General features: G+C 38.4%; 2 protein-coding genes across 3 annotated transcripts; one reads left to right on the top strand and one right to left on the bottom strand.

The window, feature by feature from the left end:
* Nucleotides 1-77,015: 77,015 nt before the first annotated feature.
* On the bottom strand, nt 77,016-77,915 carry CAPZA3 (capping actin protein of muscle Z-line subunit alpha 3). The gene has a single exon (XM_062195515.1). The coding sequence runs from the start codon at nt 77,913-77,915 to the stop codon at nt 77,016-77,018; it is 900 nt and encodes a 299-aa protein (XP_062051499.1).
* Nucleotides 77,916-80,194: 2,279 nt separating this feature from the next.
* PLCZ1 (phospholipase C zeta 1) lies at nt 80,195-143,315 on the top strand. 2 transcript variants are annotated; one of them, XM_062195513.1, is made up of 13 exons: nt 80,195-80,329; nt 95,859-96,090; nt 100,172-100,373; nt 113,743-113,887; nt 123,446-123,595; nt 125,849-125,938; nt 126,008-126,096; nt 127,326-127,477; nt 131,685-131,801; nt 132,852-133,021; nt 138,854-138,983; nt 141,161-141,313; nt 143,230-143,315. In XM_062195513.1, the coding sequence occupies exons 1-13, from the start codon at nt 80,195-80,197 to the stop codon at nt 143,313-143,315; spliced, it is 1,851 nt and encodes a 616-aa protein (XP_062051497.1). The 2 variants fall into 2 exon arrangements, with proteins under 2 accessions (XP_062051497.1, XP_062051498.1); XM_062195514.1 differs by lacking the exons at nt 95,859-96,090; nt 100,172-100,373; nt 113,743-113,887.
* Nucleotides 143,316-144,179: the final 864 nt, after the last annotated feature.

Below are 144,179 nucleotides of genomic sequence, written 5' to 3'. Positions count from 1 at the left end.
ATCTTAATAAAACCAGGTGCTTCTAGCCTAGGCCTACATGAATTGCAATCTAAAAAAATATTTTCTATAGCTAGGAATTTATCGCTAAATGGAATTTTTTTAAAAAATTTACTTATATATTTGAAAGTCAGAATTACTCAAAGAGAAGAAAAGAGAGAGAGAGAGAGAGAGAGACACTGAGAGAGACACTATCCAGTAGTCAGCAGCTTTCTCTGGATCTTCCACGTGGGTACAGGAGGCTAAGCAATTGAGCCATCCTCTGCTGTTTTCCCAGGTACATTAGAAAGGACCTACATTAGAAGTGGAGCAGCCAGGACTTGAACCGGTGCCCATACGGGATGCCAGTTATACAATCAGTAGCTTTACCCTCTATGCTACAACATCAACACTTCTAAATGGATTGTTTAGAAGTATTTCAAATCTTGATTACTACTAGTATTGAAAAATACAGTGGAGGGATAGAAAACTATGTTACATAGCAAAACCAATCCAAACTTTAAGAAAGTTTTGCTATTAGTAATTGTGACAATGCCATGGTAAAATGTCATATTACTCCAAAAGTTTCTTACATTTCTCTTTCAACATCTGTGTTATGGTCAATGCTATTGTTTGTTATAGTAAGAGTCTTCAATAACAACTTCTCTCCTATGGAACCTACTTTTGCACTTATCCTGGACTTGGTTCTAGATTTTCTTTGACCACATAGCCGTCTTTGGCTGATGGGACATTAGCAATCGTGAAACAGTGGAATTGTGTCAGGGCTTGCCCTCTCCTGTTTTTTTTATTTTTTAAAGATTTTTTTTTTGAAACTCAGAGTTACAGAGAGGCAGAGGCAGAGGCAGAGAGAGAGAGAGAGAGAGAGAGAGGTCTTCTGTCTGATGGTTCACTCCCCAGATGGCAGCAACGGCCAGAGCTGCGCTGATCCAAAGCCAGAAGCCAGGAGATTCCTCCAGGTCTCCCACATGGGTGCAGGGGCACAAGGACTTGGGCCATCTTCTACTGCTTTCCCAGGCCATAGCAGAGAGCTGGATCAGAAGTGGAGCAGTCAAACCTGCGCTCATATGAGATGCCGGTGCTTCAGGCCAGGGCATTAACCCGCTGTGCCACAGCGCTGGCCCCATCTTATTGTTTTTTAAAATGAGCCTACAATGAGAAATCCTGATGATACCTGGCCCAGCTGAGAGCTAACACCAACAGGCAAACATATGTGTAAGGATATTAAGATTATGCAGCCTTTGCTAAACTGTTGATTCAACCAAGGACAGACTTGCAGAAGACTCACCCTGAATAGTAAGCACATTAAATGGTCCATTGTTTTCCTTGTTTTGTGTCATTACATTTTGGCTTGGCTTTTAATGAAGCTGTGGATAATATCCTTGGCATTTGGTTTTGCACTTTCACTTAATCAGGAAGCATAGTCCGTGTACCTTCTATTGATTCTGAATTTGGCTCTGGGACTGACTTCAAAACATAGTTCAAGAATGGATACACCAAGTGGCAGTCAGATTTGTTTCAGACAATGGGAAGTTAGTGGGTACTACGCAAATAGAAGTTTGAAAAAGCTCTTGCAGTTTTGCTTTCTCTCTTGCTTCTGATTTTAGTATGAGAAAGGCCAGCTTACTCGAGTGGAGATCCAGTTCTGAACTGCAGTCCAAAATCAACTGACTTGCAGCTGATTGCCAGACATGTGAGTGAGTCCAGCAGGACAGTAACGCCAAGGCAGCCTCTATCTAACTGATTACCTGTAGACTTGTAAGCTACATGAATGCCTATTGTTTTTAAGTCGTGAGCTTTGGCATAAATAGTTATGTAGCATTGCTGTGGCAATAGGTAAGTAACACATCTCTCTTGCCTCAAGGTTATGCGCTCAGGGCGCATACTGAAACACCGTCTCATTAATGCAAATCTTTGTTTCAGGGTCAGTTTTGCTCTCTTTTGTTCAGTGCACTTTGGTAACTGAGATTTGAAGTCTACCATTTGGTCCTGCTCCCTAAAAGGCCCCTCGCATCAATTCAGGCCTAAAATCTTCATCACTTTCATAGTGAAACTCAGAATTAAAAAAAAAACAAAAAACATTTATTTATTTATTTGAAAGGCTGTGTAACAGAGAAGGAGAAGGTTGGGAGGAGAGGAGTGGAGAGGGAGAGGGAGAGAGTGAGAGATCCATCTTTCATTCTTGGGTTCACTCTCCTAAATGGCTGCAACAGCCAGGGCTGGGCCAGGTCGAAACTAGGAGCCTAGTCTCCTGCAAGGGTATCCAGGACCCAAATACTTGAACTGTAATCTGCTTCTATTCCCAGTCTCTTTAGGAAGAAGCTGTATCAGAAGCAGAGCAGCCAGGATTCGACCAGTTGCTCTGATATGGGATTCCAGCATTGTAAGGGGTGGCTTAACCTATTGCAGCACAATACAGGCCCCAAACTTAAGCTTTTGAATAGCTGCTAGATGAAAGCCACATTTTGGAGGATTGAACTAATCAGTTCTGATGCCCCTTGGTAGCTGGTTCACTGTACCAGTCCCTTGATGGGAAACACAAAACGGAACGTTTCTTCCAATTTTGATGTTTAGTCATGAATTCCACCATCAAATTCTTGCTCCTTTGTAGCCGGCTATGCAAGCTTCCCAGGGCAGGGAACAGTCTGGTCTTTTTTTAAAACTTAAAAGCTGAGTCTTGTATATTCTCCCTCAATCCTCCTGTATCATCAGTTGATAGTATCTGCCACCCTTTCAGCTTTTTCAATGGTGTTTGCCCATCATGACTCAAATGACTCCCGCTGAGATGGTGCCATCTAGACATTTCTCTACTTCTCTTCATATAATCGCCTCAGTGTAGAGGCAACATGGACCAATTGAAGGACCAGCCACCAAGTCCCCAGGGGACCCTGTTGGTAAATCAGAGAGATGAATTGGAGCTAGTCCAATCATGTCTGATCTTTCTCCTGTGAAAAATAATTCTAACTCCTCAGAAGTAGTAAGTATAAATTGAGACTGGATTAGAAACTAATATTCAATGTGTAACCTTGTAGTGAACTTTTTATGTATTTTTATTTTAGTAAATTTATATAATGCTGTCGGATTCTGGTTTTCACCCAGGTCATCCATTCTTAAATCATGTTTTCTCCCATTGCATTTCCCAACACAGCACAATCTCTCAATGTCCCTCTGATTTATCATGTTGTTCTAAGAACTTGCTACAAAGTATCTCACCCAGATAAATTATTATTAACATGAGAGGGCAAATCATGTATTTTAGGGAGACCTCTTTTCCTCAAATTCAAGTATAATATATTCATGTGCTACATGTACTACCTAGCATATCTTTTTCTGATAAATATTGTTATCCTGGAATAAAACAGATTCACTATTTAGAATAAGTCCTTAATTCTGTATGAGCTAAATAATGCACTATAGAAGGCAGCTATAGTTATTACTCAGTTTATGGAGTAGTATTTTATTATAGTTGCCTCAATAAAACTTAATATAGGTTGAATCATTAACCATATTGAAAGGAACTATAATTTTAATATATAAAATATACTATAATGTCCTATAGATTTTTTAAAGGATCTTTTACTGATCCTTGGTAATAATTTAATTACATTTAATGGATGATGCTTAATTAACCAGAAATAGCACATTTTTTTTTAATACCTGTGGGTAGTGTAGTTTTCATTCTTTCATGTGAACTGGACTATGATATCTTTAGAAAATGATTTTTGCTTTGTCTAAATGATGAGATGAATAGTAACTGCTATGGAGTAGTACTTTCATACTGGTTACGCTGAATTGTCCTGGCTGCCATGTCTCTTAGCATTGACCTTCATTTGACAGTGATACTTAAACCACTCCCCTTATAAGAGGTTCAAAGGTTGAGTAAATAAACACTTCAGTGCACCAAGGAAGTTGCTTTTAAAGTCCTTTGTAATCCCAAGAAATCACCCCCTAAGGTTTTAAAGGAGGGAAGCTGGCTGTTATATTGTACACTGTGCAGTGGGCTAAGAGTACTTTTCCTAAAAGATAATGTGAGTCCATGTTTTAAACTATCTTACATGGTTAGAGGTAGACTATATGTAGGAGGGAAAATAACAAAGTTCAAAGAAGCAAATACACGAACTTCAGTAATATTGAAATATTTCTACTGAGAATCGATACCTACAAGAATTGTAGCTTGTCAGTTTCACAGAAGGAAGCACAGGTCTAGGGAAAGAAGAAAGAATCTAAATGACATCATCAAGAAAAATGGGAATGAGCTTCCCCAAACAGGGTGAGTCTAATATTTAAAATAAAAATAAAAAGTAAAAGCAAAAGGGTTGAATTTCATGAAGTATTCTGAGTCCATTTACTTAGTAATTTCCCCCCTCCCAAGGGGCTTGCATCTCACACTGTCACACTAAATGTCAAGTGTTGCAACGAATAGCAATGCCTTTTCACTACTGTCATCACCTATTTATGTGGAGCATATAGAAAGCTTCTCTGATTAGGGGTCATTGACAGAGAAACTAAGCAGGCTTGCTTTGGAACAGTCATAAGGAGTTGAGGACTTGCATATGCATAAAATTAAAATGTCTAATAGTTTCCAAAAGAGAAAACACCATGTTTTATAATTTTAAAGTATGCTTGGCCATGTGTTTAAATATACCACATTTAAATTCTGAGCAAATAGATCAAGCTCTTTTTTTTTTTAAATATCTGATTAAATATTTAACACTATTGGATCAGATTATCACAGGATCCAGTGTTCTCTTTGATTCTTTTCTTGGGAGATTGCATTTCATTCATGTTACTTAGTAAGAACAAGATCCTTGTCACACCTCACAATTGGCAGGGCCTCAGGTTCTGGGTTGCTTGGTCCAACTTGGTGGCAAAGCCACCTATAAAATTAATTCTCCAACTGTCACCTCCCCTCCTCTTTCTGCAACAGCACTATTCCATGTCCACTTGCTTTTATTTGTTTTCATATTATGCTAGAGTTCTTTGAATTATTTATTTACTTATTGTCTTGAAAAGCCGGGAGAGGGAGAAGGAGATCAAATTACTGACTCACTCCTCCAAGGCTCACAATAGTTGGGCTGGGCTTGGCTCAATCTGGGTCTCCCATGTGGGTGGTAGGGATCCAAGTACTTGAGTCATTACCTGCTGCTTCCCAGGCTGTGCAGTTTCAGGCAGTTGCATTCAGAAGCAGAGCTGGTACTTGAACCTAGGCACTCTGATATGGTGTGCAGGTATCTCAAGTAGCATCTTAACCACTACACCAGACTCCTTTCCTGATACCTTTAATACAAATACCTCCAAAGGAGACACAGTCAGTCATTTATTTAGTATTTTCTTTTTTTTTTTTTACATAACATGAAAGGAGTTTGCATTTATTTGTCCTCTAGTTAACAATGACACTAGTTAACCAATGTTGGACAGGTAAGAATTTGTCCCCAATTGAAAATATATCGTAACTTGTAATAAACTGTTATAATAATAATCTAAAACTATTGAGGAATTGCAATTTTTCTGACAATTTCATAAAATAATACTTAGGACAGAAAATCATCAGTGTAATAAATGTTAAGACATATTGTTTCTATACTTCCAGAAAAAAAGAATAGAATTAATAGTATAAGCATCCCAATAGAGAGAAAAATTTTCCACTATATGTCTAAGAACGTAGTCAAATCAGACCATAAGGTGCCATATTAATAATGCTTACAAATAAATAGTAAACAATTATTCCAAGTTTCTTGCATTCTATTAGACTGAGTAATATTTGATACACCCCCCTTCCTGCTACTATCCTTCCACAATAAACACACTACAAGGACACACATGAAGGAGAAAATAGTGTACATAATGGCCAGGCTAATAAAGTAAATTAAAACTACAGATTGCGGAAATAAAATCAGAAATTACAAGTAAAATTGCAAACTGATGTATGGTGCCCACATGGATAATAGGTGGATGTTAATAACTAAACCAGTGACATAACATATGGCCTTGATATTGAGCCTCCTATTGAGAAAGCTGGAATTCAAAGAATTACATCTTTTGAAAAGGTGATGAATATTTCAATGACCAACCACTGTTTGATGGTAACATGCCTTGGGTATGGAAAGGTATTACCAACAGAAATTGAAATCTTAGGACCTCCTCACCTAGTAGTAGAAGGTCCTAAGAGGTACAGACCCTAAGCTGACAAATTAGCATAAACATTCATCTCAAAATATTAAAATTGTGTGGTGCCAGAAGAATCAAAAATAAAACTAGTCACTGAAGACCTACTAGACATACAGACCTTACAGGAAGAACAGCAGGGGAACAAAGAAAAATTTACAAGCTCATCTTATATAAAATTCTTAAATGAAGAAACAATGATACCCCAAGCCATGCTATTCTTTATTCTCTCAAGGTATTTTGGGGAGGATATCTAGCTCACTCCAGAGCTCATTATTTAAGTAATAAATTCTTTCACACCCTCTTAGTGCATGAGTGGCATCATTCATTTCAACATCTGAATCAAATATTAGGTGGTGTGTTCATCTTATCACCATGAAACAACAGGAATGCATCAATAAATACCTGAAAATTTATATTTATAATCACATTATTATTTTTTTATTTAGTGAATATAAATTTCCAAAGTACAGCTCATGGATTACAAAGGCTCCCCCCCCCCACAACTTCCCCTCCACCCGCAACCCTCCCCCCTCCCACTCGCTCTCTCCTTCCATTCCCATCAAGATTCATTTTCAATTCTCTTTATATATAGAAAATCAGTTTAGTATATATATAGATTTCAACAGTTTGTCCTCCCATAGCAACACAAAGTGAAAAAGTACTGTTGGAGTACTAGTTATAGCATTAAATAACAGTGTACATCACATTAATGACCGAGATTCTGCAAGATATTTTTTTTTAAAAAGATTGATTATTTTTCTATGTAATTTCCAATTTAAAACCAAGGGTTTTTTTTTTCCAATTATCTTTATATACAGAAGATCGCTTCAGTATATACTAAGCAAAGCTTTCATCAGTTTGCACCCACACATAACCACAAAGTGTAAAAATACTGTTTCAGTACTAGCTATATCATTACTTCATCTATGTTATGTCATGATTTTAAAGAATCTTATTTCAACCAGATATTTTGTATTTTGAGCCTTCTTGGCATTCTTGACAGACATTCAAAAAATAAAAGTTCCAAACAATCTGGACTCTAAAATTTCCAGTAAATCTTGGACTTTGGTTTTTCCAGTTTGGGCCCAACTGAAAAAATCGAAGGACCTATGTCTCTCATCTTATAAGAGACACCAACTAATCAGGCTATTTGGATTATATTAGAAGTACTGTCAAGATGTGACATGGTACCCAATTTTAAGTTTCTATAATGGAAAATGCTATTAATACAAATGATTGAGAATTAAAAAGTCTAATGATCTTGTGTTACTAGACATGATAGTTATCTTAATGAGAAAGCCCCAGAGGCCTAAAGGGTGAAATACTTGTAAAATCCTACAGGTGCTTTCAAAAATGCTGTGAAGTAAGCAAGTGCCTCTTGTTGGCTGATGAGTTTATAATTTTAAACATGGCGACTTAAAGTCTTTTGTCATCCACAGTTATATATGATTTGCTGCTCATAAAACTAAAGTGTTGTTGGTTCTGTGTTTAGCTGCCCTCCTATAGGTTCCTATGGACTTTTTCCAGCCACTTCTATTGTATTCAGTACTTTGGAATAGATCTGTAAACAGATGAAGCCAATAATGTATTAACAGTACCAACTGAGAGAAAGTATGGTTAACTGAGGTTACTAAAAACAAAAAGCAATTCAAATCAATTGGCAATTACAAAAAGAGTTAAAGATTTTAAAAGCTATTATTAAAATTGCTATATTGGACTATTATGCTATGTTATATGTGTGTATATATTGTATGTCCACATGGGGAAATTTTATTAAGAGTTTTATTTTAATTGGCTTATGATTAGATTGTCCATAAATTTAAGCTGCTAAATTTAATCAAAGATACATTTTAATTTGTGTGACCTGAATCTGTGTATCATGTTTTAAACTTGTTGGTAGAAAGAAACTAAAAAACATTTTATATGGTTGTGCTTAAGTTTACTGGTTAAACAAACTACACCATGTTAGATATTTAAGAGGTGTTTCCAAATACATGATTCTTAAAATTTATAGAAGGCATTGGACCTTCTGGTAAATGTTTTCTTAAGTTGTTTTCTAATGGTTGAAACTGTTTGCTAAGTATTCATGTGATATTGCTATTGTCAGCAAGCGATCTAGGACTTGCTCCCTCATTTCTCTATTCTAAGCCCAACTTGTTCTTTCATTTCTCTATTCTCCTCAAGGTAGAAAACTAATTCTATTATGAAGGAATCTGTAGGACGCACAATTTAATCTTTAGACCTTATAAAAGAGATGGCTAACATTTTTCTGTAATAGCATAGCCAAAATAAGAGCTTAAATAATAATCTCATAGCTAGATTTAATTCGCCATCAGTGAAGTATACAGTAAGTAGAAAAAAAAAACCTCCCTTTCAGACCAAAGGGAAAGAAAGTTTTAAAGTGAGAATATAATTTTCCTCATGGGCATTGTCTACCTTAGAAAAACTACTACAGAACATGCCTGTGACTATAGACTTGTAGTTCAGGCCACCGAAGATTAGAGATGGGACTTGGGCACTCCCTTGACTTGCATCCTCTGGTCTGCTTTAACACAAACCAGGAGGAAAAGAAAGTTAGGCATCAGAAGCAATGGGTGGCAGGCCTATTAATGGCTGATCTGTACAGTGATCTGCCCTCAAGGAGACCCAACAGGCCAGTGCACTGCAGTGGCTTTCAATGTGGTAAGCCTGGGCTTCAGCAGAAGTCAGCTTGTGAAGAGCCCTGGCAGCTCTGCCAAGAGTTGGATCACCTTTGACAACCTATTAAGGACAGGTCCCACATGGGACGCAAGTACACAGTGACTCCTGATGTTGATTTAACAATTTAACACTCTTGTTTGTGGCATCAGTAATCTCCCTAGGCTCCAGCCATGAGCTGCCGAGGCTATGGAAGCCTCTAGGGTTCGCCGACTTCAATCCTATTCTGACAAGGCCATAGTCAAAGTGGAAGCTCTCTCCTCCCTTCAGAGAAAGTTACCTCCTACCTTGATGGCCCCATTCTTTCCACTGGGATCACACTCGCTGAGATCCTTCATTTAGGTCTTCTTTTTCTTCATCTTTTTTTTTTTTTTTCCCCAGCGTGTCTTGGCTTTCCATGCCTAAGATACTCTCATAGGCTCTTGAGCCAGATCCGATTGCCTTAAGGGCTGATTCTGAGGCCAGAGTGCTATTTAGGACATCTGTCATTCTATGAGTGTGCTGTGTATCCTGCCTCCCATGTTGGATCCTTCTCTCCCCTTTTTTTTTTTTAATCAGTTAGTATTAGCAGACATTAATCTTGTTTGTGTGATTCCTTTGACTCTTAGGCCTATCAGTGTGATCAGTTGTGAACTGAAGTTGATCACCTGGGCCGGTGAGATGGCATTGGTACATGCCACCTTGATGGGATTGTATTGGAATCCCCTGGCACATTTCTAACTTCATTATTTGGGGCAAATCCAATTGAGCATGTCCCCTATTATACATTTCCTCCCTCTCCTTTTCTCATTCTTATATTTAACCAGGATCACTTTTCAGTTAAGATTTAGACACCTCAGAATAATTGTGTGTTAATTACAAAGTTTACAAAAAAATACTAAAATAGATAAAGTGTTACATTGTACATCAACAGTCAGCACCATAGCTGATCAAGTCACTATTTCTCATAGTGTCCATTACACTTCCACAGGTTACCCTTTGGTGTTCAGTTAGTTGTCGCCGATCAGGGAAAACAAATGATATTTGTTTCTTTGGGACTGGCTTAATTCACTTAGCATGATGCTTTCCAGATTGCTCCATTTTGCTGCAAATGACTGGGTTTCATTGTTTTTGACTGCTGTATAGTATTCCATAGAGTACATGTCCCATAGTTTCTTTATCCAGTCTACTGTTGATGGGCATTTGGGTTGGTTCCAGGTCTTAGCTATTGTGAATTGAGCTGCAATAAACATTAACGTGCAGATGGCTTTTTTATTTGCCAATTTAATTTCTTTTGGGTAAATTCCAAGGAGTGGGATGGCTGGGTTGAATGGTAGGGTTATATTCAGGTTTCTGAGGAATCTCCAGACTGACTTCCATAGTGGCTTAACCAGTTTGCATTCCCACCAACAGTGGGTTAGTGTCCCTTTTTCCCCACATCCTCTCCAGCATCTATTGTTGGTTGATTTCTGAATGTGGGCCATTCTAACCAGGGTGAGGTGAAACCTCATTGTGGTTTTGATTTGCATTTCCCTGATGGCTAGTGATCCTGAACATTTTTTCATGTGTCTGTTGGCTATTTGGATTTCCTCTTTTGAAAAATGTCTGTTGAGGTCTTTGGCCCATCTCTTAAGTGGGTTGTTTGTTTTGATGTTGTGGAGTTTCTTGATTTCTTTGTAGATTCTGGTTATCAACCCTTTATCTGTAGTATAGTTTGCAAATATTTTTTCCCATTCTGTTGGTTTCCTATTCACTTTCCTGACTGTTTCTTTTGCAGTACAGAAACTTCTCATTTTGATGCAATCCCAATAGTTAATTTTGGCTTTGACTGCCTGTGCTCCTGGGGTCTTTTCCAAGAAGTCTTTACCTGTGCCTATATCTTTCAAGGTTTATTTAGTATTTTCTTAATGGATACAGGATGTTAGTCCTGGACCTGCCTTTTATCAGCTGTGTAAATTTAATCAAGTCACCAAAGTGCTTTGATCTTGTTTTTCATTTGTAAAATGATCAGAATATTAGATTACTCTCTCTGGTCTCTACGAACACTGAGATTCTGATTTTATGCTGTGATTTTCACTAGTGAATGTGTTCTATGCAATATCTGAGAAGAATTATTTTTTTTTCATTCCAACAAGGACATATTTCTTTTCTTTTTTTTTCTCCAGAACCTTTTACTTAAGGTATATGAATTTCATGCATTAGAATTTCCAGGACATCTTCCTGTTAGTGTGTAGTGAAGAAATCAGCCTTGTTCTTCAAACTGTATATATAACACATGTGAAATCTATTCCTTTTATATAAACAAACAACACGCAAAAATGATAAAAAGAAATAAAATGATCTGAAGCAAACATAAAGTAAATCCATAATGCTTGACTACCCTGGACAAAACCCTGAACTTCTGTGGATGCTGAACATTTCTGTGGTCAACTATGAAAACCTCTTCTTGGGGCCAGCTCTGTGGCACAAGTTATTCCACAGTGCCAGCATCACATATGGGCACTGGTTCAAGTTCCAGGTGCTCCACTTCTGATCCTGCTCCCTGCTAATACACCCAGGAAAGCAGAGGAAGATGGCCCACATACTTGGGCTTCTGCACCCATGTGGGAGACCTAGAAGAAACTGCTGGATTCTGACTTCTGGCTTCCGCCTGGCATATCCCTGTCCATGTGGCATTTGGGAAGTGAACCATTGTCTGGAAGATTGATCTCTCTCTCTCTCACACACACTTTCTCTCTCTCAGATAAATAAATAAATCTTTATAACAAAGAAAACCTCCTCTTCAGCCTTTTCTCTTCTGCACATCTATAGAAGGTTCTTCCCCCTACCTGAGTTCCACAGAACCCTCTTTCCTCTGCTGACATCAAGAAAATGGGATGGAGTGAATTTAGGCTGAAGTCACAGTAGAGGAAAATTTATAATCCTAGTGAGTAAAAGAATTGGTAGGTCTGAACTTCCCTGCTTCTCTGTCATTTAATCTTCATTTATGACAGTCTCATTCTTATTTCAGATTATGCTTCTGTGCTTCCTTATTCTCCTACAACAGAAGCAGATATTTCCAGGAAAGAGAAAGTCATGTTTCTTGTTCTTGACGACTACATACCCAGATTGTCACACCACCAAGTGAATATTCTGTTGTGGCTTAGTGATACCAGACATGGCCAAGACAAAGTAACGTTTGGGATCCAGCAAATGCAGAGATATCTAAGAAAGTCATCAAGTTTTGATCTTTAAAGAAGGCACTTGCAGGACAAACAAAGTGACTTCTTTACAGAAAGATTGTGTTAAGCCAAGTGGTTCCTGAGTTAGGCAATGATATCAAAGCATATCTGGCACTATTCCACTTTTATAGATGAAGTACAAGTCGCATAGTTAGAACTTGCAGTGGATCCTGGATTTAATACATGCTCATATAATTTCAGAAGACATTATTTTCCTAGCCTTTATCCAAATCCCTTGGTGCCCGAGGTATTCCAGTTATCAGAATGTAGAAGGCAACAGAGTGCAAATATCATGTATTATATAAACAGTCCCAGCAAGGTCTGGGGCTCCCTGTAATCAAACAGATTCACATTTTGGCAAAGAAACATGAATATTCACCTAAAGTGGGATAAATGATGTCTGTAAATAGCCACACACCAGGTTAGGTCAGCTTTTTTTCAGCCAAATGGTTCAGGCCAGTTCTGTTTCACTGCCAAAAAACTTTTCGGCTTCAGAAAGAACATTTGGGATCTGGGAGTTGGGCAGTTGATCATCAGCCTGCCTGGTCCCTGCAGGAAATGCTGATTGGGACCTGGATGAGAAGATGAGTTTTCTGGCCGTGCTGTCCCCGTCCAAGGCCTCTGTGCAGTCCTATCTGAAACTGTCCTAACCAGGACTTAGCGTTAGGAGCTGCGGCTGTCATTCAACGAGGTGTAAGGCTAAGAGCTCTGTCAGAGCAACACAGAGCTCCACGCCAAGGGAGCCTCTCCTGGCTGTGTTTTGAGGGTTTACAAAGGGAACTTGCCAATGATATCACATTTGCTGTTGAATTTGGGAGGTCAGTGAAAAATATAGGGCTTAACTCTGTCTAAAATCCACACTGCAGCCAGAGTCAATGAAGCATATTTAATTTGAAAAGTGATGGATATCTGTAGTTAATGAGATAAAGCTGTGTTGTTCTAAGGTTGTTTGAAAACAGAAGATTAGAAGTGGAAGTGACAGTGATTTTTGTTCCACAGACTGGGCTCCTGAGGCAGTGAAAAGCTACTATGCATTTGAAATATTTTTCAAAAAACAAATGTCTAATCCTTTTCCCCACACAGTATATGAAATATAACTAGCTGATCGTCCCGCCCCCATTTTTTTTTTGTTCTGCAGCATCTTACAATTCTATATGTTAACATACCCTAAGCAATAATTCATTCTAAATAGTAGTAGAATATGAAGTTAGGGTTATGAATACATTAAGAATTCATGTCGTGGCAGCAGCCTGAAATACAGAGGTACGTTATGTTGTCCCCAAAATAAATTTGACCTTGGTGCTTCGCATGCATTAATCACTTTCTTCTGGGCACACTAGCAGAACACTAACTGGATATGAATAATGGATGCACAACTTTTAGATTAATTTTTAGCTCTTTAGTTATTGTATGAACACAAAATGAGGTCAAATTAGGATTCTGATTCTGTTTCAAGTGTCCTGATATTTATAATTTATTAGACTTGGAGGTTACTCCCTAGCACTAACTAAATAACTAGCACAACAAACTCATGGTCTTTGGGTTAAAACAGTGTTCCGTAGGTGTGTTTCTTTCCCTTTATTTCTATAAATTCACACTGATAAATTTGGGAAAAAGCACAGATATGCTGGACCACAGCAAAGCACAAAAGATAAAGTAGGAAATTTATACAATGACAGCTGAGAGAAAATTCATGTAAATAATAATCACTAAAGACATATCTGATGATGGAACTCATTCTGTTTATGAAGTTTTAAAATCAAATCAAGAAAAGTGTACTTGATTAGAGTTTATGCTATTTTCTGACTGGATAAAGATAGATTTCTAACTTTAGACTAGAATCTAAGACATTGGTCCTTACTCATTATGTTCTGAGGCTTAGAACACATTTTGAACTTAATCTGACTTTGATGTACTCAAGATTACTAGATTAATTTTTAAAGTAAACATGAACATTCTCAGCTATAGAACCTCAGATGCCGTAAGCGTCTGTTACTACATCATGTGCAGCAGCTTCCTCCTCTGCCTCAACTTCTTTGCAGAATGGAGTCAAAGAGGGTGAGAATGAACACAGGAATAAAGATAAAAATGCAAAATCAATTTTTATTACATAGAAATAATATATTCGTATTTATTTTTTATTTAGAGAAACATAGTTCAATAGTCAGTTATTATTGGGGCATTAATTTTCCTGCTGAAGAAAAGTATGATTGTATAGTGTGTGTGTGTGTATGAGTGTGTGTGTGTCTGTATATAAAATATGTAGACAAGTCCAAATTTACACATAAATTGTATCCTTCCCATCAAATTGTCTATTTTGAAATTCTCCTGAAAAATTTTTCGGCTGTATCTTTATAAGTTCTATTTCTGTTGAAAGAAAATTGGCATGAGATAAATCTTCAGTCATAAGTAAGTGACTAAACTTTGTCTTTTATGATAAAATTAGAGCCTAGAACTATCTAAAAAGTGTTTTATAATTAGGCAATGTTTCATTTTTCTCAGACACGTTTTCTTCTGAAGAAATGTGGAGAAGTAATACTTTATGGTTGGTTAGTATCACATCTGTATCTACTGCTTATATATGGTTAAATAGAAAATGCTTTCTAAATACTTTTTCTTAATCATTGTGGGAGCACCTGCTCAGTATTGCTTTAAATTCAGGGTTACACATCATGATTATTGTTTCATATATTAAATTCCACATGGTCAATTGAGCATGATATTTCTTAATTTGATAACTTGAAAAAATAACAAAGAAGATAGTAAAGGATGTTTTTTGGGCAATCATACTATACTTGAAGAGAATAACTGTGATGATTTACTATGATATCCAGGGCTGAAACAAAATTACAGTCTTCCCTGTTAGGTGAGATTCCTGGAAGACTGACAAAATTAATCCAGCTGCATGGACTGGCAATTAAGAGTAATTGTTAATAGTTATTTAAAATAAAGTTTTCAGTGGAAAATATTTCAAATACTTTGACATGTATATTTATATTTTAAAGATAAATGGATTTATTTTGAAAATCAGAGTTAGAGGGATGCGGGGTGAGAGAAAGAGAAAGATAAAGATCTTCAATTTGCTGGTTCATTCTTTATATGGTCACAATAGCCAATACTGGGCCAGGCTGAAGCCAGGAGCCAGGACTTTCATTTGTGTCTCCCATATGAATGAAACGCTTGGGACCTTGTCCACTGCTTTCCCAGGTATATTAGCAGAGAGCTGGATCCGATATGGAGCAGCTGGAACCTGAACCGGTGCTGCTATGGGATGCTGGCATTATAGGTGATGGCTTTACCAGCTATGCCACAACACCAGCCCATTAACGTGCACATTGATGGTTGTTAGGTCTTGCTTGAAGAAGGGTCTATTTTCTGTGGAACTTCAAACATTCAGTAGCCAGTAGCAGTGCTGTGATGATGGACCTGAATATATCTCTAATTTCTGGGGGAAGACCTTATAAATTCAGTTTATTCATAAGACACTATACGTAAAATGACATTGTATCTTTATAAGACCCTAAATTCTTTTTTTAAAAGATTTATTTGTTTATTTGAAACTCAGAGTTACACAGACAGAGGAGAGGCAGAGAGAGAGAGAGAGAGAGAGAGAGAGAGAGAGAGGTCTTCCAACCATTGGTTCACTCCCCAATTGGCCGCAACGGCCGGAGCTGTGCCGATCCGAAGCCAGGAGCCAGGAGCTTCTTCCAGGTCTCCCACATGGTGCAGGGGCCCAAGGACTTAGGCCATCTTCTACTGATTTCCCAGGCCATAGCAGAGAGCTGGATCGGAAGTGGAGCAGCCAGGACTTGAACTGATGCCCAATGGGATGCCGGCACTGCAGGCCAGGGCATTGACCCGCTGAGCCACAGCACCGGCCCCAAACCCCTAACTTCTATAAAGCTGGCTGTGTTTCAGTGGAATAAGATATTTTCATTATCATATAAAAGCCTTGTTCAGAATGCTCATTTGAGATGTAGATGTTACTTATCTATAACTTGACTCCCATGCTGTTGCTATGATTGCGAATGCCTCTAAGTTTATGTGAGAAAAAAAAAAAAATGAAAGAGGGAAACAGTACCAAGGAAAACCACTTACATTCTCCAGATAGTTTATTCTGTCTTGCGCAATATTATCATAAAAAGTTTCATTGCCTCAAATTTAATATTTAGTTATATCAGTCTCAGATGGCCTCATGCTTTTGTTTCCACTGTGAATGGGGTGCTCGTAATTCTGGGACAAGGCAGATCTGATTGCTAAGCTGGAAGTTTCTTCTGTATGGGGTATGATGTTAACCCTTATAACCTTCCTTTTCTCTGCTCTGATAGCTGACAAGTCCCTCCCCTCCTCTTCTTCCTCCTTTTAACTTTTATTTATTTACTTAATTTACTTGAAAATGAGAGAGAAGGAGAGGGAGAGCTGGAGCTAGAGAGATCCCATCTATGGATTTACTCCCCAAATGCCTGCAACATCTGGGCCTGAGCAAAAGGCTTGGGCTAGGAACTCAGTCCAGGTCTCCTTCTTGGGTGGCAGGGACCCAAGTACTTGAGCCATCATCACCTGCTGCTTCCCAGGGTGTATATTAGTAGAAATGTACATGTGGAAGTGGAGCCCAGACTCAAATCCAGCCATTCTAACATAGATATGGCTGTCCCCAAAGATTTCTTAACTGTTCCCAGTCTCCTTGCTATATGCTCATATTCATCTAGGGGTAATGTTATTTCTTCCAAGACCTTGAAAATTCTCATAACATCTCCTACAAACCAGTAACATAACGTAGAACTCATCTCCAATGAACTAATAATAACATTATAATACTAGATCATCTTTAAAAATATTAAGTGTATTGTAAATCCATATAGATGAGAACAGAGTTCTGGAATTCATAAGGCTTAATAAATTGTTATGTATTGGCCAGAATGGGCTATGCATAAAAAATTTCTTTAAAGTAAGTTTTTCAATCAAATGAGCTTAAATAAAACTGTAGTCAGTGATCAACTAGAGAGATATCTGGAATTCTTAAAGTTTGGGGTGGTATTTGTTGTATTATTAAAGGGAGGTAAGTCTGTCTCTCAGATGCCAATTGAGATGTTTTCCATGACCTCAGTTATGACAATCATGTCATGGTTAATTATGTCTCAGAATCTGATTTCAATCCCTAATTTAATTGCCAAACCAAGATCCTTATATTAGAATACTAAGATGATGTCCGATTTAAATTACAGAAGATTTTCTGTACTTTCTGAATTCTTTTGAAAACAATTTTTAAAGATTTATTTATTTATTTATTTGAAAGGCAGAGTTACAGAGAGGAAGAAGAGGAGGAGGAGGAGGAGAAGGAGGAGGAGGAGGAGGAGGAGGAGGAGGAGGAGGAGGAGAGAGAATCTTTCATCTGCTGGTTCACTCCCCAAATGGCTATATCATCCAGGGCTGGGCCAGGAGCCAGGAACTTCTTCTGGGTTTCCCAAATGGGTGCAGGGACCCAAGGACTTGGGCCATCTTCCACTGCTTTCCCAGGAGTGTTAGCAGGGAGCTGGATAGGAAGTGGTGCTTAGCATCTGGGAATCAAACTGGTGCCTATATGGGATGCCGGTGCTGCAAGAGGCCACTTAACACACTGAGCCCCAGAGCTGGTTCCAAAAACAATTATAATGTATTTAAAAGGCAGAGAGACAGGGTGGGGGAAAAGAGAGAAAGAGAGGGGGGCAGGGTGGGGAGAGAGGTATCTCTTATCTGTGGATTGATTTCTCAAATGCTTCTAACAGCTGTAGCCATGTCAAGCCAGAGTCAGGAGCACAGAACTCAGAACAAGTCTCTAACATGGATGGCAGGTATCCAATTACTTGACCCATCCCCTGCAGCCTCCTGCAGTGTACACTAGTAGGAAGCTGGAATTGGAAGCGAGGTCAGGTGCCCTGTTATGGGATTCCCAGATAGCATCTTAACTGCTGCACCAAAGGCCTGCACCCTCCACCCCACCCCCACCCCCACCTGGTAAATCTTTGGATGATGATGCAGGTTTTACTTCACATTGTCCCTATCAGATAGTCACTAGTAGGAGGAGCCTCATTCACACTCAGAATATTTATGTTTCCATTCAATGCTTCTCAAACACAAACCACGTGTCCAGTTCGGTCACAGTAAAAGTCCCCATTCTCAAGGATCTTCCATGATAGTGAGAAAGTCTATGACTCCATGAAGAAAGAAATGTGCGATACGTCAGCAGTAAGTTCTATGAAGACAAATGAAGCAGGATAAGAAGGATGGAGAGTTCTTAGGTAAGGTGGGGGAGGTTTCTATTTTATACAAGGTGATCAAGAAATTTGAGCGGAGACTAGAAGGAAGGGAGTTCTGTGGCTCTCTGGGGAAGAGCACATGGGGCTGCAGGAACAACAAACGCAGAAGTGCTGAGATGGGGCATGTTGGGAGTACTGGAAACAGAAGGGTCACTGTGGTGACCGACAGTGGGGAAGGGTGCTGGGCGTGAGCTCAGAGAACAGGAAGTCAGGCCATTTGCAAGGTTCAAGAAGTTATTTTGTGTGGTTTGGGAAACAACCAGATGATCTGGGGCAAAGAAGTGACCTGATCTAATTTTTATTTTGAAAAAAAAAAAAAAAAAGATCAATTGGTTATTGATGGAAACCTACAGCTAACAACATGTTTGATTATGCAAGACTGAAGTTGACCCCTCAGATCAGGAACAAGGCAAGGAAGGATATCTATTCTAATTATTTCTATTCTACATTGTGTTGGGCCAATTAACAGGGCAATAAGGTCAGAAAAAGGTCAAGATGGGAAAGAATCAAAATTATTTATTCTACTTATTTCATGTAGAAAGTTCTAAGGATTCCACAGAACAACCACATAACTAGTAAGTGAATTTAGCCAGGCTGTAGTTTACTAGATCGATATATTTAAAGTAATTATATTTCTGTATACTAGAAAAAAAAACAGAAAATGAAATAAAGATAAAATTTACAATAACATAAACAACCTTAAAATGGCTAGCAGTGAATTTAACAGGAAATTTATAAAACCTATACACAGAAAACTGCAAAATACTCCTTTATCTTTTTAAAGATTTATTTATTGATTTGAAAGGCAGAGTGACAGAGAAAGATAGAGAGACAGAGCGAATCTTCTATCCATTAGTTCACTCCCAAATAACTTGAACAGGCTGGGGTGAGCAAGGCTGAAGCCAGGATCCTGGAACTCCATCTGAATCTCCCATGTGGTTTGCTGGGGCCGAATGTCTTGGGTCATCTGCTGCTTTCCCAGGCATGTTAGCAGGGAGCTGGATTAGAAGCAGAGCAGCCGGGACTCGACTAGTGCTCACCTGGGGTGCTGGTATGCCACATAGCAGCCCCTGGAAAACAAGGTTGAGTGAAATTAAAGATGTGAATAAATTAGAGAAATCATGTACATAGATTAGAGGACATGGTATGCAAGTGGCAACTCTCCAGGAGTAACAGGCAATTTAGTGAAATGAAGACCAGCAACAAGGAATAAATCCTAGTCTGGGCAGTCGGCTCACTTGGGGAAAATTTCCTGAGATTTATTGATTTTTGCATGACTCGTCCTTAGTCAAAAACAAGCTCTTTCTGGAAAGAAAAACAAAAGGCTTACAATTGTTTATATGGAGTGATGGTTTTTATAAAACCCTGGTGTTCAACAAACGTATTATATGAAACTCCAAAGCCCGGATGACTTACCTTGAAACCCAATTGGTATATTTGAAGTTAAAAAATAAACTCTTCTTCTACGAAGCCAGAGTTTAGAGAATTCCATATTTAAAAAGATAATTTATTAGCCTTTCTAAATGATAGTTCTGTTAGTGCACTGTGTATTCCATCCAAATCAGCTACTTGCTTGAAAGTCTGAGATTCTCAGGCTGGTATTGTATGTGAGTCAGGTTTTGTAGACAGCTACTCCACACCTAGTAAATCAGGAGCAATATTGGGTCATTTGTGGCTTAGATAGATACTCAGAAGTGTGATACTTCTCTGGGATTCACAGTGATGAATGGCTGCTCCCAGACAAGGGAGTTAGAAAATTGCCGGCATATGGCTACATTTTGTCTATTGTTCACTCCTTCCCTGCCTCCTCCTTGTTGTGAATTTGTGTGTTCATCTTCTAGTGCTGGTTTTGCCTAGGCTAGAGGTGTATGCCTGCTATGAAAGAAAAAAGGATATTTTAAAAAATGTGCTGAGTGCATGACCTGGCTAGTTAATTATGTCAGAAAAGGACATCTCATTCTTTTTTTCTAAAACTAAAGTGTCTTTTTTCATACTTGATACTTAATTTTTAACTGGGCAATGAATACCAATTCCATTTAAAATGACTGTTATTCTGTTACACATTTGGCTATAGTTATCCTGGAAGAAACACAAGGAAAGAGCATGACTGAAAACTGGACAAATGAGGTTCGTTTGTTAAGAGTTTATTTTTCTTTGGCAGGACTCTGGCTTTATTTGTCTTTAATGATTTTCAGGCTAAAATTACTGTGACATGCTCCTTAGAAGCAAACTTGTATTTTTATTTATTTATTTGAAAGGCAGAGCGTCAGAGAGGAGGCAGAGATCTAGCATCTGTTGGTTCATTCCCCAGATAAATACAAGAGCCATGCTAGGTCACGCTGAAGCCATGACCTTGGAACCCAATCCCAGACTCCCACATGAGAGGCAGGGAGCCAAGTACTTGAAACATCAACTGCTGCCTTCTAAGGAGTGGAAATGGAGGTGGAATTTGAACCCAGGCACTCTAACATGGGGCACGAACACATGAACATTTCTAGCAGCATCTCAACCCTGGTACCAAATGCCTGCCCCAGAAGAGAACTTTTCTTTTTTTTTTCTAAATTTATTTTTAAATTTTTTTCTTTTAATTTTTAATTAGTTCTTAACAGATTCATTGTGCTATGTAGATACAATTCTAAGAACATGATGGTATTCCCTTCTTCCCTCCCTCCCTTCCTTCCCCTCTCTCCCTCTACATTATAGTAAAAAGGCTTAATACTTTGCTGAATAAGAAGTTTAACAAGTAAAAGGCAAAAAGAACCTAGTTTAGTGAGAACACACATAACAGGTATAAACAATAATTGAATGGAAAAATGACCATTTCACCCATGTACAGTAAATTTTAAAGTAATCACAGATCATTAAAACTACAGTAATAAAACATTGCTAACCACTGGTTTCACACAGGTGTAAAACAAAATATTACAAAACTATATTTGCAGCAGTTCCAATACATACTGACAGTTCTTTGTTTTTTCTTTATTTGTTGTTTGTTTTTTAAATTTTAGCTCCCACATATAAGGGAGAACATGTGGTATTTGTCTTTCCAGGTCTGGTTTATTTCAGTCAACATGATATCCTCCAGTTGTGTCCATTTAGCTGCAATTGGTAGAATTTCATTCTCTTTTATAACTGAATAATATTCCATTATGTATATAAGTGACATTTTATTTATCCATTCACCTGATGATGGACACCTTGGTTGATTCCAAATTTTGCCTATGGTGAACAGTGCTGCTGGTATAAACATGGTGGTGCAGGGAGCTCTTGGATACTTTGTGTTCAAGTTTTTGGGTATATACCCAGTAGTGGGATTGCTGGATCATATGGTAAGTCTATTTCTAGTTTTTTTTTAAGAGTTATTTATTTGAAAAACAGAGTTACAGAGAGAGGTAGAGACAGAGAGAGAGGTCCCCCATCCACTGGTTCACTCCCCAGCTGGCTGCAATGGTTGGAGCTGTGCCCATCTGAAGCCAGGAGCCTCTTCCAGGTCCCCATGTGGGTTCAGGAGCCCAAGGACTTGGGCCATCTTGTACTGCTTTCCCATGCCATAGCAGAGAGCTGGATTGGAAGTGGGGCAGCTGGAACTAGAACCGGCGCCCATATGGGATGCTGGTGCTTCAGGCCAGGGCTTTAACCCTCTGCGCCACAGTGCCAGCCCCTCTAGTTTTTAAAACAATGTCCACACTGTTTTCCACTGTGGCTGCACTAATTTACATTCCCACTAACAGTGTTTGAGTGTTCCCCATTGTCCACATCCTCGCCAGCATGTGTTACTCTCTGTTTTCTGGGGTTTAGCCATTCTGACAGGGGTGGGGTGATACCTGAGTGTGGTTTTGATTCACGTTTTCCTGATGGTTAGTGATGTTGAGCATTTTTTCATGTATTTGTTGGTCATTTGTATTTAGAAGAGAATTTTAAACTTTGCCCATTCATTTATCCTAGGTCGAGAGGAGATTAAAGACAATTTTCTGGGGAAGAGCCTTCCTCTGTGCCTCAGCTCAGGGCAGGTGTCTTGCTTCACATAATTTAGTTTTTTGAAGAGCGGGCGCTCACTGAGATGAGCTCACATAGAAGTGGGATTGTAGGGTGTGCATCAGGTTCCTGGGCACCACAGACTGAGAGGATTGAACCACAGAGCTCTGTCTTCTCACATCCCTGGAGGCGTCCAGTCTGCGGTGAGGGTGTCAGCAGGACTCTGCGTTCTGTGTCTCTGAGGGACACACTTGAGTCCAGGCCTGTCCCTTAGCGCTGGTGGCCTCCGGTAATCTTCAGCTTTCCTTGGTTTGTAGAAGCTTTGTCCCCGTATCTGACTTCATGTTCACGTGGATTTCTCACTGGGCACAGGTTTGCCCCAAACCTCTTCTTTGTGTGGAGACACCAGTATGTTGGATTAATGGCCCACACTGCACTATGACCACCTCATTTTAATTAGATGCATCAGCAAAAGACTCAATTTCCAAAGGTGATTGTGTTCTGAGATACAGGGGATAAGATTTCTACACGTGGACTTTGGGGCAGAGGAAGTATTCAACCCAGAGCAGGGTTTGTCATGGGATCCCTTGTATAAGGCATAGCTGGCCCCACGGAAGCTGCAAGTCTATTGGGCAGCTCTTGGAATGTCTCACTCGGCCTTAAGGGTTACATGATGCCTCTCTTCTCCGCTTTTATTATTTTTTTTCATGTGAGTTATATTTTTTCTCTGTCTAAATCTGCTCCTTCTGAGGATTTTAGTGTCTCCTCTGTATCCTCTAATGTTGGCCTCTTTTGGGGCCGAATGTGGATTCTGATGCTGACTGCTGATTCTGGTGGTATGCTCCTTCTACCTAATTGCCTGGGGTCTCACTGCCGTGTACATTCTTAAGAAAGACATCATGACTGCTTCAGCTCTGCCTGAGTTGAGGATTCGGTGGGCTGTGAGGGTGGGTAGGGATGGGACACCACTGCAGGTCAGGGATTGTACAATCCAGGTGAAGGCATACTCTGAGATGTTTTCAAGGGCAGGGCATGGAAAAAGGAACTGCATGGTTATTAAAGATGTCCACAAGTTCCACTGCAAGGGGAAATTTTAAATTCAATGAGTCCTCTGAGAACCAGATCCTAAGATAGCTTTGCCACAGCGTTGGCCTCTTCTTTTGTCTCTTTGCTATTACACATTGAACTCGAGTTGAGATGGTATCTCATTGTGCTCCATAAAAATGTACAGGTAGTTCATATTAATCTAAAATTCAAAAGTAAGCAAATGAATACAAAATTGAAAGAAAATAAGCAGAGATTTTATCAGACTTAATGCCTATGTGAAAGGAAAAGGAGCCAGAGAGGGCTGGGAGAGCCATCAGACAGCAATGCCTCCACTCTCAGTGAAGGAGGGAGGCGAGAAGGACCCCAGGCTGCTGTGAACCTGAGGACAATTGAGCACAGCTGTTGGGTAGGCCTGGCTCAAAGGAGGCTGACGAAGGAGTCCTGTCTTCAGGAATGGGTCTGATTTGTCCCCACTGTGTTCTCTCACTAGTGAGGAGGTATGGACCCAAGTGCAGTGACTGCACCTCATGGTTAAATATGATCCTTATGGCCCTGTTTCCCCTGACTTGCATCTGAGAGCGGTGTGGGACTGATTTCACCAGTAGAATCGAGCAGAAGTGAAACGGGCCAGTTTCCTGGACAAGGCCTTACGAAGACGGCAGCTTCCGTTTCCTTTCTCTGAGACACTTTCTGAAATCCTGGGCCACTGATTTCAACGACTCTGAGACTTCCATGCCTGAGAGGCTCTGTATAGGTGCTCTGGTCAACAGTCCCTGCCTAGATTGAGCTCCCAACCATCTCTGCCAAAGTTCCTAGCTTGTGAGAGAAGCTGTCTTGAATCTGTCACCACAACTGAATAGCAACAGGTGACCTCAGTCAATGCCATGTGGAATTGAAGAAGTATCTGTATAACCCAGTCCAAAGCAGTGACTTAGAGAATCAAAAAATTTGGTGAATCAGCTATCATTTTTAGCTTCTAAGAAGTGGGGTGATTTGTTCCACAGGAACAATAATCAGAACATCACATCTCTTCTAGAGATTATACAGTATTAGGTAAATATTGTCACAGGTGAGAGCTTCCACTTAGTCACAAACAGAAAGATAAAAACAGAATGGCATTGAGAGAATCAACTTTAAGACTTCATTTCTGAAGATCGATTTGATTTTTTTTTTTAACTCTTTGGAATTCTAATCAATGCAGAATGGCATCCTGTTCAGCTTGAAAAAATTAGAGTCACATGGCCATTGCCTGTGTGTAAAAGGACTTTAAAAGGTCCTGGAAAATGGAATGAAAAGATGTTAATTTTGGTACAAAAATTTTTGAAATCCATGCATAGACCCCCTGAAAAAGACCCAGATCAAAGAGTTAAATAAGTGTCTACCCAGGATTCTGATAATGAAGGTTGATTGGCTCCTGGGAAGGTTTTATTTATTTTTTTAAACAATAGGAACCATCAGAAGTATTGCTATTCTAGTTGGTGAACCTCCAGCTCTAGCTAGCATCAACTTGTCTGCCATGGTGAGAAAAAGATGGGAGTCTTCACAGAGCTAAGCTGAAAAAGGTGGAAAAACTAAAACTGGGAATTTGACAGGTAGAAAGGGCCAGGGGCATTTCCTCTAAAATTGCCAACTAATGTTAGCTGGTTCCTCTACCAAAGTCAAACTTGTAAATAATTTTAAATTAAAAAAATTTAAAATAAAAATAGATTAATACTCTTAAAATTTAATTACTCTTAAAATGCCAACACCACTGTAACAAAGTTACAAGCAGTTTAGAAGAAGAATTAGGTTAAGGAAGGAAAATTAAAAGATAAAATATTTAATTTAAAATTTATACAGAAAATATTTTAAAAAGTCAAGAGGTTTAAATGAATTAGAAATGACTATATAAGCACAGAAAATTGGATTATAAAATTAGAACAAATTGGCATAAAACAGGATAATACAGTGCTTGGGAATAGTGCTGCTTTTTAGGTTCCCCCCAAAATGAAATAGAGCCCAAAGTAAAGAAAAAAGTGCATGGAAATTATTAATGAGTGTAGTGACGCACACTGGTTCAGGAAAGTGGTGAACATTCCACCACTGCAGGTGGAAGTGAATTCTTGTGGTTCCTGTCCTCGCCATCCCACAACAGAGCTGTGCACGTCTTTTAGCCAGGTCCTGCCATCTTGCTTTGCCAGGGCTCTGTGTGGTGGGCACACCTGGGGGCCCAGGGGCTCAGCCAGTTACAGGTCTTGGCCATCTGGGTCTGAACCAGGCTCAGTGCCCAGAGCAGTTTAGAGTTTTGGCAGAAATGTATGTTTTGATTGTATGTTAACGTATTACTTCTAAATTTTAATTTCTGACCAAATATACCATTTTTCAGCAAGGCCCAAAAACCACAAATAGGTAACTATCATTTCAAGGCATTTTAAAATCTGTTACCATGGTAATTATCATTATTGTCTCTTCAGGGAAAAATGCCTTATTACTTCTTGCCTCTTGTTTTCAATAAGCTTCACTGACATTTTTTCAATTTTTTGAAGCAGCTTGTGTGCAACTGTTTGAGCATACAACCGGGGTCACTTGGTACTTCTTGAAGGCAGATGAACTCCTTGACCTTTCTTATCCTCAGTCTCCTTGTCTGTGAAGTGGGGATTAGAATAGAGTTTATCACGTAAGACAAGTGATTAAGCAGAAAATGCAGCTAAGGCCTTTTCCATAGTAACTGCCACATCTGAAGCGATAGATGCTACTGATTGTTACTGCCAAATTGTTGCATAAAACAGCTGCACACATGGACATCTTCTGTTTAAAACAGTCCCAACTAGAAATATATTGCTGTGACTGTACTTGTCTTTTTCTGTTATACTATTTAAAAAAACAAAACTTAAATGACCTAAATTAAATGAATATTCTATCGTTTAAGCATATTGACCTCTATGATCAATGAAATCAATTCTGCTTTTCCATTATTGTAGTCAGATATCAATTTATAAAGATATAAAATTAACTTTGGTGGATTTTATTGTCTGGAAACTTTGTGAATTATTGCCTCTAGTAATAATTTCTTTCTTTTTTGATTCTTAGCTTTTTTTTTTTTTTTTTTTGACAGGCAGAGTGGACAGTGAGAGAGAGAGAGAGAGACAGAAAGGTCTTCCTTTGCCGTTGGTTCACCCTCCAATGGCCGCCGTGGCCGGCGCACCGCGCTGATCCGAAGCCAGGAACCAGGTGCTTCTCCTGGTCTCCCATGGGGTGCAGTGCCCAAGCACTTGGGCCATCCTCCACTGCACTCCCGGGCCACAGCAGAGAGCTGGCCTGGAAGAGGGGCAACCGGGACAGAATCCGGCACCCCGACCGGGACTAGAACCCGGTGTGCCGGCGCCGCAAGGCGGAGGATTAGCCAAGTGAGCCGTGGCGCCGGCCTGATTCTTAGCTTTCCAGGTACATATTCATGCCATTTGCAAAAGTGAATCATTTATATCTTCATTTTTATCTTTACAGTCATATTTCTTTTAAAAAATTTATTTTCACTTTATTTGAAAGCCAGAGAGAGACAGACAGACAGACAGATACATAGAGATCTTCAATCTGCTGGTTCACTCCCCAACAACACTCCTACAACAACCAGGGCTGGCCCAGTCCTAGCCAGAAGCCTAGAGGTCCATCTGGGTCTCGCACGTGTATGGGAGGAATTCAGAGGTTGGAGTGATGGGGATCCATGAGCCGACAGATGAAAATGGCTTCCACAAACAGGAAAGAAGCAAGGAAATAGATTCTCAAGAGCTTCTAGAAGGAATACCTTCCTGCCAAGCCATTTTAGGCTTCTGACCTCCTGATCTGTAAGATGGTAAATGCATACTTTGTTATAACAACAATAGAAAACTAACACCTTATGGGAAATTGGCACTCCAAGCTAAGACAGGGCTACTTTTGTTCTACTTGAGTAGCCATTTCTGTGTTGTCTGGTTTCAATGTTTTTGTCACTATAGGGACTTGATAGAAGGTTAACTGTGCCTTCTGATGCCTTTTTTTCTTGTCAATTACTGTTCCATTGTAACACCCACATTGCTAAAATGATAAACTGTACTCCCTAGTTACAAAGGAATGACAAAGAGATTATGCTCTTTTAGGTTGCTGATCTCTTTTGATAGTGATTGCAACTCTAACAAGCAACAGCTTTTTAAAATCATTTCAAAATTTAATTAAGAGCAATTTCTTTTTACAGAAACATTTATCCTCCTTACTTAGAGTTAATTTTTTGCTTGATCATATTGCATTTTTCATTATCTGTTCATGAGTTCAAATTTAATTGTGCTATTCTTGGTCCTCTCTTTTTATTTACAGGATCTTTCAGTAAATGTTTAGGGTTTCAAACACTACGTTTTGTTTTACATGGTGATGTGAGATTTCAGTGTAAGATGTTGGTATTAGAATCATCACCCCTCTTTCCAAATCCCCATTGAAATAATTAATTGAAAGAAAATCTTAGATAACATACAAGAAAATGAAAATTAAATTGTCCTTGGAATGCTTTTTTTTTTTTTTTATAACATAGTAGAGGAAGGCTGGGAAAATCGTTTGAAATAAATAATACAGGAACCTGACAGATTTTCTGTGAGGACATAGAAAATCCTTCTGAGATATGACGGGAAAAAGGAAAAATGAGTCAAAACAAAAACGCTGCTGATGAAAGAGAAATTGGAAAGAACTACTGGTGACCACTTAGCTCAATTCACTTCATGTATTCACTCAGTCAATGGATATTCATTGAATGACTGTTGCTCCTATGTTTGTTCACTGTTTTAGGTGTTGGGAATATTGCTGTAGGCAGCCTCTTCCTATAATGTTTGCTTTCTAGTGAAGGAGAAGACAGATAAACTAAGTCCATGCAGGAGATTCTATGCTGGATGAGGATAATTAAATCTGGGGAGGAAATATCGTGGGAGTGCACAGAGCACTGTAGTTTCCAGTAATGAGAAGATTACATTTGAGTGAAAACTTGAAGGAGGCACTAAATTCAGATATAATTTTTTTTTAGTGGAAAGTAAAATAGCAAGGTTTATTAGGTAAGGGACATCCGTAAGTACGGATGGGCACCTCTCCAGGCAGAGCCTGGGCTATCATTTCTTTAAAAAAAAATTGTTTTCCTTTTTATTTGAAAGAGATATCAATTGATTGGTTGACTGATTTTCCAACCAATGATTCACTTCACAAATGTTTGCAATACCCAGGACTCGACCAGGCTGAATCCAGGAGACCCCAATCCATATATCCAATATGGGTGAGTAGGACCCAAGTATTTGAGCCATCACCCATCACCTCCATGAAAGCCTATTAGCAGAAAGTTGTATCAGAGGGCGAGTAAGCAGGGTTCTAGCTAGGCCCTCTGATATAGGATGCAGGGGTACCAAGTGATGTCTTAATTCTTGTACCAAATTTCTGCACCTAGATCAAGGTATGTTTTAATAATTATTTAAGTACATTAAGTATAATTTTTACTTTTAATATTAAATCTTATACAATAAAATAAGCTATTAATTTCAGAGAAGCATTTTGTTATTGTAAAGTGCATGTGCTCTGACTCCAGGGTTTATAGATTCAAAGTCTAGCTCTACCATATACCAAGTTTTATGACTATAGGGAAGTTAAATTCTATTTTAATATATGTATTTAGGAACAAGAATAGCACTTCATAATCTATAGTGAAAGTGAAATGAGATAACATATGAATAAAAAGTATTTATATCATGACTGGCACACACTAAACTCTCAATAAACACTAGCTAATATTGTTATCATTATTATCATATTAACTGTATAAGGGTCAGAAATACAGATTAATTACTTTTCAAAAAGGGAAATAAAATATTGAATATTTGGTAGTTAATATTAGTAATTGCAAAACTTTATCAGATATACTAGTAGGAACAAACTTGAATCTCTTTATAATTTCTGCAGAGAGTAATAGAATAATAAAGGTCAAGAATAGAATGCATAGAATAAAGTTGTGTGAAGCCAAAGCAAACTTAACAATTATGACCCTTTAATGTAAATGGGCTCAATCTCCATATTATGAGATGAGTCACCATGTGATGGAAATTTTTTATTTTTTGAACCAAGAGACATGGTTTTGTATAAGAGTGAACCACTACAAATAAAGCAGGAACAATGACATATGTTAGGCAAAAGCTTAAAACATAAAACAAGGAGAATATTAGTCATGTCAAACAGATAGAAATAAAAAAAAACAGAAATAAAGAACAAATACTTTCAGAAGGACAGTTGTACAATGTTAGCAACTGCTATACACACTTGAAAAACAAGATATATATATATATATAGAGAGAGAGAGAGAGATCGTCCATCTGCCCCAAGTGCCTGCAATAGCTGGAGCTAGACCAGAACGAAGCCCATCTGGTCCTCCCATATGGGTGGCAGGGGCCCAAGTACTTGAACTATCAGCTGCCATATTCCTAGGTATATTAGGGGGCTAGATTGGGGGCAGAGTAACCAGGAATTGAGCCACACTCTGGTATGGATACTAGTATTGAAAGTGGTGCTTGGCTGGCGCCGCGACTCAATAGGCTAATCCTCTGCCTGCGGCACCGGCACACAGGGTTCTAGTCCCGGTCGGGGTACCAGATTCTGTCCCGGTTGCCCCTCTTCCAGGCCAGCTCTCTGCTGTGGCCCGGGAGTGCAGTGGAGGATGGCCCAAGTGCTTGGGCCCTGCACCCATGGGAGACCAGGAGAAGCACCTGGCTCCTGGCTTCGGATCAGCTTTGGATCCGTGGCAGCCATTGGAGGGTGAACCAACAGCAAAAAGGAAGACCTTTCTCTCTCTCTCTCTCTCTCTCACTCTCACTGTCCACTCTGCCTGTCAAAAAAAAAAAAAAAAAAAAAGTGGTGCTTAACCAACTGCACCACAACCCCATCCCCAGAAAATCTTTTCTTTTTAAAAAATTAAAACTGTAACATTTTATTATTTTTTATTTAAAGATTTATTTTATGTATTTGAAAGGCAGTTACAGAAAGGGAGAGAAGGAGAGGCAGAGAGACCTTCCATCTGCTAGTTCACTTCCCAGATAGCCAAAAGGGTTGGGGCTGGGCCAGGTGGAAGTCAGGAAGCTGGAATTCCATCTGGGTCTCCCACGTCGGTGACAGGGGCCCAGGTGCTTTAGCAGGGAGCTGGATCAGAAGTAAAGCAGCCGGCACTCAAATTGGTGCTCACAAGGAATGCCAGCATCACGGGGGGCAGCTTAGCCTGCTTCACTACAACACCAGCCCTATCAAATGGTAAAGGAATATTTATCCAGATAAAATCTTGACCCGGTAAAGCAAACAAAAACGTCAACATACTTCTATAGTAAAAATATGTAGAGATTGTGTGACTCAGTTTGGAATGCAGTTTGGTAATGTCTTGCCAAATTGAAGATGTGCATCATTTATTATTTGTGAATACAGTTCTAGGGACCTCACAGAGCTGCTTTCTCAGGAGCATAAGGAGGTTCATAAATGAATGTTGATTGTTGCACCAATCATACTTGCAAAAAACTGGAGAGAACTTTATTATCTATCTCCAAAATCCTGCATGTGTGAACTGTGGATTATACATGTAATATAGAGCTCTAGAGTACTTCAGATGAATGACCTTTGGGTAACTATGGATAGATCTAAAAAATACAAAATTTAGCTAAAAAGTAATTTTTAAGAAGATATAGTAACATACTAATTATATTAATCTAAAATATATAAGAATGTTTTATCAATGGATACATACAAAAGTGATACAGTTTTTAAAATGAAGGGAATCAATGCTAAACACAGGATAGCAGTTACTTTCTGGAAGTTAGGAACTATATATAGTATCGATGGCCATCCTACTTAGTCCCAGAACTTCTTTTTCCTACCTAGCTATAAAAATGTACCAATCTATCAACCTTTCCCCATCATTCCCTCCCCATTTCCCTCTCCAAACTCTGATAACTATGATGGTATTTTTTAACTTATATGGGATCACCTACTTTTTAGACTCCATGTACAAGATCATATATTACTTAATGTAATAACATCCATTTCTATCCATGTTATAAATGACAAAATTTCATTCTTTTTATGGCAAAGTAATGTTCCATTATGTATATATACTGCATTTTCTTCATCTATTCTCTCTTCAACAGATGCATTCTTTCCCTTGGGTATTTACATAGGAGTGGGATTTCTGTTTGATATGGTAGTTCCTATTTTTAATTTTCTGAGGAACCTCATACTATTTTCTACACTGATTGTACTAATTTACATTCTCCCCCACATTGTTCAAGGGTTCCCTTTTACCTACACCTTCACCAGCACTTGTTACTTTTGTCTTTTTGATCATTGCAATTTTATTGGTGTGAGGTGATAGCTCAGTGTGGTTTTGATTTGCATCTCCCCGATGATCATTGATGCTGAGCGTGTTTCCTGTACCTCTTAGCCATTTTTACATCTGCTTTTGAGAAGCGTCTATTTAGATCTACTTTGCATTTCTTTTGGGATTTATTTATTTATTTTAGAGGAAGTTTTACCGTCAGAGAGAGGGAGAGACAGAGACAGAGAGGTCTTCCATCTTCTGGTTCACTCCCCAAATGGCTGCAAGCGCTGGAACTGGGCCCATTGGAAGCCAGGAGCCAGAAATTTCTTCTGGGTCTCCCACATAGGGGCAGGGGCCCAAGCACTTGGGCCATCTTCTACTACTTTTCCAAGCCATTAGCAGGGAGCTTGATTGGAAGTGGAGCATCTGGGACTTGAACTGGCTCCAACATGGGATGCCACACCACAGGCAGAGGCTTAACCTACTGTGCCACAGCATTTGCCACTACTTCCCATCTTTTAATTGGGAATTATTTCCCAATTATTTTAAGTTTTTTTATACTGAGTTGTTTGAGTTCCTTGAATATTGTCAAATGTATAGCCAGCAAATATTTTCTCCCAGTCTGTTTGTTGTCTGTTTGTTGATTGCTTTCCTTTGCTGTGCAAAGGCTATTTAGTTTTATAAAATCCCATTTGTCTATATTTGATTTTATTTCCTGGGTTTTTGAGTCTGATTTAGAAAATCTTTTCTCATTACAATGTCCTGAAGTGTTTTTCCTATGTTTGCTTGTAATAGTTTCAAAGTTTCAGGACTCACATTTAGGTCCTAAATTTGTTTTGAGTCGATTTCTGTACACAGTGAAAGATAGAAGTCAAGTTTCATTCTTCTGCATGAGGATATCCAATTTTTGCAGCACCATTTATTAAAAAGAATATATTTTCCAGTGCATGTTCTCAGCAGCTTTGTCAAAGATTAACTGGCTATAGATACGAGGGTTTCCTTCTAGGATCTTTCTATTGATCTATGGATCTGTTCTATTGGTCTATGGATTTGTTGTTTTGCCAGAGACACGATGCTATAATTAGGTAATATAATGCAACCTGCTTTGTTCTTTTTGTTCGTAGTTACTCTGGCTATTCAGGGTATTTTGTGGTTTCATACAAACTTTAGTAACATTTGATTAGTTGTGTGAAGGATGTCACTAGGATTCTGAGGAATATTGCATTGAATTGAATATTGTATTGAATCTGTAAATCCCTTTGGATGGTGTGCACATTAGAATGATATTGATTCTTCAAATCTGTGAACATGAAATGTTTTCCCATTTCTTTGTGTTCTTTTCAATTTTTTTTTCATCAATGGTTTATAATTTTAATTGTACAGAAATTTCACCTCTTTGATTATTTATTTCCAGGCATTTTTTGGTAATTTTCGGAAATGAGATTGCTTTCTTAATATCTTTTTTAGATTATTCACTATGGGTATATAAACATGCTACTGACATTTGTACATTGACTTTGCATGCTGCAATTTTGCTGAATGTGTTTATTAGTTCTAAGAGCTTTATGGTGGAATTTTTAAGGTTTTTTATATGTAACATCATGTCATCTGCAAACAATGACAGTTTGACTTAATCCTTTCAAATCTTTCTCTTGCATAATTGTTGCAGCTAGGGCATCCAGTACAATATTGAAAAGGCATCTTTTCCCTCATTGTTACCTGTTTTCCCCATTGATGTTACCTGTTGTCTTATTATATGTGACCTTTATTATGTTGAGATGTGTTTCTTCTATACCTAATTTTATCAAGTTTTTGTCATAAAGGAATGTTGAATTTTATCAAATACCTTTTCTGAATCTATTCGGAGGACAATGTTTTTGTAGTTAATTTTGTTAATGTGGTATATCACATTCATTCATTTGCATAAATAGAAACTTTCTTTCATCCATAGGATAAATCCCACTTGATTATAATGAATCATCTTTTAATGTGCTGTTACATTTGATTTGCTAGTAGTTTACTGAGAACTTTTGCATCTATGTTCAACAAGGAAATGTTGGGAGGAATGGAACACAAATGTAGAGTTCTTAACCAGGATTTCTGATTTCTATGCTTTTTGTTGATTTCTTTCCCTGTTTTTTTTTAACTTTTATTTAATAAATATAAATTTCCTAAGTACAACTTTTGGATTATAGCAGATTTTTCCCCCCATAACCACCCTCCCACCCGCAACCATCCCATCTCCCACTCTCACTCCCATCCCATTCTTCATCAAGATTCATTTTCAATTACCTTTATATACAGAAGATCAATTTAGTATATACTAAGTAAAGAATTCAACAGTTTGCACTCACACAGAAACACAAAGTATAAAGTACAGTTTGAGTACTAGTTTTACCATTAATTCTCATAGTACAACACATTGAGGACAGAGATACTACATGGGGAGTAAGTGCACAGTGACTCCTGTTGTTGACTTAACAATTGACACTCTTATTTATGACATTAGTAATCACCCGAGGCTCTTGTCATGAGCTGCCATGGCTATGGAAGCCTCTTCAGTTTTCCAACTCTGATCTTCTTAAGACAAGGCCATAATCAAAGTGGAAGTTCTCTCCTCCCTTCAGAGAAAGGTACCTCCTTCTTTGATGGCCCATTTTTTCCACTGGGATCCAACTCACAAAGATCTTTCATTTAGGCAATTTTTTTTTCTTTTTTTTGCCACAGTATCTAGGCTTTCCATGCCTGAAATGCACACATGGGCTTTTTAGCCAGATCTGAATGCCTTAAGGGCTGATTCTGAGGCCAGAGTGCAGTTGAGGACATCTGCCATTCAATGAGTCTGTTTTTTGTCTTGATTCTCATGTTGGATAGTTCTCTCCTTTTTAATTCTATCAGTTAGTATTAGCAGACACTAGTCTTGCTTATGTGATCCTTTTGACACTTAATCCTATCATTATGATCAATTATGAACTGAAACTGATCACTTTGACTAGTGAGATGGCATTGGTACCTGCCACCTTGGTGGGATGGAATTGGAATCCCCTGGATCATTTCTAACTGTACCATTAGGAGTAAGTCTGATTGAGCATGCGCTGAACTGTACATCTCCTACCTCTCTTATTCCCATTTTTATATTTAATGGGGATCACTTTTCAGTTAAATTTAAACACCTAAGAATAATTGTGTGTTAATTACAGAGTTCAGCCAATAGTATTAAGTAGATCAAAAAAATACTAAAAGGAATAAAGTATGAAGTTGTTCCTCAACAGTTAGGACAAGGGCTGATCAAGTCATTGTTTCTCATAGGGTCCATTTCACTTCAACAGGTTTCCTTTTAGGAACTTATTTAGTAGTCACCGATCAGGGAGAACATATAATATTTGTCCCTTTGGGACTGGCTTATTTCACTCAGCATGATGTTTTCCAGATTGCTCCATTTTGTAGCAAATTACTGGATTTCATTTTTTTTTCACTGCTGTATAGTATTCTATAGAGTACATATCTCATCATTTCTTTATCCAGTCTACTGTTGATGATGGGCATTTGGGTTGATTCCATGTCTTAGCTATTGTGAATTGAGCTGCAATAAACATTGAGGTATAGACAGCTCTTTTATTTGCCAATTTAATTTCCTTTGGGTAAATTCCAAGGAGTAGGATGTCTGGGTCGTATGGTAGGGTTATATTCAGGTTTCTGAGGAATCTCCAGACTGAATTCTATAGTGGCTTAACCAGTTTGCATTCCCACCAACAGTAGGTTAGTGTCCCTTTTTCCCCACATCCTCTCCAGCATCTGTTGTTGGTAGATTTCTGTATGTAAGCCATTCTAACCAGGGTGAGGTGAAACCTTGCTGTGTTTTGATTTGCATTTCCCTGATGGCTAGTGATCCTGAGCATTTTTTCATGTGTCTGTTGGCTATTTGGATTTCCTCTTTTGAAAAATGTCTGTTGAGGTCCTTGGCCCATCTCTTAAGTGGGTTGTTTGTTTTGTTGTTCTGGAGTTTCTTGATCTCTCTGTAGATTCTGCTTATTAATCCTTTAGTTGTTGCATAGTTTGCAAATATTTTTTTCCCATTCTATCGGTAGCCTCCTCACTTTCCTGGCTGTTTCTTTTGTAGTACAGAATCTTCTCAATTTGATGTAATCCAAATTGTTAATTTTGGCTTTGACTCTCTCTGCCTCTGGGGTCTTCCCAAGAAGTCTTTGCCTGTGCCTGTATCTTGAAGGGTTTCTCCAGTGTTCTCTAATAAATTTGATGCTGTCTGGTCATAGATTTAGATCTTTAATCCATGTTGAGTGGATTTTTGTGTAAGGTGTAAGGTAGAGGTCTTGCTTCATGCTTCTGCACATGGAAATCCAGTTTTCCCAGCACCATTTGTTGAATAGACTGTTCTTGTTCCAGGGATTGGTTTTAGATCCTTGATCAATTGTAAGTTGGCTGTAGAGGTTGGGATTGACTCCTGGTATTTCTATTCTGTTCCATTGGTCTATCCATCTGTTTCTGTACCAGTACCATGCTGTTTTTATTATAACTGCCCTGTAGTATGTCCTGAAATCTGGTATCATGATGCCTCCAGCTTTGTTTTTGTTGTACTTGATTTCTTTAGCTATTCAAGGTCTCTTGTCCCTCCATATGAATTTTAGCATTATTTTTTTCCATATCTGAGAAGAATGTCTTTGGTATTTTGGTTGACATCACATTGAATCTACAAATTACTTTTAGGAGAATGGACATTTTGATGATATTGATTCTTCCAATCCATGAACATGGAAGATTTTTTCATTTTTCAGTATCCTCTTCTATTTCTTTCTTTGAGATTTTCTAATTCTTATCGTAGAGATCTTTAACATGTTTGGTTAAGTTTATTCCAAGGTATTTGATTCTTTTTGTAGCTATTGTGAATGGGATTGATGTTTGTAGTTCTTTCTCAGCTGAGAAATTGCCTGTGTATACAAAGGCTATTGATTTTTATGCATTGATTTAATATCCTGCTACTTTGCCAAACTCTTCAATGAGTTCCAAAAGTCTCTTAGTAGAGTTCTTTGGGTCCCCTAAATAAAGAATCACATCATCTGCAAAGAGGGATAGTTTGACTTCTTCCTTCCCAATTTGTATCCCTTTAATTTCTTTTTCTTGCCTAGTGGCTCTGGCTAAGACTTCCAGAACTATATTGAATAGCAGTGGTGAGAGTGGGCATCCCTGTCTGGTACAAGATCTCAGTGGAAATGCTTCCGACTTTTCCCCATTCAATAAGATGCTGGCCGTGGGTTTTTCATATATTGTTTAGATTGTATTTTTTAACTTCTATTTAGTAAATATAAATTTCCAAAGTACAGCTTATGGATTACAATGGCTTTTTTACCCCCCATAACTTCCCTCCCACCCGCAACCATCCCAACTCTTTCTCTCTCTCCCATTCCATTCACATCAAGATTCACTTTCAATTATCTTTATATACAGAAGATCAATTTAGTACATATTATGTAAAGATTTCAACAGTTTGCACCCACATAGCAACACAAAGTAAAAAATACTGTTGAAGTACTAGTTATAGCATTAAATCACAATGTACAGCACATTAAGGACAGAGATCCTACATGATATTTTTAAAAAATTGATTAATTTTCTATGCAACGTCCAATTTAAAACCAAGGTTTTTTTTTTTTCATTTTAAATTATCTTTATATACCGAAGATCGATTCAGTATATACTAAGTAAAGATTTCATCCGTTTGCATCCACACAGAAACACAAAGTGTAAAAATACTGTTTCAGAACTAGTTATAGCATTACTTCACATTGGACAACACATTAAGGACAGATCCCACATGAGGAGTAAGTACACAGTGACTCCTGTTGTTGACTTAACAATTTGATACTCTTGTTTATGGCATCAGTAATCTCCCTAGGCTCTAGTTATGAGTTGCTAAGGCTATGGAAGCATTTTGAGTTTGCCAACTCTGATCTTATTTAGACAAGGTCATAGTCAAAGTGGAATTTCTGTACTCCCTTCAGAGAAAGGTACCTCCTTCTTTGTTGACCTGTTCTTTCTGCTGGGATCTCACTCGCAGAGATCTTTCATTTAGGTTTTCTTTCTTCTTTTTTTTTTTTTTTGACAGGCAGAGTGGACAGTGAGAGAGAGAGAGACAGAGAGAAAGGTCTTCCTTTTGCCGTTGGTTCACCCTCCAATGGCCGCCACGGTAGCGCGCTGCGGCCGGCGCACCACGCTGTTCCAATGGCAGGAGCCAGGTGCTTCTCCTGGTCTCCCATGGGGTGCAGAGCCCAAACACTTGGGCCATCCTCCACTGCACTCCCTGGCCACAGCAGAGAGCTGGCCTGGAAGAGGGGCAACCGGGACAGGATCGGTGCCCTGACCGGGACTAGAACCCGGTGTGCCGGCGCTGCAAGGCGGAGGATTAGCCTTCTTTTTTTTTTTTTTTTTTTTTTTTTTTAGAGTGTCTTGACTTTCTATGCCTAAAATACTCTCATGGGCTTTTTAGCCAGATCTGAATGCCTGATTCTGAAGCCAGAGTGCTGTTTAGGACATCTGCCATTCTATGAGTCTGCTGTGTATCCCACTTCCTGTGTTGGATTGTTCTCTCCCTTTTTTATTCTATCAGTTAGTATTAGCAGACACTAGTCTTTGTGTGATCCCTTTGACTCTTAGACCTATCAGTATGATCAATTGTGAACTGAAATTGATCACTTGGACTAGTGAGGTGGCATTGGTACATGTCACCTAGACTGGATTGTATTGGAATCCCCTGGTACATTTCTAACTCTACCATTTGGGGAAGTCCGATTGAGCATGTCCCAAATTGTACATCTCCTCCCTCTCTTATTTCCACTCTTATATTTAACAGAGATCATTTTTGTTAAATTTCAACACCTAAGGATAATAGTGTGTTAATTATGGAGTTCAACCAATAGTATTAAGTAAACAAAAAAAAAATACTAAAAGGGATAAAGTATTTAGTTGTACATCAACAGTCAGGACAAGGGCCGATCAAGTCACTGTTTCTCATAGTGTCCATTTCATTGTATTGGGGATTGTTCCTTCTATACCCAATTTGCTTAGAGTTTTCATCATGAAAGGGTGTTGTATTTTATCGAATGCTTTCTCTGTGTCGATTGAGAGAATCATATGGTTTTTCTTCTGCAGTCTGTTAATGTGGTGTATCATGTTGATTGTTTTGCGAACATTGAACCATCCCTGCATACCAGGGATAAATCCCACTTGGTCTGGGTGGATGATCTTTCTGATGTGTTGTTGCATTCTATTAGCCATAATTTTATGGAGGATTTTTGCATCTATGTTCATCAGGGAAATCGGTCTGTAATTCTCTTTCTCTGCTGTATCTTTTTCAGGTTTAGGGATTAAGGTGATGTTAGCTTCATAGAAAGAATTTGGGAGGATTCCCTCTTTTTTGATTATTCTGAATAGTTTGAGAAGAAATGGACTTAGTTCTTTAAATGTCTGGTAGAATTCAGCAGTGAATCCATCTGGTCCTGGGCTTTTCTTTGTTGGGAGGGCCTTTGTTACTGATTTAATTTCTGACTCGCTGATGGGTCTGTTTAGGTTTTCTATGTCTTCCTGGCTCAATTTAAGTAGGTTGTAAGTGTCCAGGAATCTATCCATTTCTGATAGATTTCCCTCTTTGCTGGCATACAACTCTTTGTAGTAATTTCTGGTGACTCTCTTTATTTCTATGGTGTCTGTTGTTATATTCCCTTTTTATCTCTGATTTTACTGATTTGTGTCTTTTCTTTCTTTTAGTTAGTTGGGCCAATGGGGTGTCAATTTTGTTTATTTTTTCAAAAAACCAGCTCTTCATTTTGCTGATCTTTTGTAAATTTTTTGGATTCAATTCTGTTGATTTCTTCTCTAATTTTAATTATTTCTCTTCTCCTAAGAGTTTTGGGTCTGGTTTGCTGCAGTTTCTCTAGTTCCTTGAGATGCATTCATAGCTCATTTACTTGGTGCCTTTCCAATTTCTTAATGTAGGCACCTATTGCTATAATCTTTCCTCTCAACACTGCTTTTCTTGTATCCCTTTTAGTTTTGATATTTTGTATTGTCATATTAATTTGTTTCTAGAAAGTTTTGATTTCTCTTTTGATTTCTTCTGTGACCCAGTGTTCATTCAGGAGCATGTTGTTCAGTCTCCATGTGTTTGCATATGCTCTAGGGATCCTGAGTTGCTAATTTCCAGCTTCTTTCCATCGTGGTCTGAGAAGCTACATGGATTCCGTATCTTGCATTTCTTCTGTCTCATCATCTTCATAATCTTGTATTGGAGTGTCATGTTCATTTGCAAACATCATGATGTCTTCCTTGTTCTTTTTTCCTTGGTTTTTGAGTTTGTTGTTTGGCATTGTGGAGATATTATTTGCTTTCTTCTTCTTCTTCTTTTCTAGCTGTGGTGGCTTTTCTCACTATACTATGACTCTAGATTAAGTGGACTGTCTGCATTTGGTGAATCTCTAGAGGCTTGTGGTGGGTATGGCCAGAAAGCTCTATTCAGTTCTTCAGGGTTAAGGGTGGCCAAAGGTGACACACCCAGGTTTGGTGTAGTAAATCTTCTCTCCCTCTCTCTCTCTCTTTTTTTTTAATTCAGAAGGGAAGTAATTTCACTCAGCTGAGCTCTTCTCGATGGTGATCAGTGCCTGAGCACTAGCCTCAGTGGGTATAATATTCATCTGCTCTGTCCCAAGGACCGCACAAAGGATCTGTGCTGTCCTCAGTGTAAGCTCAGATTCCCCTGCAATGTCTCTCACCAGGTAGCCAAAGTTACCGAGTTTGTGGCGTCTCACACCAAGACTACTTACGTCTCAGCCACGCTGAGTTCTCCCACACACCCTTAATTTTTTTTTTCACAGTCCCAGTTCATAAGCTCCACACATTTACTAGGTCTTAGTCTCCTTTTATTACTCCCAACCACAGTCAAGTTTTTCTTTTTATCTGAGGGCAGGCCCAGCCCCGAGCTGGTGCAGCTGGTATGTATGTACAAAATGGAACCTTCTTTATTGTCTTGCATGCCTTTGTAAGGTGTGTGGAGAGAGAGAATCATGTGTGTAATTCCCTTTTGTTTTGTTCTCTCCTCTAGTTAGGCTGGTGTACTTTCCTCCATGGGGATTCAAGCTTCGTTCCTTTTTGGCTCTCCCAGCAGCTTTTCCGCCAGTGTCTTGGGCTACTGTGGTTTCACCTCACTTCTGTTTCCAGCGCTGGTGCAGAGGAGAAGATTCTTGGCAGCTGGGCTCCTAAGCCGTGGGCACCTGTATCCTCCACGTAGCTCTACCATGTCCCTCTAATTCCAGAAGTGTTCCCTTTGCAGTTTTTTCCCTAACTCTTCCCTGAGACTTCGCTATCTCCACTTTTATTAAACTATCTTTTCCTGGACTGTCAGTGAGCTCCCTCTCTATTCTACCATCTTGGAGCCTCTTTCTCTATTTTATCATCAATGTTAACTTTTTATCATTTCAACATATGTTGCTATAGCTAAAATAAATTTTTCTGTAAGCCTCCTTGTAGCCACAAAGCAAGAACATGTAGTAGTCTTGCCAAAAATAATAAGCAAGGAATCAAAGTACACCATCAGAGAAAATGACTTAACCACAAATGAAGAATTTGAGAGAGGGAAAAAGAAATAAAAGAAGTATAAACAATATATAAAACAGTAGAAATGGCAGTTATAAGGAGCAGACCTTCTGATCCAGCTCCCTGCTAAGGTGACAGGGAAGGGAACAGAACATGGCCCATGTACTTGGGCTCCTGGCATCCATGATGGAGACCAGCATGGCTCTTGGTTTTGGGCTGGCCCAGTCCTGGCCATTGTGGCCATTAGGGGAGTGAACCAGTGGATGGAAGAATGAACTTTCTCTCTCTCTCTCTGAATTTCCAATAAATAAAATAAATCTTTAAAGATGGCAATAGTAATACCTTACCTATCAATAATTACCTTAAATGTCAGTGGACTAAATTCTCCAAATAAAGGACATAGAGTAACCAAATAGATTTTTAAAAAAAGACCCAACTATATGCTGCTCACAAGAAATTTTGTCACCTCTAGGAACACACAATGACTGAAAATGAATGAATGGAACAAGATAGTCCATGCAAACAGAACTAAAAAAAGAAAGTAGAAGTAGCCATAATTCTATCAGGTAAAATAGATTTTAAATCAAAGGCAGTGCAGTAAAAGACTAGAAAGGTCTTTATATAATGATAAAAGGCTCAATCTAGTGGTAGAAAATTATACTTATAAATACATATGTATCCAGTATTGGAGCTCCCAAATATATAATGCAAATTTTAATAGACCTAAAGGGAGAGGTAGACATCAATGCAATAATAGTTGGGGATTTTCACACTCTACTTTCAGAAATGAATATGTCATTTAGACAGAAAATCAACAAATAAATAGCAGAGTTAAGTTGTACCCTTGGTCAGTTGGACCTAACAGATATCTATAGAGTTTTTCAATAAATAGGTACAGAAGGCATTCTTTTCTCAACAGTGTATGGAACATTTTCTAGGAAGGAACATATAGTAGGTCACAAAACCATTCTCAACAAACTCCAAAGAATAGAAACCATATTGAGTACTTTTTCTGACCACAATGCAATAAAAGTGGAAATCCGTGATAAGAAAAACTTTGGAAGCCACACAAATAAATGGAAATTAAACAATTTAATACTGAGAAATCAAGGAATCAAGGAAGAAATAAAAACAACTTCTTTAAATGGATGAAAATGAAAATACAACATAGCAAAATATATGGGATGCAGAAATAAGCAGTATTGAGGGAAGGTTACAACAATGAATGCCTAGTGAAAAAACTCCAGTAAGATCTTTAATGAACAAGTTATCACTACAACTCTAAGAACTACAAAAACATGAACAAATCCAATCTCATACTGCTGAAACTAAAGAAGATAGTGCAAATAGATGCCATAGAGACTTAAAAAAATACAGAAGATAAACAAAATGAAAATCTGTTTCTTTGAAAGATAAATAAAATTGATAAGTCCCTAAATAGACTAACCAAGAAAAATAAAAGAGAATGCGAATGCCTATAATCAGAGATGAAAATCTACACATTAAGACTGACCCCATAGAAACACAAAGGATTGTTAGAGGTTACTGTGAACCATTACATAGAAATATATTTGATGACCTAGAAAGAAATAGACAAATTCTCAGACACATACACTTTACCAAGATTGAATAGCCAAGAAACAGAATACCTAAACAAATAATGAGCAATGAAATTGAATCAGTAATAGTCCCATAAAGAAAATCCAAGACCAGAGAACTTCATTGCTGAATTCTACCAAACTTTTAAAGAAGAATTAACACCAGTACTTCCTAAACTATCTCAAATGACAGAAGAACATTCTGTGCGACTAACTAGCATTACCTTGATACCAAAACCAGACAAGGACACAACAACAAGAACAACATATTTTTTTAATTGAGCCAACCCATTGAAAAAAATCTACATAACATTTAAACTGTTTGAAATGAGTGTATTTAACAGTGAATGAAGAGTAGGTTAAAATCACAGTTTTTCTGCATATTAAAGCATACAGTTTCAACATTTCAATGACATGAATAAGTTTTTCAAGAACAGTTATTAAAATTGACTCAACATGTAGAAAACTTTTCTAATGGGATAATTAGTAATGAAATGTAAAAACACACTAATTATCTAAAAATACATGCTCCCGAGGCACATAGTGTTTGAAAATTGTCCATTTAAGTGTTCCAAGAATAGCTCATCTCAGCGGCATCTTCTTTGCTGAGGACATTAAACCCCTGTGTGTTGAGCTCTCACCATGCCCTTCAGGTCCATTCAGCCTCCCCCTACAGTCCCATGTGCCCAGATACACTAAGTTCAAGGATTGTCTGCTTTCTGCTTTGAAGGGGGTTCAGCCAAATAGGAAACCAGCAGGGAGTGGAGGGAGTAAAGCAGCTTGCGGTATTTTGTTCACTTAGGCTATTTGAGACTTGGACTGAACATCACAGGTGTCCTCCTTTTCATGTTATTCTCTCATTCCAGGTGCTGGTAACTGTTCCCCTTGTGCCTTCAAATATAGGCGTGTCAGCAGCTCCAAGCTTCTGCAAGGTAATTAGTGGTTTACCTAAACGTCCAGCTCACCAGTCTGTATATAGTTAGTATATTAATCTGTTCTGGGATTATCATAATTTATTAATAATATTTGTTTCTTACCATACCTTGATGGCTAAAATAAGCAGATCTCACACAATAAATTATCACACATGATAAAAAAGCTGGAAAAGATAGTATACACAAGAGTTACAAAGTAATCTCACCTCTCATTGAAAAGAAAATTCTAAATGAAATATTAATAAACTGACATACTTAACCATGGTAGAAAGTAGTCCACTATGAATGAGTAGTTTGCCTTCAAAAAATGCAAGGATGGTTTGACATTAATGCATTTATTTCATACCAATAGATGAAGCACAGGTAATCATAATATATACTAAAAAGTATTTAATAAAATCTAATGTATTTTTAGTTGAAAAAAATCAGACATAAAAATTATATGAAACCAAGAGCTACATCATCCTTACTGGGTCAGACAAAAGATCGTTTGTTGTCATTAAGTTATTATTCATATTAGTATTCAATAAGTAGAAGGATAGTGTAATTGAACATAAAGCAACAAAAGCTAAACTTGTTGAAAGAATGAGACAAATTATTATTTTCAGATGATGTAAACTTTCAAATGTAGCATCTCAGAATTAAATATCATCTCTAAAGTGGCTAAATTCTAGAAAATTATACAAAATGCACAATAATAAATTGGATTGGAACAACAGGGAGAATCCCATTCAAATCATAATATATTTATGAATAAACCTAAAAATATAAAGAAATATCAGGAAACCTGTAACATTTTACTGCTGTTCCTAAATGGATGAGGAAACACATATGAGGAGGTAGTCAATCAGGAAGAGTAAGTTCAAGGGCTTAGAATCAAACTGATCCTGGCTCCTCCACTTTCTAGCTGTTCAAGGTTCCTAAGACTCAGTTTTGTTATATATAGGGGTTATAATAATCTTTGTGAATATATTAAATCATAATTTTCTGAAGCTCATGCATGGTGAAATGAAATATATAAGGCTCAAAAATGTTGGAATGGATGTTAATTTTTCCAAAATTTGATGATAGGTTTAAAAGAATCCCAATCAATATGGAAAATATTTTTTGTAGGAGGAATTTGACAATACATCAGAGGTAGGCATTTGGTGTAGCAATTAAGATGCTACTTCTAAAGCCTGAATCTATTATTGGAGTGCCAGAGTTTGAGTCCTGGCTCTTCTCAGTAGAGTGATATATTTGAATTCTCCAGATCTTTAAGTGATATTCTCTTTTTAGGATAAATTGATTGCTTGGGTATTTCTTATGATTGCTCCATTAAAATATTTATTTATTTGGGTTGTCAGACAGCCTCCACTGCGCATGCGCAAGCCGGACGCAGAGAGCAGGGCCCAGAGCTTCCGGAAGAGAAGGTTTTGAGGGCTCGCTCGTGCCCACAGGCGTGTTTCTGAGGCCCCCAGAGGCCGGCCTCAGACTCTAGGTAGGACTTGTGGCCCGTTTGGAGCGCCAGGCTGGCTCTTGCGTGCCCTGGGCCGCGCGAGAGGCAGACCAAGCCCAACGTGGCCAGGCCTGCTACCTGACCGCGGGCCTCTCTAAAGTCGCGGCCCGCATTCTGCCCTGCATTCGGCCAGGAAAAAAAATTATTTATTTGAAAGGCAGAGAGATAGATGGGGAGAGATTGAGATGTTTTTCTATCTGCTGGCTCACTTCTCGTATGATTGCAACAGCTGAGACTGGGTCAGACTGAAGCCAGGAGCTGAGGACTCATTCCGCATGTCTCCTGTGGTTGGCAGGATCACAAACACTGGGGCTATCATCTGTCTTCCAGGTACATTAGCAGGAAGCTGGATAGGAAAAGGAGTTGGGACTTGATCCCAGGCATTGCAAGTAGGAATGTGGATGCACCTAGTAACAGCTTAATCTCCTGGGTCATAACCCCCTCTGCTTTTTTTTCCTTAGAGATTTGAATAAAACTCTATTCCACGCTTTCTACAAAAGCTGCATGGCCACGTGTAAGTCATTAGTATTTTGTATTTTAAAATACTTTCCTCAGTTCTTCCTGGCAGATGGGTCCTGGCCTTGACTAACATTTAAAATATTGTCATTAGGACTTGCAATGTTTGGTAACTGGAGGGTCTCTCTATCCACCTCTATAGCCCACTGCCTTTATAATTTGCCTTTATTTGATTGTCCTCCATTTGGAGAGTGGTCCATTTAGTTAAAGATGGTTCTTTCCCCCATAAAATGTCCCCTCACAGATACCAAGCAGGAGGGATTTTCTTCCTTGAAGGAAGTGACCTAGTACTTTTATGGTGGAAGCTGCTGGCGTCAGCTCTGTGTTATGGCAGGGCCGCTGGGACTCCCCACACAGCTTCATTTTGACGATACAGTCCATTTCCTTACCCTGACGCTCCCTGTTATTTCATTATGGTTTTGTTTTCCTGGCTCTCATGGGACATTTCACAGCTTTTGTCCCTTGTATTCTTAAAGTGCCAGAAATGTGTAGGTAGCTGTGAGAGTGGCACTTGACACTTGCACTTCTACCCTAAAACGACTGAAAATACAGCTGTGTGCCTGGAACAAATGAAGGAATGGTTCCCTTTGTCATTGGATAAAATGCTGGATTCAATATATTATGTTCATTTTCGTATACCTTTTATTGGAAGGAAACTTGAGAAACTAGAACATCAGTAGGAGAGATAAAGATGGTACAGTGTCTAGAGAATATAGCATGCAAACATTTATGAAAGAACTAGAAGGGTCTTAGCCTAGAAATGGCTGGTGTGATTTGTACAGTCAGCAGGCAGCAACATTATCAAATGGGACATTGTGGAAAAGACTGTACTGGAGGTGAAGTGAGTTAGATTCTGCCGTGGCTCTCTCAAAGTGGCTCTCCCTGTAGTCCTGGGGAAAGCACTTCATCTCTCAGGGCCTCAGTGTCTACTGTAAGTACAGTAGGGTATTGGATGAGATCACCTTTGCATTTCATACTATGCTTTCCCTATGTTTTTATAATACTGCACTATATCCATAATTTTCCAAAAACACTGGTAAATAAGTTTTACTTATTTTTATTTTATTTGAAAGGCAGGTGAGAAACACACATACACACATACACACACACACAGATCTTCATGTCTGTTTGTTTATTCCGTAAATGCCACAATGGCCAAGAATAGGCCATACTGAAGCCAAGAGCTGCGTCTCCTACTTGAGTGGCAGAGACCTAAGTGCTTGGGCTGTTACCTGCTGCCTCTTAGGGTATGTATTAGCAGGAAGCTGGACTTGGAAGCAAAGCCATGAATTCAGTTTAGGTACTCTGATGTGGAATGCAGGCATCTCAAATTGCATCTTTTTAAAAATTTATTTTATTTAAAAATTTTAAGGAAATTTATTAATATATTAGATTCTCAGAGTCATAGCAAATGCTGTGTAGTAATAATTACCATAACAGACTTTTCATAAATTCTCAAATTAGTGTATTAATACAAGAACAAATTCAATAGAGTCCCTAGATACAATTATAAAAATATAATGATAATTCCCAAATGGCATCTTTTAAAAAAGATTTTATTTATTTATTTGAGAGGTAGAGTAACAGACAGAGGGAGAGACAGAGAGAGGTCTTCCATCCACTGGTTCATTCCTCAAATGTCTACAATGGCCGGAGCTGGGCTGATCAGAAGCTGGGAGCCAGGAGCCTCCTCCAGGTCTCCCATGAGGGTGCAAGGGCCCAAGCACTTGGAACACCTTCCACTGCTTTCCCAGGCTATAGCAGAGAGCTGGGTTGGAAGAGGAGCAGCCTGAATATGAACCAACACCCACATGGGATGCCGGCACCACAGGAAGAGGGTTAGCCCACTAGGACACAGCACCGGCCCCCCACTGTGGCATCTTAACCTCTGCACCACACACCTGTCCCCTGCCCTATAGTTTGGAGGTGTAACTTTCTCTCTATTAGAACATTGTTTTACTGGGAGCCTCCCAGTTTAAAAAATATAAAAATAGGATTTATGTGACACAGTACTAGAGTAATATCCATAGGGATTCTCCTCTCCATGGCACTAGTCCTGGCCCCTCCTCAGATACTTCCTCAGAACCCCCTGTGGGGCACATGGTCTGAAAACACTGAGAAATAGGTAAAAATTAGCACTGACTTCATGAGTGAGCTGTATGGAAACATGAAACCTGGTCTCAACATTGGTCAAGTTTCAGCAATTTTATACAGTATGTGCTAATAATAGGCTGGGTGCAGGCTAGCGTCTCCCTCTTCCTGTCTCTTTTATCTCTGCATTAAATAAAATGAATTTAGAAGTTGAGGCCCACATGTCATTTTTGGGTGGAAATACGGGAAAATTTGGAAAACTTCATATTCCTTATCAAAATGTCTTCTTTCTGTTTAAGGAAGGAAGTGTTTGCCTTGCTAGATATTTATAGTAGTAAGTTTGTGCTAATGTGCATAATTATAGTAGTTTTCTTTAATTGTCTTCCTGAAAGTAACAGTGAAGGATTTTCACAGTAGGAAATGTTTTAAGCCCTTAAAGAATGTTTTTCATGGTTTTCTGAATACAGAAACAGATCTTAATAAAATTTACTACTAAAAAAATCTCGGCACATATGCATTTTACTTTGTAGATAATTTAATCAATTTTATGAAAGGATATTTGCAATTAAGAAATATCTCAAATGTTTTCAAAAACACCAGTATTTCGGGGCTAGTGCTACGGCACTGTGGGTTAAAGCCACTGCCTTCAGTGCCTGCATCCCATATAGGCATGAGTTTGAGTCCCAACTGCTCCACTTCTGATCCAGCTCCCTGCTAATGTGCCTGGGAAAGCAGCGGAGGATGGCCCAAGTGCTTGTGCCCCTGAACCCACAATGGAGAGAGGTTCCTGGCTCCTGGCTTTGGATTGGCCCAGCTCCAGCCATGTGGAGAGTGAACCAGCGGATTGAAGAACTTTCTTTATCTCTCTCTGCCTCTGCCTTTCTCTAACTCTGCCTTTCAAATAAGTAAAATAAATCTTGAAAAAAACACACTCTAGTATTTCAAAGATCATGTTATTTTAGGTCTGTATTAAGTGGATTAAGAAATACAAACCAAACTCCAGAGGGTGAAACAGCATCTATTGCATGAAGAGTCCACAGATAACAACAGTTAATGCGTTTGACGTGACTTTGCACCAACTTTTTGATGAAGAGAAAAATGTTGACAGAAGTTCTAATATGCTTAATGAAAATGAACTTCAAATAGAATCTTAATTACTAAAGTAACTGGAATGGAAAAGACTGTGTTAGCTGAAACAGTGGTTAATTTTTCAGAAAGTACCATGGAATAAATTTACATCCATAAGTTAGTCAGGAAAAATAATAGCACCAAACATATACAGACTTTTTGATTTTAACATATTACTCCCTGAGCATGTAGGCAGATGAGCACGAAGGTGACATTAATACAAATGCACTTGAGGCTTTAATTCATTAGCAATCCAAGAAGGAATGATAAATACTTCAGTAAGCTGTGCTTTTCATATCTGCTCACTAATGAAATTTTAATTAACTGTGGAACCAATTATAAGATTTTGTATAAATTTTACAAGGTTAATTTTTTAAAATGGAAATTAAAACACTCAAGTAGTTTTTCTACTAGTTTTCTTTAGAAAGACATTCCTTCTTTTTCAGTTATTTTGTTAAAAGAAATTTGAAGAATCATAAATATTCTGGTTTTGAAAATCAAACCTCCATTTTTATTATTCATGTGCTTCATGTACATATTGTATGTTTTTTTGTTTGCTTCTGTTTGGGTGCTACTTTATGTATTTTGATTTTTTTAAAATTATATAAAGGAAACAGATTTCATATATTTCACATATACAGTTTTAATAGCATAATGATACTTCCCACCATACCCTCCTACCTCCTTCATTCCCATTCTCCCTACTTCCTTTTTTAAAAGTTTTATTTATTTTTTGAGCAGCAGAGTTACAGACAGAGGGAGAGACAGAGCGAGGTCTTCTATCCACTGATTCACTCCCCGAATAGCTGCAATGGCTGGAGCTGTGCCGATCCGAAGCCAGGAGCCAGGAGCCAGGAGCCAGGAGCTTCTTCTGGGTCTCCCACATGGGTTCAGGAGCCCAAGCACTGGGGCCATCGTCTACTGCTTTCCCAGGCCATAAGTAGAGAGCTGGGATGGAAGTGGAGCAACTGGGACTTGAACCAGTGCCCATATGGGAGCCGGCACCACAGGCTGAGGCTCAAACTTCTATGCCACAGTGCTGGCCAGCCTCCTCTATCCTTCTTTTCTTTCTGTAAATGTCTTATAATGATATACTCTGAATTTTCTTTATAATCACAAGCTTAACCCTCCACTAAATAAAGAATTCAACAAGTAGTAAATATGACAATTTTGAAAACATATAGTTAGTTACCTCCTAATTTAGACAAATTGGTATCCTGAAGAGAATCCCTTTTGCTTTGAATTCTGTGAGTGAATGAATGGGTCCCTTTGTTCAGCACTCAGTGAGATACCCAAAAGTCTAAGAAGACATAAGCCTAAAGAGCTTTCCAGTGAAGTTCCTTTTATTTGCCTATCAAAAATATTAAGAGATACATATTGTCTATACTGGCTTTATTTTTAGTGCTAAGATGGGAAAAGTTTCTCTCCTGGAGCTATTTCAAGTGATTGAACAGTGAAGGTTTCCTTCTGCCCCCCCATGCCACGTCATGTCGTATCAGCACATGCCATCCCATACCATCTCCCACTCCTGCCATCCTAGCCCTTCCCAGTCCATTCCCATCTTAGTACAGGAGCTTTTTGGAACAGATTGGTCACTGCTCGCCTAGAAGAGAGGTGACACTCTCTTTTATACCTGGGGTTACTGGGAGTGATGACCTCCCCATTACAACTTTCCTCTTTTGTGTGTGGCATAAAAAGGCAAACTGCTTCTATCCATTAATAGAAACATAACAGGCAAGTTTACAAAATCTCTTGTAATGCAGAGTGAGACACAAAAGCATTACAGACATCCCATATTTTTGTTTGTCTGTTATTAGCTTTCTGATAGGAATGATGCTGTACATTTCTCATGGTAGCAATTTTCAGGCTCAGCTATCTGTATACTTTAAAAAATTCATGGAGAATGGATTTAAAAGATAAGTTTGTTTCAGTGCAAAAATCATCATTAATGTATGAATTAATGTATGTAATAATGAACTTTTTGAAGACCCTATATGTCAGTATCCTTTGGAGTTTGTAAAGAAAATTAAGGATATCTTAATGTTGATTGAGCATTTTCACGTTCCAATTTCAGATACATTGTAGAATGGAAGGATGGGAATGGCTTCACCTCTTCCATTGCCTTGAGTACTGTGGAAGAATGCATCATTTTTTTTTTTTTAAGATTTATTTATCTATTTGAAAGTCAGAGTTACAAAGAGAGAGAGAGAGTGAGAGAGAGAAAGAGAGAGAGAGGTCTTCCATCCGATGATGCATTCCCCTATTGACTGCAACGGCCAGAGCTGCGCCGATCTGAAGCCATGAGCCAGGAGCCTCTTCCAGGTCTCCCATGTGGGTGCAGGGGCCCAAGGACTGGACCATCTTCTGCCTTCCCAGGCCATTGCACAGAGCTGGACTGAAAGTGGAGCAGCCAGGTCTCCAACTGGCGCCCACATGGGATGTTGGTGCCTCAGGCCAGGCTGTTAACCCACTGAGCCACAGCGCCAGCGCCAGCCCCCAATGCATCATTTAGAAAAGAGTGAGATAGAGGAGAGAGAGAGGGAGTGAGTGAGTGAGAGAGTGAGAGAGTGAGAGCGAGCAAGCAAACACCTTAAGAAGAGCATTTCCCACTAAAGGTAAATGAATGGTTCTCTTCTGCTGTTTCCAACAGTCACCCAAGCTGTGCTGGCTTGAAAGGAAGAGCCCTAGGAGTAAAATTAGATCGCTGACTCTTACTCATAACTGGAAAGTGTTCTGGGCCTGTCAGAATTTTTAAGATATTGGATGAAAACTGGAAATGGACATTTTACATGATTTCTTTCAGATTAGAATTTATAATTTACTAGAGTGGTTAAACTCATTTTCTCAAATCATTTCATAAAATATTTATTCTTACTTAAGTCTGCCTAATCTGTCATCTAGAAAGTATTTAGCATTTTCTGCTTCCTGTGAGCAAAAAATATAATTGTATGCTAACTCCTAGAGTAAGTAATTTGTAACAGTATATATCCTTCCTTTCATAACTATTTAGAGGATTTTATTTTTCGATTTATTAACTATATTTTATACAAAATTCTTATTTAATTATGTACCTAAACTAAAACATCAGAGTTTAATATTTGCACCTGCACAATTACCCAAGAAGTATTTTGCCTGATCTCATGCTCTTCACTTAATAAATAACTCCTAATGTTAGTTTCACATAACAGTCTTACAAATTAAGAAATAAAATAGTATTTTATTGTGTTTTCAATTCATTAGAAAATGGAAAAATTATATTAGTTATGAAAATTATAGTCTTGATTTCTTTTAATAATCTGTGCTACAAGATCTGATTCTTAATTTATTTCACAATGGTTTTTATATTTCTAAAAATATGTAGTAATCCTTTTATTGGAAGTGAAAACTTGAAGTCTGGTTAATTTTTCCAGATCGGCTGATGTCTTTAATAATGAGGATTGATTTTGCTTGATTGTGTTATGTGGTGGCTGTCTCCTACTAATTAAATAAGCTGACCTGGTAGCTATTGGAATTTGACATGTTTCAAAGGCATATTGAATTAATATTTTAATTTCTCCCTCCATGTCTGAATATATTGGGCTAAGTAGGACAATTTTAATAGACAAAGTTACAGACATGAGGCTGGTCATTGATGTCTTCATAAATACTTTGTCCTTCGTGCTCTTCTTCTGAGAAACCGAGAATGCTAGTGATTTTAAATTTGGATAACAAAACTCTTTGCAAATGAGTTGTTTTAAAAGGCTCCCTAACAGATTTTCAGTTGATGTGCAGGAGGTGCTTCAAAAGTGTGAAAAGTGGAAGTAAAAGATAAGAGTATTTTGGGGAAAAATTTTTTTGAAATCCATGCATACTAGTGGTCTTTATTAAGTTCAAGGAAAATGAATATAATGAAAAAACTATAGATTTCAAGTTTCCTACACCAAAATAAGCTCTTTTTTAATTAAAAATTTCTACTTTCTTTTTAAAGTATTTTCATATCATTAATAATAATTTTGATAGATTGCTATGTCCTTTTTTTGGTATAGAATTTAGAAGGATTTAAAGAACTGAGAGACATTATCAAAAGAAAATCTCTTCATTCTTATGCATTTCTTTGTTTCATCCAGGTTGCTCAGTGGTTTTTGATGTAGAATAAAAATAAAATATTAAATTGACATTTGAGACTTGATGATTTTTAACAGTCCTTGTCTCGATTGTTGAGGATCAGTGTTTTTACAGGCAGGGTTGGACCAGGCTGAAGCCATGAGCAAGAAACTCCATCTGGGTCTCCCACAAAGATGCTAGGAATCCAATTACTGGAGCCACCACTGGTGCTTTCCAGGGTGCATTGTAGCAGGAAGTGGGATCAGAAGCAGAACTGAGCATCAACTCAAGTACTCGGAAATGGTTTGTGGAAGTCTTAAGTGGAGTCTTAACCTACAGGTCAAAATCTTGCTCCTTTACAATTTTTAATGGGTTACAGAAAGTCCAAGAATACCCAACAGATGTTGACCTGATGAGTCCTGCCAAGCTGACGACTTTACTTTCATAAAATGTTGCCTGTTCCTGGGTGAGAAGGGAAAAAGTGCAGATGCAGTGCTAACAGAGGCCCTAGCCAGCTCTTCAGAGAACTTGGAGCTGGAATGATATTGCAAAGTTGTCTTGAACTGACAGAAGATAGCGTGTCTCCCAGCTTGGACTGGCACTGAACTTTGAGCTGGCTCTGAACATGAGCTGGCACCGGGAAGGAAGTAGGATTTTGCTGAGGAAGCCTGTGTGAGCCTAACAGCTTCCAGCAGCTGGAGGAATGAGCACTCCAGCCCTATTGGGTGGGATTGGGGGGTAACATCCACTACCAGAGCCTTCCCTAGCTTCCTCCGGGAAAATCTGGTACCCTCCTTTGTTCTCCAACAATGTGAAGTTTATGATTCTATTTGTACATAGTTCCTTACAGACCAGCATCCCCTACTTAGCTGAGACACACTGAAGAATGAGGACTGTGTCCTATTCCTTTTTATGCTACAACTGCCTAATACAGGTTCCCCCACTAAGAATGGGTTCAATCAGTATTCACTGAGTGAAGAAATACTGCTTTTCAGAAGAATGAAAAGTAGAAAGCTAGCTAAGAACTCATAGAACGAGTCATGGGAAGGGTTTTTCTAGATGAGATTTCTTGTAAACCAGACTTTGTTTTTATGAAATAGACAAGAATGAATCCATGGCATTTTGACGCATGAAAAGTAGAATGTACAATTTCAGCCACGTGCTTGGAGTTGGGAATAATTTTCCTGTTGGCTGCAAAGGCCACCAACCTGTGATCCTGACACTTCTCGGCCTTTGGTACGAAGAGTGCGGCTACTGTTGCCATACCTTCATTAGCGTCATTTCTCTCTCCTCCCAAGCACAAAACCCATCCTCTCCTGCCACTCTGAAGGAAGCCAACATAATTCACTTATTCTGGACCCGAATCAGAGGAAGCTACAAAGGATTCCAGAATTCAGAACCCTACTTCCCATAGCAAGAGGTATTACATCTTCATTCTTTTTATTAGTTGTGTATACAGAGAGCTACAAAGCAATGGTACTGAATAATTCCAAATGCTTGAAAATTGAAACCTTAACATAATACTTGATGCTTCATCATTAAATCATAATAACCATCACTCTTTTAAATTTTCTTTTTTTATTTTTTTGTTCAATATCCACAAAGTTGGTTTTTAAAACATTTTTATTTAAGATTTTAAAGGAATTTATTTTTAAAATTTTTATTTTTCTTAAAGATTATTCACTTATTTGAAAGTCAGAGTTACACAGAGAGAGAAGGAGAGGCAGAGAGAGAGAGAGGTCTGCCATCCTGGTTCATTTCCCAATTGGCCTCAATGGCTGGAGCTGTGCCGATCCCAAGCCAGGAGCCAGGAGCTTCTTCCATGTCTCCCATGCGGGTGCAGGGCCCAAGCACTTGGGCCATCCTCCACTGCCTTCCTGGACCACAGCAGAGATCCGGACTGGAAGAGGAACAACCAGGACAGAATCCGACGGACAGAATCTGGAGCCCAGACTGGGAATAAAACCTGGGGTGCCAGTGCTGCAGGCGGAAGATTAGCCTAGTGAGCTGCGGCGCCAGCCAGCAACACTATTACCTACAGGTATTTGTTGTTTTTTCGATTTTTTTTCTTTTTAAATTGTTGCTCCCCTATATAAGGGAAAATATATGGTATTTTGTCTTTCTGTGCCCAGCTTGTGTCACTCAATATCATGTCTTCCAGTTGCATCTACTTTGTTGCATATATTTTTTTGACCCATTCATCTGATGATGGACACCTTGGTTGAGTTAGTATTTTGATTATTGTGAACAGTGCTGTGGTAACAGGTACCTCTTTGATACAGTGCACTCATGTCGTGGGATTGCTGGGTTGTGTGGAAAGTCCAGTTTTTAGAGAGTCTCCATACTATTTTCCACAGTGGCTGCACTAATTTTTATCCCCACTAACAGTGTACAATAGTTCCCATTTCTCTACATCCTCCCCAGCATTTGTTGCTTTCTGTTCTTTTGTTAACTGCCATTCTGAAAGCAGTGAGGTAATATTTTAGTGTGGCTTTAACTTGCATTTCCTAGTGGCAGTGATATTGAGCATTTTTCATATTTTTGTTAGCAATTTCTATTTTTTCTTTTGAGAACTGTCTGTTGAGATCCTTTGCCCATTTCTTAACTGGATTGATTTTTGGTGGTGTTTTTTGAGTTGCTATTACTCTTTCTTTCCTGTTCTCCCCTTCTCTCCCCTCCCCTCCCCTCCCCTCCCTTCCCTTCCCTTCCCTTCCCTTCCCTTCCCTTCCCTTCCCTTCCCTTCCCTTCCCTTCCCTTCCCTTCCCTTCCCTTCTTTAGAAAACTTATTTGAGAGGCAGAGAGAAAGAGATCAGAGATCAATCCCATCCCCTAGTTCACTCCCCAAATGACTCTAATGGCTAAGGATGGGCCAGGCCAAAGCCAAGAGCCAGTAGTTCAATCCAAATTTCTCACACAGGTATCAGGGATACAATTACTCAAGCCAGCACCTCTGCCGAAAGATGGAGTCAGGAGCCAGAGATGAGAATTGAACCCAGAAACTCCAGTGTGGGACACAGTCATCTGAAACAGTAGATGCCTGCCCCAACTGTCACTCGTTATAAGGACACCAGTTTTGAGCTCCTGGAAAGTATGTATCATCACCCACATTGGTTTTCAAAATCTATAGTTCCTGGTGTAGTTGTGTTTGCAGGTCACTAACTTATAGAAAAAAAAATGGTACACAGTTCTTAAGTCCAGTGATGTGATACAGTAAGAATTAGAATTTGATCTTCTCTCTGCCAATGGTGGATGAACTCAGCTTGATTCAGATATACCCATGTTCTGCAGACTTTTGGGAAGAATTTACTGTGAGCATCACTTGAGACTTCTCCATGGTTGCTTTCCCAAAAGAAATCTGATAAGGTGGTGGGAAAGCAAAAGAGGGAAGTAGGTTGACTTGATGGATAGCCTACCTAGAGCTACAACTCTGGATTACTCAAATGACAATGGCAGAGCTATTGGGGGTTGGGGGATATGTTGTCTTCTACTGACTCCATAGCTTTTTAACTTAGCCATTCCAAATGCCTGTTGGCTTCTGTAAGAAATGTATTTGAAGAGCTGGTGCTGTGGTTCAATGGGTAAAGCCGCTGCCTGCAGTGCTGGCATCCCATATGGGTACCCATTTGAGTTCAGCTGCTCCACTTCTGATCCAGCTCCCTGCCAATGTACCTGGGAAAGCAGCAGAAGATGGCCTAAGTCCTTGGGCCCCTGCACCCTTGTGGGAAACCCAGAAGAAGCTCGAGGCTCCTGGCTTTGGATTGGCCCAGCTCTGGCCATTGCGCCTATTTGAGGAGTAATCCAGCAGATGGAAGACCTCTCTCTCTCTCTCTCTCTCTCTCTGTCTTTCTGTAACTGCCGTTAAAATAAATAATAAATCTTTAAACAACCACAGAAGAGCTGTATTTTAATTATATGCTTAAAGTGTTATTCTATATATTTTGAATTTGACAGTACTGATGCCTATAATATTTCGACTACTCCAGTATGAACTGTAGAAGGGCACTCTATTCCACACAGTCATGTATCATGGAGTAGATGTCGGTTGACTGTCTAAGATTAAGTCTTCTGCTGTCTGTTCTTTGTGCCAGAAACTCAAGGGCATCCTGAGAATATGTGTGGTTATGTGTCAAGGGCACCAGAGAATCCCCAATCCCTATTTGAAATGTGTCAGCTCATTTTCTGTTTGACTGTCACTTCCCAGAAAAAATATCACTAATCATTTTATAAAGTCCTTCTAATGCAGCCCTCTGTTTCAAGAGAAATGGATTTTTTGAAGTCTTGCTTTTCCTGACATATTAATTGAACTATAATAAGCAAAAATTGAAAAAAAAATTGGATAGTTCAGCAACTTCTTCCTACTGACTTTCTTCACCATCAGGAAAGTAGGTGAGGTAATGAGAAAGTCAAGAATGATGTTGATAATTAGAATGTGGGAAATAGGAGGAGCAGGAAAATTCATGTACCCCTCTGAGCAGCAGTTTATAGACAGAAAATTGTTAGAATCTGAGCGAGTCACGGTGACGCTGTGCACTTTCTTTGTGGTCAGGCTCTCAAAGTCCATAGGCCTGGTAAGGCTTTAACAAATTTCTTTGTCAGAACACACCTTATCCAGCCCTCACTCTCAGTCTTATTGCAGGCCCCACCCTGAGGTGGAGATGACCTCCAAGGGGAGGGCAATTGGGGATAGTTTAGTTCCTCTTTGAGGTCCTTGTGTTCATGCTCCCTCTGAATAATGTGAACAATTTTTTTTTTAACCTCCTTTAATTTTCCTTTTAGTTCCCTCTCTTTGTGGTTTCAGATGTTTAGGTTTGTTTGCTTCCTTGCTGTTCTTGTTTTAGTTAATCACCCATAGATCTATTTTCTTTTACCCCAGATAACACCTTTCTTATTCTTTTCCTGCAGAGAAAACAATTGTAAGGCATTTAAATGTATGTGTATATAGACATATATAAATGTAAATATATTTATATACAAATATATGTAAATATAAATATACACATCTACAAAAATGTGGTTTTTTTTGACAGGCATAGTTAGATAGTGAGAGAGAGAGAAAGAGAGAGTTATAGATAGTGAGAGAGAGACAGAGAGAAAGGTCTTCCTTCCATTGGTTCACTCCCCTAATGGCCGCCACGGCTGGCGCTGCACCGATTTGAAGCCAGGAGCCAGGTGCTTCTTCCTGGTCTCCCATGCGGGTGCAGGGACCCAAGCACTTGGGCCATCCTCCACTGTCCTCCCGGGCCACAGCAAAAAGCTGGACTGGAAGAGGAACATCGAGGACTAGTACCCTGTGCCCCAACCGGGATTAGAACCCAGGGTGCCGGCGCCACAGATGTAGGATTAGCCTAGTGAGCCATGGGGCCAGCCTGCAAGAATGTTTTAAAAAGCTTTACTTGTAGGCCGGCGCCATGGCTTAACAGGCTAATTTTCCGCCTTGCGGCGCCGGCACACCGGGTTCTAGTCCCAGTTGGGGCTCTGGATTCTATCCCGGTTGCCCCTCTTCCAGTCCAGCTCTCTGCTATGGCCCGGGAAGGCAGTGGAGGATGGCCCAAGTGCTTGGGCTCTGCACCCGCATGGGAGTCCAGGAGAAGCACCTGACTCCTGGCTTCGGATCAGCACGATGTGCCGGCTGCAGCGGCCATTGGAGGGTGAACCAACGGCAAGAAAGGAAGACCTTTCTCTCTGTCTCTCTCTCTCACTATCCACTCTGCCTGTCCAAAAAAAAAAAAAAAAAAAAAGCTTTACTTGTGAGGATCTCTCTCTAGTTTTTGCCTTTGTTACTGTGATACAGCTCCCACTGTTTTGCTTTTCACTTTCCAGCAGTATGTTTTCTGTTTTTTTTTTTTTTTAAAGATTTATTTGATTTATTTGAAAGTCAGAGTTGCAGAGAGTCAGAAGCAGAGAGAGAGAGGGGTCTTCCATCTGCTGGTTCAATTTCTGGATGGCCACAATGGCCAAAGCTGTGCCGATTTGAAGCCAGGAGCCAGGAGTTTCTTCCAAGTCTCCCACGTGGGTGCAGGGGCCCAAAGACTTGGGTCACCTTCTACCACTTTCCCAGGCCATAGCAGAGAGCTGGACCAGAAGTGGAATAGCCGGGACTAAAATCAGGCCCACATGAGATACTGGCACTGCAGGTGGTGGCTTTACCCTCTATGCCACAGCGCAGGCCCCAGTATATGGGGACCACTTAAGTACCTCTGCTGCACTACCTGCAGTCATGCATTGTTCTCCTTGGTGCATATCCATTACTTATACATTTGCATGCATCGGCAGGGGGCTTCCAAACTACCGGTAATTGCCTGCCACCACCTACCAGACTGCAGTGTACATCTTAGTATGTTTCCTTCCAGATGTGTGGGAATTCTACAAGGAACAGAATTGCTAAGTCACCGAGTACACCCATGTTTAATTTGACTTAAGAGGGCCAGACTACTCTTTACAACAGAAGCCCTGTCTACTTTTCACTAGCACTGGATACGTTTTTCCATACACTCACATGCGCACACACACATGTTTACCATGAGCTGTCTAAACCAGCTTCTAATTTTTACCTTTTTCTACGAATGATATAAAACTAGTGATTGCTTTAATTTGCATGTCTTTGTTGATCTCATGTGCCTTTTTTTTTGGATAGGCCTTTTGGATTCTCTCTAGATTGTGTTGATAGATTTTGTTCATTTTTCTATTAGGAATATTGTCTTCTTCTGGTTGACTTGAAGTTTCTTGTGTCAAAGTGTATGTGTGTTAGTAAATGGAAGGATAAGACTTATTTCTCTTCTCTATAGCTTTCCACTCAAGACATGTGTGATTTTACCACTTATCAGTCACATGAAGGTAATTTCAAAGTTCAGTTAAAAGTTATAAAAGCAGGCCAGCACCGTGGCTCAACAGGCTAATCCTCCGCCTTGCGGTGCCGGCACACCAGGTTCTAGTCCCGGTTGGGGTGCTGGATTCTATCCCGGTTGCCACTCTTCCAGGCCAGCTCTCTGCTATGGCCTGGGAAGGCAGTGGAGGATGGCCCAAGTTCTTGGGCCCTGCACCCGCATGGGAGACCAGGAGAAGCACCTGGCTCCTGGCTTCGGATCAGCGAAATGCTCCGGCCGCAGTGGCCATTGGAGGGTGAACCAACGGCAAAAAGGAAGACCTTTCTCTCTGTCTCTCTCTCTCACTATCCACTCTGCCTGTCAAAAAAAAAAAAGTTATAAAAGCATCATAGTTAACTTACCAAGATATTATAGATTATTTCTTTTTTGATAACATCATTATAGACACCATGACAATATAAATGGGAATAGAGCTGTTGGCTTTGTTTTTAGGACAAGTCCCTCCAACTATCACAAAGTAAAAGTGGATTAAAATGTACATATAATCCTGCCTTGGTCATCAAACAGCTAGACTGCTCCATTGAAGGGCAAATGTGAGTGGGTTTTTTTCGATCATCCTCTCTGAAATTAGGAGTTGTTCTAGCTTGTCCTTCATGACCAACCTCATGTGCACACATATTCACACACACAACACTCACACACACATACACACTCATACACACACACACACATTCCTTCCAGGACCTTCCTTGTTGGCTTATAAACAATAGGAAAAAGGGAACAAAATGTGAAAATAACACTGGACCAGGACTATGAGATTAACTGAAGTTGCAGGATTTTTTCAAAAGCACTCACATTTTCTGGGCCTTGCTTCAGTTTCAAAAGTATACATGAAGCAATAAAGCTAGATGATGATTACAATCTTTTCATGAGAAACCAAGACCAAAAATAATAGCAACTACAATAAAAACTATAAAACTCTCCAAACTGTTTCCAAGCTTACAAGTATCTCAGTGGTGGTAGCCATATATATGGATTTTTCAAGGCAAAATGGAATCAGCCCTGAAGAAATAGCAAAAACAAACAAACAAACAAAAAACTTCATAGAAGTAGACTTTATCCAAGAATGAGGTAGAAAAGGAGCAAGTAAGTGTAGGATGTATTCATTAAGAATGCTCAGCTTTGCCTACTAAAAGACATGTCTATGGGATTTCTCCTTTTTTTCATTAATAAGTTGCCCTTGATACTTCATAGTCACTGTGTTTACAAATGGCAGCAGTGAGGTCAGTCTACTGGCTGTCCCGTTGAGTTGTTTTCCTAGTTTTTTTAATAAAAGATCTATTTATTTATTTAAAAGTAATAGGGGAGTCAGAAAGAGGTAGAGCCAGAGAGAGAGAGAGAGAGATTTTTCCATCTGCTGATTCATTCCCCAAATAACTGCAATGGCCAGGGCGGGGCCAATCTGAAGCCAGGAGCTTTTTCTGGGTCTCACATGTGAGTGCAGGAGACCAATGACTTGGGTCGTCCTCCATTGCTTTCCCAGGAGTTGAACCAGCACCCATATGGGATGCTGGTGCTGCAGGCAGCAATATAACCTGCTATACCACAGCATCAGCCCCCTACAATTTTTCTAATGCTGACCCAATATACAGCCATAGCCTCCTCCTTCCAGGTTCCAGTGGCCACTCCCTAATCTGGTTCTAAACTATTTTCATGTCACTTCACTGCCCCTTGACTACCCATGTCTTCATTGATAATCCTTTCATTATGCCTTCTCTGAGTTATTCAACTTATATTTGTCATCTGTTTCCTGTTGAAACCCAGATTTATTAAATTTGGAAGAGAACTCTTGTCATTGGAACCTCCTTAAGGGATTGCTTTCCACATGCTATATAACAAGACATAAAGAATGAGTTGTCAAGAAAATGTAGAGTCATGGAATTATATTCTGGTTATGTGCCAAGCACTATGATAGTTATTTAAAATGCAAAGCTATACATCCATATCAGAAGCATCTGTAAATTAGAATTCCTGAAAAGTGGAGAGCTTGGTTGGATTGAGGAATGATGTTCTCAGAAACTTTATCTTGTCTTTGGGAAATATTACTTGTGAAGCTATGGGCAACCTGAAATACCAATGGGAGTTCTCTTCTTTTGGGAATTTATTATCCATCAACCAATCATTTGTTGCTTATACAATATATGTAAACACTATGCTAGCAGCTGTAGGGTTACAGCTGGGAAAAAGATGCTATACAGTTTATTGTATCATTTTACAATAGCAAAAATCCTTCCCAATTAACAGGGGAACAGTCCATATCAAAGAAGTCATATATTTTAACCTTGTATAACATTACAAACATAGTGACTGGTAGAATAAAGATGGGGGTATAGGTATTCTGACTCAAATTTTTATGTTTTTCCACTACAGTGTATTTGAATGAAAAGAAAACTCTCTTTTAGTCTATTAAAGAAAATAGGACTGACACAATATCTAATATTCAAGTTAGATACAGTAACAAGGCAGAGTTAAATTAGAGTTAAAAATTCACATTTAGGGAATGTAGGAAACATTTCAATAAGGTGATTGGAGCAGGCTTCTTGGGAAAGGTGCTGGAAGTCCAGTGTAGTCAAAGTAGATCGATGGAAAAGATAGAGACACTCAGATTATGGAAGACTTTGGAATATTGAGCTAGGGAATTAAAGTGTATCCCATGGTCAATAGATGTTGGTAAAAGTGTGTCCCATGGTCAATAGATGTTGGTAAAAGTGTATCCCATGGTCAACAGATGTTGGTAAAAGTGTATCCCATGGTCAACAGATGTTGGTAAAAGTGTTTGATCCAGATTGGTAGTGACATCAGTGAGTAAGCAGTTGAAGTCTTTGGAAATTAATTTAGAAGAACTTCGTAGAATAGATTGGAGATAAAAAGAGGAAGAAATGAAGGTAGATCAGGTAGCAGACTTGATAAGTAGAAATAACAGTATTAATAGGGTGACCTGGTAATAAAGAAGAAAAATATTAGCAGGGATAAAAATAAGATGATTCAGTGACTATTTAGTATCAATAAATGGAAGAATAAGTTAAGGATAGCTGGAGTTTTACTATTAATATTTATTTATTTGAAAGTGACAGGTGAAGAAATAAAGAGATCTTCCATCCTCCGGTTCACTTCCCAAATGACCAAAATGTCTGGGGCTGGGTGAGGCAGCAGAAACCAGGAGCCTGAAAATCCATTTGTGTCTCCCATGTGGGTAGCATGTTCTCAGGAACTTTGGACATCTGCTGCTGCTTTCTCAGGCACATTAGCAGAGAGGTGGATTGGAAGCAGAGAAGCTGGGACTTGAACTGGCTCTCTGATATGGGATGCCAATATTTTAGTTGGTGATTTAACTTACTGGGCCAAGAAACCAGCTCATCTGAATTTTTAATCTGGAATGACAAGATAAAAAGTAGAACAAGAAACATGTTTGAAAGTCATGAGGGAAGAGAAAAAGTTGTATATGTCATGCGTCATAAATAAGAGTGCCAATTGTTAAATCAACAACGGGAGTCACTGGGTACATTCTCCCCATGTAGGATCTCTGTCCTTAATGTGTTTTACTATGAAACTTAAAAACACTACTAATCGAACAATACCCTATACCTTGTGTGGTTGTGTGAGTGCAGCCTGTTGAAATCCTTGCTTAGTATATACTAAGTTGATCTTCAGTATATGAAGATAATTGAAAATGAAACTCGATGAAGGGCGGGATGGGAGAGGGCAGGGCCACGGGAGGGAGGGAGGTTGGGGGGGGGAGCCACAATACAAAAGTTGCACTTTGTAAATTCACATTTATTAAATAAAAAAATAATAACTATATAACAAACAAAAAAAAAAGAAGAAAAAAAAGAACTTAATACTTTACCCTTTTAGTATTTTTTATGTTCTACTTAAAACTATTGGTTGAACTCTGTAATTAACACACAATTATTCTTAGGTGTTTAATTAATGCTATAACTAGTACTCAAATAGTATTTTACACTTTGTGTTTCTGTGTGGGTGCAAACTGTTGAAATCTTTACTTAATATATGCTAAATTGATCTTCTGTATATAAAGATAATTGAAAATTAATCTTGATGTGAATGGAAGAGGAGAGGGGGTGGGAGAGAGGAGTGTTGTGGGTGGGAGGGAAGTTATGGGGGGGAGCTATTGTAATCCATAAGCTGTACTTTGGAAATTTATGTTCATTAAATAAAATTTAAAAAAAAGAAAAAGTTGTATATGTCATGAAAAGATGAAAGATTTGTCTACTTAATAGTAAGCCATGGAAAGAGAGTGCTAGAATTTTACTTTTGTACCTGGTGAGTGGTGTGACAAACCATGGTTGCTTAAACCTTAGTGAATGAGGGGCTGGCATTGTGGCACAACAGGTTAATCCTCCGCCTGCAGCGCCAGCATCCCATATGGGTGCCGGTTCTAGTCCCGGCTGCCTCTCTTCCCATCCAGCTCTCTGCTATGGCCTGGGAAAGCAGTAAAAGATGGCCCAAGTCCTTGGGCTCCTGTACCCACATGGAAGTGCCTGGCTCCTGGCTTTGGATCAGCGCAGCTCTGGCCAACTGGGGAGTGAACCAGCGGATGGAAGACCTTTCTCTCTGTCTCTCCTTCTCACTGTCTGTAACTGTACCTCTCAAATAAATAAATGATTTTTTTTAAAAAAATTCAAAAAATTTTAAAAAATAATTTAAAAAAAACCTTAGTGAATGAGGATGATATGCAGAGATACTCAATATCACTAATCATGAGGGAAATACAGGCGAAAGCTATTTCAAGATATCACTTCATACTAGGATGGCTATTTTAAAAGCGAAATGAAGAGCAGAAATAAAAGTAGTGAGGATGTGAAGAAATTGGATACTTTTACATTATTGTAGGAATGTAGAATGGTGCAGCCAGTATGGAAAATGGTATGATGGTTCTTCAAAGTATTAAAAATAGAACTACCATGTGATTCAAGAAAAAAGATTTTGAAGAATTATCTGAATCCCCATATTTGTTGGCAATATTATTCCTAGGAACCAATATATGGAAGTAACATAAGTATCCACTGATAGAATGGATAAAGAAAATGTGGCACATACATACATACAAACATATTATTTAGCCTGAAAAAAGAAAGAAGTTCTACTACTGTGACAATATGGATAAAGCTAGAGGATGTTATAGTAAACAATAAGCTAAGCACAAAAGGAAAAATACTGTGTGGGTCCACTTATACTGAGGTACATAAAATAGTCAAACTCAGGAGCAGGGAGTAGCACAGGGGTTGTCAAGGGAAAGTAGAGTTCATTGATGGATAGAGTGTCTGTAATGCAAGATGAGTAAGTTCTAGATGTCTGCTGTGCAACTTATACCTATAGATAGCCCCATGGTATTATGTACTTTAAGACATATTGGAAGGACAGATCTCATGTTCAATATTCTTATTAAGGGCCGGCGCCGTGGCTCACTAGGCTAATCCTCCGCCTTGCGGCGCCGGCACGCCGGGTTCTAGTCCCGGTCGGGGCACCGATCCTGTCCTGGTTGCCCCTCTTCCAGGCCAGCTCTCTGCTGTGGCCCGGGAGTGCAGTGGAGGATGGCCCAAGTCCTTGGGCCCTGCACCCCATGGGAGACCAGGAGAAGCACCTGGCTCCTGCCATCGGAACAGCGCGGTGCGCCGGCCGCAGCGTGCTACCGCGGCGGCCATTGGAGGGTGAACCAACAGCAAAAGGAAGACCTTTCTCTCTGTCTCTCTCTCACTGTCCACTCTGTCAAAAAAAAATATTCTTATTAAAAACCTACAAAGTATATAAGGAATTTTTTTAAGTGCTGAATATGCTTAGTAACTTGGTCATGGTGATAGCATCACCGGTATAGTATCACTGGTATATGCCTATGTACAAACTTATCAGGTCATATACATTAAATGTGTGTAATTTTGTATATTAATTATACCTCAATAAGGACAAAAAAGAGGATGGAGAACTAAATTTTGGAAGGTGTCTATGTTTGGGTGTGGCGAAGAGTGAAGGAGGAAACATGAAAGAATTAGAGGAGGGATAAGTGAATATGCAAGTGCAGCTGAGGAAATAAGTTTTTAAAGTTTCCATGATGATAGTTGAGGAATGGTTTTTGGAATGAGCAATTATGATATTGAAAACTTATTTATTTGAAAAGTGGAGAGGGAGAAAGGGAGAAAGGGAGAGAGAGAGAGAAATTAATCTCCCACCTGCTGGTTCAGTCACCAAATGCCCACAACTACCAATGCTGGGCCAGGTCAAAATCAGGATTCCAGAGGTTAGTCTGTCTCTCATGTAGATAGCAGGGATCCAACTACCTGAGCCATCACTACTGCCTCCCATGGTGTGCATTCGCAGGAAGCTGAATTAGAAGTGGATTAGGCAGGACACAAGGATGCAGGCATCCAAAGCAGTGACTTAACCAGTGTACCAAATGTCTACCCTGATAATGCTGTTTTTTAAGATTTATGATTTATTTATTTATCTATTTTAAAGGCAGAGTGAAGGAGGAAATAGAAGGGGGAGGGAGGAGAGAGAGAGAGAGAGAGAGAGAGAGAGAGAGAGAGAAACTTCCATCCATCCACTAGTTCACTTCCCAGATGACCTTAGCATCTAATCCAAGAGCCAGGAACTCCAGCCTAGTCTGCCATATGAGTTGAAGAGGCTCAAATACTTGGGACATCTTCTGTTGTTGTTTTTCCAGGTGCATGAGTAGGGAGCTGGCTTGGAAGCAGAACAGCTGAGACTTGAACCAGCACTCTGATATAGAATGCTGGCATCACAAGAGGCAGCTTAATCCACTGTGCCATGATGCCAGTCCCGAGAATGAGCTTTAATTAAACTGTTGGAAGAGAATCCAGAAGGTAGCATTAAGGCAGCAGTGATAGAGTAGAAACCGTGTATTTTGAAGTGTGACAGATCTGAATTGGAATTCTGGTTCCGTCTCTTACCAGCTATGTCAGTTTGGCTAAATTACTTTAAAAAACATTAGTTTCCCATGATGTAGAAAAATAATTCCCAGTTCTTCTAAAGATTTGATGAGGCAGGTGAAATTTCATTGTAGAATGCTTTCATTGTAGGATGCTTAAATGGCGTAGTCTTAATTAAATCTAATTCTTTAGGAAAAACTTAAGTGGTAAAGAAGCAGAAAACCAAAATATTATGATAATCTTTTGAGAGTTTTCATCATAAAGGACTTGAGAAATCTGTAAGAGAGTTTATTTTAAGGAAACAGAGAAACCACATGTTCGCTGATAGGGAAGGAGAAAATAGATAAAGTGGAGTCAAGAATGAAAAAGGATGAGGCCAAGATGATGGTATAGCAACAGGATGTTCCATCATGCAGGACAAAAAAAGATAGTTAATTAGGAGAGGGGATACAAACTGGTGACAGAGCTGTGAGAAATTCATGCAGAGAAGCCCAGGAATCCAACAGAGGTTGGGCTGGTTCACACTGAGGGAGCAAAAAAGAAAGGGAAGTGGTGGAAGCCACACCCCACAGTGAACCAGGTGAGAAAATGTGAGTCCATGGAGCTGCAGATAGCAGCGGGTGGGGGAGCCTGGTAAACTGTGTTTGAATTTCCAAGAGGAAGAAAGAGAAGGTATAGGGGAAAAAACAAAGAGGTTGGGCACGCCTCTGTCCATCTATGTCTCCGCATTCCTCCCAACCGGACCTGCAGCCTGCTGTGAGAAGCCATATTGATTGTTTACATTTTCTAATGTAAGCAGGGGCTACTGCATTTGCTTCCCTTGCACATGCCCATCAATTGCAGGGGCCACCTCACAACAGCCCCCACCTGGGAACAAGAATCACAGAATTTCAGAGTAATTTCCTCTCCACTGTACAACAAGGTAAAGTCCTAAATATCGAAAACTTGAGCTCGCTTTGTGCACCAGTGAGAAGTGAGCCTGGCCCCCAGTAGGTGGGGCTTAGAGCACCAGAGCTCTTGTACCCACCACTATCACAATGTAGGCATGAGTAGGACTCCAGAAGGCAGGGCTGCATGCTTCCACCTGCAATGCATAGACAGATAGCAGCTCATAGCAGAGGGAAATCTCACTACAAGCACAAAGACACAAATTAAAGAGAAAAACAACCAGAAATGCCGAAAAACAAAGTAAAAACCCTGAATAAGAATAAAGAAGACACTATGAGCCAACCAAGGAACACCACAGCTCTTCAATAATAGAAGCTGCAGAAGAAGAGATCAAGGATATACCAGAAAAGGAATTTCAGAAAATTAATCATCAGATTACTTAGAATCAGTCAGAAACAAATTCATGATCTAAATGAAAAGTGCTCCCAAGAAACTGAGATAGTAAAGAGAAGTCAGAATGAAATACTAGAAATGAAAAATTCAATAGATCAAATAAAAATGCAGTGGAAAGGCTTAACAATAGAAAAGTGAGAAGAAGGAAGAATATTAGAATTAGAAGACAAATTTCTAGAAATAATACAGTGAGACCAAATAAAAGAAGCAGGAATTAGAAAATTAAAAATCACAGTTGGAGATCTACAAGATTCTATCAAATGACCCAGCATATGGATCCTAGGAATTCTGGAAGGCATGGAAAGAGAGAAACAATTAGAAGGCCTTTTTTTTTTTTTAAAAAAAAAAAGATTTATTTTATTTATTTGAAAGAGTTGCAGAGAGAAAGGTCTTCCATCCGCTGGTTCACTCTCTAGATGGCTGCAATGGCCGGAGCTGTGCCGATCCGGAGCTAGGAGCCAGGAGCTTCTTCCAGGTCTCCCACATGGATGCAGGGGCCCAAGGACTTGAGCCATCTTCTGCTGCTTTCCCAGGCCATAGTAGAGACCTGGATCAGAAGAGGAGCAGCTGGGACTAGAACCAGTGCCCATATGGTATGCCGGTGCTTCAGGCCAGGGCGTTAACCCACTGCACCACAGCACTGACCCTAGAAGGCCTTTTTAATGAAATAATGGGCTGGCACTGTAGTACAGTGGGTTAATGCCCTGGCCTGAAGCACCGGCATCATATATGGGCGCTGGTTCAAGACCTGGCTGCTCTGCTTCCGATCCAGCTCCCTGCTATTGCCTGGGAAAGCAGTAGAAGATGGCACAAGTCTTTGGGCTCCTGCACCTGCGTGGGAGACCCGGAAGAAGCTCCTGGCTCCTGGCTTCAGATCGGCCCAGCTCCGGCCATTGCCACCAACTGGGGAGTGAACCAGTGGATGGAAGACCTCTCTCTCTCTCTGCCTCTCTTTCTCTCTCTGTGTAACTATGTAACTGACTTTCAAATAAATAAATCTTTTAAAAAAATAATAACTAAGAACTTCCTCAATCTGGACAAAGAGACATTCAAGTACAGGAAGTACACAGAACTCCTGATAGACGTGACCAGAAAAGAACTTCACCATGACACATTTTAGCAAAACTCTCCTCAGTAAAACATAAAGAAAAGATCTTAAAATGTGCATGAGAGAAATGACAAATAACATTCAGAGGAAACCCAATAAGATTCACTCTGAATTTCTCATCATAGATCATATAGGCAAGGAGATAATGGTGAGACATATTCCAAATCTTAAAAGACAAAAACTGTCAACCCAGAATACTGTACCCTGCAAAACTCTCATTTATGAATGAAGAAGAAATAGGGTCTTCCACAACAAGCAGAAATTGAATGAATTTGTATCTACTCACCCAGCCCTACAAAAGATGCTCAAGGATGTGCTACATACAGAAGCATAGAAACAGGAGCATCACTACAAAAGTAGATGGGTGCAGAAAATGACTCAGCAAAAGTACAAATGAAATCCAAAATACATCAACAGGACTATTTATGGCAGGGCAACGTCGGTACTTAACAATAGTCACACTGCATGTAAATGGTCTCAGCTTTCCAGTTAAAAGACACAGACTAACTGAATGGATTAAAAAAGAAAACCTATCTATTTGTTGCCTACGAGAAACTTACCAACATAGATGCATGCAGACTGAAAGTGAAAGGATAGAAAAAGTTAATCCATGCTAACAGAAACCAATCCTAATATCAGACAAAAGAGACTTTAAACACAAAAACTATTAAAAGAGACAAGCACATTATGTAATGACTAAAGGACCTATTCAGTAGCAGGAAGTGACTATTATAAATGTATCTGCACCTAATGACAGGGAACTTGGCTATTTAAAAGAATTTTTAAGAGATTTAAAGGGAGATACAGACTCAAATACAATAGTAATGGGGGACTTCAACACTTCACTTTCAGCAATGGAAAGATCAACCAGAAAGAAAATCAACAAGGAATTAACAGTTAATCGACACCATAGGCCAAATAGATCTAGCAAATATCTACAGAGCCTTCCATCCTACAGCCACAGAGTGCACATTTGTCTTTCCAGTTCATGGAACTTTCTCTAGGATTGATCATATGCTAGGCCATAAAGCAAGTCTCAGCAAATTCAAAAAAATTGAAATCATACCATGCATCTTCTTAGATGACAATGCAATGAAGCTGGAAATAAACAACTCAAGAATCTCTACATCATATGCAAACACCTGGAGAAGAGCAGTAGATCACAGAAGAAATCAAAAGAGAAGTCAAAAATTTCTGGAAACAAATGAGGATGACAATACAACATACCAAAATTTGTGGGATACAGCAAAAGCAGTGTTAAGGGGAAAGTTTATGGCAATTGGTGCCTAAATCAAGAAACTGGAAATTTGCCAAATAAATGAACTATCTATATACTTCATAGATCTAGATAAACAACAGCAAACCAGACCCAAAACTAGTAGGAGAAAAAAAATAATTAAAATTTGGGAAGAAACCAACAAAAATGAAACAAACAAAAAAAAAGATACAAAAGATCAGCAAAATGAAGAACTTTTTTTTTTAAATAAACAAAATTGATACACCATTGGCCCTATTAACCAAAAAAATGAGAGAGAAGACCCAAACTAATAAAATTAGAGATGAAATGGGAAATGTAACAACAGACACCACATAAATAAAAAGAACCATCAGAAATTACTACAAAGAGCTGTATACCAACAAACTAGGAAACCTAGAGAAATGGATTGATTCCTAAACACATCCAACCTACCTAAACTGAGCCATGAAGACTAGAAAATGTAAACAGACACATAACCAAGACAGAAATTGAATCGGTAATAAAGACCCTCCCAACAAAGAAAAGCCCAGGACCAGATGGCTTCACTGCTGAATTTCAGGTGCACACATATGGATGCTGGTGTGGCAAACAGTGACTTTACCGGAAATGCCGCAACATTGGTTAGTTTAGTGGGAATATAGGCAATGGCTGTAAACAATAATTGATTATAAAAATGACCACTTCACCCATATACAATAAGCTTTAATGTTATTACAGATCATTAAAACTACAGTAATATAACATTCCTAATCATTGATTTGAAAAGTTGAAAAACAAAGTTCTGCAAAACTGTTTGCAGAAATACTGATACACACAGATCTTTATTTTTTCTGTTTTTTTTTTTTTTTTTTAATTTTAACTTCCACATATAAGGGAGAATACAAGGTATTTGTCTTTCTGGATCCAGCTTATTTCATTCAACATGATGTCCTCCAGTTGCATCTATTAATACATATTTTTTAAGTGCAGAAGGAAGTTGTAGGAGCTCTCCCTCTTTCTTTAAAAAGATTTATTTGTTTAATTTGATAGAGTGACATAGAGAATGAATGAGAAACATAGCTCTTGCATCTCCTGGTTCTCTCCCCATAAGGCCACAATAGCTAGAACTGGACCAGGCTGATGACAGGCGCTAGGAACTCCATCCGGGTCTCCTACATGAATGGCAGAGGTCTAGACATTTGGATCATCATCTGCTGCATTTCCAGATGGATTATCAGGAAGCTAGGTTAGAAATGGAGCAGCTAGAATTTGAATTAAGCATGCCGATATGGGATGCTGGTGTAGTAAGCAGTGCTTAACTTGCTACTCCACAATGCCAGCCCCTATAAGAGATTTTTTTGAAAGTCTGTGTCTTTTAAAAAAATTTTTTTAAAAAGATTTATTTATTTTAAATCCAGTGTGTGTGTGTGTGTGAGAGAGAGAGAGAGAGAGAGAGACAGAGGAGAGAGGTAGAGAGAGACAGAGAGAAAGAGATCTTCCAACTGCTGATTCACTCCCCCAAATGGCCACAATGGCCAGTGCTGAGCCAGGCTGAAGCCAGGAGCCAGGAGTTTCTTCCGTGTCTCCCATGTTGATTCAGGAGCCCACGGACCTGGGCCATCTTGTGCTGGCTTCCCAGGTGCATTAACAGGGAGATGGATTGGAAATGGAGCGGCTGGCACTGAAACAGTCACACACATGGATGCTGGTGTTTCAGGCAGTGACTTTACCCGCAATGCCACAATGTTGGCCCCTAAAGCCTGTGTCTTCTTAGTGAAAAAAATGAAATCATTTGCTTTGTGAAGCAAAGATGGAGAAGTAGAGCATAAGTGGAATTTAGAAACATGTGAAAGCACATGATGAAAAAGACAACAGAGGGACTGGCGCTGTGGCTTAGTGGGCAAAGCCACCACGTGCAGTGCCAACATCCCGCATGGGTGCTGGTCCAAGTCCTGGTTGCTCCACTTCCCCATCCAGCTCTCTGCTATGACCTGGGAAAGCAGTAGTAGTAGATATCCCAAGTCCTTGGGTCCCTGTACCCATATGAGAGTCCCGGAAGAAGCTCCTGGCTCCTGACTTCGAATCAGCCTAGCCCTGGCTATTGTTGCCAGAGCTCTTTCTCACTTCCTCTCATTCTCCTTCCCTCTCTCTCTCTCTGCCTCTGCCACTGCCTCTCTGTAACTCTGCCTTTCAAATAAATAAATACATCTTTAAAAAAAAAGACAACAGGTCTTAAAAGAATAAAACAATTTCTCACTAGGAGTGAGAGCTTGGTGGCTGAAGTACTGAAGTAAAGTTGATGTAGAGCTCACTAGAATTTTGGGAAAGGTGTACTGGGAGCCCCTTAGGTAAGGGCATAGGAAATCCTAAGAAGCTGCTATAATTCCCCAAGTCAAGCTGCAGGATCTTAGAGATCTTATGAGAAGATCTGGCCAAAGACTTGACTACATTGCAGTAAACTGGAACCTTTTATACTGAGTCACAAAAATTTAATTAACTATGGGTAAGGTCTTTCTAAAATTTAGAACATCCAAGTATTTGAACCAGAGCCCTGTTTGTTTGACTATTCTCAAATTGTGTGATATGTAGATATGATGATATGGACCATGCTCTGCTGCTTTCCCAGGCACATTAGCAGGGTCTGAAATAGAGCAGCCACCACTGAAATTTTTGCTCAGATGTGAGATGCCAGCCTCACAGGTACCACAATGCTGGCCCAGGAAGCTACCTTTAACTTCATGTTAAAGGAGGTGTTAGTGTATGTCCAAGAACAGCAGAGCTGAGGGACACAGGCCCCCTTCAACGATGTCTGAACAGAATACAAGGGGCCACTCAGTTCACCCTCTGCACCAGCCCCTATGAAAAAGGTGGAAAATCGTAGACAGATCATCTTAAAATTTAAACACATGACTATTGAGGAACTTGATTTTCTTATTTAATGCAAGAGAAATCTATTTCCATTTGGAGCAAGGAACAAAGGTTTTCATTGGAGCAGGAGGAACCTTATAACAACTTAGAATGTAATCAGCTGCCTTGGAATAAGGGCTAATGACCTCACTGCTGGGAATCTGTAGTGGAATGTGTGGTTCCTAAGGAAAACTCGACACTGGTGGTTTATAAAACTCACGAGGCCTTACACCTTCCATGTATCACAACTTTGTTGTGCTTGTTAAATTTTTCATTCATCCATTCATTCAAGTGTCTGTCATATGACAGACAAGAATGGAACTATTTGGGATAGACAGGGTCACATTCTAATGGAGTTATTTTTGGAAGTGGAATTAGGTTAAGAGAATGTTAGAATGACTTTAAACAAATCAATCTTAATTTTATTATATACCACGATAACCTCTCAAGATTGGAGATATTTTGTGTGTAAACTTTTATATACCTAGGCATGTGTGTATGTGTATTCATAATGTGGATGTAATTGTGTGTATGTGTGTTTCTTATAAATGACAGGGAACAAGTAGTAACTGGATTTTCTTGGCTATGCCAGTCTCCATATAAAGAAAATAACTACCAAGCAATATTCTTGTGTGAATGCTTTCAGTATAATGTGTTGTAAGTTAATAGAGTGCATTGCTTTGGTTTTGTATTGTTTCAAGGTTTGTTGGTTGCTCATTAAAAAAATTTGGTGTTTAATGTTGTCTAGATTACTGTGGTAAGCTGGACACTGTCTTAATGCTACTAAAAGGATTATAAATTTGTTAAATTCTTTTCTAGAAAGCAAGTTGGCAATGTGTAGGAGGAACATTAATATCTTCATATCTTTGATATGCAAAATTTTGGGGCATTTAAGAGAAATAATCCATAGTGTGTGCAAATAATGGTTCACTATTACATAATTTATAACAGAAATGAAATGTTAAAAACTTAAATTATATATGAATAGAGAAATGAGTTGTCTTGTTATGGTGAATATGCTGTATAAATATCATGTAAATAATTAAATTATGAGCTCAAGGAGGTTATAATGACATGAGACAATGTTTATGATACATGTATTATATAAAAAAGAATAATATACAGTTTATATGCTGTGTATTCTTAATATTTACAACAATTTCATAAAATTAGATGGAAGAAAATAGGCCAAAATTCTTTATACTTTAATCATTTTCCTCAATTTATACATGTGACATTTTATATCCAGCAATATCAATAAATATTATTTCTAAAAGCTCTGTGTTATAACTGGAGATAAATGCCTCTGTAATTGTCCATAAACCATTGAGTCCTATCCCAGAGGGATGTAAAAACTCAACACTTATGCACATAACCATAATATGAATTCAAAGTTTTGCTAAATGAGTCATCAGATGGATGACTATATTTTAGTGCTAAGATAGCAATTTTCTTTTCTGTGTTGCTTTAGGAAGTTTTATCTTACCTTTGTTTTGTGGTAAATGAAGACTTGTCTTTGTTTTGTGCATGGGAAGTCCAGTAAAGTAGTAGGAATGGTCTTCATTGGGCAATGGTTTTGTATGAAAAGGTTTTAAGTAAGTAGAAAGCAGAGACATGCTATTTTCAGATTGGGGCAATATGTTTTAAAATGTGGACCTGAGATCATCAGGGTCACCTCTAATTCTTGTTTAAAAAAATGTAGATTTTCCAACCTACTAAATCAGAATCTGAAGATGAAAACTGGTACTTTGTATTTTTTTTAAAAATGCTCCAGTGAATTCTTCTGAGATTCTTTAAGTGCTACCAGTTGGGGGAGAGAAATTTGACTTTTAGAAATTTGTGGTGGAATCTTGTCTACTCCAGTGTTTATTAAGAGGAAGAAATGAATGAACCTGAATTACAGAGAACCTTGCTTCCCAGGTAAATCAGAGTTGGGGAATGAGGCCTGCTGGCTGCTGTATTCTAACTGTATGAGTTTTAAATTTGGAGTTCATTGAAAGAGCAGACAAGAGTGGTGAGTATCATCTCTGAGAATGGTGATAGGGTGACTCTACAGGTGATCTGTTTTACCCAAAATACAGCAATTGCCAGTTTCATTTCTTCTGGAGTATCCTTTAGGTGAGATACTTGCCCAACTCATTGTGTTCCTAAGGAAGCAAGCCTCAAGGGAAAGCCCTGGAGACTGGGCAATGGATTCAGGTTATCTGTCTCTGTGCGCTATGATCTGAATGTCCGTGTCAGCCCCTGATTTCTATGTTGAAACATGTTTTTAATGGGTATGGTATTAGGAAGTGGGGCTTTGGGGTGTCATGAAGTTGTAACTCTCTTAATGGGATTGGTGTCCTTAAAACAGAGACCATGAAGAGCTGCTTTGCGCTTCGCACAATGTAAGGAAACAACAAGAAAGCACTATGAGGAAATAGGCTGTCTCGGCCTCCCAGCCTCTAGGCTGACTGATACATTTTTATTGTTATAAGCTACCCAATTTATGATGTTTCAGAAGAGTGGCCTGGACAGATGAGATACTATATATGTCTGGATGGCTTGAACAATCTTAGGTTCTTCTTAAGTAAAAGGAGAAAAATACTTGCACCAGACTAATAAATTTCATGCAAAACACTTAGCACAAGGCTGGTTATGAAGCAAGCACTTATAAGAGTTTACAGTGATGGCTTCATATGAATTCAGCTACATAGGAATGGGAGGTCAGTCTTTTCCAGTTGACTTAGAAGTCCGTGCTAGTTATCAGACAAGGCCAGGGATTGGGAGCATTACTGAATTCTTGAGAGGGGGAGGGAAAGACTAGGACACAGTGCAGCCAGGTTAACTCATAATACTTCATCTGAGTTAGATTTTTGATGTCTGTTGATTTAATGGTACATTCAAACCTGATGTCATTTATTGAACTCAGTCCTTTCAGGGTTGGCCTGGGACTAAACCAAATTATGTGAAGCATCATTTGTGAAGAGAGATTCATCTGCATAACTTGGTAGTTCCAAATAAAGTCAACATTCACTCCCCTCTGCACACTTGCCCACCCCAAAGCAGTAGATAGCCTAAACCTGGCCACTTGAAACATTGCATATCTGTGTCAGTTCCAAAGAAAGTCAAAAGTCATTCCTACACACACACACACACACACATGCACACATACAGCAATGCATAGCCTAACCCTGGCCACCTGTATAATATTTCTGGATGCCACATTCTAAAAAGCTTATAAAGCTATTTTAGGTTCTAACAAATATATCTGGTCTTGGCCTTTATGATCATCACCATTGTGAAATATATCTACTCCACCCTTTCTTACCTGGTTAGTAAATATTTCCCGAATAAAATCAGTTCTTAAACTTATCCCTCCTTAAACTTGCATTCACCATGGAATACGTACATGTAGACTCTGCCCACCTTTGGGAAAATAACCATTACTCAGAAACAAGCACACGAGGTCTAGACAATTATCAGGAGCAATCCTTTATATTATCCAGTTGCACAGAACACTTCTGGAATAAATGACATATCCTAGTTTAGGATACATCACCAGATTCAGGTCAGAGAGTATCCTCTGCCAGTCAATAAGAGTGCGGGTCACTGGAAGATCCCTTCGAAGAATTCTTCGCAGGGCCTCATTTGATAACTCCTGTAATTCTTCTAAGACGGCAGCTTGAAATTTATTCTCTTGTTCTTCCACAAGCCTTGCGAAACTTAGAGCCAGTTGCGCTTGGTTAACCACTTCCAAGCTTTCTTTGAGATCTTTGGAAATTTCCACATGAAGGTTGACACACCTGAAGTAGTGAGCTTGCACGAAGATTCTTCCTGTTACTTGGGTTAGAAATGGATTTACTTGGAAAATCCATTTAGATTTCCAAAGGCCATTCCAGCAGTCTCCTGTTTCATAGTTGTGATCCTCAATGCAAGCTATCAAGAATTCCTTACTCTTGATGGTTTTCCTCAGTACGTTACAGTTTCCTGTTGGATAGTGATCGTTCACGTACAGTTTCAAGGCACATAAAACAACAGTTCTCAGGTATTCTGTCTCATTACGAATGATCCCGTGACTTTGGATGTCTTTCAGCTGATTTTGAAGCAGGTCAAATTTGAAAGAAAGTTTGCTTTGATAGTCAAAAAATCGGTAGTCCCCGATGACGTTGTGGTGGGACAGGAGTACTGCGTTCCCATCAATGCTGAGCGGGACGGAGTATTTTTGGCAATGCTGGTGTCCTGCACACTCACCTTGATGGTGCATCAGTTTTTCATCTCGGATGAGCAGACAGAGATCATCAAAGGCATTTACAAATTCCCCTGGCGGAGCCTGTATCAACAGTCTTCGGATTACTCTTTCTTTCTCCTTCCTACTCAGAACACTAAGTGCCATATTTGGTTGCCACAGAAGCAAAGCTTCTGAAATCAACAGTGTTCAAAGGATGAGAAAACATTCCATGAGACAACTTCCCATCAAGGTGTTAAACATTCAAGCTTAAGATTCTTATGTCCAACCATGAAAACAGGTGACCTGGGAAGCTGAGTTTCCTGACGAAGTCATAAAGAAGCTTTCTTTATGAGGTGTTGAATTTTTGATGATATCATAATGAGTGTTCAGACCAAAAGAAAAAAAAATGCCTGTCACCTGATAGTGTGGTGCCCAGCCAAGCAGCTATATTTTGAAGATTTTAAGAACTTAACCTCCTGAACAGATTTCTTCTAAAATGGTGGGTCTCTGTGTGCATTATATGTTGTCAGGGATTTAGAGCAGCAGCCTGGAGTTTTAGGAGAGTGTTTGACCACATGTGTAACTCCAGCAATGACGGTGACATTATTTTTCCTCCGGTCCTCTGAACAGCTGCCTAACCCCACTGGAAGCACATTATGACAAAGGGTTTGATGGCATTAAACAAGATGGTGCAGATAAAACGAGATACAATGGCAGGTCGTGGAAGGATGCCAGACAGCAGTGCCGCACCTATGAACACTGTGGCTTTGGAGCTGGTTGGAACATAAGCAAGAAGCCAACAAGTTTGAAGGGCAGAGCAGAGAGCAGGGACTACATTTTGTGCCTTTCAGTGGGGTTTAAGGATGAGCTTGCTTCAAAGACCTAAGACAGCAAACTATTGTGTTTTCTCTGCTTCCTCCCTAGATTGGTGACAGTGGCAACAGTTGACTATCAAGAAATTCCTTTCCTGCAGATGAACCAAGTTAATTTATCCAAGACCTGGGGCCATATCAAATGAAGACAGAGTTGGAAACGAAGAGAATTGGCACAACAGTTCATGAAAATATGGACACAAAATATCCTTTCCCTTTGTCTTTCTTCTTTTTCTTGATTTGCCCCTCTGAAGCATCTGGAGCATAAGCCTCTCTCATTTAAGTATGATCTGTTCCCTTCCACAGATGTCCTGAACTTCTCTTTTTCCTGATATTTCTGTCTTGTCTTTGTAAGAATGCAAACTTTGTCATATTAAGTCATACCCATTTAATTTAAGGTTTTCTCATTAGTAATAACATTATGAAACTAAGTAGAATTTTGAACAATTCTAAGGTATATATTTCATGATTTTATAGATTGTCATATTATTTCATCATGTTTTTAGTTTTTCAAAATGAACTGTCCTAAATTTTTGTAGGTTATCTGTGCATATGTAAACTTGTATGTAAATTTAATTATTTTAGCTTTCTATCTCATCATAACATACACTCTCTGTGATTTTTTAAAATATTTTAAAAAATGCATGTATTTATTTGAGAGGTAGAGTTAGAGAGTGGGAGAAATAAAAAGGTCTTGCATCTGCTGGTTAACTCCCCAGATGGCTGTAGCAGCCAGAGCTGGGCCAATCTGAAGTCAGGAGCTTCTTCCAGGTCTCCCACATGGGTGCAGGGGCCCAAGAACTTGGACCATCTTCTACTGCTTTCCCAGACCATTAGCAGAGAGCTGTATGGGAAGAGGAGCAGCTGTGACACAAACTGGGGCCCAAATGGGATGCCACTGTCTCAGGTGGAAGCCTAGCCCATTAGCCACAGCACTAGCCCCTTCTTAAATATTTTTTGATGGCACTTAAATATTGCCTTTTTGGGACATGTGTATAACTGAACTTTTGACTAATGTAGTAATAATTATATCAAATATGGTTACTGTATATTGGGCACTCAGTAGTGGGAACTGTAATCAAATAGCTTATATGAACTCATGTAAAGTTTCCACCTACCTCAAATTGAATATTAATTTATCCATTTTTCTGGCTGAGGGATCTGAAGCTGAGAGATGACATGAGGAGTAGGGCTGGACATTTAAGACCAGCTGCCTCCCATATACATGCCTTCAGGCTGAAGACTATAATGTTTTCATATATTTCTCTAATATTCTGTTTCTCAATTTTTACATTTTATTCTTCTCCTATATTTTATTGTGCTATACCTTTTCTTACATTTACTGCAGCATAGTAACAATTTTGTTTTAAATATTCTTTATCACACAATTATATTATCATTAACTTTAAGCACAAGATAGACTATCTTTTTATTTTTATTTAAAAGTAAATTTTTATTTAAAAATAAATTTTTATTTAAAAATAAAAAGATAGTACATTGAAAACAGATGAAGTATTTCTTTAAAAATTTTCAGTACCCAATGAAAAGTATGAGAATTTCCTTAACATTTTTATGCTTCATACATGGTTTTTGTCGAAGATTCAGGATGACTTTAGAGGTGGAAAAATTACCGTAGAAAAAGCTCATAGGTTACTTGAAAAATTAGATATTCGATGCAGTTATATTCATGTGAAACATATTTTTAAGGTGAGAATGATATTTACCCCCTCTGTATCTCACCCTGGAAAGAATTTAATACAATTTAAGTAAATGTTAATAGCTACTTGGATGCTTTCTGTAGAAAATACATATGAAAAATTAGTCTCTTAAGGAAAAAAGGAACTAATTATGCTAATTATGCTCACAATCAAGATGAAGAGAACTTAGGTAGAAGATAATAGACAGTTTGTTAATAAAATTCGAAATAAAATCAGGCTATTGATTTAGAATAATTTCCTGGGTACACAGAAATACAGCATACAGGAATTTAGGATTGGTTGTATAATTATCAAAATAACATAAATGATGAAATGGTAAACTGATGGAATGTTAGTGATTTACAGAAGGCAAAAGGAGAAGAAACTAAACCCAAAGCTAACAGAGGAAGGGAGTAATGAAGATTATGATTAAAAAATTAAAATAGAAAAAATAGAGAAGAAAGGAAGAGTTTCTTGTTTTGTTTTTGAAGAGATTAAAAAAAAAAAAACCACAAACCCTATATAAGACTATGCAAAAAAAAAGAGAAGACTCAAGATCAGAAATTAAAGAAAGATACTTTATAACTGGTCCTGCAGAAATAAAAAAAGATGTTACTATTAGTAATAACTAGAACCCAGCAATCTGGACAACCTAAAAGAAAGAAGAGCTTCCCACAAACATACAACCTGCCAAGGCTGAATTAAGAAGAAATAGAAAACTTGAATATATTGAAAACAAGTAAGATGATTGGATTAGCAATCAATCTCACAAATAAGTAGTACACCTCTAATAAAGAAAAACCCAGGACCAAATGAGTTCACAAGTGAATTCTACCAAACATTTAAAGACTATTTAATGCCAATCTTTACTCAGAAAATGGAAGAGGAAATACTTCCAATGTCATTTTGTAAGGCCAGCATCATCCTAATATGAAAGCTAAACAAAGACACCACAAGAAAACTTCAGGTTGATGTTACTGATAAACATGATGGCAAAATTTCTTGATGAGGTAGTAGCAAGCTGAATCTAATGGCACTTTAAGTAGCTCATACACTATGACCAAATGGGGTCTATATCTGGCATGAGAGGATGGTTCATTTTGATATACCATATTAAAGAATAAAAAATAAAAATCACATGATCCTAGAATAATGCAAAAGTTGTATGTGAGCTAAATTGACATTCTGAAATTTAGTTCTTTTTTTATAGTCCTTGTCTATACTCTTGCAGAACAATGGTTTGTCTCCTTACTACTTGTAGAATTCTGTGTTTAGCGGAGGGTTAGGCTTGTGGCTATAAAGAAAACCATAAGTATGTCATTATAAAAATTAAAAGAAAAATGAGACAAAAAGGGAAAGGTGTGAATGAGGGAGGGGGAAGGGTAAGGTAGGAAGTATCATTATGTTCTTAAAATAGCACATATGATGTATTTGGAGTTTGTCCCCTTTTTATAAATATAAATAATTTCAAAAATGCAGAAAAAGCATTTGACAAAATTCTATGGTGTTTCATGATCTAAAAAAAACCAACCAAACAAAAATACTCACTACTTCAAGTGTGGAAAGAACTTATCTCAATACAGTAAAGGCCATATTTGAATAGCCCACAGCTAATGTCATATTTAATGGTGAAAAACTGAAAGATTTTCTTCCAAGAATAGAACAAGGCAGGTATGCCATGACTACTTCTATTAAGCATAGTACTGGGAGTACTAGCCAACCCAGTTAAGAAAAAAAAGTAAAAGGCATCCATATGAAAAGGCAGAAGTAAAAATTATGCTTATTTACAGATGGCATGATATTACATGTAGACAACTCTAAAGACTTTGTCAGAAGCTATTAAAAATTAATAAACAAAGTTAGTAAAACAGCAGGATACAAAATCCATATGAAAAAATCAGTTGTGCTTATATACGGTAATAATGAACAAAAAAATCAAGAAAGTAATCTCTTTTATGTTAGCATAAAAAATAAAATACTTAGGTATAACTTTAACCAAGGAAACCCTTGTACCTTATACACTAAAACTATAAAACATTGAGAAAAAAGTTTAAGACACAAGTAAATGGAAAGATATCCCATGTTCATACTTCCATGCCTTTGAAGGTAATTATAGATTTAGTGCAATCCCTAACTGGAGAAAGATAAAGAGAATGTTCTCATTTGATGATTTATTTCCAAATGGCCACAAGATCTAGGACTAGGGCAGGTTGAAGCTGGGAGCTGGAAAGTCAATGCAGGTCTTCTATAGGGGTTGCAAGGACCCAACTGCTTGAGTTATCACTGCTGCCTCCCAAGCTATGCATTAGCAGGAAGCTGGAATTGGGAGCAGAGCTGGGACTCAATGCCAGGTACTCCTATATGGGACACAGGCACCTTAATTGCCATCTTAGCTACTGGACCAAGTGGCGTCTCTATCTTCTTGCTCTTCCGGGAAAGTTTTAATAGAAATAGAAAATGTGATCTTGAAATTCAGCTTCAATAACAACAACAACAACAAAACATGCAGAGTAGCCAAAATAACTTTTAAAAAGAATACACTTGGTGCTATCACAAGTTCTTATTTCAAAATGTATTTAATAAGTGCAGATTCAAAACAGTATAATATGGACATAAAAACAGATACATACAGCAATGGAATGGAATAGAGAGCTGAGAAATATACCTATGCATACACAGGCAATTCATCTTTGATAGAGATGCTAAGGATATACTATGGCAAAAGGATAAATGGTATTAGAAAAGCTGGATATCCCCATGCAAAAGAATTAAGTTGGACTTGTTTCTCAGATCAAACACAACAATCAACTCAAAAGGCTTAGATGTCATACCTGAAAGTTTAAGTCATTGGAGAAAAAATAGCACAAAATTTCTTGACATTGATCTTGGCAATGATTTCATAAATTTGACAGCAAAACACAGACAAGAAAAACAAAGGCTATCAAGTATATCTCAATAAAATGGTTTTAAAAAGGTCAGAAAGAGGGAGCAGGTACGTGGTCTAATGGTTAAGATGCCTGCATTTCATGTTAGAGTACTTGGGTTTGATGCCTACCTCAGGCTCCTCACTTTTGCTTCATGATGATGTGAAACTTGGGATGCAGCAGTGCCAGCTCAAGTATTCTGGTCCTTGCCACCCACGTGGGAGACCTGGGTTGAGTTTCTGTGTCCTGGCTTTGACACGCTGGTCATTGCAGGCATCTAGTGGCTGAGTCAGTGGATTGGACATTTCCTCTTATGCTGCTCAGATTCAAAACTTGAAAACATTTTAAATAGTCAAGAGAGAGGAAGTAGTCTGAAGAAATATTTTCTTTCACTTTCACCAAAGGAGAAAATCATGCCAAAAATTCTCTTTGCTTAAAGAAAAGCTGGTAGGAGGGGCATCTGTCTCAATTCTGCTGTTAGATAATTGAGGTCACAAACCAAGTGAGAAAAAATCAAGTGTTTTCACTGAGTTTTGTTTCTAGAAGATGACAAATTTCTTGGATTATCAAGCAAAAAATGCTGGACTACTGGCCAAGCTAGATAGTTAGGGACACAGCAATGCTGAATACAGATGTGTTTCTGAAAGTGAGTATCCAGATAACACAATGTGTGCTCTGGTTGTTATCATAAACAGAAACTGGCATCTGGTAACTTAACAAATTAACCTGCTATAGTATCATGAATGCTGGCAGAGGCAGGCTTGTGGATAAGAGGAAAAGCACAGCTTGTTACTCCTCTTAGAGATAATGGTCGCCAGAGTATTAGCGTTTTGTGGCCATTTCTCCAGGCCCAAGTTCCCCCAGTGTGATATGAAGAACATCAGGAGACACAGCAAGTGGACTTTGTTGCAGGAGACGGACCTCAAGCTTCGGGGGCCTTGATCTTCTACGATGAGCAGTAGGCCTATCTGATATTTCCTAGAGGCTGTTATTGTCATTTTAGGCTCTAGACAAACCTGCTTTTCCTTTGGAGGGAGATGCTATCTTTATGAATGCTGTTTGCTATACAAACATCCTTGAAAAGCTAGCCCTGTAGAGAAGCAGTGGGTAGAAACACAGCTTTGTAGAAAGGCATCTTTCAACAACCACATCTCTCAGAGTCAGTACCTAAGTTTACAAACCACAAAAGGGAGGTCCAACAAAGAAAGGCTCTAATTCTCAGGAGACAGCTATAAATGATAAAATTTCACAGTATTTCTGTGAATCTAAGTAGTCTAGACTATTGTGAGCTTTCAAAATTTTAATGGTTCCTTATCTAATACCACATCTGTAGCATTTCCCTCCCACTGGTATGTCCCAAAGGAAGACACAGCTATGCATTTTTGGATTTAATAAAATTCATATTAAACACAATATAGAAGCAGTAATACATTGAAATCTGCATCAAACGTGAAATGTAGATAGTATTTGTTGTTTTTGGGTTGCTTTGAATTATCTTCATGATAGTGATATCTGAAGTACAATTGAATAAAACACATGCCATATTTTTTAAAGATTTATTTATTTATTTGAAAGAGTTACACAGAGAGAGGAGAGAGAGAGAGAGAGAGGTCTTCCATCTGATGGTTCACTTCCCATACGGCCGCAATGGCCAGAGCTGCGCAGATCCGAGACCAGGAGCCAGGAGTTTCCTCCGGGTCTCCCACGTGGGTGCACGGACCCAAGGACTTGGGCCATCTTCTACTGCTTTCCCAGGCCACAGCAGAGAGCTGAACTGGAAGCAGAGCAGCTGGGTCTCAAACCAGCACCCATATGGGAAGCCGGCACCTCAGGCCAGGGCGTTAACCTGCTGCGCCACTGCGCTGGCCCCATCATGCCATATTTAAAAGTATTTTATACAAAGGTACTCCAAAAGGTTCAAGAAAAATGAAATTAAAAGATGTTCTTTTTTTTTTTTTTTTTTTTTTTTGTTGCAAAGAAGCATTCTTAAATCCATGCTTACAAAGAGTCCTGAAAGAATGCTGATGGAAAATGGGTACTATGAAAAACTATGCATGGATTTCAAAGTTTTTTAAACCTAAATAAACTTTTCAATCCATTTTCCTGGAACATTTTGGAGTACCCTGGTAGAATGTTCAATCAGCAGCAGAAGTATAGAAATTGCTCACTAATTGAAATTTAAGGTTATTTAGACATGGGCAGGCCTGCAGGTCTATTTTGTTAAGAAAAAGTCTTTCTGGAGTGACTATGACAACAATATTAATTCTACAATTTAGAGGAGCAGAGTTTGCTTAAAATAATCCCAAAATTGTCTTTAAAATGATCCCATGTACTTTAGAATCAAAAATTGTGCGTATAAACAAGGTTGATGATTATGATATTATTTTATCTGTTAAAACAATTCTAGGCCCTCTAATAGGTATTTGGTTGCTTTAGGCTAACTTGGCTTTAAAGGAATAAAGGATTGCTAAATAGAGTGCTTAGAGCTAGGTTATTGGCTGACTGAATTTTGTGGATAGCTAAAGATTAAGCTTCTTAAAATTCAACTTTTTTTTTTTTTTGCTTCATTCTTTTGGTTAATCTTTCCAGGACTTAGGGAGTATACCTTTAGTTAGAATCTTACTGTGGTGACCAGAATCAGAATCTTCAAGTTGTCTCAGAGTTGAGATTCTGGACTCTGATAGATTCTAGCTGTACAATACTTGGCAAGTCAAAAATCTCTCTGAGCAAATTTATCTGTAGGATAATTATCTCAAAGAATTGTTCTAAATATTAAATAAGATGTGTACAAATGTACCTTGTACAAGGCATGGCAAAAGTAGATACTCAATTAAATATTAGGTGAAGTTTTGTCAGTTTTGATTGTTCAAAAAATTATAGAAAACAACTCACATATATTAGCTACCTAAGGAGCTGACATAAATTCTGACAGGTATTTATTTTCCGATAAGGTGAGTTTTTATTGTAAATTTGAGTAAAGAACATATAGCTTTATGATCATGGCACTGTATTTTGAACTTCTTTCTATAAAATTAATTATTAAGTCACAGATTGAACAGCAATTCTCTGAGAGTTTTTTTTTTAATTGCTTTGCTAAAAAATCTTCACTTCCTTTATCTTGCTATTTTACAATAGTCTAACTTAAAACATTTAAAATATTTTATAGGAAATATTACATGTCATTTTAATACATATGCCTAGCTTCCTGTTATACTTTCAATAGTTTGTTGAGTATAAAGAGGTATTTCTTTAATTCCTTTCAGAAATTTGTTATTATTAAACATATCTTAAATCTTCATATTCTCTAAGCAGTTAACAGCAATTATTGAGTCTGTAATACTATGCCACTGTGTTGAAAACTGTGGGTTGTAAAAAGTGAACTGCATTTTCTCTTTTAAGAGGGAGAAAAAGGAATGCAGAAATTGCTATTTTCTAAATAGCTTATAATAAATCACACAGGTAATTCTAATAGGGAATTTGAGAAGAGACTTTGGCTTTTATGGGAGATGCCATGGTGGAGCAGGCATTCTTCCTTGACTATCAGGAATGAGAAGCAATGTGTGTGCAATGCATGCAAGGAGGTCTTAAAGAATAACAAGTAATCAGACATGACTGCAGTACAGCAAGCATGAAAGGAAGTGTTGAGAGGTAGCTGCAAAGGCTGGTTGTGGCCAAGGAAAGCCTTGGGTGGTAGACCATGGCATTCAGAGTTCCTTTGTGAGGCATTGCAAAGCCATTGTTTGAATGGAGAAATATTACATATTTTAAGATAAACACACTGACATCAGTGAAGACTGGATTGTAAGGTAGAAGCCAAAGAGAGGTGCATTATTTCTGAACTTCCTCTGCTCAGCAAATTTGCAGCCTGCCATCAGTTCAATCCCTTGTATTCTGTTTGGTTTCATCTCAGGTTTATAGTTTCCTATATTAGTTGGACCTCCACAATATAAAGTTTTTAAAAAAAATTATTTTCATTTTATTTGAAAGGCAGAGAGAGAGAGAGAGACAGACAGACAAGAGATCCTTCTACCCACTAGTTCATTCCCCAAATTCCCACAACAGCCAGGTCTGGATCAGGCTAAAGTAAGAAACCTAGAACTTAATCTTCATCTCCTACATGGGAGGCAGGGCTCAGTATAGTTCAGCCATCATCTGCTGCCTTCCCAGGGTGCACATTACCAAGAAGCTGGATCAGATCAGGGAAGCAGAGACCCTAATCAGGTACTCCAAAATGGGGTGTAAGTGTTCCGAGCAGTGACTTAACCACTGCCAAATAGCTGGCCCTGAAAATGAAAAATTTTAAAAAGTTTCAACTAAGAAATTAGATAGCACCATATTCTCTTCTAAATGTTACATTCTTCCTTTTAGCAGATAAACTTAAAAAAAATCTTTTGCATTTCTTTCTCCATTTTTCAGTGCTCCATTACAAACAATTTTGCATTTATCCCTGTCTTGGAAAACTCTAAAACACTACATCCACTGGTTTGCATGTCTCAGTTTTTATTTATCCCTCTCTATGAAAGGTCTCTCTGTTCTAACTTCTATAACAGCACTCTGCACTCTCTCATAATTTCCTTTGAAAACCTGGGACCACTCCTTCTCTGTTTGCCCTTTGACCAATCCTTCCATTTGCTCTTAGAGTTAATTTTTTCCAGTTCATTCAAGAAGCTCTTCCTGAGCAGTCTTAGGGACTCTCAATGACTTCTGAACATTTAACAGGAACAAGTTCCATGTTTTCCCTCTTGAAGGACAAAGCCATACAAGTTTTACCATTTGTTCACTGTCTGCCAATATTCTAGGCATGGATTAGTTTTTTGCATAAATTAAGAAACACCCAAGGAAATTATTCTCACCTGCTTGTTATTCTCACCTGCTTTTTATGAATAAGGATATTGAGGATCAGAATATTGATGTAATTGGTTGTTATTTCACATTGTAAAGGGAATTCATGTCTGCATCTATCTGACCCAAAAATTCTTATTGTGTTTTTTTTTTTCTCTTTCTCTTCTTCTTTCTAGATTTGTTTATTTTATTTTCAAGATGGAATTAGAGACAAGGAGAGACAGAGAGAGAGAGAGATCTTCTACCCTCTGGTTCACTGCCCCAAATGCTCACAATGGCCTGGGCTGGGCTGGGCTGAAGCCATGAGCCTGGACCTCCTCTCTGGGTCTCCCACTTGAGTGGCAGGGGCCCAAGTACTTGGGCCATCTTCTACTATATTCCCAGGCACATTATCAGAGGCTTGGATTGGAAGTGGAGTAGCCAGGACTCAAACCAGTCTTAGATGCTTGTGTCTGAGCAGAGGCTTAATCCATTGCACCACAGAGATGGACCCTATTATGTGTTCTTGAGCAAGACATTCCTCTCCCACATCTCAACCACTCCCTCCCCCCACAACCACCCCTCCTGGCTGTCTTGGTTTGAATTCCCCAGAGATACTTAACATTTATTATGTTCAAAATGGGACTTATTTTCCCCTCAAAACTGTCATTTCTCCTTTATTTCTTTTCTTGGTAATGAAAATCCTCTCAGTTATCCAAACTAAAAATCTGAGAGGTTCCTAACTCTTTCTGTTAACTCATCTCCAGGTCAAATTCTCAACCATTTTAAGGTCTCTATTCTTGCTACACTAAGTCAATAGCCCTCAAACTGTGCTTGGTGCTCAAAGTGTGATTCTCAAACCAGTATCTTTGGCGTCCTCAGGAGCTTGTGGGGAAGGCAGAGCCCAGATCCTGAAGTTGACTACATGTCAGCAGGTCCATAGGTAACTCACATGTGCAGTAAAGTTTGGAAAGCCCTCCAGACTGGTTTCTTTGTGCTTGATCCCAACATCTGTCTTCTACAAACTGAAAAATCATGCTTCTCAAACAAAAATCAAGTTTGCTTGTTTTCAATGAAGTCTAGGCTCTTCGGAGTGGTGTTCAGGGAGCTTCAGGATCCAACTGTGACTCTTGCCTTATTGTTCATCACAGTTGCATTAACAACCCCTCTAACTACAGTCTTGTGTTTCATACCTTTGTGCATTCAATTACTCTGCTCCCAAAAAGAATGAACCTCTTTCCTCCACACTTTCACACAAACATCTTACTTTTCATCTTCGAGGATTTAGCTCTTGAATCACTTTTTCTATGAACTCTCTTGACTCTCCAAGAAAAATTGTCCAACTGTCTGACTCTCATGGAAGTTTAAATTATTGTACCTTGTAGCACTTTCATGTCTGCTTTTTTTTAATATAGATTCTATTCCCAAGGAGAATGACCTTTGCATCCTTAGTAGCTAATACAGTTTAAGTTGACCACCCCTGATGTAAAAATCAAAAATCTGAACTGCTCCCAAATAGGAAACTTTTGGGGCACCAACATGATGTCACAAATAGAAATTACAATCATGATCTTATGTGATGGGTCACAGTCAAAACCCAGGCATACTAAAAATACTGAGTAAAATTACCATCAGTCCGTGTTCTCAAGGTGTATATGAAATATAGATGAATTTCATGCATAGACTTGGGTCCCATCCCCAAGATATCTCATTATTTATATGCAAATGCTCCCCCAAAATCCAAATTCTGAAGCTGTTCTCTTTCTAAGCATGTCAGAGAAGGGATACTCAGTCTGTGACCCATTTACTGGGAAAGGATGAAGGCAGCCTTGCCATACAGTTGAAACTTGTGTCATCTTTTGGAAAAAAGAAAATGACATTCGTAAAATTTCCTAGAATATATTTTTAATGTTTTATTTTTAGTATAATTTTAGAACTCACTTTAAAATGTTGCATTTTATGTTAAGTGTAAATTCTGTGTTTTGATAAATCGTTTCCTCATGACATCATTATGTTTAAATAGCATTTTGTATTACTACTAGCAAAGTGCACAATGGAAAATGGTGACACCATGAAAAGCAGTCATTCTGTTTTCTGAAAATGTACTATCATTATGACATCAATAGAATCATTTTAATATGTTCCTTTATCCTTATTTATTTAACTACTCATTTAAACATATAATCATTATGCTTTCCTACTCTGGAGTGGTACAGTATTAGGCATTGAGAGTAAAAAGAAGGAGGTGTTCATAATCTCGTAAAAGATATGTTTCTAAAGTAAACTATGTATTAAATGAGTTCTTTGAAAATGTATTTTTTTCTAAAGCCTTCCAAGAAATAACTGATGAAGGAACATTGTTTTAGACAGGAGAAAAATGGTTTTATTACTCTTATTTTATGTTGCACATTTAAGTAATTTGTTTAATGTTTTAAAAAGCAGAAGTATAGGGGCCAGTGAAAATGCCTGAGATGCCTGCATTCCATATGAGCACCGGTTCAAATCCCACCTCCTTCTCTTCTGATCCAGCTTCCTGCTAATCTCCTGGGAAAAGTGAAAAGCAAAAGATGGCCCAATTGTTTGGGCTCCTGCCATCTATGTAGGAGACTTGGAAGAAGCTCCTGGGTCCTGGCTTTGACCTGGCCCAGCTCTGGTTGTTATGGTCATTGGGGGAGTGAACCAGCAGAGGGAAGATCGATCTCTCTGTCCTTCTCTCCCCTCTCCCTATCTCCCCCTCTCCCTATCTCCTACTTCCTGCTTTCTCTCTCTCCCCCCTCCCCCTCCTTCTCCCTTTCTCTGTGTAACTCTTTCAAATAAATAAATGAATCTTTTTTTAAAAAAAAAACATTAGTATGTACACAGAGGTGGAACCTGAGAATGTGCATATTTTCTGTAAGATGTACTTTAGAATATTTTTGCCTATTCTACCTGGGTATAGGGAGAAATGTAACTCTTTTACATAATTGTTGCTTAAACACACATATTCCAACAGATTCATAAAATTGTTTACATGGTGGATCCCATTCTCGATACCTTTGGTCAGGCCCCTTTTCAAGGCAATGAGGATTACAAGCAGCCACTGACAAGCTACCTGATTGAGGCAGTTCCAGAAGGGACATGGAAACTGACATTAATTCCAGGTTAATAAACCCTGTGAGAGGAGAAGCTGCAGAGTCTTCTAAGAAGCCAGTGAAAGGGTATCTTGTGCAGCCTGGGGAATAGATGCAGATGGACCTAGAGATTTCTAGAGGAGGTGATACATTTCAGGGATTTGTAGAAACTAGCAAGTTATAAACCAAATGGAGGGATTCCAGACAGACTAGCCTGTACCACAGCAAGAGAGAAAGCTTGGTACCTACACTGTACCAAATGCAAGGCACCCGAAGTGACAGATATGAGGAGGGAAAGGATAAGGGCAGGGACCACCAATGACACCTTAAAGGGCATGGATGCCACAGGGATACAGGCACACACACATGCACATACACAGATTTTTTTTTTTTTTACCTGCAAATGTCTACAATAGTTGGGGCTTGGATCTCCATCCAAGTCTCTCATGTGGGTAGCAGGGACTCAAGCACGTGAGCCATCATCTGCTGCCTCCCTGAGTTCACAGCAGGAAGCTGGAATCAGAAGTGGAGCCAGGACTTGAACCCAGGCACTAACACGGGATTTGGCTATCTCAAGTGGCATCTTAACAACTATGCCAAGTGCTCACCCCCTGGGGTTTTGTTTCAAAGACAGAGATGCACTAAAAGTTTAGGGAAAATTGGAATGAGCAGATTTACATTTTTCAAACTTTATTTCCACATATTTAATGTTAATTTGTGAAACTGTTTCTACTGCTCCCCTGTGTAGTTGTGGAGTTAATTCAGTTCTGATCTTCCATACGCCTGTGGACCTGGGAGCAAATCTCAGCTACTACTGTATTCCTCAGCACCCATATTTGAATCTTTATTGCTCATTGCTTCTCTTCTTCCAGATTCCCCTGTTCATGATTCTCTGTTCATTTGTCCTGCCTTTCTTCTCCATCATTATTTACTCCTTGTTGCTTTCTTTTTTTCATGTTCTCTTTCTACTAAGATCATCTTCAGAGACAACCTGTACTATTCTATGTGGGTTTCTTTTTTTACTTTAATTTTTTAAAGATTTATTTAATTTCTTTATTTGAAAGGCAGAGTTACAGAGAGGAAGAGGCAGAGAGAAAGACATCTTCCATCTACTGGTTCACTCCCCAAATGACTGCAATGGCCAGAGCTGAGCTGATCTGAAGCCAGGAGCCAGGGGCTTCTTCTGGGTCTCCCTCACCGGTGCAAGGGGCCCAGATGCTTGGACCATCTTCCACTGCTTTCCCAGGCCATAGCAGAGAGATGGATCATAAGTGGAACTGCCGGGACTAGAACTGGTGCCTATATGGGATGCCAGCACTGCAGGCAGCAGCTTTACCAGCTATATCACAGTGTTGGCCCCTGATTAGTTTTTAAGGCTTCTTTTATGTATTTGAAACCCAGAGAGGCAAAGAGATTCAGTCTTCTTTTTGCTGGTTCACTCCATAAATGGCTGTTACAGTCGGGGCTGGGCCAGGCCAAAGTCAAGAGCCTGGAACTCCATTTGGGTCTCCCATGTGTGTGGCAGGGGCCCAAGTATTTGAACCATCTTCCATTGCTTTTTCAGAAGCATTAGCAGGGAGCTGGATTGGAAAATGTAGCTGGGACTTGAACTGTCAGTCTGATAGGGGATTCTGGGCTTACGGATGGCAGCTTAACCTGCTGTGTCACAACACCAGCTCCAGTAATTTGTTTAATTTTTGACTCTTTATTCTTATTTGGTGTTGATATATTAAGCAATGATTTGCACATGTGGCATTTTCTTTAGATTTTTCAGCTCCCATTCTTTCCAGCATCAGATGGCAACATCTAGATCAGAGAGTGATCTTTTGGCAAAACAGAGCACAACAAATTGTCACAGGATATTTCAAATGACCAGGCTTTTCCTGGCTTGGAAGCCATCGAACTTCCATTACTCAGCAGATAATATGTATTTCATTGCATACTGCTATTCAGTAGGACCATAACTTTTACTTTATGTAACCTATGTAACAAAAAGTTTCAGGAATTACAGGCACACTTTGACTTGCTTAAGATCTTACAACACATTAAGAATGGATGAAGCTAAAATAAAATTATTTTAATTCTAAAGCATCCACTTTCATGGACCTCAAAATCCGTAGATAAAAAGCAGTAAGCTGAACCATGTCGGTTTACCATGGTAATGATAATTGCTAAAGTGCATGAATTAATTTGTTATTATATAACGTGAAGGTACCATTGTTATGGATGGGCTTGGGAGACCCAACATCTGACTGACAACCAGAGACACCAGCTTTTCTCCCACGCTGGTCTCCATCTCATTCCTGTGTGTTTATTCCAGTCGCTGCTGCCTCTAGTTGCTGCATGGGCAGGGACTGGTCTGCCTCTTTGAACTGGCCCAGAGCTCTTCACATTTGGTTCCCAGCCCAGATTGCTGCTTGAGCCATCCTCTTTCACTTTCCAGGTGCATTAGGAAGGAGCTGCATCAGAAGGCAGAGTAACAGGGACTCCAACAGGCAAATTGATAGAGGATGCAGGTGTCCCAAGCAGGGTGTTAACCCGCTTACCACACCTCCCCTCAGAGTGCATCTTGAATTCCTTTATACCAATCTCCATGGTAACCACAGAACTTTTCCTAATGAAATAATGAGGCCATTTCCAGTATATTGATCTGCTGTTACACTCTATGGCTTGTACGATGGTGTGATTTTATTGGCAAAATTGTCTAAAGATGTGACACTATGCAAGATGACTTCAGGGAATCAGACATACACAATACATAATACATTAGTGTTTAGAGTTACCATTTCCTGTTTTTCTCCATTTTCACAACAGTCTGATGACATGGTACCCCGTATGCCGATTTTTTCAGTTGAAGAATATGAAGCTCACTTTGTGCAAGTCTCCCACAGGCTGCAGTTTGGGATGCATTGTTTGCCCTAGTTGTCTACAAATTCTTTTTTTTTTCTTTCTTTTTTTTTTTTTATTTTTGACAGGCAGAGTGGACAGTGAGAGAGAGACAGAGAGAAAGGTCTTCCTTTTGCCGTTGGTTCACCCTCCAATGGCTGCCGCGGTAGCGCGCTGCGGCCTGCGCACCGCGCTGTTCCGATGGCAGGAGCCAGGTGCTTATCCTGGTCTCCCATGGGGTGCAGAGCCCAAACACTTGGGCCATCCTCCACTGTACTCCCTGGCCACAGCAGAGAGCTGGCCTGGAAGAGGGGCAACCGGGACAGGATCGGTGCCCCGACCGGGACTAGAACCCGATGTGCCAGTGCCGCAAGGCGGAGGATTAGCCTGTTGAGCCACGGCGCCGGCCAGTTGTCTACAAATTCTATCAGCTTTTCACCACAACACGGTGTTCCTTCAATACATGCTTCCTTACTGAGGATGTTGATAATGTAATGAGGAAGTTAAACTGTTAAGAAAAACACATTTTTTGATATTAAATGTTCTTCTAAGTTGACCTGATTTGCTCAGTTTTTTAATTGTATGTGACACACTCCTGTCATCCTACTATTCTATTTATTCTAACTCTCCCTGCCCCAGGTATTCCTATATTCTCTTCATCATGTATCTGAAATGCTAGTATGTTAACTTCTTCCAACTATTCCTTTTATAATGCCACTGTCATCTATTCTTCATTATTAGTTTACCATCTCACATTTGAATTTCATATTTTCTGCAATTTCACCTGCAGTTTTCCATATCTTCTAGCTTGTAAGGCACAACTAGTTGTGCTAATCTGCTTTTCTAGGGGTTAGTCTTATTCCTATTCAGAACCTCAAAGTGGTTCTGTTACTTTTAATAATCGAACTCAACTCACTTTCTTGTCTTTTATTTCATAAAGTTCAAATGTGAATTTTCTGTGACAGCGTGGTGAATTTCTTACTGAAATCTCTCATTTGTCCCTGCCCTAAAACCTACGATGGTTACTCAGACTACACTTCTTCAAGTGCTACAGAACTCACTCCGCTTCTGCTGAGAATCGTGGGCTTGGATATCTGATTCACTCTGACACTTTTTTTTTTTTTTTAAATTTTTGACAGGCAGAGTGGACAGTGAGAGAGAGACAGAGAGAAAGGTCTTTCTTTTGCCATTGGTTCACCCTCCAATGGCCGCCGGCGCGCTGCACTGATCCAAAGGCAGGAGCCAGGTGCTTCTCGTGGTCTTCCATGGGGTACAGGGCCCAAGCACTAGAGCCATTCTCCACTGCACTCCCGGGCCATAGCAGAGAGCTGGCCTGGAAGAGGGGCAACCGGGACAGAATCCGGTGCCCTGACCAGGACTAGAACCTGGTGTGGCGGCGCCGCAAGGTGGAGGATTAGCCTGTTGAGCCACGGCGCCAGCCAAACTCTGACACTTGTGAACCAGGTGCACACTGGCCCCCAAATTGCATACAGCCTGGTATTGTTGTAAGAAGTTACTGAAATAGAGTGAAATACAAAAATGAGACATGATTGAAAGACAACCTGGAATCCTCATCTTCTCCAGTTTCCCTCTCTTCCCCCACTATGGCCACTGGGTTTTCAGAGGTTTGATATCACTCCACACAGTTCTGTATACTTTATCTGTAATAAGAATTTAAGTTTCATCTTTCAAGTATAAATTGTGATTTAAATGTAATTATGCTAATGTTCTAACTTATTTTGCATATTTTTTATACTCGCACTGCACTTTGAGCCCACCAGTCTTTTTATTTTAGTAGGATAATGACAGGCAGAAACAAGGAAGGATCACCATAGAAGAATTTAGATCAATTTATCGAATTATTGCACACAGAGAAGAAATTGTTGAGATTTTCAATGCATATTCTGAAAACCGGAAAATTCTTTTTGAAAATAATCTGATTCAGTTTCTGGTACAAGAGCAATATGTTTTTGAGATGAGTAAAACTATTGCTTCTGAGATCATTCAAAAATATGAACCCATTGAAGAAGGTATGTTTGTCTTCCAATGTTTTCTCAGAATAATTACATGTGAAGTATTTTATGAATTATTACTTTCAAAATCAAACATTTTGGTGGATCAACTTCTGGATATACAAAATATGCATACTTTTTTATTTCTTAGACTCTATATAAAACTTAGGGAGCTGCACTGGATGACCATGGCATTCTTCCCTAGTAGGTTATCAGGGACCATATGGTTTTCATACTTGTCAAGTGTTCAGAGACATGCTTAGGTCTGAAAGTAAGATGAAGGTTCCATTACATCTACCCTATTAGAAGAAAGTAGTTTGGGATCTTAAATAAGATAAAATAAAGCCCAGCTATAAGCAGTCTTTCATTTTAGATATTATTAAATAAAAGTTGAATGAATTAAATTAAAATAATTCTAGGAAGAAATATTACAAAATAATTTTTCCTGGTCACAAATGTAATTAGAACATTTTATAAATATTAAAACAATTTTTTGCTTTTTCTTCACTTTTGAACATATGGTCATTTGGTTTCAATGAAATGAAAATTTAGGCTAAATGATTTTTCACAAAGTTCATTGACCCATTTTTCAATAGGTAAAGCACTTCAAATTTTCTCATCTTTGTTCATTTTTAAATGAATTAGAAAGGACACATTATTTACTTACTTGTGCAAAACATATTGTTAAAGCACAATGTATAACTCCTCACAAATTAACTAGCTATAACTCAAAATATTTAATAAGGGAGATATAAAATTCTAAGCTCTGCCTTTGAAAGTTAATTGGGTTATCAACTAATATGGATCCTAGTAAAACCCAAACTATTCCTTCATTGATTCATACATCAGTACTCTTTTCAAATGCTTATTTGTGGCAAAAACTATGGCTTTACAGGGTGGGATTACAGTGGAGAACAAGACAAGAGGGTCTTCTATTCTTGATGGGTATTGGAGGGATATTAACAATAGATAATTAAGATTGCAAATGGATAATTTCAGAGAGTTCTAAGTGTGGTGAAAAAAGTAAAACAGAGAAAGTGAGAGGTAGTTGCAGAAGACCTGGAAGGTCTAGCTCAGCTTGGGTGTTTATGAGAATCCTTTCCAGTGACATTTGAGCTGAGACTTATATTAAAAAATATGGGAGACATGTTTGAAGTCCAAAGAAGAGAAGCATTTGACCAGAGTTGGATAATTCTAGGAAAAGCAGATAAGTGTTGTTAGAACTTGGGGCACGAGGGGAAATGTGTTTGGAGAGCTAGGCAGAGATCAAATCATGTACGGTCTTATAGGTCATAACTAAGACTTTGGCTTCATGACTTAGTGCCAGGCAAAGATTTTGGAAGGTTTTAAGGATTGCAGCGGTATGACCAAGTGCAGCATGAGTTAAAGGTTTGGTCTTACCATCATTAAATTTTGGCCAAGTTTGCATAAAACCAAAGAGCTTCTGCAAGAATGGTAAAGCAACTGCATTCCTAAGCATCTCTGACAAATTCAGCAGGACTTTCTCTAAGGAATTAGTGAATTGATTTATGATTTGATTCAAGTTCTCTTTGTCATTGTTAACTGGAAAAAAACATGTTTCTATATGAGCATTTTCAGTAGGACTGATCTAGTGAATATTATTAAAAAATGATTTTGGCATTGTTAACTTTAGGTGGTAAATTGAAAGATTCAAAGGGATATTGAGATGGTGGCAGTGGCATCTAGGAATTGCGATTGCATTTTGACAACAATATAACACTGTTGATCCATTTCATCTTTTGAGCCTTCACCTGTCTCAGATGCTCTCATATGTGGGATCTTGAAAAAGTTCCTGGAAAAAGTATGCATGGATTTCAGAATTGTTTTGGCACCAAAACAAAGTTATCTTTTAGTTCTAGTTTTCCACAAACTTTGTAAAGTGCCCTCATACACAATCAAGAGCCTGGAATTCATTTACATGATTATTAATCACTTTAAAGTATTATTGAGGCCAATTTGAATTATGTTATACTCACAAATGCTGCCTAGTTCCTCAATCTCAGCCCGTGTGAGTATGTAATTTACAAATAAGATTTTTAAAAATTCCTGAAATGTATCTCCATCTTGATCTGGTGGTTTTTAAGGGTATAAAATGTGTTTATTTTCTATTCTGTGAAAGATGCTTTCTTAATAATTTAACAGTTCAGAAAGTCTATAAGCCAATGATTGCTAGTTGCAAAGGGAAAAAGAATAAACTAATGTAAATCATTATTGTCTCAGTATATGTTACATTTTTTCCATATGCTTCTGTATCCCTAAATTTACATGGCTTTGAAATGGATGTTATGCATGCCTACAAAAATACTATGTATTTCCTTTTAGCTTTTGTTTTCTAAACAAAATCACTTTTATGATGCCTTAAACATTTGATTATGGCCTTGTCTAAATAAGGTTGGCATTTGTGAACTCAAGAGGCTTCCATAGCCTTGGCAGCTCATGACAAGAGCCTAGGGAGATTACTGATGTCATAAACAAGAGTGTCAATTTGTTAAGTCAACAACAGGAGTCACTGTGCACTTACTCCTCATGTAAGATCTCTGTCCTTAATGTGTTGTTCAATGTGAATTAATGCTATAACTAGTACTCAAACAGTACTTTATACTTTGTGTGTCTGTGTGGGTGCAGTCTGTTGAAATCCTTACTTAGTATATACCAAGTTGATCTTCTGTATATAAAGATAATTGAAAATGTATCTTGATGAAGAATGGGATGGGAGAGGGAGTGGGAGATGAGATGGTTGCGGGTGGGAAGGAGGTTATGGGTGGGGAAAGCTGCTGTAATCCAAAAGTTGTGTTTTTGGCATTTATATTTATTAAATAAAAAGATTTAAAAAAACAATTCACGACACACACAGACACACACAAACATTTGCTATGTCACTGTATATTTTTATGACACATTTTTAGTGGTTGCTTAATTTTATATCATATTTATAAAATTCATTTCCCCCTCATTTATTTTCATTTTGTAATTAATGCTAGTGTAAATATTCTTGCTTATCAATGTTTGTCTGAGTTTCTACTTCTGTAAGATAAATACCTGGAAATGAAATTCTTTGTAAGGATCACAGTCTCATTTAAAGCAATTACTCATTTTAGTTTTCCCTTGAGCCAAACTAAATTGTCAACAGTGACAATAGCAACTAACAATATAGAGGTAATATGAAGCTATACATAAGTATATAGGGCTAAGTTGTTTGATTACCCATTGCATAGATAGGGAGACTTTAACTAACATGCTCAAGCTCATATAGAAAGGAAATCTATTTAAACCCAGATTGTCTGGTTCCAGAGATAATATTGTTTAAATCTATAATTTTGATACCTATTATACTAAGTAAAAAAGTCCAGAGATAATTTATAGAAGATGATCATAGGAAAATAACCAGCAATTAAAATCACAGGCATGGACTGAACATAAATGTATACATATTTGTGCCAAAAGTCACGTACTAGTTGTTCATAGCAGCCCTATTTGTAATAGACTCAAACAGGAAGTTATCTAAATGTTCATGAAGAATAGAATGAGTCAATCAAATTGTACTTTACTCATACAATTATATACTGCACAACAATGGAAATGAATAAGGTATAACTACATGAAACTGTAGGAATACATTTTAGAACATAATATTGAGCAAAAGAAACAACAACAAAACATGTGGTGTGAGCAAGTTCTTCTAAAGAATGAAACCCGGAGGAAACAAATCTATCTTAGAAGCCACACAGTGCATACACTTGGGTGAGGAAAGTGACTGGAAAGTTAGTAGGAGGTGGGCTACTGAGGTGCTGTTCTTTGACGTGAGTTATTCTTATCTGTGTGTGTAGATTGCAGAAGTTCATTGTTCTGAAAGATATAACTTACTAGTATGTCTTTTTAAAACACCAAAAAACAGCAATAATTAAAATAATATATTTAAAATGTTGATATGGAAGAACCAAGGGTATTCACCAAAAAAATTCATTTCCATCGAAAAAATTATAAAAAAGTTAATTCTAAATATTTTAGAAATGTACTGCTGAATAAATTTACAAGGGAGAAGGAAGTATTTCAGCATCATTTTTGCTTCTTTTTACAGTTAAGAAAGTACATCAGATGTCATTTGAAGGTTTTACAAGATACATGGATTCATCTGAATGTCTACTATTTAAACCAGAGTATAAAAGAGTTTATCAAGATATGACTCAACCATTAAGTGATTATTTTATTTCAACTTCACATAATACATATTTGATATCTGACCAATTATTGGGACCAAGTGACCTTTGGGGATATGTAAGGTATTTATTTTGATTTTTTATAAAATAATTTATTTATCTAAAAGGTAGAAAGAAAGAGAGGGAGAGAGAGTGAACAAGCTCCTTCATCTCCTGGTTGACTTCCCAATGCCCGTAGCAGCCAGAGCTAGGTCAGGCTGAAATCAGGATCCAGGAACTCCATCTGGATCTCTGAAATGAGTGGTCAGAACCTAAGTACTTGGGCCATGATATGCTGCCTCTCAAGGTGCACATTAACAGTAAACTATATCAGAAGTGGAGAAGCCACAACTCAATCTGAGGCACACCTGTATAGGACATATGTATCTTAAATGGCAGTGCAACAATGCCTGCTCCTGTTTTGACCTTTGACTCTATATTTTAGAACACCTGGAATATCCTGATAGTGTCAGTAGGCAAAAGAATAGAGTAAAAAGCAGGCCACACATGTTATTCAAACTCAAAGGGAATAGAAATTATTTGTATATGTATCTTAAATAACTAACCTTTGAACGAGGTGGCAAAATAATTTATTATATGTGTTAGTATCTTATATGTTCCCTCTAATCCTGACTCCTACTATCTTCTCAATGGTTATGGCCACTCTGAAATGTATGTGGATACTTCTTATAGGAAAACACAATTTTCCTTTTTAAAATAATATTTATATCAGCTGAGCAATTTTCAAGTACTGCATATATAGAGATCTAGGAGCAGAGTGATGCTTCCCACCTTGCGCTCCCTCTTGCTCATACTCCCAACCAGCCTCCTCTTTCTCTCTTATTTCCTCTTAATTATTCCAATGATCTACTTTCAGTGTGTTTTATAATCATAAGTGTAACCCTCCACTAAGTAAAGAATTCAACAAATAGAAGAAAAAAAAAACAGTGGTCCTCAACAGTGGTGACAAAGGCTATAAACAATAATCAATACTCAAAATGTCAAGTTTCTCATATACATTATATATTTTGCACTCTGTTAGTTACAACGGATCAGGAAAACATTTGTTTTTTGGGGATTGACTTACTTCAGTAAGTATAATGATTTCCAGTTGCATACATTTTGTTGCAAACAAGGATTTTATTATTTTTTAAAAGATTTATTTATTTATTTGAAAGTCAAAGTTACAGAGAGACAGAGGGAGAAGGAGAGAGGTCTTCCATCCACTGGTTAACTTCCCTCTTGGTTGCAATGGTTAGAGCTGTGCTGATCCAAAGGCAAGAGCCAGGAGCTTCTTCTGGGTCTCCTACATGGGTATAGAGGCCCAAGGACCTGGGCCAACTTCTACTATTTTCCCAGGCCATAACAGAGAGCTGGATAGGAAGTGGAGCAGCCGGGACTCAAACCAGTGCCCATGTGGGATGCTGGCACTGCAGGCAGCAGCTTTACCCGCTACGCCACAGTGGCAGCTCCAGGATTTCATCCCTTTTTATGGATAAGTAGTATTCAGTAGTGTATATTTGCCACATTTTCTTTGTCCAGTCATTGCTTGATGGACATCTGAGTGTATTTCATATCTTAGCTATTGTGAATTTAGCTGCAGTAAACATGCAGGGACAGATAACTTTCATTTGCTGGTTCATTTCTTTTGAGAAGGTTGGGTCATATGGTAGATCTATTTTCATATTTCTGATGAATCTCCATACTGTTGTCTGATATGATTGTACTAGTTTACATTCCCACCAACAGTGGACTAGGGTATCTTTTCCCCCACAGCCTCACCAGCATTTATTGTTTGTCGATTTCTGTATGAAAGCCACTCTAACTGTTGAGTGTTTCCTTTGCAGTGCAGAAGCTCCTTAGCTTGCTGTAACTCCATTTGTCAAGTTTGGCTTTCATTTTCTGTGATTCTGGGGTCTTTTCCAAGAAGTCCTTGCCTATGCCAATGTCTTGCAGAATTTCTGCAATGTTCTGCTCTAGTAATATGATGGTTTCAGGATATATATTTAGATCATTAATCCATTTTGAGTTTATTTTTGTATAAGCTGTAAGGTAGGAGTCTTCTTTCATACTTTTTCATGCAGAAATCCAATTTTCCTAGCACCATTTGTTGAAGAGACCGTCCTTTCTCCAGAGATTGATTTTAGCTCTTTTGTCAAAGATTAGTTTGTTATAGATGTTTGGATTGATTTCTGGGGTTTCTATTCTGTTCCATGGTCTATCCATCTATTTCTGTGCCAGTACCAGGCTGTTTTGATTAGAACTATCCTGTGGTAAGTCTTAAATTCTGGTATTGTGATGCCTCTGGCTTTTTTTTTTATTTTTAAGATTACTTTAGCTATTCGGGGACTCTTGAGTTTCCATTTCAATTTTAGTATGTTTTTTTTCTAGATCTGAGCAAAATGTCATCGGTATTTTGAATGAGATCTCATTGAATGTAAATTGCTTTCAGTAACATGGACATTTTGATTATATAAATTATTCTAATCCATGAATCTAGAAGATTTTTTTCATCTTTTCTATCTTCTATTTCTTTATTTAATGTTTTGTAATTTTCTTTGTAGAGATCTTTCACCTCCTTGGTTAATTGCATTCCAAAGTGTTTAAATTTTTTTGTAGCTATGGTTAATGCAACTGATCATGGAAGTTCTTTCTTAGCCATGTCATTGTCTGTGTGTACAAAGGCTATTGATTTACATGTGTTGATTTTATATTCTACAACTTTATCAAACTCTCTTATGAGTTCCAAAAGTCTCTTAGTGGAGTCTTTTTGTTTCCCTGTATATAGAACCACGTAGGCAAACAAGGATAATTTGACTTCCTCCTTTCCAATTTGTATCTTTTTTATTTCTTTTTCTTCACTAATGATGCTGGTTAAAACTTTAAGGACTATATTAAGTAGCAATGGTGAAAGTGGACATCCTTTGTCTGGTTCGGTATCTTAGTGGAAATGCCTCCAACTTTTTCCATTCAAAATGATGCTTGCTGTGGGTTTGTCATATATTTCCTTGATTGTGTTGAGGAATGTTCTTTCTACACCTAATTTTCTTAAGTTTCCTGTCATGAAAGGATGTTGTATTCTGTCAATAACTCTGCATCTATTAAGGTAATCAAATGATTTTTATTCTTCAATTTGTTAATGTGATGTATCACATTGATTTGTTTATATTGAACCACTCTCCATACCTGGGGTAACTCCTACTTGGTCTGGGTGAATGATCGTTCTTATGTGTTGTTGGATTTAAATAGCTAGTATTTTGTTGAGATTTTTGTGTCTATGTTCATCAGGGAAATTGGTCTGTAGTTCCCTTTCTCTGTTGTATCTTTCTCAGGTTTAGGAATTAAGGTGATGCTGGCTTCAAAGAAAGAGTTTGGTGGGATTCTCACCCTTTCAGTAATATTGGTCTATAGTTCTTTTTCTTTGTTGTATCTTTTTCTGGTTTTGGAATTAAGGTGAAATTGGCCTCCTACAAAGAGTTTGGAAGGATTACATCCCTTTCAATTGTTTTCAATAGTTTGAGAGGAGTTAGAATTAGTTCTTTAAATGTCTGGTAAAATTCAGCAGTAAAGCCATTCCGTCCTAGGCTTTTCTTTGTTGGGAGGTTCTTCAGAACTGACTCAGTCTCTATCTTGGATACTGTTCTGTTCAGACATTCCATGTCTTCATGAGTCAGTTTTTGTAGATTGTATGTGTCCAGGAATCCATCAGTTTCTTTTAGATTTTCCAATTGTAGGTATATAGATGTTTGTAGTAGTTCCTGCTGATGTGTGTGTGTGTGTGTGTCTTTGGTATCCATTGCTACATACCTGTTTTATCTTTGACTTTATTGATTTTGGTCTCCTTTTTTTTTTTTTTGATTTGTTGGATCAATGGTATATCGATTTTGTTTTGTTTATAATAAAATAAAAAATCAGCTCTTCATTCCACTGATCTTTTTTATTTTTGTTTCAGTATTTTTTATTTCCTCACTAATTTTAACTACTTCTTTCCTCCTACTAATTTTAATTTTTTCTAAGTTATTGAGATGCATTTATAGCTTATTTATTTGATACGTTTCCAATTTCTTGATGTAAGCACTAATTGCTATAAACTCCCCTCTTAATACTGCTTTTGCTGTATCACATATGTTTTTATATATTGTGATGTCATCCTCATTAGTTTCCAGGAATTTTTTTTATTTCCCTTTCAATTTCTTCTATGATGCACTGTTCATTCAGGAGCATGTTGTTCAGTCTCCACGTATTTGCCTATTCTCCAGGGTTTCTTTAGTTGTTAATTTCCAATTTCATTTCTCTGTGGTCAGAAAAGAATATAGGATATATTTTCAAATTTTTGAATTTCTTAAACTTGCTATATGGCTTAATGTGTGGTCTATCCTAGATAAAGCTCAATGCAATGATGAAAAGAATATGTATTCTGCAGCTGTGGAATGACATATTCTTTAGCACCAATTAAGTCCATTTGGTTTGGGAGTCTATATATCTCCCTTTAAATCCATTAACTTTTTTTTTAAACTTTTATTTAATGAATATAAATTTCCAAAGTATAGCTTATGGGTTACAATGGCTTCCCCCCTCCCATAACTTCCCTCCCGCCCGCAACCCTCCCCTTTCCCGCTCCCTTTCCCCTTCCATTCATGTAAAGATTCATTTTCAATTCTCTTTGTATACAGAAGATCAGTTTAGTATATATTAGGTAAAGATTTCAACATTTTGCCCATATAGCAACATCAAGTGAAAAAACTACCATTGGATTACTAATTATAGCATTAAATAGCAATGTACAGCACATTAAAGACAGAGATCCTACATAATTTTTTTTTCAAATTAATTAATTTTCTATGCCATTTCCATTTTAACACCATGTTGTTTTTTTTTTCATTTCCAATTCTCTTTATATACAGAAGATCACTTCAGTATATAATTAGTAAAGACCTCATCAGTTTGTGCCCACACAGAAACACAAAGTATAAAAATACTGTTTCAGTACTAGTTATAGCATCACTTGGCTTTAGACGACACATTAGGGACAGATCCCACATGGGGTGTAAGTACACAGTGACTCCTGTTGCTGATTTAACAATTTGACACTCCTGTTCATGGCGTCAGTAATCTCCCTAGGCTCTAGTCATGAGTTGCCAGGGCTATGGAAGCCTTTAGAGTTCTCTGACTTTGATCTTATTCCGATAGGGTCATAGTCAAAGTGGAAGTTCTCTCCTCCCTTCGGAGAAGGGTACCTCCTTCTTTGATGGCCCCGTTCTTTCCACTGGGATCTCACTCACAGAGATCATTCATTTAGGTCTTTTTTTTTTTTCCATGATATCTTGGCTTTCCATGCCTGCTATACTCTCATGGGCTCTTCAGCCAGATCTGAATGCCTTAAGGGCTGATTCTGAGGCCAGAGTGTTGTTTAGGACATCTGCCATCCTATGAGACTGCTGTGTATCCCACTTCCCATGTTGGATCTTTCCCTCCCTTTTTGATTCTAATAGTTAGTATTAGCAGATACTTGTCTTGTTTGTGTGATCTCTTTGACTCTTAGACCTATCAGAGCTATCAATTGTGAGCTGAAATTGATCACTTGGACTAGTGCGATGGCATTGGTAGATGCCACCTTGATGGGATTGTGTTGGAATCCCCTGGCACATTTCTAACTCCACCATTTGCGGCCAGTCCGATTGAGCATGTTCCAAATTGTTCATCTCCTCCCTCTCTTTTTCCACTCTTAGATTTAACAGGGATCACTTTTCAGTTAAAATTTAAACACCTAAGAATAATTGTGTGTTAATTACTGAGTTCAACCAATAGTACTAGAACAACAACAACAACAAATACTAAAAAGGATAAAGTATTACATTGTACATCTAAAGTCAGGACAGGAGCTGATCAGTTCATTGTTGCTTATAGTGTCCATTTCACTTAACAGGTTTCCCCTTTGGCGCTCAGTTGTCACCGATCAGGGAAAACAAATGATATTTGTCTCTTTGGGACTGGCTTAATTCACTCAGCATGATGTTTTCCAGATTGCTCCATCTTGTTGCAAATGACTGGGTTTCGTTGTTTCTTACTGCTGTATAGTATTCTATGGAGTACATGTCCCATAATTTCTTTATCCAGTCTACTGTTGATGGGCATTTGGGTTGGTTCCAGGTCTTAGCTATTGTGAATTGAGCTGCAATAAACATTAATGTGCAGATGGCTTTTTTATTTGCCAAATTAATTTCCTTTGGGTAAATTCCAAGGAGTGGGATGGCTGGGTTGTATGGTAGGGTTATGTTCAGGTTTCTGAGGAATCTCCAGACAGACTTCCATAGTGGCTTAACCAGTTTGCATTCCCACCAATAGTGGGTTAGTGTCCCTTTTTCCCCACATCCTCTCCAGCATCTGTTGTTGGTAGATTTCTGAATGTGAGCCATTCTCACCGGGGTGAGATGGAACCTCATTGTGGTTTTAATTTGCATTTCTCTGATTGCTAGTGATCTTGAACATTTTTTCATGTGTCTGTTGGCCATTTGGATTTCCTCTTTCGAAAAATGTCTATTGAGGTCCTTGGCCCATCTCTTAAGTGGGTTGTTTGTTTTGTTGTTGTGGATTTTCTTGATTTCTTTGTAGATTCTGGTTATCAATCCTTTATCTGTAGTATAGTTTGCGAATATTTTTTCCCATTCTGTTGGTTGCCTCTTCACTTTCCTGACTGTTTCTTTTGAAGTACAGAAACTTCTCAATTTGATGCAATCCCAAATGTTAATTTTGGTTTTGACTGCCTGTGCTGTTGGAGTATTTTCCAGGAAGTCTTTGCCTGTGCCTATATCTTGCAGGGTTTCTCCAATGCTCTCTAATAATTTGATGGTTTCGGGTCGTAGATTTAAGTCTTTAATCCATGTTGAGTGAATTTTTGTGTAAGGTGATAGGTATGGGTCTTGCTTCAAGCTTCTGCATGTGGAAATCCAATTTTCCCAGCACCATTTATTGAATAGACTGTCCTTATTCCAGGGATTAGATTTGGATCTTTGGTCAAATATAAGTTGGCTGTAGATGTTTGGATTGATTTCTGGTGTTTCTATTCTGTTCCATTGGTCTATCCATCTGTTTCTGTACCAGTACCATGCTGTTTTGATAACAACTGCCCTGTAGTATGTCCTAAAATCAGGTATTGTGATGCCTCCGGCTTTGTTTTTGTTGTACAGGATTGCTTTGGCTATTCGAGGTCTTCTGTGTCTCCATATGAATTTCAGCATCATTTTTTCCAAATCTGAGAAGAAGGTCTTCGGGATCTTGATGGGTATTGCATTGAATGTATAAATTGCTTTTGGGAGAATAGACATTTTGATGATATTGATTCTTCCAATCCATGAGCATGGAAGATTTCTCCATTTTTTGGTATCCTCTTCTATTTCTTTCTGTAAAGTTTTGTAGTTTTCATCGTAGAGATCTTTAACGTCTTTGGTTAAGTTTATTCCAAGGTATTTGATTGTTTTTGTAGCTATTGTGAATGGGATTGATTTTAGAAGTTCTTCCTCAGCCGTGGCATTGCCTGTGTATACAAAGGCTGTTGATTTTTGTGCATTGATTTTATATCCTGCTACTTTGCCAAACTCTTCAATGAGTTCCAGCAGTCTCTTAGTAGAGTTCTTTGGGTCCCCTAAATAAAGAATCATATCATCTGCAAAGAGGGATAGTTTGAGTTCGTCCTTCCCGATTTGTATCCCTTTAATTTCTTTTTCTTGCCTAATAGCTCTGGCCAGAACTTCCAGAACTATATTGAATAGCAGTGGTGAGAGAGGGCATCCCTGTCTGGTACCAGATTTCAGTGGAAATGCTTCCAACTTTTCCCCATTCAATAGGATGTTGGCCGTGGGTTTTTCATATATTGCTTTGATTGTATTAAGGAATGTTCCTTCCATACCCAGTTTGCTTAGAGTTTTCATCATGAAAGAGTGTTGTATTTTATCAAATGCTTTCTCTGCGTCTATTGAGAGAATCATATGGTTTTTCTTCTGCAGTCTGTTAATGTAGTGTATTGCGTTGATTGTTTTGCGAATGTTGAACCATCCCTGCATACCGGGGATGAATCCCACTTGGTCTGGGTGGATGATCTTTAACTTTTTTTAAATAGCTGGGTTCTCTGTCATTGGGTACATCTACATTTATTATAGTCACATCTTCCTGTTGAATTGAACATAATCATAATGTACTTCTTTAACATTTTTGTGTTAAAATCTATTTTGTCTATTATGATAGCTACAGATACTCATTTTGCTTTCTAGCAGCATGCAATATCTTTTTTCATCATTTCTCTTTCTGTGTGTATCTTTGTTGGTGAGGTGTGTTTCTTGTAGGCAGCAAGCAAACAGGTCTTTTTTTTTTTAATCCATTCAGGCAGTCTGTACTTCTTAATTGGATAATTTAGGCCATTTATCCTCAGGACTATGATTCATAAGTATTGATTTTGTCCTGACATTTTTCCATAAATGTTCCTATTGTTTGCTTTGGATTTCCTTTGTACTTTCGCTAGGATATTTTCTGCCTTCATATTCTTTCATGATGATGACTATAATTCTCTTTTTCTGTGTGTAGCGCATGCTTAAGAAACATTTGTAAGACTGGACAAGTGGTGACAAATTCTTTCAGTTTCTGTTTGTTTGGAAGATCTTCATTTTAGCTTCATTTATAAATGAGAGATTCACTGGGTACAGTGTTCTAGTTTGACAATTTCTTTCTTTTAGCACTTGGACTATATCTCTCCATTCTCTCATAGTCTGTAGTTTCTGATAAGAAATCAGCCTTTCGTCTAATTCGGGATCCTCTGAACATAATCTGGTGTTTGTGCACATTTCAGAATCTTTTCTTTATGTTTTTACTATTGAAAGTTTGACTACAATGAGTCTTGGTAAAAATGTTTTCTGATCATTTCTAGTAGGAGTCCTGTGTGCTTCCTGTACTTGGTTTTCCATTTCTTTCTCCAAATTAGGGAAGTTTTCTGCTATTATTTCACTGAATATGCCTTCTATTCCAACGTCTCTTTCCAAACCTTCAGGAACACATGTATGTTTGCTCATTTGATAGTATATAATAAATCTTGAATACTGTTTTCAGATTTTTAATTTTTTCTTTTTTGTTCTTGTCTGGCTCAGATTTCCATGGTTTTGTTTTCTAACTTGGATATTCTTTTTTTGCCTCACCAAGTATGTTGTGGAGATTTTTCTTTGTATTTTCTATTTGACATATTTAATTCTTCTTATCTAATATTTCAGTTTGAATTCTCTTAATTATTTCAGTCTCTCTGCCAAATTTTCATCCATATTGTGTATGAATTTCTTTATCTCATGGATTTGTTTTTCTGTGTTTCTGAATAATTTTATGATCATTCTTTTGAATTCATTTTTAGGCATTTCATCAATATCTTCATCTTCCCATTCTAACATTGAAGTGTTTTGTTCCTTTTGGGGAGTCATGTTGTCTTCCTTGTTCTTGTTTCTTGAATTTCTGCAGTTGTTTTCAGGCATTTGTGGAATTACTTGTTGATTTTCTCCTCTGATGGGTTTTATCTTTGAGTTATGCCTCTGTGGTTTAAGGAGGTGTCTCCTCCTTGAGTGAATATCCAGAGGTATGTGCTGGGTGGGTCCAGGAAGCTCTGGTCAACATTCAAGGGGAGGGGGGGCGATGACAGGCCTCGAGACGCCACAGGCCCGGCCATGGTGTCCCAAGTGTCCATGGTGACACCCAAGTTGCTTGTGGTAGATTTCCTCTATTGTCAGAAGGTGGAAGGATATGATCTCAACTGCTATTGTCATTACAACCTTCCCTCCTCTCTCCCAAGGTGATCAGTACCTGAGGTTAGCCCACAGTGGATACAACTCCCATGCATGCAAGCACATGAACCACACAAAGGATTTATGCAATCCTCAGTTTGAGTACAGAACCCTCTTCAAAGACCCATCCAAGGCATTCAGGGAGCTCTGAGCCTCTGATTCCAGACACAGTGATGGCCCAGAGACCCAGCTACATCCCATACCTTATTGTACAGTCACTGAATTCCCATTGTTCATAGCACAAAAGGCTTCCATAGTCACAGGGTGCAGAGCATCCACTCTCAGCCCCATGGGACTGCCTCACCCATGGAAAGAGCAGAGACAGCTACCTGTGTGTGCTCTGCCTTGTCAGAGTAAGTCCCAGAGCTTGTAATGGGTTCATGGGATGGGAGTACCTCACAGGCCTAAGTGCGTACCCAACCCTCTTCCAACTCCCCCAGCAAAACTCAAAGTCAGTGGGAAACGCAGACTTCCCCCTCTGGTAAAATCTCCCAGTTGTGCGCAAGCCACCCCAACCTCTATTGGCGTCAAGATGGTGCCCTTTCCCCATCTGTCACTGGATGCCCTTGTGAGGGGGTGGGAAGAAAGAAATGTGCTTTTTCTTCCCTGGATTAGCTGGGTAACCTGCCCCCAACTAGGGCTTCAGGCTGGACTCAAAGTCAGAATGATCTGCAGGGTTTTGCTTCAGGACGTATCTCCAGTGGCATGGGCCACGACCGGCTGCTCTCACCTCACTCTCAGATGCTAGTGACTCCTCCAGCCGCTGGCTGCAGGACTCATGGGTGGTGTCCTCTCCCACTGCTTCACATCCACACATTCCACATTGCTCCGTAGCATCTCTCTTCTTTCTGTAGAGTCTCTGCTACAAACGTCTATCTCTCCCCTGGGAATGTACTTCCTCCTTTTTTCTTCTGTCATCTTTCCCTGAATAAAATCAGCACGTCTTTTCCCTACTCAACCATCTTGGAATTGCAGAACATATGACTTTTCTTATTTAGCTAACTAGAACACCTTAGATTTGATCAAGTTGGCTAAAATTAATTCTAAGACTTTAGAAAATAATGCCAGGAAAGAAAACATGTAAATACAGTAAATTTTGTACTAGACATTCACAGGTAAAGATCTCAGTAAATTTGTATGTCAAATAGGGTGGAGGACTTTGCTTTCAGAGGTTGGAAACATCAGAACCAAAGGCCATATGATGTCTGCAAAATCATTTCACCCTGCTCAGGCAACAGCAAGTGTGACTTGAAATTTAATAAATATATAACATGTTCAACAGGGGAAATGATGAGAGGAAGCCAGCCAATGTGGCTGGAAACAAGTAAATGGTGAAGGAAGGGAGGTGAGTTTGAGGAGGTAGATAGGATCTGTTTACGGGTGTATTGCAGACCATTGAAGGTTAATGAGTTTATTAGAATTGTGCTGGGAAGCCACTACAGGGATTTCCCTCAAGGTAGCATCATAATTTGATTTACTCTTTCCTGTGGAAGAAAAACTGATGGGACAAGAGTGGAGATAGATAATGATTTGGGAAAATATTGTAGCAGTTTAAGTTATAATGATTATGTAGATGGTGAGCTCATGAGGCAGCTGCTAAGTGGTTGAGTTTAAAAAAATATCATAGATAGAGAAAGAAAGATACAGAGTGAGTTTTCTTTCTGATGGTTCATTTTTCACAACCCACAATGGTCCCAGGCTGGGCTGAGACTGAAGCTTGGTGCCAAGATCTCAATTCAGGTCTCCTATATGGTGTCAGGAATCTTGAGCTGTCACTATTGCTTCCCAGTGTCTGCATTAGCTGGAAGTTGGAGTCAAGAACAGGAGCCAGATTTCAAACTCGGACGGTCTGATGTGGGGCTCTGACATCTTATTCAGTGGTTGGATTTGAGACATTTTGGGCAGGCAGAGCCAGCAGATTTCCCACATGGTCTGAATGGACATATGAGGGTGAGAGGGAAGAATTTCACTCAAGATTTTGGGCTGATAACCACATCTGTTGAGTGAGATGCTGAAGCCTAAGGGAGAAACTCATTGTAGAATATGAGGCAAAAACCAGAATTCTGTTGTCCCATGTTAAGCCTGAGATACTAATTAGTTTTTAAAGGGCTAGGTCAAAGGGTCAGTTGGACATATATGTCTGGAAATCAGAAAAAAATGTTGATTCTGGAAAAATAGAATTGGAAATCATTAGCACATAAACTATTAAAGGTTTTATGAGACTAAATTTGATTCCTTGATCTTGTAGACTGAAAAAAAAAAAAGACTAGATAGAAATTGCAGGATTCAGAGTCCACAGCACGAAGTATTATACCATGTTGGTAGTCCTGACACTATTGTTGGCACATGTTAGCTCAATGTCAGGCCGTGTTGGTGAAAAATGAAAAGAAAGCTTTGTTCAGTTCAGTGCTGCTGTGTGTGTGTGTGTGTGTGTGTGTTACTGAGTGAAATTTTAGAAAAAGCACACCATATCACTATATACACATTTATAGGAATGAATTACATACTTTTTAATGTTAATAAATCAGTAAATTTTAGCAAATCAATGACCAAGAATAACCCATTTTCATGGCAGCGTACAATGATCTACTTTAAGTTGTCTGTGAAGACTTTGAGACACCTCTATTTGTATATTCATTATTAGAAAGTCAATGAAAGGTCTTCATGCAGTCAGCTCCAGTGGACAAGTGTAAATCAAAGTATGTGTGTGAATAAAGCATTTTCTTCACTGCTCTCTTACAGTGAAAACACTGAAAATTCATGTAAGCCCCGTAGTACCTACAACTGATTTATGAACCCTATGATAGGATTTATATCTAGGTCAAGAAACAGATTTACTTGATGGGTGGGAAAATCAAATCTGGTTTTAGATATTAGCAGAAGCAGAAATATTTTTTCTTCAGTTCTGATTAAGTGGTGAACTTGGTGAATTACGAGGCAGTCAGTTCACACTTTCTCGCAGTGAAATTATGACTCAGACAGACATAGATTAGCAGGTATCTATGTTTCATTTTCATAAATTTCACTTTTTCCAGTTCTTACTTAGGTTAGAATTAATGAGGCCATATATAAAATGGTTGAGAAGATAAGCATTTGTTGCTAAGGCATCAGGCCCTTCTACTCTCTCTTTTTGCAGCATTTTCTCCTGGGAGCAAGTATTGTCATGACTTTTCTTCCTCGTGAATCCATCCCTTCCTGCAACATATTCCATTCACCAAACTTGATGTGAGCAAAGGATCAGACGACATGTTATTAAAGCGCTCTATAATTCCGAGATAGCTATCAACATTATCTAATTTCAGTGCCACTGCCTTTGACAGTGGCTAAATCATAAACACAACTGGGTTTGGGTTAGGGACATTTGAGAGCTGCAAGTGTGGAGACAGATGCCTTTTTGCTCACTGAAAACCAAGTATTAAAAGGGCAAAATATCTGACTAGGAAAAAAACAGACATAGCATAGTACTATGCAGGTGATTTGTTCTTTTCTTTGAATGTTGTGAATTTCTAGATGCAAAAATTGTCCTATGAATTTCTTCATTTATTGAAAAATCATAAATTGTCTTTAAAATATTTTGATATATTATGCTATATATTCTTAATAGTTCAATAATGATGCTCTATTTTGCTGAATTTTGCCAGTGCCCTTGTAAAAGGATGTCGTTGTCTGGAAATTGACTGCTGGGATGGATCACAAGATGAACCTGTTGTCTACCATGGATATACACTCACCAGCAAGCTTCTTTTTAAAACTGTTATCCAATCGATACAGAAATATGCATTCTTGGTACGTGTATATCTTTGCTTAGTTATAGTTATTTAAATATAGCCAGCCAAAATTTTCTTGCTTCAAAATCCTTGATGTTTGGACTTTGTTTAGATCAGTAATATTTCATACTGTGGGTTATGAGCTGTTAGTAGACTGTAAAATCCATGTAGTATATAGTTAAAAGTGGATTTTTTTAAAAACTAATGTCAAGTAGTGAGGCACATGTGGTTTCATAGAACTTTTTGTCTAATCATGTATGTGCATATTTGTGTTTGTATGAATATTGTATCAACAATGTCAAGCATATTTCTCACTATGGATTATGTTCAAAAATATTTGAGAAATAATAGGCTGATTTTTTAACCAATATTCAACTCTTTTTTTTAAAAAAAAAAGATTTATTTATTTATTATTTGAAAGGTAGAGTTATAGTGAGGCAGAGGCAGAGGCAGAGAGAGAGAGAGAGAGATCTTCCATCTGTTGGTTCACTCCCCAGATGGCTGCAATGGCTGGAGCTGTGCCAATCCAAAGCCAGGAGCCAGGAGCTTGTTCCTGGTCTTCCACATGGGTGCAGGGGCACAAGGACTTGAACCATCTTCTGCTGCTTTCCCAGGCCATAGCAGAGAGCTGGATCGGAAGTGGAGCAGCCGAGACTCAAACTGGTGCCCGTATGGGGTATCAGCACTGCACAGCAGTTTTACCTGCTACACCACAACACCAGCCCCCAATATTCAACTCTTTAAGCATCTCAATTTTGACAGTTTTCATGACTACAATGATGCTATTCATATAGAATGTTCAGAAATTAACTTTGGATTTTAAAATAATTATTCAATTTATTAAAGTTGCTGATGCAAATATCTAGTTCTTCCTAGAACTAAGTATAGCTTACTTACTCATCCTGGTCTATTAATTGAGTATGTTTTAGCAAATGTTTTATTTTTAAAGGGTTTTGGGTAATAGTTGAACCCTTTTACAGCTTAGCTATTTATGTACTTTCAGACAATTTAAATTGCTTTTATAAACTTAGTAGGAAGGATCTTCAAAAAAATTCATGGAAAATGTACATTAGTTTTAGGTTCTGTTTTCCCTAAGTATTTTGAAGTACTCTCATATATTTGATTTCTCTGTTCAGTACTTCAATTGTAGTGCAATTATAATATAATTAAAGTGATTTAATAAAGTCTTAACAAGTACCTAAACAGTATATATTTAATAAGCCCATAAAATACACCTATAACTTAATCAAATTTAAGTTCTTTTTTTTTATTATTTATTTTTGACAGGCAGAGTGGACAGTGAGAGAGAGAGAGAGAGAAAGGTCTTCCTTTTTACTTAGCTTCACCCTCCAATGGCCGCTGCGGCCGGCACGCTGCAACTGGCGCACTGCGCTGATCCAAAGCCAGGAGCCAGATGCTTCTCCTGGTCTCCCATGCGGGTGCAGGGCCCAAGCACTTGGGCCATCCTCCACTGCCACAGTAGAGAGCTGGACTGGAAGAGGAGCAACCGGGACAGAACCAGCACCCCAACCAGGACTAGCACCTGAGATGCCGGCACCACAGGCAGAGGATTAGCCAAGGGAGCCACAGCACCAGACAAGTAGTATAACATTCTTAACCGGGGCCAGCGCCATGGCTCACTTGGTTAATCCTCCACCTGCAGTGCTGGCATCCCATGTAGGCACCAGGTTCTAGTTCCGGTTGCTCCTCTTCCAGTCCAGCTCTCTGCTGTGGCCTGGGAAGGCAGTGGAGGATGGCCCAGGTGCTTGGACCCCTGCACAGGCAGGGGTGCCAGGGCCGCAGGTGAAGATTTTGCCTAGTGAGCCGCGGCACCAGCCAAATTTAAGTTCTTATGATGATGTCAGTGTTCTACAAAATCTATAAATAGAAACCTAAATTCACAAAAATTATATCATATGTTCTATTATATATTAAAATAGAATTTAAATAAACATTCCTAAGATATGAATACCAAATATACACAATTTCTCTTTTTATATGAAAACATTCATAGTTCTTCATTGATTCTCTTCAACATCTGATTTTTGATGATTTCTAAGCTTATATCATCATTCCAACCTCTCTCTTGAACTCTATGCAAAAGTATGCAAGTACATTTTTAACATTCTCAGTTGAATATTGAATGGGTATATTTAACTGAACAAGTTTAAAACCAAGCTCAATAATTTCATCTTTGTACCAATCTTGTACCTTCTCTGGTCTCTTCCATCTCAGTCATTCATAAATTCCATATGCCTAAGTCAAAAATCATTGTTGTCAACTTTAGGTCTCCTCTTCTCTCAAACCCCTGAATCAATTCTTCAGCAAATCATCTTGGCTCTACGTCAGAAATATATCCTAAATTTACCTCTCTCATCCAATTCTATTGTCACTGCTGATCACCTCTCACTTGGATTATTGTAGTGGCTTCTTTCCTGGTGTTTCTGCTTCTTTCCTTACTTCTCTGCAGTCTGATATTAACATGTCAATCACAGTGACTTTGATAAGTGGTCATGTCATTTCCCTTGTCAGTACCTTTAACACCACTCAAAAGAAAAGCTAAAACCCATACTGTCACTCACAAGGCTCTATGTGCTTGGTTTCTCATTACCTCTCAGAACTCTCCTGCTAGTCTATACCCGATTCATTTGACTACCCTGGTCTCCTTAGCCTTTTCCAGACACATCTCTACTCTTCTCAAATATTTGCATAGCTAACTCCATCACTTAATTCAGTGTAGGTAACTGAGGGAATTAAGAGAAATAGAGACTATCTTAAATTCATAGGCCCTGCATGGATAGAAAACAGTTTCTAAGAATCCAAGAGCAAGAGATGAGTGATTAGACTGAAAAATAAAAAAAAAAGCATCCAAATTGGAATTGAAGAAGTAAAATTATCTCTTATGATATGATCTTATATGTAAATAATGCTAAATTTCCTACCAAGACCAATCACAACTATTGGAACCAAAAATTCATTCAGTAAAGGGCAGGATACAAAAATCAACATACAAAAATCTATCTATAGCATTCTTAAATACAAATAGTGACATAAGTGAAAAAGCAATTAAGATAATTACCCCATTTATGATAATTTCCTTAAATACATTTAGTCAAGGAGGTAAAAGATCTGTATATTGAAAACTGTGAAACACTGATGAAAGAAACTGAAGAAAACATGAATAAATACAAAGCTATCTTGTGCTCGTGGAGTAGAAGAATTAATGCTGTTAAGCTATCCATACTACTCAGAGCAATATATAAAACCTACCAAAAATCCTGATGGGATTCTTCACACTATTAGAAAAAAATAATCCTGCAATCTTTATGAAACCATAAGAGACCACAAGTAGTCAAAACAATTCTGGTAAAGAAAAACCACAATGGAGGCATTAAATTTCCTGATTGAAAAGTGTATTACAAGGCTATAGTAATAAAAATAGTACTGGTGTAGAAACAGATACATAGGCCAGTAGGACAGAAAAGAAAGCCCAGAAATAAACCCAGAATAAATAATCAACTAATTTTTGACAAGGACACTGACAGAACACAATGGAGAGAAGATAATCTTTGCAGTAAATGATGATGGGAATATTGGATTTCCACAAGCAAAAGACTGAAATTGAATTGTTATATCATATACAAAAACCAGTTCAAAATGGATTAAATGGCTAAATATAAAATTATAAACTGGACCTGCTTTGTAGCAAATTGGATAGAGCTGCTACCTGCAAAACTGGCACCTCATTTTTACACTGGTCCATGTCCTGGTTCTACTTCTGATCTGGCTCTCTGCCTGGTAGAGCCTCAGAAGATGGCCTAAGTGTTTGGGTCCTTGCTACCCATATGGGAAACCTAGATGAAGCTCTTGGTTCCTGGCTTTTGCATGGCGTAGTGCTGGCCATTGAGGCCATCTAGGTAGTGGGCCAGAGGATGGAGGACTTCTCTCTGTATCCATTTCTCTGTGTAACTCTAACTTTCAAAATAAATAAATAAATCTTAAAAAAATAGAAACCAAGTCTGGTACTATTGTGCTATTAGTTAAATCACTGCCTGAGGTGCCTGCATCCCATACAGGTGCCTGCTTGAGTCCTGGCTGCTCCACTTCTGATCCCGCTCCCTGCTGATGCACCTGAGAAAGCAATAGAAGATGACCCAAGTCTCTAGGCCTTTGCACCACATATGAGACCTGGCTGAAGCTCTTGGTTCTGGCCTAGCCTAGCTCTGGCTATTTGGGGAAATGAACCAGAAGATGGAGGACCTCTCTCTCCTTCTCTCTCTAACCTGCCTTTCAAATACATAAGTAAATCTTTAAAAAAATTAGAAACCATAAAACTCCTACAAGAGAGCAAAGGGGGAAATGCTCTAAGCCAACATAAATCAGTAGGACTATATCAAACCAAAGGGCTTCTGCATAGCAGAGGAAACAGTCTATGGAATGAATTGGCAGCCTATGAATTGGGAAACAAATATTTGTACTTCATGTTCCTGGTAAGGAGTTACTATCCAAAATTTTTAGAGTACATGCAACTTAGTTGGAGAAAAACATATAACCCAACTGACAAACAGATAAAAGTCTGGATAGAAATTTCCCCCAAAGAAGTTGACCAAAAAAGGTGCTCAACATCATTAATCATCAGGGAAACTCAAATCAAAACTACAGTGAAGTGATCAGTGTTATGACACCGTGGGTTAAACTGACACTTGATACACTGGCATCCTCTACTGGAGCTCCGGTTCAAGTCCCAGTTACTGACTTCCACTCTGAATTCCTGCTGATGCACCTAGGAAAGCAGCAGCAGAAGTCTTGGGCCCCTGCGTGTCATGTGGGAGACCAAGATGAAATTTTCAGCTGCTTCCTTCAGCCTGGCCCAGACCTGGTTATTGCAGGCATTTTGAGAGTGAACCAGTGGATGGAAGAACTCTTTCCCCTCTCTCTCTCTGACTTTCCCCCTCTCTTTGTTTCTCTGCCTTTCAAATAAATAATAAATACTTTTTTAGAAAACATTGTGAGATACTTCCTCACCGTCATTAGGATAGCTATTACCAAAAAAATCAAATGATAGCAAATGTTGGTGAGAGTGTGGGAATTCTTGTATATTGTTGGGAATGTAGATTGCCATTATGGAAAAACAGAATGGATATTTCAAAGAAATTACAAATAGAACTGCATATAATCCCACCATTTCCCTTCTGAGCACATACTCAAAGGAAATGAAATCATCAGCTTGCAAAGATATCTGATCTCCCATGCTCATCGTATCAATGTTTACAACACCAAGATATGGAATAATGTAAGGGTCCATTGAAGAACAAGTGGATAAAGAAAAAATGATACCTGGATACAAGGGAATATTATTCAGCCAGAAAATGAGTGATATTTTTCCATTTACCATATTATGGGTGATCCTGAAGGAAATTATGCTAAATGAAATGAGCTATCCACAGAAATAAAAATATTGAGGGGCTGGCATTGTGGAGCAGCAGGTTAAGTCACTGCCTATGGCATGAGCATACCATGTGAGTGCTTGTTTGAGTCCTGGCTGCTCTTCTTGCAGTCTAGATCTCTGATATTTCATATGGGAAAGCAGCAGAAGATGGTCCAAGTACTCGAGTCCCTGTCACACATGTTAGTAGACCCAGATGGAGTTCCTGTCTCTTAGCTCTGGCTTCATGCAGCTCTGGCAGTTGTGAACCAGAGGATAGAAGATCACTCTCTCTGTCTCTATCTCCTTCTTTCTCTCTCTCTTTCACTTACTGCCTTTATCTCTGTAACTCCACCTTTCAAATAAATGTCTTTAAAAAAAGTAATAAAAATATTGCAAAATTTTACTTATATGTGGAATCTTAAACAATTCAGATATGCAGAGGTAGTGGACAAAACAGTGGTTATTGGAGCAGTGTAGAAGGGAAGAAATGTAGGTCAGAGGACAAGGTGGCATATATGTAGGATGGAGAATCTCAAGCTGTAATGGACAAGGTGAGGACTATAGGCAATAAAAGCGTTTTGTCTGAAGGGCTTTCTGAAAGTTCATGGAAATGTGTATTATAAAAATACTATGCATGGATTTCAAAACTTTTCCACCAATTCTTCCCCCCTTCTTTTAGAAGCTTGCTTTATTTACTTGAAAGGCAGAGTTACAAAGAGAGAGATAGACAGATAGAAGGGTCTTCCATCAGATGGTTCACTCCCCAAATGGCTGCAGTGGCTGAGGCTAGGCCAGGCCAGAACCAGGAGGCTGGAGCTTCCTCTGGTCTCCTACATGGCTGCATAGGACCAAGCACTTGAGCTGCTTTCCCTGGAGCACTGGCAGGGAGCTGGATTGGAAGTAGAACAGCTGGGACTTGAACTAGTGCACATATGGGATGCTGACATTGCAGGTGACAGTGTAACCTGCTACACCACAACACCAGTTCCCCCCTAAAAATTTTTTAAAATTCCATTTCCATGAACTTTTTGAAGCACTCTTGTTAATTCGATTCATGCTAAATGAGTAGATGTTGGTGATTCATGCTAAATGAGTAGATATTGGCGATTCATGCTAAATGGGTAGATGTTGGCTGCTCTTGGCCACATAAACAAGAGAAATGGATTACTATGAGATGATGAAGGTTAGTTTGCATTACAGTAACCTTTCTGCCATCTGTATGTATCCCATAACTTTATATTGTACACTAAAATTTAATTGAAAAAAAAATTGAACAAGAGTTAAGAATATAATCAGGCTTTCAGTAACAGAGACTTCTTAATTAAATAAGACAACTGCTTTGCACCAGAGATCTGTTTAAGTTTTGACTTTCTACTCAAGATACTGACTATTAATTTGGAAAAGAGAGGAAAGGAAATTCAATAGACTTGGTAGAGGTAGGCATTTGGGTCGCCAGCATCACATATCAGAACATCAGGTTCAAATTCTGGCTCCTCTTCCAATTCAACTTATTGCTAACGTGCACCCCAGAAGACAACTGTAATGGTCCAAGTATTCGGGTCCTTGGCAGCCATGTGGAGACCCAGATTGAGTTCTGTTTTCCTGGCTTCTGCCTGGCCCGATTCTGCTGTTGTATCCATTTAGATAGACAATCAGGGATGGGAGATGGTTCTCCAGCTCTCTCTCCCTCTCTCTTCTCTGTGCCTCTGCCTTTCAAATAAAATGAAAAAAAATATAATTGATAACCACAGTTAAGGAACAAATTGGGTCTAGTTATTAGCATATGTAGCTTTTTAGAAAGGTATAAGACACCTAAGTTTGTGAGGAAATTATTTTGCCAAATATCCCCACAAATCTCTCTCTCTCTCTCTCTCTCTTTTTTTTTTTTTTTTTTTTTTTTTAGTTTATTTGACAGGTAGAGTTATAGACAGTGAGAGAGAGAGAGAGAAAGGTCTTCCTTCCGTTGGTTCACTTCCCAAATGGCCACTATGGCTGGCGCTGCGCCGATCTGAAACCAGGAGCCAGGTGACTCTTCCTGGTCTCCCATGCAGGTGCAGGGGCCCAAGCACTTGGGCCATCCTCCACTGCACTCGTGGGCCACAGCAGAGAGCTGGACTGGAAGAGAAGCAACCGGGACTAGAATCTGGCGCCCAAATGGGATGCCGACGCCGCAGGCGGAGGATTAACCAAGTGAGCCACGGTGCCGGCCCCACAAATCTGACTCTTAAGTGAGCCTTAAAACAACCTGTGGTCTTGGACTGCAAAATTTCTTGGCTTTACAGAATGCAAACTCCTCAACAGCCACCTTGGATATCATCACGGAGGATAAATGGGGATGACAAAGGCTCCATCCAGAAGACGGAACCAAGGGCCAGGGAAGACAAAAAAAGAACTCTGCACTGTTAATGAAATCAGGACCTTATCAAGGAATCCACATTGGGGCCTCACTTTACCTGGTCTCAAAATTCCTTGTATTTGGGAAAAACTTTACACTATAGATGTTAGTCAGTAAACATACACAATAGAGTATGTGGTTGAGGATATTGCAATGAGCTAAATAAAGGCCCATCAAAAATATTAGTGTCTGGGCCAGCGCTGTGGCACAGTGGGTTAAAGCCCCAGCCTGCAGTGCTGGCATCCCATATGGGTACTGGTTCAGGTCCCAGCTTTTCCACTTCTGATCCAGCTCTCTGCTATGGCCTGGAAAAGCAGTGGAGGAAGGCCCAAGTACTTGGTCTCCTGCACCAATGTGGGAGACCCTGAAGAGGTTTCTGGCTCCTGGATTCAAATCAGCCCAGCTCTGGCCATTGCAGCCATCTGGGGAGTGAACCAGTAAATGGAAGAATTTTTTCTCTCTCTCTGGCTTTACCTCTCTATGTGACTCTTTCAAATAAATAAAAAAAATTTAAAAAAAAAATTAGCTTCTCATTCCTGGACCCTGTATATGGTGCTTTATTTGGAATGGATTTTTGCAGATGTAAGGAAGTTAAGATCCCATAGACGGGTAGATTGTCTTGTATTATTGAGGTCTTCCCCAAATGCCATCGTATGTGTATCTTTGCGAGGAGGTGGTAGGAAATAATCTGACACAACAGAGAAAGTGCCATGTGATTACAGAGACAGACATTAGAGTGATGTGGCTCCAAGCCAAGGACCACTGGCAGCCACCAAACTCTGCAAGAGGCAAGGAACAGATTCTCTCCTAGGACTTCCCGAGGAAGCCTGGCTTGGCTGATGTCTTGGTGAACTGTGAGAGGATACATTTCGATTGTTTTAAGCTACCACGTTTATGGCAATTTGCCACAGAAGCCACAGGAAACATGTACACATGCATGAAGAAGTCACATCATAGCTCCTTTTCCAGGTGCTGTGATGATGCAGTCACCACGTGTGTATGAGGAGTCCCTGGCGCATTTTCAAGGTGGTAAATGTGTACCCTAATGATGACATCTGAAAACAAAACAAAGGCAAAAATTTTGGATGAGACCCAACAGGGAGTTTTGTTTTCACTGGTGATGAAGGACATACAGTATTGTGTGGAGTCACCCTCACCTAAGAGTGATTATTAACAGCTGGAAATATCTTTATAGCTTTTTGTCATTCTAAATGTGTTGATTTTATAACTAAAAACCAAAAAAGCAGAAAATTGCCATTTCTTCAAAGCAGTGGTAATAAAGTTTTCCTTTCCATTTTAAAATGTGTAAATATATATACCTATTGATCTGTCTATACATATACCCTAAAAAATAAAAATCTAAAATGTTAGTCTTTGGCTACTTTCTCTTCTTCGGAAGACTGCTCTAAAGGTGACTTTCTGTAGCAGTATGCAAATCTATAGTTTTACTTTCTTCCTAATGAGTCTATAAACTCCCTTTTATGGATGTGATATGATTTATTTAAGTAAGTAGCCTCCCATTGGGTGCTTCAGCTGTTTTCCATACTTTTGGCGGAAATAACAATAATTGCCCATAGATTTAATGGTCTTTGTTTTATCATATGCAAAAGTATTTCTATTTAAAGAATGCTTGATTATTTTGAAAAACTGGTGAATATTAGAAGCAAATTTTAAAATGAATTGTCTTAAAAAGATTTACTTTAAAAGTATTTAAAAGTTCTGGTGAATAACGATAGCAATGGTTGATTTTTTAGACATCTGAGTACCCAGTGGTGCTCTCTTTAGAAAATCACTGCTCCCCTCACCAGCAAGAAGTGATGGCAGACATCTTGCAGAACATTCTGGGAGATTCCCTGCTCTGTGACATGCTTGATGATTTTCAAGACACACTACCTTCACCAGAGGTAACAATTTGAAAGGTTCAGGTGAAGAGAAAAACAGAAACAAAATATTCATCCATGAAACTGGGTTAAAGTCCAGTGGAAATGCTTGATTTTAACTTTTTTTTTTTTAATTTACCTTTCTTTTTTAAAAAGATTAATTATTTATTTAAAAGACAGACAGAGAGACAGAGAGAGAGAGAGATCTTCCATCAACTGGTTTACCCCCTAAATAGCCACAGTAGTCAAGACTGGGCCAGGCTGAAGACAGGAGCCAGGAGCTTTTTCTGTGTCTCTTACATGGATAAGGGGCAAGCACTTGGACCATCTTCTGCTGCTTTCCCAGGAGCATTAGCAAGGAGCTGGATGGGAAGTGGAGCAGCTGGGACTTGAACTGTTGCCCATATGGGATTTTGGTGCTGTAGGCATTGGCTTTATCTTGCTGAGCCACAGCGCTGGCCCCTGGTTTTAACTATTTACAGACGCCTTTGCTATGTGTCATCCAGGAAACGCTTCCAGGAGTATTTAGGTGACTAAATGTTTACGGAGAGAATGCAGAGATAGATGGAAAGCCGTATTTGTGTACTGTACTTCAGAGCCCATGGTTTTAAGGCAATTAATATTAGGCCCAAGGATTTGATACATTTTATGGGCAAAAGGCTAAGAATTAGGTAAAAGCCCAGGTTATGGGATCTCTGTCAAAAATTTCAGAAGCTTTCCTTTGTAAACTTAGCCTTTTAAATCTCTGAATCTTTTAACTTTCTTTTTAAACTCTTAATAGCAGCGTTTTACAGTATTTGAATATTCTCCTTTATCTTTTACTACTTTATTTACATGGATACAACATTTTAAATGAAAGTGTTGTGAAATTACTGACAAGAAATACAGGGCTTATAATAAGACAACAATGTGATAAATAAAAAACTGATTCTTTCACTTTGAAAGAATGCTTATAAATTGTGTTTGATTTTGGTAGGAAAAAACTTTAAAGAACATGAAAAAACATAAAAGAACATTAAATTGCTGGAAATGTATCATAATATTAACCAAAGAATCATGATCTAATTCTGGAAATTATAATGAGGCAATGATGTTTCGCTTTCTAGGAAGATAATTCCTTCTCCTACTACGCAAAAATCTATGCTTTGTTTTGCTTTTTGTATTTTTAATATGTTCACACATAGCTTTCATTAAATTTTAACCTCCATAGTAAGATAAAGAGATGCTTTCTAGTGAATGCATGACAATTAGAAATAAAGTCACTTTCTCATACTCAATTCAGTGTTCAGTGTGAAATAACAGCCTATAGATTGCTAAGGAGGCCTGTTTGAAACCTCACCAAGTCAAGACTCTCATTTCTCTAATTTTGAAGTAGGTCCTAGGAATTTGTACCTTTAGCCAGAGAGCCCGGTAACACTTTTGTTGCATATAGCTACAGAGTGCACTTTGTTAGGCTTCTTAAGAGGAAGATTTAAAGGTGACAGTAAAAGAGAGGAGGTCCAAAGTGACAGGGTTATTTGAGTTGGCATCTGAGGACGACAAAAGGGAAGGACCAGTCAAAACTCCTTTGAGAAAAGAACGTTACTTCATCACCCAGATTTCAGCATTTTTTGTGTACATCGTGGCAGACATATGGTTTTGTGAAATTTATGAATTTTTAAAAATGGCAGCGGTATCTAAGTTAAAGATGAAAACAGAGGGCTTTGGATTTAGAATGAATGACGCTGACGGTACCATAATTCCAGTTTTGATAGAAAGAAGTATTAGGTTAATGCTGTTTGAGTGTGATCCAGTTGAACTTTGAGCAGGATTCACAAATCTTTGGCTTCATTTATAGTGGATGCCAGGCATTATGATAGATGTGTTTACATACCTGATCTCATTTAATACTTTTTATAGTTGAATAAGAATGTGCTGACTACTAGCATTTACTATCAGAAGTTCTAACATTCTGACTTTATAACATAACATGTATTTAACATGTATGTGTATAGGAACAATTTTCCCATATTTAAAATGCTCTGAACCGAAGCGACTTGTGGAATATAATAAAAGAGATTACATATAGCCAGTCCTGATCATAGCAGGCTTATGCTTTTGGAGAATCACTGTTTTCTATTAGAATATGAATAAGGGTGTACAGAGATGGAGGTCTTACATATCTTACTGCAATACATGGCTCATTGCAAATATAATGACCGACTTTTCAAGGGCTGTTATAGGGCATACGAACCTGCAAATGTGTAACTATAATTCTTTCTTGAATTGTTTCTGTAGGCACTAAAATTCAAAATATTAGTTAAAAATAAGAAAATAGGAACATTAAAGGAAACCCGTGAAAGGAAAGGTACTGATAAACATGGGAAGGTGGGGGAGTTGGAAGAAGATGACCCGGATCAAGAGGAGGAGGAAGAATCCAAGGATTCAAAGACACAGTATGACTCTGTGTCAAAAGACTCCCAGGAAAAGGAATCAGATTCAAAAAGGTCACTTGCAATAATATTTTTCAAGAAAAAGAAGGTGAGGTGATACTCTGAAAATCTTAGAAGTAAAAAGTTTTCTAATCTTCCCAGTACATGGAAAACGGTAAATAATATGGAGACATAGTATTTGTTCTTCATTGTAAAAATGCTATCATTTTATCATTTAAAATGCACTTTGATTAAATGGACAGCGGAAAAGAAAATCTGAAAGTTCTTTTTCCTGTGGTAGCTGCTTTAAAATTTTCTCTTCTCTAGTTGACAAATATTGTATTCTCCCCTGTACATTGTTCAGAGTACAAGAAATACAGAGATAAACAACATAATTTCTTTGCCCTCAAGTGGAGACAGAGATGAGAAAATCAATGCTTACAATTTATGGTAGTATAAGCATACACATTAGCATGCCAAAGAAGATAGATTGCATGTGACACAAACCAATTGAATAGGTTTTTAAAAAATGGGAATTAATAAATGGGTCCACATAGACGAAAAGTTCAGGGAAAAGGAATTTAAATTCAGGAATGAGTTGGGGTTAGTGTATCAAAGGTCGGCAGAACTTGCCTTCTTTATCTCCCTTTGGCCCCAGACTCTTTGTATTTCTACAATGCCATTGTGAAAATTCAGTTTATAGCCTTTCGGGTTCAAATTCAGTAGAATGTCTACCTCTCAGCAGAGCAAGCAAAATTAATAAATACATTAATTATGATCTGGTTGTGTGCATATCTCTGAACAAATTTACTGACGCTAGGGGAATGCAAATCTTTTATTAGCTAGGCCCCGACTACATGACCCCTACTTCAACGTATGGGCTGAACCCAACCAGGGGATGCTTTCCCTAAGCAGAACTTGGGAAATGTCTAAAGGAAGTATATAGGAAACATGTGCCAGGCTATAAAAGAGCAAATGTCTGCTGTATTTTTGACATTATTCCAAAATTTTAGCTCAAATTGGAGGTTTACTTACTCATGATTAAAATTCCTAAATGTGAAAAACTCATAAGAATCCATTGAGATGTTTGATAAATAGTAATAATTGTCATCCTCAATATATACTTATTACATTAATTGGGATTTTGAATTTAAGCTAGAATATATTAAATATTATAATTATAAAAATAACCACATAAACTTAAATCCAAAAGCTTTGGAGGAGAAAATATTATTAAAAGACTAAAATTATCCATTTGGAAGCATATTTTCTTTATTGAAAAGGCATTTTTTTAAATGATTAGTGTAAAAATGTGAAATTACTGCATTTTATTTTTAGCCCAGGAAGGTAAAAATATCTCTGGCCTTATCTGATCTTGTCATTTATACTAAAGCTGAGAAGTTCAGAAACTTTCAACATGCAAGACTGCATCAGCAATTTAATGAAAACAATTCTATTGGAGAATCTCGTGCCCGAAAACTTTCTAAACTGAAAGGTAAATACTTGGGAGTTAGAGAAAGTATTTGAGTTAGTTACCATTTCTACCAAGATGTTAAGATTCGTCAAGAATATTTTTAACACGATAATGTATTTTATTCTTAGCATTTTCAATACATAATAATTGCACATATTTTCAAAGGTGTTGCGTGCAGCCAGTTAAGCTGCCCTTTGTATACCTGTGTCCTATATTGCACTGCCTGCTTCATGGCCCAACCACTCTGCCTCCCCATCTGGCTTCCCATAATACACCTGGGACGAAGCAGATGATGCTTCCAGTACTTAGGATTCTCCCCCCATGTGGAGACCTCAGTAGAGTTTGTGGCTCCTGGCTTTGTTCTGACCTTGCTCTGGCTGTTGCAGACATTTGGGGAATGATATTTAGGTGAGGAAAGTTTAGAGGTAAGCTTGTATATATTTGGAAATACTGAGAGGAGATAAAATATTTTAGAGTATATAACATTTGAAACTATATCATGAGGAAAGAAATATCACAGGCATTGGGTGACAGCAAAGAGAAGGGCAAAGAAAAGTAGATTTTTAAAGAATTACTAAACCTATAATTATTTTCAGCTTAGTATGTATCTGGTTGTGTTCTAAATACTAAAATTAAGTAACAAAATACTCAAAGAAAACCTGTTACTGTTTTTATTAGCATTTTATGATGGGGAATCAGAGGCACTATTATAAAACATATTTTCATGAAATCTCACATTTAATGAATTTTAAAACAGGTTTTTTGTGTGTGCTTATTTAAGGTTACATTGTTTACTTCACAGAATTTAGCCATTAGTTACCTTCTTTCACTCAGGGCGTTTTGATAGAGATTGTCTAGTATGGATGCCTTTGTGGGTGGGGCCGTGGTGAGTATTCTTATAAGAGGGCAGTGAATGACAGGCAGGGCTGCTGAGAGATGGAGAGTACAATTACAAGGCACTTGGAGTTTGTCCTGCAAGTCAAGGTCAGCAGGCTCAGGAGTGGCATGAGCTGGTGTGTGCTTCTGCCTCTGCCAGCAGTCAAAGCAGAAGACTGCAGGCTGGGAGGAGATGGTAAAGGCTTGTGGAAAGGAGATTGGAGAGGGAGGGAGGGAGGGAGGGAGAGAGAGAGAGAGAGAGAGAGGGAGGGAGGGAGGGAGGAAGGGAGGGAGAGGGGGAGGAGGAGGGGGAGGGAGAGAAAGGGAAGAGAAAGCGAGATCTCATCCATTGGTTCACTTTCCAAATGCCCACAGTAACTAGGACTGGGCCAGGACCAAGCCAGGAGCCTAAAACTCAATTTGGATCTCCCACGAAGTGTCAGGTACCCAACTACCGGAGCAATCACTGCTTTCTCTCAGGATACCCATTCGCAGGAAGCTGGATCTGAAGTGTAGCCAGGTTCAAGCACAGGCAATGCGTATAGGATGCAGGCATCCCAGTGGTCACTTAGCTGCAGCACTTAGTGGCCACTTAGCTGCACTCAGCATGCATCATCTAATTGTCCTCAGATTCTAAATCTGAGGTGGTTATTCTGTAGGTAGTGCCTGAGATTAAACACATGCTGAGAGACAGAAGGGGAAACAGACTCCATTTCCTTCTTAGCCTTAAATGGTAGAGTGTGTCCCAAACTTAGAAAGGGATGGACAACTAACTTAACAGCCAGGTGGTTCTTCAATCCATCAAAAATTGCAGTCTATTCTTTTTTTGTGTAGAAATATCAAACAGGAAATTCAGCACTGACCAACTGACCAACTGGGAAAAGCTTTTGGCTCTGATGCATGCAGGGTCTGATATAACTTTGTTTGATTGCCTAGTGGTGACCAAGGATTTTGAAGCAATCTTCAAAGCAAAGTTCATTTTAGAGATATTTTAAGACACTTAAAAAAAAACTAAGGGTTATAGCAAAAATCATTTCAGTACATCTGCACACATTTAAATAACAGACTTGCATAGAGTAATGTGCAGTGGAATGGGCCAGACCAGAAAAGAAAGGACAGAATAGAAAAGGAGTGTATTGTAGACTATGAAACTGTGTGTGTGTGTGTGTGTCGGGTTGTGATGCAAAATTTTTGTCCCACTAGAAGTATAATCAAGAGAGTTGAAATGATTTGCTCTGCTGATCTCTGTTCCTTCAAACTGTTGGATGACTTTTGTTGTTTATGAGGACAGGATCTCGGGGCACAGCAAAAATATTGATAATCCACTCTTATCATGTTAAATGCTTGAGAAAATTTGGAAAGGGATTGGGTATTCTGTGTAGTCATAAAATATAACATCACCTTTTCTTAGAGAAAGTCTAGTAAGTAGCTACAGTAAAGGTTTAACTGCAAGACTACCTATTATTATTATAAATGTAATAAACATGATTAACATGTGGCAGATGAATTATTGAAATGGAGTGATGTTTACATTATTTCAATAAGCAATTATGGTAGTTTGTAAAAGGTAATAAATGATGCAATGTAAAGGAAAAATTAGCATAAACATGCAAAAGAGTTGAGAGATATATACCAAGGAGTTCTCAGTAGTTATCAATTGAGTAATTGTATGCGATTTCTACTCTTATTAGATTTTCTCATCTTTAAAATGAATATTTAGTAACAAATCATGTTTAATTTCTTTTTTAAAAAAGCTTTATTTATTTACTTGAAAGGCAGAGTTACAGAGAGAGAGGGGGAGAGAGAGAGAGAGAGAGAGAGAGAGATCTTCCATCAGCTGGTTACCCCCTGAAAAGCCACAACTACTGGGATTGGGCCAGGTCAAAACCAGGAGCCAGGAGCTTTGTCTTATTCTCCCATGTGGGTACAAAGGCCCAAACAGTTGGTCTATCATCTGCAGACCTCCTAGGCACATTAGCAGGGAGCTGGATAGGAAGTGGAACAGCCAGAACTCAAACCAATGCACATATGTGATGCCAGCATCACAGGCAGCAGCCCAGCTTGCTGCTCCACAGCCCTGGCCCCTCATGCTTAGTTTTTAAATGTTAATCTCACAAGTAACAAAACCTGTCAGCCTTTTGGATAAGATCAGGTGTGAAGATCCAGAAGACTATGTCCTTTGCTTCAGGACAGGCATAAGGGAGGTAGATAAGGGAGTATGATATTCAGAACCCATGCTCATTCACACACAGATGACTTCAACATAAACTTGCTCTCAACGATTGTGTAACTTTTAAAAATAATTATCAGTGAAATTGATCTTGGTTTTTAGCTTGTCAATACTTCCTAAATAATGGTATTTAGGTACTGAAATAGTATTTAGGAGAGAAATTATTTTTATAGTTGATTAACAAATATAGTGGGCCATAGGCAATAACCACTTCTCCTATGACTTATCATCATATTATCTGGAATAGTTATAGAAGCATAATCTGTTTAGTGAAAGAAAAAATACCTAGAGCATACACAAAATCTGTGTTCAAAAATTTGAAGAAGTGTCAAATGCTAATGGGTATAAATTTATTTTGAATTTCAAGTTATTTACACGGTATATAGATAAGTAGAAACTTAAAGAATATAGAGAGAGACTCAAATAGACTATAGGAGTATGTATACATGATGTATGTTTAAGTTTGTATGGAAGTATTACAAGTATATTGATGTTATCTCAGTAGGGAAGGCATTTGAAATCATTTGAAGTCTAAGGAGCTGATGAGCTTGTTGATGGAGGAACATAAACAGATTGGATTTTTGAGGCAGATGCTGGGTGGCGTGTTCAGGAGATGAACTGGATAACCTCAGGGTGCATTGCAACCCAAATGGTCAACTCAATTAATTTAGCTAGAATCATAGAGCTTTGCATGACTTACATGTGCTTCTGTACTAATATGAAAATCAATGCCAAAAAATAAGAAAACAATGAGAAAAGATGCTACTCTGGCTTTGAAAAATGAATTTTTTGGGATTCTGTGTATTCTAATATCATAAATGAAATTAATTTTGATGAGAAAGATATAAATTATCCAATTTATTTTTTCCTGAAGTGAATTATCACTGTATATAAATTTTATAATAAAATTATTATTAATCAGCAACAGTGAAATTATACTGTAAACATAAAGGCATAGAATTCACTTTGATTTTCATAAAGTAAAAATATCTATGCCAAGACAATATAATCAACATTATGGAAACTATAATATAGTGATATAGTATCTATAGTAGTAGTAGTAGTGTAGTAGTAACATTTAAATTACTCGAAATGCTTTACCGTTTTTTTCTTTCTTTTCAGTCAGTGAGTTTATTTTTCACACCAGAAAGTTCATTACCAGGATATATCCCAAAGCAATGAGAACGGACTCTTCCAATTTTAATCCTCAAGAATTTTGGAATATAGGTTGTCAAATGGGTATGTTATACAGGATATTATGTTACTAGCAGAAGAAGATAAAAGTTAATGAAAAAATATTCCTAGAACATTTGTTTGGCTCTGGAGGCTTTGAGGTTAGGCACTAAAGGCAAATCATTGGTTTAGAGCTGAACTAATTCTTACACAGGTTGGAGAGGATAATTCAGGTGAAGGTTGGGGGCATGGAAATTAACTTATGAGGAATTAGTACAAGGCACATATAGTGCAGGTGGGAAGCAAGGGTTCCAAAATGGATGTAAGAGGACATTGAAACTTGGGTTTCTTGGTTTGAAAGTCATGCTCAAGGCTTCTTCAAATCAAGCAATCTCTCCTTTATATTTTACATGAATATCTACACTCATAGTCTTGAAAAGTGAATAGGCTTGTAGGGCTTTTGACTTGTTCTCACCAGACTGCTTATCCCAAACTGAACAGCTAGCAGAGCACTGGAAGTAGCCAATCAGAAAATTCAGGGTGTCAACCCTGCTTCCACTGGGTTGAGGAAAGTCGCTAGGCCTGAAGAAAGCCAGAGAGAGGACCAAGTGGGAGGTGGGAGGTGCATGGGGTAGAGGGTGAAGGTGATTCTGTGTATAGCAAGTGTTTAACACCCTGTATCCAGTTACTTCTGTATTTTAACAACGACCACTCTGTGTATTTCTCATTTCCTCCCGAAGTGGCAACCATACCTCTTGGTGGTTAGGATATAGTTGGCATCTTCACTTCCTTAGTTTAAACTATTCATGTTCTTTATCCTCATATTTCTTGAATGTTACCTTACATAGACGTTGGCTATTTCTGTAATCTATCCTGTGTGCCATTTTGATTTCTGTACTCAAACTTTATTATAATCTAATTTACAGATTAAACATGGCAACTCAGCAACACACGTTAATATAAATGTGGCAAGAGAAGGATGTTAAAAGTCTAAAATTATTAGGCTAATGATACTTTTTAAAAAGGACATTTAAAGATAATCAATGATTAGATTTCTGTAAATTTTCAACTGTATCTTCTATTTTCTGATAATGTTAAAATACTTCTTTCTCATAGTGGCCTTAAATTTCCAGACTCCTGGTTTACCTATGGACCTGCACAATGGGAAGTTTTTGGATAATGGTGGTTCTGGATATATTTTGAAACCCCAATTTCTAAGAGATATTAAATCACAGTTTAACCCCCATATAGCAAGTGACAGTGATCCTACTACACTGACAATAAGGGTAAGATAAATAATGTCTTATTTTGCCTTATTTTATTATTATATAAATTTGATAATGTGCATTAATATTTTGAATGTCATGGGTTTACTTTAATACCTTTTAAATTTATGTTAATCTTTACAGTTGAGAGGTATTTCAGGACCTTTCAGCATGTGACAAATATCTTTCTGTTGCGTTTTCATGTGACTGATTGCCTGCTTATGAATAGAAATATTAAGGCTAAAGTTTCTTTTAAAGATTTTACTTATTTATGCATTTGACAGGTAGAGTTACTGACAGAGAGAGGGAGAGACAGAGAGAGCGGTCTTCCATCTGCTTATTTACTCCCCAAATGGCCACAATGGCTCGAGCTGATCCGAAGCCAGGAGCCAGGAGCTTCTTCTGGGTCTCCCATATGAGTGCAGGGGCCCAAGGACTTGGGCCATCTTCTGCTGCTTTCCTTGGACATAGCAGAGAGCTGGATTGGAAGAGGAGCAGCCAGGACCTGAACTGGCGCCCATATGGGATGCTGGCACTGCAGGCAGAAGCTTAGCCTACTACGCCACAGTGCCAGTCCTGAGGATAAAATTTTGTTTTCTCCAAAATTATTTCTGTTATTCTACTGTATTTAGGCATTTAATGCTATGATAGAGAGATCTGTGTTCATCCTACTAACTACTGTATGTACATGTTGCCCTCCCCCCGATACACACCTTAGCTTTAAGTAATTCTATCAGAAAATCCTAGAAGTTATTTTCTTGTCATTAGTCTCCAGAACTGGGCTTTTGTAGTTCAGGATATTTTTTTCCCTTATGTTTCTGGGCATTATTTGATTTCTTAGAAAAGTATCCATATAATTTTTCCAGTAATTCCTTTATGTCAAGTAATTTGAGCAGTTTTATCATGTTCCCATTTCTTCTGCATTTTTGGCGAGCTTTTAACATTCATTCTCTATGCTGATAATTCAGTCTCTGTTTGATGTTATTCTTTACTTATTTTAAGGTGGACATAAATTTTCTCTTGCCTTATTAATTTATCCTACAATTATTATTCACCTCATACTGTTTCCTTCTTATTTCTCTCTCTCTCTCTCTTATCCAGCCTTCTTCCTCCACACTACTGTATTATTATTTCATCTTTCATCTTTGGTTTTATGCATCCTGTATAATTTCATTAAAAGCAGTAGCAACTGTCTAGAATTTCTTGTTTCCATTACTTTTCACAACATTTTTTCAGTCTTCTATTACCTAAGTGCTATGTAATGGAATCCTTTGAAAAACCTCTAATAGCTTTTTCTTTGTACTTAATTATGAGCTATCCTATTGTAGACATGACTGTGCCTGCTGTCTGCTAGTAAGTAAGGTGGGCATGGTGTCATTGGTCCCTCTTTCTATTTAACAAGTTTCTCCAAGAATCATGAGAACCATTTCAGATCCTAATTTGGAATTTTGGTCGATATTTACATTGCTATTTATGGATGGGTTTGTTCTATTTGCTGTTATTACTTGGTGAAGCTTTGCTGCTTTGCTTCCTGTGGAGAGATTTCCTGTTCTGTATTACCTGACTGGTCTAGTGCATGCAATGCTAAAGCTTCTAGAATGTACCTCTCCCATATGACTCTTTTTCTCAACTCCTTCCTCCACTTTTGTAACATCACAGGGGTTGGGACATCGCTCTGATCCACTTCAGGCCTGAGCCATTTTATCCCAGCTGGAAATGGGAGGTTTAAGAGCTGTTTTCCAGAAATGCCTGTGGAAAGAGGATCCTGCAAAGAAAAACAGGCCTGAAATTATCCTGGACATTGCAGGAAATAGTGCCAGTGATCTGTGTGGCTGACTTTTCTGCTAACTCTTAGGGACTTTGTGACCTTCAAGTAGGAGCGCGTAGTAAAGAGCAAAAAATCGCCTGCCACACTGGATGCAGTATTGACAGCTTTGATTATTTGATACACTTTCTTTGATCTGGCAATGTATTGGCATTGAGCTTATTTAAATTTTTAAAACTTTTTTCTTTATTTTCATTGTTATTTGAAAGGCAGAGAGACAAGAGGGAGTGGGAGAGACAGAGGAAGAGGAGAGAGAGAAGAAGGGGGAGAGAGAGAGAGAGAGAGAATATTTTCCAGCAAAAGGGTAGGCCAGCCTGGAACTCAGTCTGGGTCCCCAGTATGGGTTGCAGGGTCACAAACACTTGAGTCTTCACCTATTGTTTTCCTTGGTGTGCATTAGGAGGAAACAGGATTGAGAAGTGGAGCCAGGACTTAAACCTAGGAACTCTGATATGGGATGAGGGCAATCTAAGCAACACCGTAACTTCTGTGACAAACATTCATCCCAGAGCATATTTTTTGTTATTACAAAATGTTACTATTATTTTTGTGATTTTTTAATAATTGCTGTAACAACAAGCGAGGATGAAACAGGCACTTGGATGATGTGTTCTTACCCCACACGAGGCTCCCTCTGTGCTTCTGAAACTCTACACTTTTCCTGTTCTTTTCCCACAAAAGGCTGAGAAGCAATACCCCTGATTTCCTAAGTGATTCTTTCTCATTTCCATTGGTGAGTTCCTATTTTTGTACATGCCTCTAATGTATCTATGTTACATAAATTATTTAATTAATCCTCATTTCAAACTAAATATTCTCCTGGGGTTCATTTTTATATTCATGGCTCAACCAACTGCAATGCTCCAATCTTCTATCTGACTTAACTTGGAATTTAGAGGAATATATATATATATATATATATATATATTAATTATATATTATATATATTTAAAACTTAAAATATTAAAATCAAATATTTCTTACTTGTCAAATCTACTTTTAATATTTATGTGTCAGTGAATGGTACAATTCATTCACTCAATTAGCTCAGACTAGAAAATTAGGAGCCATTCTAATATTACACATCTCCTTCCCTTCCTACGTCCAATCCGTCTTTAAATTCCACTCTTTTCTGCTCCTGTCATCATACCCTTTCTCTTTGTCTGACTCCTTCACTGCTGCCCTATTTGAGGAATTTACTACCTGTCATCTATTCTACTTCTTTGACTTCCTAAGGGATTTTCAAATAGCCTGTCCCAGCTCTTGTGACCCTTCCCCTGCAATTCAATGTTATCATAGCTCCTTAATACTCACATCTGTGTCCTGATGATTGCCCTAGCCTATCTCTCACCACTTCTAGCCTTCCATCCAACTCTATGACCACATAGAATTATGATCCCTCTCTGGCATTGGTTCACCTCCAGAATTGCATATGCTGTTCCCTCTGACAGGACGATTCTTCCTTCTCCTGCCTGGTGCTTTCTGAGCCACTTGTTAGGAATTAGGAGCCACCTCTTTCTGAAGCCGTTTGCTTGGCTAGGTTAGTTGTGCTTCTCTTCTGCCTTTGCTTTGTTTCTCCATAGCACTGTGCACTCACTGATTATGGAACCAGCCATACTGTATTACAATTTAGTCATCATTTCTTGTCTTACTCCTAGACTTGACTGAAGATCCTTCAAGGATAAGAGCCATGTTTTGTTGAATCCTTATTCACAGTACTTGACACAAAGTATGTGCTCAGTACATGCAGGTTAATCAGATGAATGACTTCTGTGTCGTGCTGAGAAGAGCAAAGAGAACACATACGCTCTCTTATTAAGAAGTGGAGGTGAGAGCTAGCTGGTGTGCATAGATACTCACAATTGCCGCATGTCTGTATTCAAGAGTCTCATGTTAAGATGTAAGTGGCTTGGGGTGAAACAGGAAACTCCTGCCCCCAGCTTTTCAAGTCTTACTTATTCATCATTCTTGGGAACTTTGTGATTACTCCATGATTTTCACAAGTTGTTAGTTGGAAATCACAGGCCTCATTTTACTATTAGCTCTCTATGGCCATGACGGATGCTTTCAACTTTTCTAGTTTACCCTTGGTCATCTGAGAACTGAGAGTTTCAGTCTAGGCCAGTTGTGTCTAATCATGAAATCCATGGAACCACTCTCTGAATTCAAATTATTATGCCTAAAGCCAACGGGGGAAAACTGAGTTTCTCTCCTTGACTGCTGATGGTTTTCTTTGCTATGATTCCTGCTGCAAAGGCTTTGCAGATTAGAATTGATAAATTATTTGATGAATATTCTCTTAATTCACTTTCACTTCTCATATTCAATGATGTTTTTTAATGGTAGACATTTTTTGGTAATAAAGTGCACAGAAGCTGAATCTTATCCATTTTGGCAAGAGTCTGCTGTGTGAGACTTAGTATTTAGTTGATAAACTCTGATATTTGATGTGAGTGTGGTGCATGTCTATGGTCAGTGTTCTATCTATTGACTCATGTCTAATGGTGCTGATGGATTGACTCCCACTCCATGCTGGTTTTTAAATATCTGCACAGTCATTCTAGTTTCTAGCTAATACAATAACATGTGGATTTAGGAAAGGAGAAATTATATATTAGAAACTTTAGTGTTCTGTTTCTTTTTCCTTTCCATCCATGTCTCCTCCTTTTCCTTCCTTCCTTTTTGCCAATATTGTTCATTTGTTCCTCTTATATAATCTTTAAAAATTTGGATTATGTCTCAATTTTTATAACTGCATATTTAGGCGTTTAACTTTCATTTCTTACCCTAAATAGGCACATTGCATACAGTCTTCTTATGTTTATTTTGTTCATTATCAAAACAAATGTTTGCTTCATTGATCAGCTTGGCTATTTAAAGGCTATGGAAAATGCTTCTGGGACTGGCATTTTGGCATAGCAGGTTAAGCCTTCACCTGTGATACTGGCATCCTATATGAGTATTGACTCAAGACCCAGTGTTCCACTTCCCATCCAGCTCCCTGCTAATGTGATTGGGAAAGTAGGGGAAGGTGGCTGAAGTGCTTGGACCCTGCACTCATGTGGGAGACCTGGAAGAAGCTCCTGGCTCCTAGCTTTGGCCTGGTCCAGTCCTGGCTGTTGCAGCCATTTGGGGAATGAGCCAGCAGATGGACGATTCTCTCTCTCTCTGTAACTCTGCCTTTAAAATAAATACATTGAAAAAGTAAAAATACTATTAATACTTTGTTAAGCATCCTTTTGATATTCAGGCCCTAATATACATATGAAATCATTGCTTTTGTCAGACTCAGGTTACTTATTATGACAATATGGATAAGAATGGATAAAATTTCATAAATTACTCAAATTTGTGTTCTACCACCAGAAAATTATATGTGGGAAATTATATAGTGCTTTTTAAATTACATATATTTTTCAATAGAAACCTTTTATTTAATAAATATAAATTTCAAAAGTACAATTTTTGGATTATAGCGTTTTTTCCCCCCATAACCACCCTCCCACCTACAAACCATCCTATTTCCTACTCCCTATCCCTTCCCATTCTTCATTAAGATTCATTTTTAATTTTCTTTATGTACAGGTCAACTCTATACTGAGAAAATGTTTCAACAGTTTGCACCCAATAATATTCCCGTTATTTTTTGGTATTTTGCTATATATAACATGAATTTTAAAATAGTCTGTTTTATCAGAGTAACAGCCTGAATGACAGTAAAGAGTGATGTCATAAATGTTTTTAAAATAGAAATATATATTAGTGCATCCTAAACATTAGACATTAGATTCCACTATAATCACATTTCAGCAAAAATGGACTGATTTAGATGTTTTCTTCATATTTATCTACTGAGACTTGAGGATAAAAGCTTGAATTTAAAAATTTTCATTATTTTCCATCTTTCATTTGTGTAGGAACTGACTTAGAGTCTATTGATGTTTTGGAATGCATGATTTTATTTTTAAGTTCAGTGGGGATGCGTGTAATATTCTGCTATGTTCTTGTGTTCGCATGCATTTGTGCAGATCATCAGTGGGATCCAGCTGCCTCTGAGTAACTCCTCTACTAACCAAGCTGACACCTTGGTGATTATAGAAGTTTTTGGTGTTCCAAATGACCAGATGAAACAGCAGACTCGTGTAATTAAAAAAAATGGTGAGCTCCTAATATATTGCATGGTACTTGTATTAGACTTCTTGTTGGAAAGCTTAGAAATCACATGTTGATAGAATGCTTCACACATAGTTATTATTCATAAGGCAGAAGTTTTGCATTATGCTCAAGATAACCAAAATGTTTTATGCTGCAAAGACAATTTGATACTGATGAGGTTGTTTAGGTATATTTTCAGATTATACTCACAGAAATTTATCTGACCTAAAAAATTATGTTTTTTTCACTTAACCTCCTTTTTATGTTCTCCCTCATGTTGCTGAATTAAGAGTGACATTTTGACAGCTGCAAATCTACTTAGCTTCTAACCTCTACATTAAATTTAAAAACTGATGACTGTTCTGACACAGTGTATTACACATTTTTACCTCATTGAATTATTTTAGATCAAAGGTCTATAGCTTCTGAATCAGACTGAGGGTACAGTAAAAACCTACTGATGCAATATTTAGATTCATAATTCATTCACCTTTTCCAGAAGGAAATGTAGGATTGGAAAAAATGACTTTGGAAAGATTCTGATGTTCTATGTAATGCAGTACTGGAATTGCCATTTCTTCTCTGAGGTTGAAAGCACTAAGGAAATTAGAAAAGGTTAGGATCCTGGGTTTACTCCAACTCAGGATCATCTTGGAGAAGACCCTTGGAACTGATTCTTAAGCCTGGAATTTCTTTGAGTGGATAGTCCCAAAGGATAGTGGACTTCATTGCAGACTAAATGGTACTAGCAGAGGAGCTCGTAGAATTTTATTAGTTTTTTCCTTATTACTTGATAATTTTTAACAAGGTCCACAGTCTGTTTGCCTTGTATCCCCTCAGATACTCTCCTCTAGTACAGATGACCTGGAAAAAAAGATTCAGAGGCTTTTACTGACTCATTCCTCATTGTCAGTGCGAAAGCTTGTTGGTGATGACTTGCTGCATTAGCTGGTACCCCTTAGAGTTGAAAGCATATTACAATGGCGATTTGAAGAAACAGTAACTGCTGTGTTAGGAAGCTTGGAGAAACCTGCTTCTGTTCCCTCCATCCTTGACTTGAATCATGATTCCAAACATAATGCATGATCGTGGTGTGTGTGTGTGTGTGTGTGTAGGAGAGAGAAAGAGGGAGAGAGAGACAGAGATATACAGAAGGGAGGCAGAAGGTGTAAATAATGATATAGGATTGGAAGAGATGAGCCAATTAGTTTGCTATTTCTGTGGGCATAGGATGCATCTGGGATTGCTTTCTTGTAAATGTATGCTTATGAACTACAGGTACACCATAGAAAATAAAGATAGTCACAAATTCATCAGTGCTCCTGAAAAAAAAAAAGCTATTTACATAGCAGGTATAACATTTCCTTTGCACATGAACAACAGTACATATTATGTCTCTCCCATTCTTTGAGTCTTTATTAAGTAGAGTGTATTTTTGGATGTAGCTTTCTTGTCTCCGTTGCATTATGCCCTAATTTGGATAATCTGAGTCCTGTTGTGACACACTTAGATGTCTTGCTTGGTGAAGGATTAGTTTTTTTTGGGTCAATGTATTTTTCTAGAGACCAAGATTATTCAGCAACTTTGGACGTTGAAATGAACACTTCATCAAAAACAGATCAAAAACTGACTTTAGAGCACTCATTATCTAATTTTCAGTCCAACAGCTATGTATGGAGGACTTCCTGTAAGAAGACCTGGCATAGAAAAATGATGTTACTTAACTTCATGGTATCTCAATGTCTTTGTTAGGGGAATGTCTAGGGCACATCAGTTATTTTGCATGATTCAGCATTTCTGTTCTGAACTTGGACTTCTTGTGTGGGAGTTCCTGCTCTGCCCCCTTATGTCTATGTTCAAGTATGTGAAACTATGAGGAAATAACATGTCATCTGTGTGACTCAGTTATGTGGGGTAAATGGGGATAGAATTGGTCTTGATGGAGTTATTGTGGAGAGTAAATGAGATGATGTAGTAAAATTCTAAGAACACAGCCTGCCTGCAATGTAAACATGCCGTATTGTTAGAATCATTCCTTTCATGAGGTACATTAAAAATACAAGTGCTCTAAGGCACAAGTTATTATTATTACTATGTTGAAAAGGAAATTTTGGGAAGCAACTATTGCCTATGTTTCTCTAAAAATTGTGATTCTTTATATCTGTCCCTTTGTATTTCAGCTTTTAGTCCAAGATGGAATGAAACATTCACGTTTATTATTCAAGTGCCAGAACTGGCATTGATACGTTTTGTTGTTGTTGGAAATCAAGGTTTAATAGCAGGAAATGAATTTCTCGGGCAATATACTATACCACTGCTATGCATGAACAAAGGTATGCTCCTAAAAGTAAGCCATTGTACTAACATTTAAATACAACTTGACTTTATCAAAGACACAGGTTGATATGCATACAAATGGGATGCAAAGGAAATTTTATGTATTGATACATTTTGTATTCATGAAATTATAGCAAAGAGTTCTCATGAGAAAGGTAGGGTAAGAGTGGGGAGTGGCAGGAAGACTAATTAGACAAACTTGGCATGCATAAGAATTTCTTTACATGAATTGTGGTTCTGGTCAGTGATGAGTAATCATGACTACCATAAAGAATGAAGGGTGGTGATCCGACAGCTCATTGGCTCAGTCTTTCTGCATTAGAGAGTGGGAGCCTCAGTTTGTTGTCTCCTGATCCTTCCCAGGATTGTCAAAATGTTGCATAGTTACCTTTTTAGAGTGCTTTATGCTGTACTGCCAAATATATATTTCATGCATTCATTTTTCTTTTGTAATTATTCATTTGAGAGATAACGGAGATAGAGAGCTCCCATCTGCTGGTTCATTCCATAAATGCCTGTAAGAGTCTAGAGCTGGGAACCTGTTCCAGGTGTCCCACATGGGTCATGGAGAAGGAATTCCTTAAGTCATCGCTGCTGCCTCCCAGGACCTGCATTAGCAGGAAGGTGGGGTCAGAGCCTAAACCATGAATCGAACCCAGGCACTCTGAGACGTGGGCAATGTAACCAGCATCTTTCTCACAAGACCGAATGACTGCCATTCGCTTTCCAACACCATCTGAGCTGTTTCCAGGAGAGAGTCTTCCTGCAGCAGAGTGTGGTGACCAATTTTGGAGCATGCTGCATTCTGAGGACAGAGAAGCATGGACTAGCTGTTTGCTTAGTATTGGGCATTAGGAAGTCATAATTCAAATCACAAATATGAGGGATCTTCAGAAGGTTTATGGAAAATAGAAAGGTTGAGTTCAGTGCAAAAAATTTGAAATCCACACATAAAAAGCAGAGTTTTTGACAAGCTCATAAAAATATTATTAAAAGGTATTGTATTTGTGTGCAAAAGGTGTTTTTTTTTTTTTTTTTTTTTTTTAGTTTTAAGCTTTTTAACCAGTGAGAGAAATGCTCAGGAGACTAAGGACATTATTTAGAGGAGAAAGAGAAGTCTAGAAGCTAAGTCGGGTCCATACCAAGCAGAGAGCAGCCAGGAGCGAGCCAGGTGGAGCAAGCAAGCAGACAGGAAAGGCCATGAGCCCCAAAGGTGCTGGGCAACAAGGGAGAAGCCCACCGGGTTCCATGCCTTTTATCCACTTCCAAAAGGTTTTGAAATCTGTACATGCAGAGAGGGGTTCGTAAGAAGTTTGTGAGAAATGTACATTATGAAAAAGTTATACATGGATTTCAAAAATGTTCACGTCAAAATTATGTGCCTTTTAAAATTATTTTCCTGTGAGCTTTCTGAAATATTCTTGTATTTAACTTTTGTGGGAAGTGAATCTACAGGATAGAACTATAACTTTATAGTTAGTGTATTTATCAGAGACAAACACCCACACGGAGACAGAGAGAGACAGAGAGAGAGAGAAACAGAAAGAGCTCCTATTTACAGATTCACTCCCCAAATGTCCACAATGGCTGGAGCTGGCCAGGCTGAAGCCAGGAGCTCGGAGTTCAATCCATGGCTCCCTGTTTGGGTGTCAGGGACCCAAGTACTCGAGCCATGGCTGCTGCCTCCCAGGGTTCACATTAGCTGGAAGTGGACTCGGGAGCCAGAGTTGGACATCCAACCCAGGAACTCTGTTGTGGACGCAGGCATCTTAACTGCTGGGCTAAATAGCAACCCCTGAGTCATAGATGTTAATATGTGCTTAGTTGAGATCCCCATTCTCAGTAGCACTCTTGGGGTCATCACTGGTTGACCTGTTTTTCTTGTACTAATTAGATGTGATTGCTTTTGTAGGTTACCGTCGGGTTCCTCTGTTTTCCAGGATGGGTGAGAATCTTGAGCCTGCTTCACTGTTTGTTTACGTTTGGTATGTCAGATAGCTACTAACAGTATCTGGCACGTTGATAGTTATGCATCACAATAAAACAGCCAAAATGAATATCCATATCTTTTTTTACACTTACAGCAGATAATTACTTATAACAAAAAAGAAATATTAAACTAATTCATTCCAAAATATAGAAAATAGAGCAGTGGGAAAAAGAAAACAGAACCCTTTAGAGGGTCCTGACCAGGGTTGCCTCCTTGGTAACCACTGGTTTCCTGCCTGTGTGCCAGCCAGGCTGCTCTTTCACCTTGCATGTATCCTTTTAAATGAGAAGTTACAACATTTTAAAATATGTCTGACTGTATAAGATATGTTGGCCAATATTTGGCAATATAACAGAGATGGGAAATCTCTGTTTTAACTTCAAGAGGCCCACTGCTGCATATTTTGGTGGAAAGGAATTAGATTGCAAGGCCCTTTATGCCCTTTTCTATCCTGGAGGGTAATTAACCCCTGAATTCTCCGGTTAGTTCTTAGATGCTGTGTGCTAGATTTGGTACCCTGTAATTGTACAGACATTTTTATGAATGCATATGAAATTGAATCACATTTAAACTTTATTCAGACTCTGTGTCTACAAATGAGATCTACTGGGTAGACTTACCTGCTTGGATCTTGACTTAATTTGCACTATTTCTACTATTTCTATAACTGTAGTAAATATACTTTCAGCATCATTTCATGGTCAGAGATGAGATTCCTATGGTACGTTTGTATAGGACTTCTCATCACCAGTAGGATTTTTGCTTTACTAAAATGTTATGTAGAAAACATTTGGAATCTTAGTAATTACACTTAAAAAACAGGAATATTAACACTTATTCTACCACATTGTTCCATGTTAGTGATTTGAAAG

This window comes from Lepus europaeus, chromosome 6 (genome assembly GCF_033115175.1).
Source record: "Lepus europaeus isolate LE1 chromosome 6, mLepTim1.pri, whole genome shotgun sequence".
Taxonomy (NCBI): domain Eukaryota; kingdom Metazoa; phylum Chordata; class Mammalia; order Lagomorpha; family Leporidae; genus Lepus; species Lepus europaeus.
This window is presented reverse-complemented; position numbering and strand designations above follow the sequence as displayed.

Excerpts from the sequence above, each read along its gene's own strand:
- CAPZA3 (XM_062195515.1), bottom strand. The coding sequence starts at position 77,915 with ATGGCACTTAGTGTTCTGAGTAGGAAGGAGAAAGAAAGAGTAATCCGA.
- PLCZ1 (XM_062195513.1), top strand. The coding sequence starts at position 80,195 with ATGCTTCATACATGGTTTTTGTCGAAGATTCAGGATGACTTTAGAGGT. Across the intron at positions 113,888-123,445 it reads TACAGAAATATGCATTCTTG|ACATCTGAGTACCCAGTGGT; the intron begins GTACGTGTATAT and ends TTGATTTTTTAG. Across the intron at positions 126,097-127,325 it reads TTCAAGAAAAAGAAGGTGAG|GAAGGTAAAAATATCTCTGG; the intron begins GTGATACTCTGA and ends TTTTTAGCCCAG.